This window comes from Calonectris borealis, chromosome 7, assembly GCF_964195595.1.
Source record: "Calonectris borealis chromosome 7, bCalBor7.hap1.2, whole genome shotgun sequence".
In the NCBI taxonomy this organism is placed as follows: domain Eukaryota; kingdom Metazoa; phylum Chordata; class Aves; order Procellariiformes; family Procellariidae; genus Calonectris; species Calonectris borealis.
This window is the reverse complement of record NC_134318.1, coordinates 20,999,605-21,116,152: the sequence shown is the minus strand read 5'-3', so window position 1 is coordinate 21,116,152 and position 116,548 is coordinate 20,999,605. Positions and strand designations below refer to the sequence as shown.

Genomic DNA, 116,548 nt, shown 5'->3' with positions numbered 1-116,548 from the left:
TGAATGGGGGTCCTCGGTCCTCCCCGGGCACCTCCTCAGAGCGAGAGGCTGCATCCGTTCCCTCACCGGGGCGCCTCTCACCTACAACACCGTTGGAAGGGGACCCACAGCCTCACCTCTCGGGCAATGTTAGGTGCAGGGCCAGACTAGGACAGGAGATGGAGAAGCAAAAACAAGATCCCTCCCGAGGGAAAACCTGGGCACGGCACAAGATAATTCAGCCAAACTTCTCTGTCACCCTTGGAGCTGAACAACAGTGGACAAAGGAGAACCAGAACCGCAGCACTAGCTGCCCCCCCCCCAGTCCCTGACACCCCTCAAAGCTGCATGGGGAGGTAACTGCACTGCACCAGCAGCTACAGCCCTTCCATTATATACAAACCATGCAAATTCTGTGTAGAGCAATAGGTCCAAGCAAAGGGCTTTGCCTTGGCAGAAAAGTTGGTACAACTGTACTAAATGTAAGCTAATCTGGTCATTCTTTATGACTATTCCATATTAAATTAACTGTACTGATGAAAAAAGCTAAGTAGTTCCTGCAGTCCTTTGTACCAGCTGTTAATTTCATCCTCTCTTGTCCAGTTTAGTGTATCCTCAGTTGTACCAGTGCAGGTTGACCGTAGTTGAGATCACAGAAATTAGCTGGGTTTAAAAAAACAAAAAACAAAACCAAATGAAAAACACCCCCCAAAAAACCAAACCAAAAATCTCTGAATGTGGCATCACTTAAATATCTGCCAACAAACCCAGTCAGATCTAGCAAATATCTAAACATATAACCGTATTTGATTAAGAGAGTTGCTGCTTTGCATCTCAGCTAATAATACAGCTCTTATGCATTATTTGTACTGAGCTGTGCAAACTATTTCACACAATAAAACAGGAATTTAAGAAAGAAAAGCCCTTCAGAGGTAATAGTTTCCAGCAAGGTCTTGGTTCTTGCCTCGTTGAGGTCCAAAGGAAGAGGAAGACATCTGAGGTGAGCACCTGCCATCTTGAGCATGAAAAGCTGTTTGGCTCAAGCAAATATACATTAAAATTGATGGGTTACACAGGAGCTTCGCTTGACCTTGCTTTTTAATGACATGGCCAAGACAGTACAAGCAAGAAACTTTGAATGAAATATCACTGTAAAGACATTCAAGGAAGCAACTGAAAATTTTAAGGGAATCAGAATTATAAACCCTTGGGTTATTTATTAATGTCACTTGTAAGACTCTAAAGTTTTGGAAAAACAGAATTCTATTAATTTAATGTCCACAAGTAAAACGTGTACGTGCGCACAAAAAGAGAGCTGGGATACATTAGAGTATCATGGAAGAAACCCTGGATGACTATTTTGGATTTAATCACTAAGCTTTCCAGTCGCAGGAATTACTACTTTATACCACATGTTCTGCAAATGTCCATCGTACAACCAATTTAAAGGGCTTGTTTTTTAAATAGAACAAAAGCTCATTTGCTTCAATAGCATGTACGTGTATCCATTCAGAACATGCAGTGAGAGCATGGGATAGGAAGGGCAGTAAGTAAATGTTGCTCCTGTTGACTTAGCATTAGCTTAAAGTAGATCTGCTGGAAGAAGGAGCAGGGGAAATGAATTCAGTCTCTTATTTAGAATCAAGAGAAGCTCAGTAATAAATGCAGGTTTAAAGTTTGACAGCGTGAAACAGCAGAGAGATTCTCATATTATAAAGAAATTCATTTGTCCATGCATTTCCAAACACACAGGGAGCCCGAGACCTTGCTGAGTGTTGTCAGGAATCACCTCTTCACCTCACCTGAAGTGCAGTTGCAAGAGAGATGCTCTTACTTCTTTCAATTGCTCACTTCTCTCATGAGCCTACAGCCAACATGTGTCTTGTCTCCTGGGGTATGAAGTAAAAGGGGCTGACACAGTCAGAACTCTAGCTGAGGAAAACGCATAGCAAAATTTTATTTTGTTATGATGCTGTGCCAGAAGGAGACGTTATCAGCTTCTAGGCAGCACACCTAGTGCCCTGCACGCTGAAACACTTCCAGTCATATCCAGGCATCACCTAAAGAAAAGGCTCATACAGATGAAATCTTACTGGTTTCTCCCCCCTCCATAAATACATCAGGTTGATGTGGTAAGTGGTGTTACGTCTCCCTACAAACCACACCTTCTTAAAACATTAAAAATAATAATTTGAATGACCATTTTTTGGCTAACAACAGCTAGAAAGAAGTTAGCTAGCACAGTTACCTTGGGGTTTTATTGTTGGCATTTTTCTAACATACTCCATCCTGCCTCATTAAAATACAGAGCATGTGCCTTTGCATTAGGACAATACCAAAACCTTTATTAGGGAGAGGGAGAACTACAGAACCTACCTTAGCCCTTTAGCTTGTCATTGAAGCTTTTTCATGTAGTATTGTCTCTAAATCTGCTAGAGACTCTGGAAGGTGCATTCACATTGCCCCAACTTACCTCATGGTAAAAGCAAAGCCGATTGATTCGGTGCATCTTGTGTTCAAGGAATCAAACAATTTCTACCAGCACCACAAGTAGCATTATGATTGTAGGAACTTAAGAACACAATTACAAACAGGAACATGGCCTTGCAGGTAGAAGTCAGTGTGCCTTTATAATCCTGACAGTTTCCCCCAAATCTCCCACAAATGCCAGACAAATGAAAGTATTTCTGAAAAGCAGAGTCACATGTTACTTCCTGTTTAGCTTTGCCACCAAGTGGCTATTCCATTCCACACATTTTAATACCTAATCTTAAAAAAAAAAAAAAAAAAGCCCAATTCCTGTTCTGACTAGATATTCCAAACCATTAGCTAGCACTGGACTGCTTTCTGAACAACTGCTTTCATAACGAAGAGACAATTCATCAAGAGAAGCACATGGAATAATCAATCCAAACCATCTTATTCTGTACCATGGGGAATGGAGCCATTTGGGATGCAGATGATCCGTCTTCCTCCTGCTCCATCTCAAAGCAGTACACACTGAAGCTACATGCAAAAGATGTTTAAACAAAAAAGTGTTATGTTAAAACCTAGACTTTCCTGATGCCTCCCCTGACTGAGTACTGCAAGCCATAGTAGCAACTATATTTTAGTAAATCGTCGCCTCAGACAACAAGTGCCGTTTATTGAAGTTCAGACAGAAGTTAGACTTAAAAACAACTATGTGAAATTCTGTAACCATATCATGCAGGAGGTCAGATGATCAGAACAGTCCCTTCTGACTCTAACAGCGACACATCTTTAAAACTGGCACAATGCAATGTCCCAGAATCATCTAATTACCCAACAAGGACTTTTTGAAAACTCTAAGAAGGAAATTGAATCACAGGAGAGAGAGATATATTCCAGATCCCAAGAGAAAGATGCATAGAGCGAATCTTGCAGAGATAAACCAGGTCTGAGAGGGGAAGATGGGCTATAAGCAGGAGAGTAAGAAGAGGAAGACAAAACTTTTAAGAGGTTGTTCCATTTCATTGACTCTCACTAGTGACTACTTGAAATTGTCCTTTCTGAATTGCCAGAAATGGTATTGCAGTTGGTATAAACTGTGAGACTGCCTCAGAACAAGCCACATTTTATTTTAAATACATTTTGACATATTGCTGAACTGAGTTTCAATATGAATACTTGAAAGCTTTCTTTTAAGAGGACACAAGATTTCCCTGCTGTCCCAAGCCAGTTTTTTATGGCAAACCTTATTATCCATAACATGAGAGCACCATTCAGAAAGGTTGAAAGCATAGTCTTAAGCCATTTTCTCCAGCATCACAAAATCATTATCATTGCAATACTCTAGCTGCCAATGTCATCCAGTACTGAGAAGCTGCACTGACTTAAAAAGAAAAAAACCAAACCCACAAATTACCAGATCGTTGCTGGTATAAATTACAAGCTACTTGACTATTACAGTTCTACCCCGTTACACTCCCTTCCTGCACGTTTCCTTCACTCCCCAATAACCTCTATGAAAGGCTGTGGAAGTACAGACCACTTAAAAAGCCTGTCAAGGCCACAGTCATTCCTTGCATCATTATCACAACTGTAAAAAACAGGCTAAGGCAAACCAGCCTGTGCCACTTAGCCTGTCTCTAGAATTTTAGGTGATTTTTTCATACCAAAACCTATCAGCCAGCTCTCTAATTTACATCTCACACCTCTGGAGTGATAGTACCTCAAACTCTTCCTTAGGTTCCTCAAAACATCGCTCACTTGCTCTGCTTAAAGCACTCCTTCCCCCGCCCTTATTATCTAGTTCAAACTTTTCCTTCCTTAGCCTTAAGCGATTGCTCTTTCTCCTACCATCTGAGACCAAGCAATTCCCTCTCTTCATTTATCTTACTACCTTGATGATATTAATAGACTATGATCCAGTCACCTCTACTCACTCTAAAAATTGAGTTCACTCTGCATTTTGCTGCCCTCCTTTGTGTTCTCTCTAGTTTTCTTAGAGCCTCCACAAGCAAGAGACTTAACTAAGTATTCAAGGTAAGCAGGTCTACATATAGGACCTTATTAAAAAACAACCTTGTTGCTCTATAAGAGGAATATGATGTAAAACAGTGTGATTTTTTTTTTTATGCTTTGATAAAGCATGTTGATCCATGAAAACAATGTCCTACAGATCAGTGAAATCCCATTAAGCAAGTTTAAAGGAAACTGTGGGGGAAACAACAAACCCACAAAAGGCAGAAAGATGACAACTCAGTTGCTGAAAATACATGCACTCTTTCCTCACAAACACATCTGGCCATCATTACCAGATGGCAAAAGTGCAACTATGCCTTCAACTTACCCCTCTGCATCTTTTTCCCAAGCTACTGAGACCAATCACCATTAAGTATTAGTAACAATTAACTGTTCCATTGGGACCAGATAGCTTAAGAAAGAGTTGAACAAAAAACGTTCGTCATAACTGGGCAAACCTGAGGTCATGACTAATAGTTAAATGAACACAGAAAAGGATATCCCAAAATAATCCCAGATAAGGATTTAAAAGATTTTCTACTACATATTTTGTCCCAGTAACTTTATATGCAACTAGAAAATCATAAAACCACTGGAGAGATGTGGGCTTTTTTCCCCCATAGACTATGAAAAGATGTTATAAATTTATTTTCTGGTCTGTACCATGTCAGCTCTTCATATGAATTACATCCTTGTGTTCAAATCAGCAGTTTATTGTGAAAAATAATAGACTGCCACACACATACCACCTTCTCCCACTTCAGATGAATAAGGTGTCATAAACACCCGACTGTTATATCTGCTATATTAAATAGCTGCTTTTAAGCCTCTAAAGGCAGTAAACCAAAACCAGACTGCAGCGCTGAGATGGTTCTTTAATGTCAACTGAGTTTTTTTTCATCTATCTGGAGAAACCAACTGAACTACCAAAGCAAATGGAAAATTTATTTATCCGACTAGGAACAATTAATACATAGGGTCACGAACAACCAGTTATTTCTTCTTAAATGTACTTAAAAATACATGCCTGATTTCTAAAAACTTGTAGCTGATTTAATGGTGTAACGTTAACTTGCATTTGATTGACATATTTTATATCTTAAAAAAAAGTCAGTCTGAACCTTTACAAAAAGCTGGTTTAGTATGCTGTATTGGAACTACAGGAATTTGAAAGCAAATTATTTCCAAGCAACAAAACATGTAGCTCCATAGCAAACACAACCCACAGATTTTTCAAATAGCATATAAGCTATGATGGTAGGTTATACAATTACATATATATACACCTCAAAACCAACACCTTGTCAGACAAGAGAAGTAGAAATATGCATTCATTAGTTAAATTAGCCTTATGTGCAGCACTCCAGCCAAGTAATTCAAGGTAAGTCAGTCAAGACTTGTAAACCAAAGCACGTTACTTGTGTTCAGCTACCGTTTACTCTTCACATAGATATTGCATGTTAACATGCTCATGCTTTCATGTGTTTTAAGCTACTTAAGACAATCTTGAATAGTTTGATTTTTTTTGTAATTAACAACAGTTATATGCTTGGAACTCCCTCAAATTGACAGTCACATAACAATTAACTGGTATAAATTTTGAGTAAAAAGACTGGAATGATAGATAGCCTAGACTGCCATCAAAACCACTCTGCCTGAATAGTAAAAAAGTTAAGCTAAAATTTAACAATATGAAATGATTCTTAGATTTGATTTATTACTAAAGTGCAGCTTCATTGTACTCACTTTTATCATTTATTCGTATTTAAAATTATTTTGATTAGTGATATAAACACACATAAAGCTTGTTAAGCCTACGATTCACTGGTGAACCATCTGGGACTGGGCCATCCCAAACTCAAGATAACCCTCCTTCAATAAACCTAATGTAAGTTAGTTTACAAGTAGACACTTGATCTTCTTATACATGAGTATATTCAGTGTTTACTCACTCAAGAATGAATACTAAAACAATTCTATTGATGCCAATAAGGAAGTTTAGGTTTCTTCAGCTAAACTCATCCATTTGCATCTGCTTCCATGAATATGCTAGCAAACATATTCGGTGTTCTGAAATGATTGTACAGCTGGTCTTAGTTGGTATTTTTCTATTAATCAAATAGCAATCTTAAAAACATTTCCAAGTTGTTTTTTTTTTGTTTTAAAGGATAAAAAAAATCCTTCAATGAACTAGAAGAATGATGCAGATAGAAAATAATTTCAGCAGTAGTGCTGAAGGATAAAAAAAAATTAATCTAACATGCTTTTTCTAAAGCATTTTCTAAAGCTTTAAAGGTAACTCCATCAGTGATAGATAGTAATGGTGGAAGGCTAGCATAAAAGGAGCATTACAGATACCTAACTAGGCTTGAAAAGGTTCTGACTATGCAGTGATAAAATGCTAGAGGCAGTAGGCACAGCTGGATGAAAATCTCATACTTGTGCTTCTTGCCACCTATAGTGCTAAATATGGCAGACAACACAGTGGCAGGAGACTCCAGAATGCATCTAACGTAAGTGAGGTATTTGTAAAACCCAAGCATGTTTTTATCTTTGCCCTAGCTGGCATAAACACTAACTTAACCTACACTGTTTGCCCAATGTTTGTCTACTTACCCACATAGCAGTGGTACGTAAGTATTTCTGCATAGTTTCGTTTACCATGGCATGAACGTTATTAAAGACTCCTATAAAGAATATTGCCTACTCTCTATATCAGTCAATCTTCCCTTCTCAAAAGCTTCAGCGGCAGACTGGTGCCAACAACCATCTCTACACAGGAATCTGTCCATTAAAAGAAAGAAAGAAAGTTCAGACAGACCAATTACTGCATGTTCTTTGAGTGAAGAGATGTAACACACACACAATTTGTCTTCTTCACCTATCCGTCTGTTCCTTCCTATTCCAACCCACCCTCTTGCCTTTTGCTTTCCTTCTTCTCTTCTCCCCACACCTCTACCCTGGACCTCTCCCCAAATGACATTAGATGCAAAACCTGCATGACTGCCAGCATCCTGCCTACACTTTACGCATCCTACCCCAACCATCACTGGTAAGCCGATTTCAGGATTGTTAGCAATCATGGAAAATATCAGTAAGACAGTTCCTTCCCTCTTCCCAAATTCCCCGCATTTTAACATGGGTGCAGCAGCCTTTGGAAGGATCAGGCACTTTTCTTGCACTTTTGTAGCTCACTTCTCTAAAGCAGAGCGCATTTTGGTTAACTCACTAGTGCTGTATGCTCCAGCACATACTCCATTTGAACAAATCTGCTGCTCAGCAGGTCTGAGTATGATTTCCATAAACAGCGTGCACAAATTCTGTTGCCTTCAAGAAAAGGAACTGTGCTAGGTAGTTCCTTTTCCATATACAGAAGGATTGTATTTACACAAATTTGCTACTGCTAGAATACCAAGTTACTCTTAATTTTATTATTGCTTTTTTTTGCCCCCTACACAGCTGGGTCTAAACATGTATTACAAACACAAAGAGAGATCATACAAATATAGGGAATAAGAATTTTGTTTTTAGGGGAACTGAAATTAATTTATTTTAAAATGTAAATTTGAGGCTGTGGAGGTTTCATTTCACTTAATTCCATCCATCAACCTACTCTGCAGCCAGTGACAGACACTTTTCGAAGAAAGCCCTGGTTATGTTGCATCAAAGCTTACAAACTTTATAAACTCTAGAAGAAAGACTGTTCCAAAATAGCTGCTGAATTCCTTGTGGAAGCTCCCTCCTCACCTGTCTTATAGGCAACAGTGAACTTTAATGAGCTATTAAACTAATACATAATTTTATTTTTCTAGGGTTTAAATAGCCAATAAATACCATCAAGGAGACTTAGAAGTTAGCAGTTAGTCAAATTACAAGGTAAATATTAACTTACTAACCTCACTAAGACTTGCAGGCACAAGCTACTATGAAGTAAAGGTATTCTTCCGGCTTCACATTTTCTCCCACATTAAATATATTGCTGAATCTACTTCAGTTTGTTTCTATCCTAATATACTAACATACTGGTTGGTATGGAGATATTTCAGAGGTTATGTCCCAACTTTTCCTTCTCAGGCCTCTGGTTGAGTTCATTTCATAGTAAGTAATTAATATACACAGGACATTTACAAATCGGTTTTGAAACCTCGTAGATAGAACTATGATGATGGAATAAAACCAACAGTTCCCTTTATGAAGAAAAACTGGATACCACCGATGATTAAAATGAGTTGCATCAACTCAGGATTACTCTGCGGAGCTTTATGGAATTATGGAACTTTCTTCCCAGTAGTTAGGATTAAAATAAATGAATAAAAAATAAACCTAAGCGTGCACATTTGCTTTACTTGAAAATGTTTCATACTCCATATTGATTCTTGAAGAGGTGACTTTGTACTTTATTTTGGCAGATTATTCTTCTAGATAAATTGAATTCTAGACTACTTAAGCCTCACTCTGCAACCTGAATTTTTTAGAGCTGTAGTCAAGCACAGTGTCAAATACTTATCCATGTCCTCATTTGCATCCTATGGCTACTGTAACTTTCGCCAACTGCTGAAGATAACAAAAAGCTGAAAACAGGGGCTGCTTCTGCCCAGATTCCCTCTACTCCAATAGTATTGTTTTACCAACAAGAGCGAGAGAGAACTGCAATAGGAATGTTTCTGTCCAAATATCCACCTCTACATTGCAGTCACTTCCTAAAATCCTAATTTCTATGGCTAGAAACTTAGCAATTGGCTATGACGTGTCCACGTGCAGCCAGACACATTAAAAATTCCGTATCTCTTGGGAAACCTTAATCAAATAGTTGTTTCAGTAAAATAACACTCCATTGTTTGATATTTAGAAAATTAGTAAGAAATTAGTACCGTTGAAAGTTACATGTTATTAAATTGGAAAAACCATTATGGGAAAAAGTCAAAAGTCGGTAGGGCTTTTTTGGAATGGAGGGGTGGAAGAAGAGAGTGCTTTGTTCCGGTAACTACAGCTAGTGAGGACAGTTAAGTACAAAGAAGCGTGCAACATAATCCCAAATGTAAAACACAATTTAGCATGATGTAGTTATATGAGATGGTAACAATAACAGACATAATAGCGATTATTGAGAAAGAAGAAACTGAGAAATGACATTTATTAAAATGAATGCCACTCAATCTCAGACTAAACAGCAAAACCTGATGAAATTCCATCAAGCATTAAGGTGCAAAACATGAAATTAAAATGAAGGCCCTCACCTCGTGCAACAGCGAGAGCAGGTTTCCAAGGAGCACCACGCACTAGAGGGCAGCCTAGACCGTCCACTGCTGGCTGGGCCAGAACCACCACAGCTGCAGTCCCACCCTCAATACGAGCATGTAACAGAACCCGCCACATTTTTAAACAACTCACAATCACCACACTTGAAAGCATTTGCAAAAGAGTGCAACTCTTATTAAAAGGACACTTCTCGCTACACCAATAATTTCTAACGACTTCCCTATCTGCATACACTACCATCAGATTCTGTAGGTTTCTTTCTGTGCACAGATCCTGTAGTTTTCTCTCCAACAAGTCTCAAAATACTTTTCAAAGGACACTTTCCATTATGAGGGGAAAATTAAGCACAGAGTAGTGATGGAACACATCAAATCCAGGTACAAAATTAGACATGTCCTCCAATCTAACTACATATTTATTACATAAACTTTGTTAATGAACTAGAATAAACAATTTACATTTATTAGTGAATAAGAAAATAAATCAGCAGTTTCAGGCCAACTGATGAGTAAAGCCAAATAGCAAAGAAAGCTCATACACAGGCAGGTAAATAGAACTATTTTCATAGATTTATTTGAAAAATACTTACAAAAGCAAGTATGTTTGACACTAAAATAGTTAAACTTACTCTGTGTTTACATTGGTGTAATTAAGCGTGCAGCATTAACAGTCTCTTCTGTTTGAAGCATTGTTAGTTTGCCTTAAGGAAGTGGGGAAAATTCTGGTTTACTGATGAACAATGTCTCTCTGCCATTTCCTCAGCAGCAACTACAGCTGTGATCTCTGCCTGAGATCTCAGCACACTGGAAACTGGGGTTTGCTTTACTAATCGCCAGCCTGCCAGGTGCAGATTTACTGGAACCTGGAAGGTGGGTCAGTTTTTTTCCCCTAGGAAGGAACAGGAGAGAGGAGGGAGAGGAAAACAAAAGGATTGGGTTTTTTATGTGAAGAATTTACCAAAGCTACATTTCATGAGAGAGTCCTTAAAAATGTCCTTTTGTTAGTGGCCGTCTTCCTTCAAAACATGCACATACTTCTGAACTTACCCGTAAACCAATGCCCCTGAAGCTTACCATTCCTATAGCACTGTTTTGCTAGGAGAGGCCAGCTTTAGAATAGCTAAGGTTTCCCATCCAGACAGCAGTTCAGTAGTGTCAGAAATGAAATACAGTGCAATTAGTTTCCACATACTGTATAGCTACATTTTAAGACAAAACTGGCACAGATACTGACTGAAAGAGTTTGCTGTCTCCATGTAATCCGTGCTCTGGCAACAGCTATAGTCTGTTCACAGAGCAGTTTATCAGGGCACATGAGTGGACAGGACCTCACCAGCCATTATTTTGCGTGGTGCCAGTAGCTGCTGCTGCTCGAGCCAGCATATTTCTGTGTGCCTCCGAAGCAGAAGAAAAAGTCCCATCCATCACATGCATTGGCAGCATTCGCCTTCTGCCAGGCTGAGGGGTGTAGCTGTTCTGTCGCCAGTCGTCTTCTGGGGGCATATCAACTCTCCTTGGACCCGGGGCCTTAACGCAAGAAGGGGGCACAGGACAACCTTGAGAGGCACCGGGATCCCAAGAAGGCTCATGTGATATTCTTAAAGTGCTGTAGTCTCTGCTGGCTGGTAGCCTGCAACCAATGGCATAAGATTCACGCATTTGATGTTGTGAAGGCTGCTGGAGGAAGCCTTCCTGTAAACCTTTGCCTGGCTGGCCAGCATGTTTCCCCCAGAGCGTCGTTCGTTTATCTGGTAACGTGGCTGTTTGCCTGGCAGGGTAGCTCGTGTTCAGCCAGTGGCCAAAGACACTTGATGCTCCACCTCCTAAATGCGGATTAACAAGAGGCTTTTGCCCCTGGGAGAGGGTGCCTTTGGGTGCACAAGGGAGACTCCCATAGCTCAGTGCCACACCTGGGTAGTCTTCACCTTGGAAAGCTTCACCCCTGTCAGGCACAACCAAAAGTTTCTGGATGATGTTCTTCTGATCTCCTGGGGGGAGGAGAAGGGGGGAAAAAAAAAAACAAAGGTTTGCTTAGTTATATTTTTTGTTTCATCCTTTCAGAACTTTCAGCTGTGGCCAACAGGTGACAGAAGAAAAATGAAATCACTAGCACATCCAGTTACTCGTTGCCATGCAATTCTGAATAAAAGCTAGATGTACCCTTTCTAGCGTTCACTTTCCTCACTGCATTTCCTCCTTATCCTACCACAGCTGCTGTCACAGACTTCAGATTTCTTTAATAGCCCTTGTGTCATCAAGGAAGAGCCCAACAACGTATTTCAAGGCTGGTAGATCAAACTGGTTTTGATAGCTGTCACAGGGAAAATAATTCTCATGCAGGAATTAGTTATTTCTATTGGCACAATTACATGTGTGATTTGCTGGAAGGAGTAGCTTGTGGAAGTACTCTCATATATGAGAACAAGTTGGTGGGTCTTACTGCTACTTTTACACTAAAGAAAATACCTCACAGAAATGTGAATATGATTTTATATAAAGTCATCATAATGTTCCCATAAAGATTATTCCCTTTTGTTATGTCCACTTAGCACAGAATCACAGAACAACTCAAAAGGGCAGAGAAGAAAAAGAACGTGATTCGTCCTTCCAGAGTTCTGGAGGAATTCAGGCAGATGGTGAAAATCATTGTGAAAGACAAGATCTGAAGAGTTGTATTTCAGCAATATTTCTGATCACAAAGGAGGATGAAAAGTCCTGTGATTACCTGACGGTTTACGTGCCTTGCCCACCATGCTGGGCATCGGTACATCATGGGGTAGGTGCTGCACCTGGTTTGGGTTGTGCTGGGGATCAAAGGGAAACACAGGAGGATCATGGGGGAAAGGAAGGGAAGTGGAGCTGGAAGAACGGTGGCTGGTGTCCACTGGCATTTTCCTCGTATTTGGTGCTTCCTTTTATAAAATGAGAAAGGAGAAGAAAAGAACATAAAATGATGAGTAAACACAGAGTTGGGTTGAATCAAACAAAGATGGTGTTGATCCAAGGAAAGGGATGAGTCACCGGAAAAAAAGCATGCATCTGTATGTGAAAAAGAAATATAAATAAACACTACATCAATCCAGTAAGGCTCTTACTGAAGTGGTGGGCTACTTAAGAGGATCATTTCACTGGAAATGTACCAAGGAGAAAAAGCCAAAACAAACACAAACCAGTCATGGAGGTTTGGTTTACAAACTCAATCTACAGAATGATGGCAGGCCAGTCAGCATTGGAACTGCCGTGCTACACAAGCCATGAAATAAAGAAGGGTATTGCTGATCCTTCCTTCTTATCTTCTACTAGGCTTTACTGAAAGCTCTGATTCCAGACTATAAACAGATTTACCTATTGCAGCTGAAGTATTTACCAGTGCTGTACCATTTCCCTCTATTAGGAGGTACCTACGCCGAAGTAGGGACGGCTCAATGGCATGGTAACAAACCATCACAGGCTTGAGCCCAGTGACTAACTTGAAGAGTGGTGACAGACAGCCATCCTATCGGCTGCTTCTGCTGTGGGAATAAAAACCTTCAGCAGAGAGGGGGGTCTTGGACAGCTAGAGGTTTTTAATTGCTTCTACCAGCACCTCCAGGTGTGCATTAAAGCTCTCAACTAAAGCATGCTGAGGAGCAAAGTTGACATATTCTTAGCTTATGGTACACAGCAGAAACTCAGAATCAGACCAACCAGTCTACATAACTCATTTTGCAACTGAGACTCTTCTACACTTATTATGTCAAATCAAAACTTAAGCACAGTTCACAAAAAATTCAATCCAAGCCAAACCTTCACATTATATCTGGCTATGTTGCTAAACACCAACAATAATTTGTTACTGTTTTCCTCACTGGCAGTTTTAACTTGCACCTAAGACTACTTAACAGAGGTAACAAAGGGGGGGGGGGAGGGGAAATCAATCTCCCTATTTTTAGTTACTTCCTGTAGGTAACTGGCTGCATATTATGTACCAAGTCTTGAATTGCCTCCCCTTTATGCTTACTTTTACGCTCTAAAAACGCTACTTGCTGAATATCCCCTCAAGAAAGCAGAAACTTTCACATGGTTATTGGTATCTTTTTAAAATTATAGGTGTATTAGAAGCTTTCTTGAAAATACTCTAAGTCAACTGAAAAAAAAAAAGTTAATACTGGATGTCTTTGTATACTGGCAAGTAGTATTAGCTCACATGCTTACCAGCTGCAGCAGGTACTACTCTGCATGACTCCTGAAGAAGATGTTTTTGTTACATAAATAACAGCTCATTCTTCTTCCAAAAAGAGAACAAAAATTCACAAAGACAAGCTTTCATCATGGCTTATTATTCAGTTGTCTGCTATCTTGTTTGTTAACTACTAAATGCAGACAGAGAAAACAGCAACCCTACACACAGATGATAGCTCTTGCAAAAGCTGCACATCATTCTACTTACAAAACTGTGAGAAGAGACCAAGGTCTCTTCTCTGTTTGAGATGACTGTCCCACTGAGACTGCGAGCAATGCGACGGAAATTCTCTGCACTGTACATCTCCTCCTCTTCTGGATCCCTGCTATGTTCTCTGGTATACATGACCTGCAAACAATATCACACATTTCTGAAAAGGCTCTCCATAGTATCAATTTTGTATAATAATTATAGGAAGAGTTCAATATAAATCTAACAGACTACTTATACTTCAATGAAACTCCATGACCTTTTCTTTTTTGAAATCCTTCATTCAGCTACTACCTTGAAAACTTAAAGCAAATGGGTCTCTTTGGATCTGGTAATTAAAAATATTATTCCTTATAGTCTTTCTTTCTTTAGTAAATATATACGGACTGATTTGTCTAAGTGAGATTAGTTATTTTATTAATATCTGAAGCCAGTCTCCACTGGGATGAATCTACCTAAAGGACTGACTGCTGCAACAGTCACTGCCCCAAAGAGATAATCATGGCTGCAACGGACAGCCATCCTATGATAAAGTACTACAGTCTTCTCATAACCGAAAAAAATCTAGGATTATTTGATGAGTGCTGGAAGCTTGTTAATCTTACGTTAGCAAGGGAAACGTTTATTTATTTCTTTTTCCCTATTCTATATAAGCAAGACCATTTAAGCTCCCTTTATGAGTATGGAATTATTACAGGAAATGTCATTTCCCCTTGAAAATACTGGTATGTTTTCAGTACAGGCACTGATACGTAACTGCCAGTTATTTACACAGTTTATCTCCAGAAAAGAAGAAGAAAAAGCACCTTCTCCCGCTCTGAGGTGACCAACTACCAACTGTAGCAAATACCAAATTATCCCCCACTTTCAAAATATGTAGTGACATAGTAAAAAAAAAGTAAGTCTGTGCCCCTGCAAGTGGTAACATCAAGAAGCAGTTATCGTAAGTTGTGATGCAAGGCAGTTCATGTCAATATCTTCAAAGAGACTAGATCTTAAAGTTTTCAGGGATATGTTCCTCAAAGTCAGAATTTAGATAATTTGATTGCACGCAAGCTGCATGTAGCATGAGTCACTCATTTTTTAGCTAATTAATCCTGAGCTAGACTGCACTTAAAATTCTCTCTAATGTTAGTATCAATGACCCCAGTACCTTTTTCATAATATATTCCACTTCTCCCATTGTAAATTCTTTCACTTGCACAGGCCAAGTCCTTCCCCCTCTAGCACATCTTAAGTAACAACATGTCACCTTGGAGACAGAAGAGACAGCGGATCCACACAGACTGCGCTCGATCTCTGCTGTTGGGGTTTTCGAGAGACCCATGCCAGCTGTAGCATGCAGCTTCCTCACATTCAGGTTCGCACAGACTGGGAAAGAAAATGCTATGGTTAAATTCAACGCTTGATTACACGTTATGGCACATTTCTGACTATCTTAGGTCTGACTCCAGCAAAGACAGACAGACTATACACACAGAACGAGAAGTCATCAGAGATCCTTTGAACATTAATACATAAGCTAACTCCCAACATTGCAAGGGGAGACAGTCTATCAAGATACTCATGCCTGCTTCGCTTGCCCTTTTGCAGGCTTCTGGGGAGCAGTTAATTGAACTATTTAAGAGTTAAACGATTTAACTGAACACCAGCACTTGTTTGATACAGAGGTGAGAGAGCTTAGGGGGCCTAAAGGGACAGAAAATCAGCTACCAGGAGCAAGTTACCTAAAGTAACTTGGGATAAACCAGACTCATCAGCTTGAACTTCCTCACACATTCACCTGCTTGTTCCCACCCAATGCTACAGTTTGTCAGCCATTTGTTGTGCTGGTTAAATAGTTAAAAGTGTTATTTTTAACTAGGATTGCTATAATTACTTCACTTCAGTGCAATTCCCCCCAAGCACTTATAATCCTAAAAAATTTGTCATGGAATAGACAGGCAGATCAATGGCCTAATAAAAACGGTCACAGGCAATCTCTCTATAAAGGAAGAAAGGGGATGTGTTGGTAACGACACATTTTCTGCATTGAGGTGGCATTTGGAGGATCGGGTCTTTGCTTTAATCTCTGTTGTAAAGCGCCAGTAATGAAACAGAGGCATTTTCATCATGATTCTGAATGCAAAGGTCTGACAAAACCAGTTGACATGGGGCAGAAAGCTTAAACAGCATTTGCAAATGAATAGGTAATCCAAGTTAAAAGTGAGAAAGAGCTGTCCTAGACCCACTCAGGTGATTTTCATCCAGTTCATCACAGTAGATGCACTGGTTCAAACTTTTTGGTTTTTATACAGAATTTGCAGAACTTCAGAAGAAATATCTGAAAGTCATGGCAAACCAGAAGTAAAGATCTCAAACACAAACTTCACTTTAGAAGAATATCTGTATCTCATATCCCTCATATATGTGGTGGGAAAATAGGCAAGAAAAGTGTCAGCACAAGAAACAGAGCATTTGATGACAGAACTCTGAAGCTCCAGCTAACACTAAAGCAGCTGGGCTTTATCCTAGATTTCCAGATCCTAGATTTCCAGAAGAGCTTCCAAAATCAGTAAGCTAAGTAGGAAAATGCAAGACCTTCTGATTCAAGCCCATGCAAGAGAGTATCTGCAAGGTTGTGAGGTCAGATCTTGCCTAACTCTGAAAGAAAACCAAAAGGACAACAAATGGGAAATGGCCACCTTCGGATGTGTCACCTGGTCTGCCAGTGGACTGCAAGACAAGAGAGTTTCATAGAAAACTTGAGCTGTTAAATAAAAACCTGTTCAAGAGTCTACTGCAGTATTCACTATGGTCACAGCCAGGCTTGATTTGTCACAAACGATGGAAGCTCCGCTCCCATGGGTGCAGGGCAGGGGAAAACTTGTCGTGTGTATGTATTGCAATGTATATCACATATATATATATATATCACTTTGGTACCTATCAAGTTTCAGGCTGCTTTGTATTTAACCAGAAAATTCATAGCTCTAATGCTATGACATGAATTATAAAGAAATTCGCTTCACTTGTACTAAGCAGAGAATCAAGGTTGTCCTATCTCAGGCAGGAGATTAGATCAGCTTAAGTGGAACCAGACTGCTGTCATCAGACTCTAATTGAATGTCTCCAGCAACAGCTGGATGTTCTCACAACAGCAACAGAATCTGTTCGTTTTCTTTCAGCACCAACTAATCCACAAGGTCTCAAGGATCTTAGTGCAGATCGTGTACCCCCATTGCTGCTTTCACAAGTAATTTTCCAGAACTTAAAGCAGGTAGTCCTTAGCAAAACACAAGTTAGACTTTTAAAAGTTATTCCCCTCAACCAGTGTCCTGGTTTCGGCTGGGATAGAGTTAAATTTCTTCCTAGTGCTGCGTTTTGGATTTAGTATGAGAAGAATGTTGATAACACACTGATGTTTTCAGTTGTTGCTAAGTATCTTGTCAAGGACAACTACCCTCCAGGAAGCTACCAAGCTAGACTGGGAGGAGGGAACACAGCCAGGACAGCCAGCCTACCTGGCCAACAGGGTATTCCATACCATGTGACGTCATGCTCAGTATATGAATGGTAGGCATGATCCAGGAAGTACCGATCGCTACTTGGTTATCGGTCAGCGCAGGTGGTGAGCAATTGCATTGTGCATCACTCATTTTATATATATATATATAATTATTATTATTATTTTCTCTTTTCTGTTCTATTAAACTATCTTTATCTCAACCCACGAGTTTTTTTTCTCACTCTCACCCTTCCGATTCTCTCTCCACCCCACTGGCCGGGGAGGGGGGGGGGAAGGGAGGTTTGAGCAAGCGGCTGCATGGTATTTGGCTGCCTGCCAGGTTAAACCACGACAACCAGGTACAGACTAAATTCTCAAATACACTTCATCAGTTAAAATTCACAAATGTGGAGAACATTAACTTCAGGCGTAGAAACAGTTTAATAAATTCCAGAGGTGATGTAGGACTTTCAAACAGCAAAATTCAGCAGCCTGACCTAAGCAGTTAGCTCCCTACTTGAAAACAGGATCAATTATTTCTATGTCACTCTTAACAGATGTTGCTCTCCATTTGCCAAGAACAACAGCTACTCTGCAGCCTCCCCAGGCAGTGCTATCACACTGCTTCTCTACCGATAGAGTTAGAATGTTTTCAGTCTCTACAACCTGAATCTTTCTGCATCTGTGCACAAATGCATGCCCATTTAACTAAATCAACTGGAAAACGTACCTTCACCTATACTGGAGTACACAGGCAGGTCAACCAAGAAAAACAGCTGCATCATTCTTACCTGATTGGTCAAAAGGATACCTAGCACTGTCCTGTCTTCCCAAGAAAGGCCTAGTGGCCTGAGATGCCTGCAGACTAGTCTGATAGAGGGATTCCAGTTCTGAGAGCTCCTGTTCTGTGTCTTGATTCCACTGTGGATGCAGATGTACTGGGATCCTGCTCAAGTCATCTCCAACTGCTCTCTGATCAGAAAGGGGTGGACTCCTCCCAGGTACAGGAAGCCATTCAGTATTCTTATTAGCCTTCTGAGAACTGTAATACCTAGTAACATTATCCACCCAACGGTCCACAGGCATAGAGGCAACCATGCTACTAGTAGCTCCATCATCGACCTGTTTCATTCCTCCATCATGACAGTGCCTTTCCAGGTAGGGTGCAGGGTCTGCTATATTCTGTCCACCTCTTCTACACAGCTCTTCACTGTGAGAACCAATACTCTTAGAAGCAACATGTTGGGCACTAAAACCCTCCAAAGAAACTACCCCATCCCTAATATCCACAGTTGAGTGTAATTTTTCAGAAGACTGCTTTTTGTTCTCTTGGTTTTGATGGATTAGCTGTCTGTAACCAGAGGATGAAGGGTTGATGAAAGATTTTTGTGTTAACTTTGGAGGCTTCTCATCCTGACACACTGCAGCAATCCAACCTTTTTCATGAGTACCTTTTCTCTGGGAGACTGCATGCATTTTCTGAAACTGCTCTGCCAAGGAGCGAACATGTCCCTTTGTACTAAAAGCCTCAGATTTGCAACTTTCTGTTGTGCCATATTCATCCTGTGAGGGTAATAAAATCTCATGGCTGTTTGCTCTGGAGTACTTATTTGTTTTCTGCAAAGGATCCAAGGAGCACTGCTGTGTAGGGGATGAAGTTGCAGGGGTCATTGCATGATAGGCCCCTAAATGATCAATGCTGGGCCGCACTGGAGAGCTTGCAAGTTTGGAACAAGGACTGTGCTGGCTGTCCTTTTCAGGAGATGCTGCTTGTGGTGGATGTGGACAGGGCAACAGTGTAGGCAAAGACCCAAAGTTTACTGTGTTAGCCTTGGATTTGTACTGAGGTGTGAGAATAGGCATTATGTTATGAACCTCTTCTAACTTGCTGCTAGTGCAGCATTCCCTATAGTCTTTTGGCCCTGTGGCTGTGGTGTCAGCAAATTCCACACTATGGTGGGCATCATTCTCAGTTCTTGCAGACCCTTCTGCCAACCCTTGCCTATAGGGAAAAGAGGGAACTTGGTCATGAAAATCAGCAGAAGCAGACTGGAAGTTTGGAGAGATCCTGTTGGATGGATTGCTTTCAGAAGGGGGCAAGGAGGAAGACTCTGGATAAAATGATGAGTGCAATTCATGGCAGGAAGCAGGTGGGTGGAAGAAAGAACTGGACCCAAATTCCACTTCTTTGTTGGGTTCCAGTGGTACCTCCTGGCTCAGCAGTACTTGGAGCGGGCCAGTCTGTTCACTAAAACACACAGAAGGGTAAATGATTAGCAGTAGTCATTGCTTATGTTTATCCCTAGGGTGCAGAACTTGCACTAGGTGACATATACCTCAACACACTTTTCTTTGCTAACTGTATTCTGATGAAGACTTTGCATTAATTCAGTAGATACATACATGTTAGTCCTTTGTTTCTAACCCTGATTTCCTACTACAATTGATCTACTGAATCCATTTCATATTTTTAAGAGTATTTTGCTACAGTTAGGCTCTATATAGGCTCTATATGAAGTATTCTTGTACAGCACCCTAGGCACTTTAACCAGACTGAGCGTGTGGGTAGGGATAACTGTAAGAATAGTAAAAATGGCATTTGTATAAAATAAAACAACTGTTTCCAACATTAACATCTTAGATATTTTTGAAAAATACTTTGGACATGTTCATGATCTGAACATGAACTGACAATTTTTCAATAAGGTCCCCTCTCTCCAGGTAACTCCATGAAGTATGACTTGACAAATGGAAGAAACAGATTGAAATCTCTCTCATATCATCTTTGTATTCTGACCTTTGAGATATTTATCCAACATATTAAATAAAGTTCAAGCTAAATATATAACTATGATTTTGTAATAATTTGTATTCTGTGTATACTTCTAAAGAATAATTTGTATTCCTTTATGTACCAATGCAAGACAATTATATCTTTGGGTCATACATGCCCTTGGCAGTTCTCTGCATGTCGTTAGCATTTTAATATGCAGACAGAAAAACCAGTACCAAGTCCACGTGCCTGTGAGAAAATTACAGGCTACAAACAGCTCCAACAGAGAACTTAAGAAAACTGTAACATCATTGCTTTGTTTCCTCCTTGACATGCATAGAATTAAAGTTAACATGAAGACCTAGTTGATATGAGTAGCAGAATGACCTTATCTGTGAGTAATTGCAAACTTTGCACTGTCTACAACGTTATTTATATCAAAGCAAGAGTACAGAACTCTGGCTATGAATAGATTCTTTTCATTGGCTGCAATATCAACATTTGGTTGGATGTAACTTTTTGCAAAAGTAATGTTCTTTTCACAGAGCGGCAGTGAGCAAGTTCAGCATTAACAAAATTAGTTTAGAAAGTAAGTTTCTTTCATTTTCTTAGAATCTGCCAAAATGCATAATTGGGGCTCTGCATTTCTCTTGTAAAAGAGGATATAATGGACTCCTGATTGACAAAAAGATCAGCCCTCATTACATATAATTCAGCTACTGCAGGAAAAGAAAAGAACATTATGAACTATAGCCTGGCAGGTGTGCAAATTAACTGAGTTTTAGTATATAGCTGTATGTGGCATTTCAAATAAAGGAAAAGAAAAAGGATTCTCAACTGAGATTTCATCTAAGCTTCTGGTAATACAACATGTAAGAAAGGGGAGAGGGAAGAGAAGCAGCAGTTCAAGAAACAGCCTAGAAATTGGATAGGGATGGTCTAGTGCTAGGAGGGAATGGCATGGGAAGAAATAAGGATTAAGCTGCATGCTAAAGAGGGCAGGAAGAAAGGATCAGTTACAGCAGAGAGTTAATTATGCTATAGTTAAAGTCAGTATGGAAGAAAGAATCATGAAGAGATGCTGAAGAGGCTGCTAAGCCAGGCTACGGGATGCTGGGAAGCACAGAACGAAAATGAAGAATGATATAGCATTAGGGAGAGTAGTCAAGGTAACAGGATCAGGAGTTGGATCCAAGAATTATACCAGTGTACCACTAGAGAAGTGGACTAGAAAGAAAAGATCAGTGTGCTTGACACTGTTCAAAATACAGAGCACTAAAACACGCTGGTTTCTGTTCCCAACATAAAAGCAATTATAGCAAGATTTTTACTGTAGCACACTCTTTTACTGACTGAGACCTGAAACTGCTCCTGTAAACAGCTGCACATTTCATCCTAACACACATCCCCTTTTTAGCCAGGTTATTGTGTATTGTATTCTTTCCCTTGGTGCACAAAATATCGATGCTGCCAGGCACCGACTGCTACAATTCTCTGTCACAGATCACATTTTGAACATGTGCACATTGAACTATTCTATAGACTGGGGAAAAAAAAAAAAGGGGGTAGTTGACCATCTTATGATAGGATTTAACCTAAAGAAGAAAGGAATAGGAAGTTAACACTGTAGGATTTGGACTATCCAGGGGAATATATATAGTTTGCTATTTCTTTCCAGACTGCACTGCTCATAGACGCAGCTCAGATCTGGGTCTAGGTGATACACTTGGACTACCTTGTAGACTGGGCCATGGTGCCGCCCTGTGGTGGGTGGCAGGCTGGCGGCGGCAGCGGCTGCGATGGCTGTTGGTGCTGCATGCGATCCTGGAGGCTCCGGGCTTTTCGGATACTGATTTGCAGCTTCTTATCGACTAGGGCTCTGCTGTGAGTGCTAGCGCTGGCATCATGCATGGCAAGTCTTAGTTTAGCTAAAATGCAAAAGAAAACATAGCAGAAAACAAACAGAAAAAAGGAATAAAATTGAAAAAGAAAAAAAAGAAAAAAGATGCAGCAAGAACATAAAACATGGACCATGCAAATACTGCCACAAAAGAGTTCACAAGGATGCTATTGTTTCCATTAATGCACATTCAGCTTAGCCAGGTGTCCAAACACGTTAAATGAAACTAAACCAAAGTAAATTAAAAAAAAAAATTATCCATGTTTTAGCCCAACTTCTCATCCCCTTCACACAGGCTCCTTCCAACCGTACCACATTGGTGCTTCATTCTGTCACCTACCCTTCTCCTCTATCCTCCATACCTGGGACTCCCTTTATGGGCAGGAATACCCAGCTGGGATTTGAGATTCAGCATGTAACTTGCTGGAATGGAAGCTAATAGAGCTATCGCAACAGCTGTATGCTGTGCCCCTTATTCTGCAGTCCATAAGAGCCAGTTTCTCAATGCAAATGCACAGGAGCTACCCACTCTGTCTGCTGCCATTCTACACAGACAGAGAGGAGCGTGGGGTGCGACAGCCAGCCAGTCATAATGGAAAAAGACCAAAAATAAAATGAAATCACATAGCACACATTCTCAAAGGTCACAATGCATTTAAGCACTTCAATGTCCTAATGTTTTTTTCTTCATGAAAGTCAGGTGCAGCATTTCTGTTAATCCAGAGGACTCAAGAGCGGGTTACCATTTTCTTCCTATGCTACACCCTCCATGAGAAACAGGGGAGCTTAATGCCCTTTGTAATTTGGTCTGAGGATTGGGAAAAATTGTTAATTGAGGACCAAGTGGCAGGGGGAGTTACCTACCAGGTGCTTGCTGAAATGCACCATTTAGCACCAAAAAGGGCACATCAGCACCCCAGTGCTGTTACTGCCATAGCGCTGGAGAGAACAACAAAAACAGATGTAAACATGAAAGAAACAGAGATGAAGAGGAATAAGACTAAAATCCCAAAACGGAATGCTTGAAAAAAGGAAAGATTCTGTCTCCCTGCACGTTCCTAAAGACCAGCTAGATCCCCGTATTACTACCTGACCATTTAACATGATTCAATGTTTCAGACGTTTTTCTATGATACTAGTAAACTGTCAAAAGCACAATAGCTCAGGTGGTTAGAGTTACTTACATATTGCTTCATTACAGAGAGCCAAAGCTGCAGCACAATCCCCCTTCTGCTCCTGATTCAGCGACTCTTCAAAGATTGAGTCTGCCTCTTGCATCGACTTCTCAAAGCCATCACTCCTCCCTGCAATGGGCAGCACCCTTCATTTTGGTTTCATTAATTGCAGAACCCTCACTTACCCTCATCCCATTCGTGATTGCCAAATTCTTCCACATATGGAGTCTCACAGAGGCTGCACATATCCCAGACTGCACCACCTAACCTTCCCTAAGCAGACGTACAACTTGAGCACCCTAATATGCTTGACATCCACACAGTAAAACAATGTGAACCAGATTTTTTCCCTCAAATTTTGTTTACTTGAAAGAGTTCTACTGGCTTATTGTATTATTTTCAACAGTCTAAATCAGTACAAAAAAAATGGAATAGACATATCACAGAGTCAGTTCAGATTACTTCTGTCCAGTAGGAATTAATCTAAATCTAGAATGAAATTTAAACCAAAATATATCAGTAAAAGAAATACAGCAGGTCAGGGCTTTCTTTGTCCATTGTCTTGTACATTATCTTAAGTCCCCTGCCAAAAATCATCTGTCCCTTCTTCAGATATTCAATTACTTCCATACAAAATGGAAACAAACTGAAACAACTGAGATGTCTGGGGAACAAAAACCTCAGACTTGAAAGTGAGTGTAAATGCCTGCACGAAATACTTCTACAAACGTGTGTTCAGTGCATACATTCAACTGCTGAAAGAGATATATGGAATACGAAAACCCAGTCTTGTGGCTTTAGGAGGAAAAACATGTGCAAGAAGCCAAGAAGAAAGGGACAAATGTCAAGAATTCTTTTTGCAACAATTTAGAAAACAGTGTTGGAGAAGAGAAGGATAAATCATCCTTACGCACAAAAGGGAAAGAGGAAACACTGTGTCCTGGCATCAGAACACCCAGTTGTGAGAGGAGGAAATGCCCAATCAATCTGGTCTCATCTATTAGGCATTATGCAAGTTATGCACTAAAATGTACACATCAAATGAGGCAGGGGAAAACAGAAAATAAAACTTGACTTTTTGTTTTGTTTAGGGGTGGGTTTTTTTAATGGAATGTCTCTGTCATTGTGGTAGAGAACATGAGTATCTTTATTGGCCAACAATAAACTATGTTTTCTCAACTTGCGTAACATATGCTATGGCCTGGCCTGCTCCCCAACACCCTTGTGCACAGATGCAAACACAAGCTCTCTTATACCATAAGCCCCAAAGAACTCACAAGAAAAGTAAGTACTGCAGAGAGAAGTAAAAGTTGTTAGAGCAGTGAGTTAATCAAGCGGCACATTCAGTTTCAAAATCAAGGCTACCGAGGCTTGTAATCAAGGCCAGTGAGTTAATCAAGCGGCACATTCAGTTTCAAAATCAAGGCTACCGAGGCTTGTAATCAAGGCCAGTATACTAAGGTTAGCTTTCTTTGCATGAATCTAGCAGTTTACTTGAGGGAAAATGAGTCACAAGTGTTCTGCAGTTCTGCGTACAAGTAAGCCTTCCAGGCAGTCAAGCAGTCTGTTAATGTTAAGCTATTACATCTCTGACTGGGTTGGGGAAAGGCTTAAAAGGAATAACAAAAACTTTCCCAGATCTCAAGTCAATGCCTGTAAACTCCTCAAATGTTCTGCTGAAGTCTTTTTTGATTAAGCATTATTCTAGTTTACTTTCTTTCTAACAAGGAAAAGCTAAGCAATTTTTGCTTTTACCGACTAATACAACAAGAGATCAAAGCTGGGTAACGTCTTGGAGAATATGCTATTTTCTTTTGGGCAGGAGAAGCAGAGAAGACAACATCCTCATGCTCAACAAGAGAGGTCTACTTTTCAATTTTTACATCATTAGCATTTATGTTACAAAAGTAAACACTAACACTAATAAAGATATCCGTCTACTCTGGTACATCAGAATTTTTCATGTGGTTACTGGCAGCACACAGCAGGACTGTAAAGTGTAAAAGTGGCTCACTGATGGTCAGCAAAAATTACAAAAACATTCCCACAGTCAAACATTCTCATAGAGATCATATTTTTCAGCTGCCGTTGGCACAGTGACAATCTGGCTGCTGAGCCGCTGGCATGGCTGTAGGCTGCAGAGCACTGGCTGTATTGAGCCCAGAGCTGGCACTGCTGTGGGGCGCCCCTCTCCTTCCTCTCTGTCTTGTAGCAGTAAACCAGCACCTCAACTCTTATCTACAACAGGTTTGAACAAGCTGCATGGGGATGCAAGGAGGCCTGGCAACACAGGAGGCGACAGTGGGTTTGCCCCAGTCATGCATTTGTGGGAGCAGAGCCTAGGTGTTCACTACACCTTCCTTGGCTTTGCTGACCTACCAACAACCCCCCAGTTAAATGCTCTATCAGGCTTCAGGCTTCACTCTCAACTGGATCAGTGCACTTCATCCCACCTTCTCTCTGACTCCCCTCACTGGCTGATGGAGATTGAGGGCTACAACAAAGTTGAGGGCTAAAACAAAGACGCTACATGTGAATCCTGTCATCAAGTTCCCGCTGCTGCAGCTCCATCCTTCCAATTAAACCTTTTCTGCTGCCATCCCCTGTCAGAAACATGAGGAGTCATGGAAAAGACAATCAAACTTAGTATTTGGCTTTTAAATTTTTTTTTTCCAATTCTTTTTCCTTAGAAAGGATATGTGAGCTAAACCCAGCTCAGATTTTCAACATTAGATCCAGCTTAAGCCTGCCACAGTACTTATTCCCACCCCCGTGTTGCGGCTGCACAGCTGGGCAGGGAGAAAGAGTGGAAAGTACAAGGGCAGGAACCAGCAGAACTGCTTAGGGCAGGGAAGCTACCAGAAACAAAACAATGGCCTAAATGGACAAGCTATGCTGTGGGTGGACCTGAGGCGTCTGAACGGTACAAACAGCCCTGCTCATTCCAAGATGTTGGTTGAAGCCTTGTAGCTAAATCTAGGTATCAATACTAGTAATGATGCATATCACCACATAAAAATGGAAAGGTGCAAACATATTAAAAACACCTCTGCATTACTTTGTTGTCTTGTTTAAGAAGGAATTTTGTCAAAATACCAAACACAGGTTTTTTTTCATTGTACAGGTTTGAAATTGATGGTCTTTCATTAACTGAAGGTACAAAACAGGGCGGGGGGGGGGCAGAGAGAGAGAGAGGGACAGGCAGAGAGAGAGACAGACAGACAGACTTACAATAGGGAATTAAGTTCAAAGGTTCAAAAAACTTCAGCACTACAATCTTGCAAAATATACTGCATTCAAAAAGTTACCCTGATTCTGCAGTTCATCTAGATCCATGAACCTGCTGGGACGGGGATTAAAGCCCATTGCTGCCTCCATTTCCTTTTCTCTTTTTCTGCGTAGTTCTTGTTCATGTGCTCTCCTTGCCACCTCCTCTTGCAATTCATCCAGTTCACTCTTTAAAGGGACAAACATCTCCCCACCTTCCAAAAAGAAAAAAACAAACAAACAAACAAAACCCCCAAAGCAATCATTTTTTGATAGTAAAATCTCTTAAAGTATCCCTTAAAAGACAAAGAAATATTAATGGAGAATACAATTAACATTAGAAAATAACAGACTGACCAAGCAAAGACCACAGAATTTCAGATCACAAATTTTGCTTTGTTAAGTTTTACTTTTAAAACCCTGCCCAAGCCATTTGATTTCCAATCGCCTTCTCTGTGTCAGTAACTGGCAGAAATCCTGCAGTATTGCTTCAAGCTCCCCTGCAGCACAGCCCATCCCTGGATTCACTGACCCAAGAAACAGCAAACAGAACAGAGAGAGTCATTGGAAGAGATAATCCTAAGCTGATGCTGAAATCTTGAGGCTTCTTACTGTGCTTATAATTTCTAAATAATGCTATGTCAAATTAGCCAGATCATTAGCTTTAGTAAGTAAAATGGGTTCCAGCTGAGATGCTTTTCATCTAACTGCATAAGCAGATGAAAATGGGATGAAAATAAAGCATATCAATAGAAAGAGCAGAAATCAATTAGTTGTCATTCTCACTTCAACTATGACCTGTATTCAAAAAGTGTCTCCTCTCCTCCCTTTCCCTTCCCCAGACATTCTCTGGAATGAAGTATTTGCTTAGAACGATACATAATCAGAGTGCGTATCTGAAGAAAAACTCAGCCTTAGCCCAAACATCTTATAAACATCCATTCTCATTTCTGATGATTTTGAATTTTGTATAGCATTATGAGCTTCTTTTCAGGACTCATCAATCCTACTAAGTTATTATGAGTTATGCTTGGGAAGTATTTTCCACTGACGGCAGAATACTGAGTTATGGGAAAGAATAGGAAAAATAGCTTTATTTTATCAGTTAAGTCAATACTCAAAAAAAAGATGCCAGAGCAACACGATCAAAGGAATATTCCAACAAAGTCTTCTGCAACCCCCTTTGGTAAATCTTATAGGTTATATCTTTTAAAACTGTGTTGTGTTCCTCAATGTTTCTTTTCCCTTTCCTCAATCTCACTGTGAAGATAAACATCCAGAAAGTAAAGAACAACTCCAATACAATTTACCTTGCAAAACCACTGCTACAGAGGAAGTGTATCTTACCATTTCCAATGGTGTGTGGGCTGTTTGCCCAGCTCCCAACTGATGAAGTAAACTCTACTTCCAAGATGCTGCTACTGTGAGACTTTGGGATGTTACGCCACGCAGGAACCAATCCACCTGCTCGTTTCATATGAGCATCCCTCCAAGAAAAGAGTAATTATAGTTTTCCATTTTACTAATCTCTCTAGTAGTAATTATATCTATCTTTTTTTTTATCATCACATAAATATTTACTTGCATTTTAACTTCATTTAAAAAAAAAGTCTACCATAGAAAATCTTGGGAGAAACAAGGGAAGAGAAAGTTAACAAGGGGGAGGACAATAATTCTAATCTCCTCCATAAAAGTATGCAATGCATATTAAAATCGTGGTCTGATAGCTGTTCTCAACAGATTCTTACAGTTGAAAATCTACTATTCTGACCATAAACAGTCTCAGTTTGTGATTGCCTGAAGCTTCCTAAGCCAAGGAGAGAAACACATTGTGCTGCCTATTTATTTTTGCATATAAATATTGCAAGTGTCTGCAAAGACTTCAATGACCTCTCAAACTGAAAATGTCAAAGACTTGTATAGAAGTCTATCGATTTCTCACTTTGTACAAGGCTTCTATCAAGCAATGGCTTAACGGAAACAAAAAGGTCTATGAGCTTGTTCAAAGGACAAGCATGAAGCTTGATATTTTAGTTGAGTTTTTAAATCATAGACTAAGGGTACAACTATTTCAGATGCATCATTTTAGTCAACATTTCTCATTCAACTGAACCCCATTTCTTTTCCTTCTCATTAGCAGTAAGCTATCAATATACTAACAAGAAAAGGAATCAAACTCGCTCAGATTCCTATTTCTCCCCTGTCCCAATAAACCTGTCTTACAAGTTAGGAATGCCGTTTTGCGTTTTTTAAAAAATGTTCTACACCATTATGTAACTACAAAAAAGGAATAAAGACTTCAATCACTCCAAAAATTAAGTTTGTTGAAATCTACCTGTGGGTGCTTGAGCTTTCAGACAAGGGCATGTCCAGACTAACTGGGCTGTTGCTGTTGCGTTCACTGCTTTCATAGCCAGACTCCATCCTCTGTATTAGCTGAGGATGTTGATCCACCATATGATGCTGGGTGCCCCGGCCTAGCACACCACGCTTGCATCTGACATTTGACTGGTTTGATCTTGTTTCTTGAGCAGTATGTTCCTTCACCTCATTCTCAATAAGCTCTTTACCTGCCAAGACAAAAGAATATAGCTTGGTAGAAGATCCAAACTTCAATACCAGTAAATCATCTACACATATGTTAGTTTTTCAACCATGCTTAAACCAGAAGCGCTGCCTTTAATTTACTGTAAAACTAGTAATATTAAGCAGAAAAAAACCCAATATTTTTACAGTATTCCTAGTAATATTAAGCAATAATCGATTCAACAAATCTATTTTTGAATCTCTCCCCTTTAGTGTAACTTAACATACTCCCCCCAAAGTAACAATCAAGTCTGGAAAGAAAATCCTTTCCTCCCCATAACAATTTGTATTTGTACAAGATCACAGTATACCCAACTGTATTTCCAGTTTATATTTGTTATTGTACTCTGTCATATCTACTTCAGACGCTGCACTTCTTATGTTGTTTATTTCGCCACTTACAATTTGATGAGGCTTATATAACATTAGTTCACAGAGGACAGGAAAACTTCTTCATCTTTCTTTTTAATTCTTCCTTACTGATTTCACTGTGTATTCCCACTTGCCTCTTGTCTGCTCCCCTTGCTTCCTTCCCTGGAGCTGTGTTCTCTTCTCCCTTCATCTTCCCTTCTTTATGCTTCCCAATTCTTTTCAATCTTTAGCTCCTTCTAGTCGGTATCATCTGTCTCTCCCTCTCTCCAGGCCCTCAAATTTCTGCAACAGCACCCTATTAACCACAACTCCACTTCCAGTCACACAAACCTCTCTCCTTCAAGCACTCTGAGATGGGAGCGCAGCAGCTCCAGCAGCGTAACAGCATAAAACCCGGGAACTGGTAAACTGCCCTCCACACCCTTTACCGTTTCAGGAGTACCTTCCTCTTGATAGGGAGCAAAATAACTGTTACATTCATTTGCAGACTAGGGAAAGGCAAGTGGAGGGCTGGAGCAGGGGCAACAAAGATACCCAAAGTTGTTTCACAAGAGATCTTATTACCTTAAAAAACAGCAAAGCTGAGGACAAAGTCTCTACATACAAGCTGCATAGCTGCTATAGCGTAAAATGGTCCCAGATAAATCATCACTGGCTGCCAGGATCTTATCCTCAAAACAAGAACTCAGCACTGATACATGAGGCATCCGCCACACCATAGTCTGAGCCGTCACGCAAAAATACCATGATAAGCCAGAGAAAAAAACAGACCAATACAAAAGGCCATTCCAAGAGATGAGCTTCTAGATACTTAGCAGTCTAGCCTTATGTCCATTGAAGCAGCGCAGACGGTGATGTTTCCCTTATTATTTCCTTACATGTGAAATTTAACACACATAAAGCAAAACAGAGGTATCATACATGCAACATGAATACCCACACACAAACTAGCCTTCAAGGACACGACTCACCACTCACCTAAATGCCATGTTCAAAATTTCACTTTCCTACTTTACTTAAACAAAACTGGATAGTGCAGGATTATAAATTCCACACATGCTGAAATAAATCTTTCTTCTCAAACTCTTACCTGCCTCTTCAGAGAAGGGGCTAAGCTGAGTGTAGCCACAATGTTTCCTCTTGTCTTTACTGAAGATGCTGTCTATATTCAGAGACTCTCTTTTGGGTCTCCAGGTTGGCCGGTACCTGCTAGATGAACTGGATTTAGACTCACTACTGCTACTCTCCGCTTCCCAGTCTCGAGAGTGTACAGACAGGCTTTTTGAGGGTCGTGTTTCTGCCTGATCCACACTACTCCCTCCACGAGAGGAATTCTGGATGGTTTGAGAAATCTGCTGTGGTCTGCTGTGGATCATATTGCTCACTGTCTCTTTAAATTCCCTCAGCCTGCTGGTGCTGCTGGATGGTTTGGGGGCAGTTCTGGGGGCTTGTTTCTCCTTCAAGGTTTCTCCTGCAGTTTATAGAGACAGCAAAAGCCACAAAAATAACTTCAGATTAAACTAGCAGCCCTACTTGCAGCATCTTCATGCAGACTTTGAAAAGTAAAAAACAAAACAAAAAAAACCCCAATGAGATTAAAAAACTCCCAATCAACACCCCCCAAACAAAAAGAAAAAAAGCAAAGACAGGCAAAATACAGACAAAGATGTAAGAAGCGAGGAGGGAAATCCATGCACACACTGAGGATCTTAAAAACATGCAGAAAGAGATACTGATATTTGAAATAAAGTAACATCTCTTGCCTTCACTATGGTATCCTGATGACTGAGCCTCATCTCCTTTTCGCCGAGACCGGCTAGAACTCCTCTTGCGGTCTGCCAGCGAGCCCTTTTTGGAAACATGCCTCTGATTGCACTCGCTGTCAGTCAGGTGCCCTGGAAGGACAGAAGAACACAGTAGAGATGACAAGAGCCTTTGGACTGAGTGTTCTGTGCGCTAAGAGCAGCAGGGCTCTCCTCCTCCTTAGGAGCTGTATACGCTCCAATGCTAACTGGCAGGTTTGGGTAAGTTTTTGTATCCAGTTGTTTTTGGTTTTGTCTTGGGGAGGGTGTTCCATTTTTAAGATCATAAAAGAGCAATACAGCCCCTCCAAGGACTCTGGTTAATGAAAGCTCATCCACAGCGAGAGGAAAAAGTTGACTCTGCCTTGTCTAATAGTCTAAGGACACCACTTTCTTGCTGTCTGAATACTTTTTCAGTTGTAATGGCCATGAACACAAAACTCCTGAGGATAGCTCGCTTGACATTACTCTGCTGAATGAAGACTCAAACACATGAATGAGTTACCATGTAACAATAAATTACTGCACATCATCAGCTGCTCTGCACTAACTATCCATCTGCATTCTCTTCGCCTGCAGCAAATACTACCTGAATTAGCTTAGTCTACAGTGAAGAAGCCTCAGTTGGCTGTCAAGGGCTAAGCCACTAATTCACATCTGCCACAAGCTAAGAGCATACACACAAACCATCAACATGGATCAGCCAACACACGACAACGTTCCCTTACTACAGCTCATCCGTCCGAGCGCTAATATTAGCTCTTGCACACAATTTATTCCCCATTTCCTCACATCAAATGTGAATTAAAAGTATTTGACAGCAAAAGTTTTCTGTATTGCCTTTTCTTAATTTTATGGTTCTCACACATTCACAGTCTTAAACTTGCAAGCACAAACACACGCATGGCTTTACTCACGTGAGTAGTCCCAAGCAGAGATGCAGGATAAGAAGGGAATTTATGAATAAACTACAAAGACTTTTCTCTAGCCTTTATATCACCAACTTGCACCTTGCATAGGATTATAGGAAAGGAAAATCCCTACTACCCAATAGTGGATTAACAGCCCCCAGACTACATAGCTGGCTGTTCTGAGCCTTCCCCCTTCTCTAGAAATTAACACAGAAATCAACAACATTTAAAGCAGATTTTACACATAAAATTGTACCTTCAACAGTTGAAAAAATAATTACTTTAACTACAATTGCTACAAAGATACTACAATAAATGAGTGGGAAGGAATCCAAACAACAAAAAGCAAGCTACACAAGACTCACATTCCTATTCATTTGCGAATTGGAGAGTGATTTTGCAGCCAAATTCTTTAGAAACAAGCAGATTATATAAAAGAGAAGAAATTAAGGAAGAGAATGTTTAAAAGAGAAATGTTGGCAGTGAAGATAGATGATGTGCAGCACTTAGGTGACTGAGCATGAGTCAGTGCTTTGGGAGAATTTTTTTTTTTTCCTTCACAGCATGGACTGTCACACACCTTTTAGGGAGTGAAAGAACAGTATTATCTTATACCTTGTAGTGGCTCCCCTCAAGATAGAAGAGGCTTAAGTTTCACTTCAGAGTGTACAACTTCTCTAGTTAAACATTTTTCCCCCCAAAGTTCTTTCAACCTCATAGGGAGTGCTTGGTTAGCATCCTTCAAGTACTGTAACAGAATTTAAAGATATTTAGTGCTGCTGGAGCTAGCTTAGGGTCTGGATAGACTAATTAGAGCCCAACTTAGCCTTGTAGAATGAAGGCTGCTAGCTTTGCATAAATATTTTCTCCTCCTTTCATAAATTGCAAATTTTGTCCTACTGTCACTGGACATTTAATAGCCACGGAGGAGATGCCGAGAATCAAAAGCATGCAGGACACAGGCTTTGTTGTCTTTACCTGGACCCTCTGGAACAAAGACTAAATCCAACATAATGCATGAATACAGGAATTACAATCCCTAGAATATTAGCTAACACTTTACATTCATTTTTTTTAATTCACTAAAATAACAAGCCAGGATTTCTGAGTGCCCAATCATATGCTTAAAAGGTGTCCCTTGCTGAATGTATCACTTAAATACCTTATCCTCCAGAGGTGGGATGACTTCATAAGCAAAAAGTGATATTCAAAGGAAAAGTATGATTTTGTAGGGGTTGTGTGTGTGTCTAAGAATATGTTAGAGAAGAGAATGAAATCAAACAGGTTAAGACAGAACGCCCCCCTACTCCCTCCCACGGAAATCTCAGTTGCATGACATAGGGCAGCCAGAATACGCACATTTTTCTCAGCAGTACAGGTTGGTAGGAGCAAGAGAGGGCTTATGCAGCCACTCTTCATGCCCCCATTCTGAAGTACCCCGGTGCCTGAGGTCATACGACCCAATGGTGGTCCTTCCCCGGAGGACGATGTGGGATAGGGTCCATAATTTTCTGGGCTGGAGTAGTGGGTAAATGACCATTAAATGAAGAATCCAGCTCTTGCCCAGAATGATTCAGTTGACAGGTCAATGTGGATGGCTTCTTTATAGCCCCACGGATCAGCATTTGATGATTGAGCAGTTGTATGAGTTGGCAGACTGACTTTTTTGGAAAGGTTTTGGGTAAGTAAAAAAAAAAGGAGGAAATGCCCAGACAGGTGGCTAGCTAAGGGGACAGACTGACTATAGCTAAGGCTGAATCAGGGAAGATGAGGACAACTGAATTTAGGTGGTGAGATGGGCTAAGCTGAAGGGAGTAACAGGATAGAATCAGTAGGAGAAGAAAGAAAAAGAAAAGGAGAAAGTCACTAAAAATGACAGAACAAAAGGTTACATCCTGAACTTCATGCTTACATGTTTGCAACCATTCCCGTACCCTCCCTTTTCTGCTGACTTCTGCATGGCAAGTTTTGCAGTGAGGAACCTAATCCGATGAAGTCTGTGCCACTTTTGCAGACTATATAAACAATATTCCACTAGCATTTTCAATTTTGTCTTCCTCCTACTCTGAAGATCAACATAAATTTTGTTTCCTCATCACTGAAATTCTGCTCCAACTTTCCCTTCTTTCTCACACTCTACCTAGGACCATGCCTGGAACCTACAGTGTTAAGTATTTGCTAAAACATTAAAAGTACTGTCAGGTATCTAAAACCATGTATTTACAGTTACTGGACCTCTGATGAAGAATGAAAGAGTACTCAAGGAAACCAACTTGAAAGATTTTTTGATTGATGTGAAAAATATTTGTACCATAGATTGTTTCAAATGAAACAAATACACATATATCGTCACAATACAAGAGAGCAACTATTCTGCAACTAAAAGGAGAAAGTGGTATGATAGCTGTTGACATTCTGTTGCAACAAACAGTTGCTGATTCAACTATTATGTCTTCTTACAAAGTCTATTTGAGGCACAATAAAGTAACTTTTCAAACAGACTTAGCAGATCATATTTCTGATGCTTGAGAAGTCTGACCTTAACTCATGCACTACTTCATCAGAAGCGATGTTAGTAGTACTGGATGCAGAGACAGGATGACTAGAGTCACTGAGCACGAATAATAGAGGAGATCTAAGCTTTCAGACTTCCAATTAACCTCTCTTCAACTAAAGAGTGTTCAGGCAGACTATTCAGCTGCCCAAAGGAACATATATACATATTGTCTTCTCACTGCAGATTCTCACTTAACTTGCCTCCATGGCACAGGCAGGAAAACATCTTATGTTCCTCCCTGGTACAGTAAATACTACCAACACCGACTGACACAGAAAGTCCTTAGCGCTCAAGTATGGGAGATTCTGGTGATGAAAGCGCCTTTCCCAGACAGCTGCAACTTCTGAAATGAAGTAACTGCCTGTAGATAAGTAAGTAGCACACGCAACACTTACCAAACCATACCATGGCACTATACAACAGACTCCAACTTAGACAATTATATAACAAAGAGAGCAGGTGGGACTGTGGATAACAGAAAACGTGTCTGTAAATGTTTGTCTGGCTAGATAAAAGTCTACAAAAGCCAACAAGACATTTAAAATTACGCTTATTTTTTGTGAATGCCAATGGTTTATTACAAACCAAAAACATTTAGGATACTAAACACTGTTCACTATTCTGTTATAGGTTGTATATATAGAGATTTTTCACTGGAATCCACTGCAGTCATCATATTTAATGACAATGATCACACAGATATAATGGTATCTGCTACCTGTGTCCCTGCTGCTTTGTGAAGCTGCATCGTTCTCCACATTGTAGATGACTGTCCCCTGCGAGTCAGAGGAGAAGTGACTGACCACAGACTCATGGTGCGCCTGTTTATAAGGATAGCTGTCCGTAGAGGAATCTGTCCTGGTATCACTCGAGATGGAAGGTTCTCTCCCTAGGGAAGAAAGCAATGTCAAGGAAGCAATGTCAAATTTGAATCTTTTTGGGCTATTATAAAGTCAGGAGAGGCTAAAAAAAGAAAACAGGAATGGAGCAGAGGAAACTACACAGAAGCTAACAGAAAAACAGAGTACCAAACATACAAACTCAGATTCAAGGATGCTAGAGTTTATGGGAAAGGTCGTCTCCTTTGGTAGGAGGGGAGAGTGTGTCATTCCTTCTGCAAACCTTTATTTCTTTCTCTCCGATAACTCTGAATTTATCAAATCCTTTTTATTATGCAAAATTAAACTACGTCCACTGGACTGAAAGTATACATTAGTACCACACTGAAATTATTCTTCATTAAATTTCAACTCTGTCAAGTTTAATTAAAATATGAAATACACTGCTTCAGGGGAAGTCAAAGTTTAAAAATTAGTCAAGTACAAAATATTAATAAGGTAACAAGAACACCACAAATTATAGTAATTAACACATTTCATCTATTATGAATCAAAAGCTTATCTAGTAAAACTTTATACTGAAATTATATTATCTAAAGCAAAGTAACCTGCTCCTTCTCAAGAAGCTAGCATTGGCCCACTGCACAAGTGGATATTGGAAAGGATGAAGCATCATGATTCAACTTCAGTACAGTAATTCCAAAACTCATTAAAAGAGGAGAAAAAGACAACCTCCTCCCACCACTTTCAGTACATAAAATTAAAAATCTGAACAGTTTGAAGACTATTGGCCATTTTATATATGTGATGTATACACTCCTGAATACACAGGATATTAATTTCATACTCATTCCTCAGGGGAGAAATTAACGAAGAAAAAAGGAATTAAAGAAGTAAGTAATTCTTATGTTTAATCCCAAACACTCAGCCTGAGGGCACTTCATGTTTTCAGTGAGAGCAAGTCCTGTAATTCATGTTCTATTTAAGGATGCCTAACAACTTCTTAAGTCAGAAGCTTCCCCCCCATCTCCATACTGGTTAAAAATCTTATTGGTCTAAAGAAATATAGACTACAGCTGTTAACGGAGATGACAGTCATAGAAAGAAAGGTGAATGTAGGCAAAAGAAACCAGAGCTGTGGAACTGAGTACTAGAAAATAATTTGTAAACCGACGTCTTTATTCAACAGAAAATGAAAAACATTAAGAGGAGTTGTTTGCACTTAGCTTCACAACATTTCGTACCAGCACCTTTGACAATCTTTCCTCCATAATTTGTAGTATCGTATCTTGATGTGATTAGATGCATTTATCAGATTTCCTTGACAAAAGTTCAAGTACAATATTGTGATCAACAACTTAAGAATAAGCAATTTCTGTTCATTTCTGAATTACAGTCTGTGAATATCTGATAACACTGAGGAATCCAGAAGAAGCTGTAGTTACACTCAGTGAGAGACAAAAAGGCCATTCTGAAAAAAATATATTAGGGTAGAAAACTCTGGGTATCAACAAGACTAGAAAATAATTCACTTCTATCTGACAGGAAAATGTGTAGGGTATGATTTCACTTGGCACTTCAACCTACAGTATCTCACAAATTCTCTCAAGAGCTTGGTATCAATGTTGAACGCCACAGACTACAGGAGTAAGCCTTGAGGACTCACCAAGTGTTTTTGAAATGAAAGAGCAGCTTACTCACTATAGCCTTCTGAATTTTTTCTGAAAGGAAACACCTTTTTATATATATATTTTTGTATTCAGCTTCCTGAAGTAATTTTAAAACACAGTATTATTAGATACTGCAGAGACAATGAGCAGAAGGGTTATCTATGTATTTCCTGGAGATCAACCAGCAGAACAGTAAGGCAAATTTACAGCATATATTGACCTGAAGCTTGTAGAAGTGCCCACAACTGATAGATAGCACTGAAGGCCTCCTCTCCCTCCTCCAGACTTCCCATTTTTTTTGAGAACAGGAAGATAGGTTTATAAATTGCGAGGCATCTTGTCAAGTGAGAAGTGAAGGTCGTCTTACCAGTGTTTTTATTTGCATTTATTTTAAGAGGAGTTGGAGATTTATTTCATTACTGGTAGATTGTCAACACATAAATAAGGAGACAACAGATGTTCTCTACAGATTCATTGACCAGGAAGCATAAAGTTAGCTTAGGCTATGGCCAGGAAAGCCATAAAATAATTTTTTGGAATTACAGTTGTATAAATAGGCTAAAATCCTGGAAGAAAGGTTGTATTTCTGGATTTAGTCTCGCCTTGCTGTTCTTGGCAACTTATAAACCCGTCTCTAAGTCAGGATATTCTCCGCAAACATCCAAAAATAGAAACAATCTTCTTTTGCAAAGCCATTACAATGTTAACTTGGATCCAGTTTTTGTTTTCACCCTATCTGAATTGCAATTGCGTATCTTTCTCAGAATTTATCTATTCCTCTTTAAATGAGGCCTCAACCCCCAATGGTGTTACTAAATGTCCGAAATTATCCAGAACTTCAGTAAACCAACAGCCTGTTCAGCCCACTACTGATATTTTGAGCAGACCAAGTTCTAGCCTCTGAAGCACCTTATTTGGACATACCTTTCTAATTCAACAGACTACCATTAATACAAAGAATTCAGGAAGTAGCAATGTGTTGAAGGCCTCTGAGATGTTAAGTGCTACAAATATATAGCTGTAGATCTTTTTTGATGCAAAACAGATCATGAAAAACGAAAAAGTAAACATGATCTATGGGCATAAGCCTTTGCCAATCCCTTCCCCTTTAGTCTCACACAAATCAGTTCATATCTCTTGCAGCACTGCTTTATCCGAGTAAAAGCCAAGCCAAAGGCTGAAGATGAGCTGCACTGATTCCGTCTCCCTCTTTTTTTATTTTTAATAAAACGGTTTTCTTCCCCTTCCGCCCACATCCCTTCACCATCCTAGCAAAGGACTCATTTATGATGTTTCCTTAATGTTTCTTTTCCCTAACTTCCCTCCTGAGTTTAATTCTAGAGCTTCCTTTAATTTTTATATGTTCGTGTATCCCTGCTCTTGTTCCCTTCCTGTTAAAATTGCTGATGGATTTATGAACTCAGTCATTGAAGTCATCACTTATTGTTCCTCTCTACGTCCATGCCACAACAGGTCCTTCACTTCCCCACCCCCCCCAGTTTCTTTCTCCAAACATTTTTGGAAAAGATTACTACTCAAACAATCAACAGAGTCTTGGACTGAGCAAGAGGTTCAAAGGTGAAACACTGGAAGTCCTCTTCAGAATTCTAGATCAGCTTTGACAGGCAACAAGGAACCCTGCTAACAAAAACACACCCAAAACAGAAGAAAAACTTTTTATATGCAACATTACAGCATAAAGATACAAGGCATATAGTCCAGACTGCTTACCCGAGTCTTCACTATCATAGCAAGTCCTGCTATATTGCTGTAAATCCACTTGAGGGGGCAAGTCTTGTGTCGACACTGGAGTTCCTCTCGGATCTGCATACAGCAGCAGCAAAGGCTGATAATGACCCTTAATGCACTTTGTCACAACATCTTTCCATTTTGGACCAATCTGAATTAACAACAACAACAAAAAAAAGCACAAGAAAGGTTTTCTGTCATCGTTTTCTATAATAAGCTCTCTTTTTTTCCTCATACTTCTTTCAGAGTTTGATTTTCCACTGACATTCTTTAACTCCTTCTATATCTAGCATTGAACTGGACTCACCAAGAAAACTCTAACTGTTGGTCACGTGTTGGAAAACACATCAAAAAGGGGTATGAATTCTAAAATGTAACTGGAAGTAAACTGTCTCTTAAAATTAGCATTTCCATTCCTCTTTCTGAGATTCACCTTATTTGAGAAAAAAGGTACCACTTGTGACACCAGCTGGTCAAGAACACATCCTTGGAACACCCTGGAACCAACCCAACTAAAATCAAGGTATTCACCATCTTATGGCTAAACAAATTACAATTCCTGCTAAAAATACGACTACAAAAATAATCCTTCCCTTTCAGATTTTTTTTTTCCATAAAAAGCTTTTCATCTCCTGAAATGTTCTAACTTTGCATCAGTGAAAAAAAAGGATTTGTTAACAAAATTTCTTAATCCATCCATCAGCATAAACAAAATGAACAATAAAAGACATCAAGAGCATGACAGCAAATTCAAGTCAAAGCTAACCACTTTGGTGTGTGAATATTTCTGCTATTACAGAACGTCTGCAAGCATTTTGATAGGCCAGGCAATAATTCATATAGTTATATTCATCTCAAAAATCTTCCCCATGTACTAATATAGGTTTCACCTAATACACTGAACATATATTTCAACAAATTTCTCCATACACGAGTATTCTACTAAAACACTGCAGTACCTATCCTTGGCAAAGTTTTGCTGCAGAGAAATGTGACTGTGAACAAATGCAAGAATTAGAGTTTTCCTGTTGAGACTCTGCTTGGCATGAATACAGGAGAAAACTTTCCTCTGTCATCTTTGTGCTTCCATGACTAGAAGGAATAAGAGGAGAGTGGTGTGAAATAATGCCAAACAAACTAATGGGATGTAATAACAGTGTGCCAAGATCCCAGCACTGGTATCTTTAATGTCAAGGACCTCATGCTTGGTGAAAAGGGGGGAAGTACTAACAGAAGCAGCAGAAAATTTGTTGTTGGCAGCAACCACTAGGGAAGACTGGCATCTAGATACTTCAATAAAGAACTCAAAAAGCAGGCACTACCAAAGCAGTTGCCCGCTTGTCAACAAGGGAAGAGATGTTGTTAGCTGTGCGCACAAGCAAACTGTAGGTTTTCAAACAACAGCATAAAAGCAAGACTGGCAGTCAACAGAACAGAACTAAGAATAGGGCTTCTGAGCTTTCTGGTATGCTTTTCTGAGAATGCTTTACTTTGCTCAGAAACAGGAGCAACAGAGTTATGGATCCTGAGTGGAAAAATAGCCAAAATTTCTCAAAAATCTGTGGAAAACAGTATGGATCTACACATAAGTAGCTAACAAATTTCTAACATTATTTTTCTAAACATTATTTTCTCACCTCTTTGACATGAGCATCATCAAAGTACATCCACTTGCGGATTTTGGTTTGGAAGAAGAAGGTAGAATAGTGTTTTCCATAGTAACAGATCATTCCCACCAAATACAGCTCCGAGTGTTTTGCTCTGTCATCAGTTACTCTGAAGAAAAGCTTCAAGAAGGGAGGTAAGAAAAATCAAAGGAGAAATTAATAAAATGCCCAGAATTTTACATACTGCTTTGTGTTTGAAGACCTCAAAGTACTACAGAGAGGTGTCAGGTTTTTAGTTCAAGAGATAGAGAAAACAAGGCAATAAATACTTAAGTAATTAACTAATGTTTAAGCAAATCCAGTGACATAGACCAGGAACAGACTCCTACCAACTCACCAGATGCTCAAGAGTCAGTCTTGGAGACTGTGGCTGTACTTTAAGGAAGATATTTACAACAATGATATAATATCTTTTCAGAATTTGAAGTGTGATTCTATTCTGAAATTTTGTATTCTCTGTCATGCTTGCTGATTATATCAAATACTGTTTATAACATTCATTCCTCTCTGCTTTGTAGAAACAAAGTGGTTCTGACAGTGAACAGCTGGCATTTATTCTGACTTAAGCAGAGACAAATTTATGACAACACCACATAAAAGATGAACTGAAGACATCAGTAGGTCAAAAGAATTCAGTACACAGAAAAAATTGTTTTCTGACTATTTAATTGGCCATGTTTTATTTAAAAATGCACAGGACTAATTTTTTAGTGCATTACTGCTTTACTATGCAAGGAGCACTGTTTCACAACCACATTTCCATTAACTTGCACTAATTTTGGTACCCTATGCACTGGCCAATGCATTTTTCATATATGTGTGTATTTTTTTTTTATTATTATTTCAATGTAATACCTCAATGCTACAATAAGACACAGCTACAACTTGGTATACCAATAATTCAGCTCTAAAGCATCAGCTAATGTAGAATAAATTAATTCTCTAGGGGACACACCTCCAGATCCCAAACACTGCTTAATTTAATCTGTCATTCAATCACACAGTGCCATCCACCATCTCTCAGAGGCTGCTCAGTTATAACTAACTCTTAAGTGTTATGACCATGCACTTCAAAGAAAAAAGGATTTGAAGAAGTTAAAAAAACCCCAAACAACCCCAAATTACATTTTGTCATCAAAGAAATAGAAATAAACTTCTGTTCTTAAAAAATGAAAGAGTATGTATATATTTTCATAGAAATAGCACAAACCCCAATGCAAAATTTCCTTGCACTCGAAATTTTTTTTTTTGATTCAGACAAGCTTTGTTTTCTGGAGTAATTTTTAATTTTCAGTCATTTCAGAAATTCGAGCATATGCAATTACACTATTATTTTCACAGATTCTGTGAAGCATTCAGAAACAGATCAGATCCTTGGATCTGCCCTCTATTCCATTATTTATGGACACCGAAAAAGTAAAGATGGTGACTTTTTATTTTTTTCAATCTGCTACTATAGACTACTATGAGAAAGACTGTTTGCAGTAGTGTCAAAATACAAAAAACTCACATCTCCCAGTTTAAGGCAAGTGCCCAGGCTGTGAATCACATCCTCAGCCAGATCAGAGTGGTCCGAGTCCCAAACCAAGCCAATGGTGATGATCTGTGGAGAGTTCATCAGAACACGACGAATACGGATCTTTTCCCCACAGTTACTCTGAGGATTTAAATAAAACAAAACTTTCAGTATAATCCTTCTCTTATTATAATGTTAGGGCAAGGCACTAAAAAGTACAAGTTTCAAAAGTACAGCTTCCAAAGAGGTGGTGGTGAAACACAGCAGATATAATATGCTCAGTGTCAAGATATGAGCTTCTTACGTCACAGATGAGAAGCGTTATCAAGACTATCTGGTATTTGCAAGCTCTAAAGTGAACACTGCTGATTCTTCCTCATACTACTGATAATGATTAAAAGGTATAGTGCAAAAGCAGGCTTATTTAAAAAAGATAAGCAAGCATACATGAAAGATCCCAAAAACATTCTTAGAAATTGGAAGGCACTTTCTTTTGATCAGAATCTCCGATTAAAATGGTATTTACAGAGACTGATCCTTTGTCTGACAGTGTCAGAAAAACTTTCAAGGTGCTGCTTTGCTGTTAAAATTGGGTGGTTGTTCTACAAGGTACCTCAAGCATCTCATCTTAGACAGGATAGTTAGGTCAGTATTCATATAAATATGAGAGCAGCAGCTGGAAGATCAGGAGAATAAGAGGTGCTTTACTAACCCATAGCAGTTCTTCATTTCTCATTTCCTGTTTCCCTTCCCCCTCCCATTTTTTATTTTTAAATAACTACCAGTGCTTATTGACTGGCCAGTCTCCCCTCACTCTCTAGCCAGAGTACTTCTCAGAGATAACCTTGCTTGTGAAGCTAAGACATTTCTCAGTGGTCCTTCCTATCCATCACCTGTCGGAATTGTGGGCATCTTTAAAGCATCATGAAAAAAGTTAACCCTCTGAATTAAGAGATTATCACTGTAATTTTAATAAACAGTGCATTATCTTCCCCCCCGCCCCCGGGACAACTATGACAAAGTCCCTCTGCAACACTTACTCTCCCCCTGTGGCAGGTCACAAAGATTCCAGAAAAAAACATTTTCATACCGAGAATAGTTTCTCATCTCTACAGAGACCAGTTTCACGATTGGATAATATCATTCCTGACACTACAACCAGGGAAGAGATCATAAAGCATTTTTTCCCCACAGCAATCTAGAAAATTAACCAGAATTTCAGTTCCAATTATCAATGAGAAACAAAAATGAAAAATTAAAAAAACAGAAAGAAATGAGCTTAACAACAAGGAAATGAAGACAGGTAGAGGACTGTGATGTTTAAATGTAGATACGAGGTTTTAATATTAAGATGACTATATTCACACATATTTTGCAAGGGTCACTCAAAGTACAAACATTCCTGAGGACTACCTCACAACAAACCTATCTTACTTTCAAATTGTCTTCTTTGCTTCAGCTAGCTAACATCAGCATTTTCTGCAAGACAGGAGGAATATGGCATCATGATAAAAAGCTTCCCTTGCATGACTTTTAGGCCCTCAGCTAAGCCTCAATAGAAAAAATTCCCCAAATAGAAAAGAAAGGGGCAACAAGTACTGGTACGCATTTTTATCCAACTGATTATTTCACAGTTAAATAGCAGTTCACCCTGACAAAGAATGTCTTTCTATTACATTTCCCATGCTTTGGTTATTAAATAGCTAGACTCACATGAATCTTTTAAACAACAATACAATATCTTTATTTCTTTTACTCAGATAAGTGAGCCACTATTTGCCAATATTCCAAAAAAAGAAAATAATGTTTCAATGAAGACTAAAAGTGAATGTTTCAGAGTTATAAGCTACAGAAAGTGGGGGAAATAGAATGGAATTACTTACGCTGCCCCCAGGGAACAGGCACACGAGCCATTCCTATTAGAACCTGTACTGCTTCACTGAGGACTGGTGAGGCATCTAACAGTAGCATTACATGAAGCAGCAATTATGCAGCTGTTTCCTGCCCTACCTATTAATCAATATGTAAAGAAGTTTGATGATAACTCTTCTTGCATACTTATCTAAAGCTCTGGATCTGGACATACTCAAATTAAAAGGTAGAACAAGATACCAAACTCTTGCTTTAGAAATCAAGCCTTTATGATTTAAAAAAAAAAAAAGATCATTTTATATTTACATGAAAAAATTTTATTTTTCTTAACCCAACTGATACACGGACTTAACTCAGATGAATTTTGTCCGATTTTTACTGCATAACAGAACAGAACATTTTTAGAATAGCAGCCTGTGACTACCAACTGGACATAAGCAGTAATTGTTTTTAAGTGGTTAAACTCCAGTCATCACTCACAACTATAGCCTATACTTTTTGGTCAATATCTCCCACAGTCTGAACAGCAAACCTCAGAAAAACAAACCAATACTCCTCCCTCAATTTTCTGTGATAATTCCTGCCTTTGGCGTAGCTCTTGCAGATATACTGTGTGGCCTATAAGCCCTTCACTGTTGGAATGTTCTCTGGCAGTCGGAAGCGGCAGTCCCTTTCTCTTTCCCTCTGGCCAACATTTTGGCTGTATGCTGCAGGTACAGCAGTTTGGTGAACAGTTCAATTTGTTCCAACTGAAAGGTAGTAATGAAGTTGAATGGAAGCTTATCTAGGCAAAACAACCGATCTTGACATGTGATTACGTACAAAAGTTCTGCTATCTGTGCCATAGCAAGGTATTGCTGAAAAGATTTTACAAGAAATAAGTACTTATTTTCTCATGCTATTATTACAGATGAAGCACACTACCCTCAACAGAAATAATCACCAGAGAAACTGCATGAACTGTGGGAACACCATTCTAAAAAGCCTACCTAATCAAAACCGCTGTCAACATACAGAAATCTCCTATAAAAAGATACAGCCTCCAAATTCTTTCTCATTTCCATTTCTTTAGGTAAGATCCCAGGACTTCCATCATAGGATGAAAGCAGTATGATTGCAGCTTCATGTAACGCTAGTGTTGGAGGCCTCACCAACTCTCAGTTAAGTTGAACAGCAAACATATCATAGGTACACCTAGCTGAAACACAGGTTTGAACAGGAATGGATTGTCTGGCCATTCCTTGAAAGCAATGTAAGTATTTACAATTTATTCCCCCTCATTACCATTTTTTGTGGTTTCTAACTCTCCGAAACATTCATTTTTCGTTTCCATCCAAACACTATGTCTATTCCTGTTCTCACTACTTGTGTCTAGTCAAAGAAGCACTCAACATCAGTAATTTTTCCCTTCCTTCTTTGAATAACTGAGAGGTACTGAATTCAAACCCAAAGAAAACTCTTTTACCCTATCCTTTTTATCATTATGATGAGCTAAACCTTGAAAATGCTCAAGAGTTAAAGGTACAAATCAGCGTAATCTACTAAACCTCTTCTGTCCTGTCTGTCCCCCCTGAAAAGGCAAACTCAGGATACTAACTGGACAGTTTCGCAGGTCTCCCATAGTGCTGGCGTTCTGTAGTAGCTCTCCAAACATATCTGGAGTCGGTTTCTCTCGTCTCTCCAGCATATAAATAGCTTGATTGCTTCAGTATAGAGAAAGCATGGAAAACAAAAGTTTAACAATAAAATAAAAACCCAAACCCACATTAAGTAAGTATACGTTTCACTTAAATTTTATGAAAAGAACCTTAAAATGCACAACACTTTTTATATTTAATATTGTAGTACAGAAAAATCACATAATTATTAAGTGTGAATTACTACACCTTCCATAATAATACTGGATAAAGAAAACAAGTAAAACTTAAAATAGAAACAGTTTCTAGTTTGGCTTAAAATTTACATCTTAAAAGTAATCTTTAGCATTTTGATAAATATTTCATTCTGAAATCAAGTATTTGCTTCAAAATGCTTCCCTTCAGTAACCACAACCCTAGTAAAGTGGCACAGTAAAGCACATCCTTAATAATAAAACTATAGACAAAAAATGGCATGGTACCCAATTGATTTCATTGTCCAGCTTGAAAGAAAGAACTGCTCAAAGCATGTTCAAGCCTAAAACGGTTTAGGAGGTAAATAAATACATCACTGTTTACTGGTGTTTTTAAAATAATGCATGACTTAAGATTTATTGAGATATTTAATATAAAATATTGAATGCCATTTACATAATTCTTTCCCTGTCTTTCTAAAAAATAATATTCTGATACACAGTGTCTGCTGGTAACCTAAAGAAAAACTACAGATCGATGGAACGGCAGGTAGCAGCCACAAGGGGGATGCTTTACAACACTCCTGATACACTGGTAAAGTGGTAGCTTTTAACAGAGATCTGCATGAGAAGAGCAACTAGCAGTTTTCAGGACAATTTTTTGGGGCTCTGTAACTACATGTCTCACATGCAGGATGAGAAACAAAGAGAATTTTTCATCCCAATCAAAATTTCAAGACAGAAGCAAATAACAGACTCCTGCCTCCATCAGATTTAAGCAGCTTTTAATTGAGCAGCCACCTACTAAAAGAAAAGACTTCTCTAGCGTTCATTCAAACGAACTACTACAGAGCTAGAGCTATTGCTCTGTGCACCATCTCCTTTAATGAAAGGTCATGGTGACCAGGGAGGTTCCCCAATAACTAGAAAAAGCAAGAGCTATATATACATCCAAGAAGGAGGATTTGAGGAACTACAGGCTGGTCAGTCTCGCTCCAGTACCTGGGCCGATGACAGACCAAATCCCCTTAGAAATCATCTCCAGGCATATGAAGGACAAGAAGATGAGTCAGAGCAGCCAGCATGGATTTACCAAGGGCAAACTATGCCTGACCTACTTGATTATCTCCTATCATAAAATGATGGGTTCTGTTGAGGAGGTGAGAGCAGTTAGTATCATTTGGTCCCTAGCAAGGTTTCCAAGTCATCTGCAGCGTTCTTGTGGCCAAACTGGAAGGTGTGGACTGCACGGGTAGAACACAATGCAGACAAAAACCTAGCTGGACCTTCAGGCTCAGAGGATCAAAACATAACCAGCAGTCAGTTGAGAGTTGTGTTCCTCAGGGGTTAATACTGGGGCTGATGCTATTTAAAATTTTCATGAACAACCTGGATGATGAATCAGAATACACCCACGTCAAGTTTACAGATGACACCAAACCGGATGGAGCAGTCAATAGGCAGAAGGGAGTGCTGCCATCCAGAAGGATCTTGACAGGTTGGAGGAACAAGGTGATGGGAACTTCACGAAATTCAGTAAAGGAAAATACAAAGTCATGCCCCTCGGACAGAGCACACTCAGTGCAGCAGTACTGGCTGGGCACTGAATGGCTGAGGAGCAACATTGCAGAAAGCTGGTAGACAAGCTGAACATAAGCCAGACTCTTTGCAGAAGCGAACAGAAGAAAGACAAGAGGCAAAACATGCAGAAAGGGAAATTCTGACTGGATATAAGGAAAAAAAAATTTCACACCAAGTGGTTAAGCACTGGAACAGGCAGCCCAGAGAAGTCGTGGAATTTCTGTCCTTGAACATTTTCAAAACTCAGCTGCACAGAACCCCAAGCAGCCTGATTTAGCTTTGAAGTTAGTCCTGCTTTGAACAGGAGGATGGAGTAGACGTCCAAAGGCCCTTTCCAGCATAAACTATTTTTTATTTTTCTTATCTTGCTTCTTAACTTACCTGCTCACATATTAAGGTCTTTCAAAAGGTACATGAGTCCTTGCCACTACAGTTGTCAGATTCAGAATCATAAACAAGTAGACCCACTGATCCATGCCTAAATTGGTATCTTGTGCTCCACTAAATTCTCATGTTCTTTATCTTAGTTATCAAAGCTCCACCAACTTTGAACAAACCATGTTCCGGACATTTAATCTTGTGAAGGTAAAGATCAAACTGCAATACCAGCACAAAAAAGAGAGAAGTTCTCTTCCCTGTAAAAATCTCAACTCACCAGAGCGAGGTTGTGGAAATATAATGTACCATCTGGATGAAAGGTAACGGGTCAGAGGTGGCACCACAGCTGGTACAAACACACTAAAGAGAAAGAAAACGTAATACATTGACAAGATTAAACAGGCATTTCCACAGCAACACTTCTGCTTGTATCTTTTTTACCATGGCAATGCAAGTCTTAGCAATGAAAATTTGAAACTTGAGAACTGGTGATTTGTATAAAGCATGTATCATTACCTCACCTGTTCAAACAAGGTCATCGCAAACTTCTGGTGGGAAACACAATGTGGTGCAGTGCAAATATCTTCCTTTGTCTCATCTGCGATGTGGAAGTGAATTCGCATTAACAAGTTTTCCTAGCCAAAGAGAGAAGAAAAAGCAAAAAAGCGTTAGATCATTTCAAATGTAGACAAAAGTTAAAATATAAATCACAAAAGTGTGTCAGATACAATAATGTTATAAGCGTTATCTACAGAAACAGAAGACTCCTGCAAATTTTTGGAAGTTGCTTAGAAAACAAAAAAGTTGGTATTTCTTTGATATAAAAGAAAATGGCTACCGCTTCTGATTTGAAATGCTGTGTCAGGTAAACATTTATCTTATTTACTAGCACAGCTGAAGATTCTGTCACTGATTATTCTGTCCAATTCTCAAGCATCAATAGATTTGACAAAACGTAACGGGCAGAGCAGCTCTGCAGTCTTAAAATCACTGGGTTGCCACTAACTTCTCCTCATCAACACAAAGCAACCCAAATCAATTTCTATATTCCACAAGGGCTTCGAAATATGGCAAATAATTTACATTCTATCAAAAAGGGGGAGAACTAATAAACTAAGAGGCAGACTAAATTCTGCACAAAACAAAAGCATTTTCTAGATATTATTTCAGACAACTCCATCTAGTTTTCAAGTTCCCAGGAGTTATTGTCCTAAGACCTCCTCTCCTCCCGCTGTTGCCAACATTAATCTGGGGGTGCCAGAAGTCTACTGACACCACTTCCAGCAGCACGCTTCTCACCATCACTATGAGCTGTCTGGATGGTTTACGGGCCTGCAATAAGCACGTCAAGATTAATTATTAGGCAAAATAGCTCTGACCTCGTACAATTTCCCTTGAACTTTAAAATCTAAGCTCTTCTGCCATTTAAATTAAATCTCTGCCTTTAGGACTGAAAAGGTTAACTAAGCGAAAAACTATGGAATTATCTGTGCCTTAAAGCTTAACTTCAAAAGAGAACTTGTACCCATTTTAACTGTCCTTGTGCCAGTACGGTTAACCTAACAAACCTGCTTGTGGGGACTCCCACAGCAGCATTAGATAAGCTATTTAGATTAGCTTTCTCAAGGAAGAAACTAAATCAAAAGTTTCCATATTCTACTACATACAGAACTCTCTGTTCAAGTGCTGGACTGCATACAATGATTTGACATAACTGTGCTCACAGGGGCTCCTGTGTAGGCTGATGTAATTGCTTTCACTTTGAGGCTTTATTGGTATGATGTACTTCCATTTTAAGCGAGCTCATTAAACTATACTATTTTGCTATATTAGTATTCTAGAAAAACAGGATACATTGGGTTATCATAAGCCCATTATCAGTCCACTTAGTTTAAGAGAAGAACTACAATACCTATATGCACTTATCTCACTTCTACGATCTCTTACAGTGCAAGAGTCAAATTAGGTAGGTATAGGAAACGAAAGATTTAACATATAGAAAGAACTCCACTCGGATAGGTGCTTTACCTGAGAGAAGTTTTACCTTGCAGTAGTAAATCCAGTATGTTTGTACTTGGGTTAAGAGTTAACATCTTTGTTAACAACCAAGTAGGTAGGATACAAACACACTTGGGCTGCCCTATGGACACTATAATTTCCAAAAAGGGAAGCAGCCAATAGGTCAGCTAGACAAAAATACCTCCTAATTAAGTTAAAGAAATTTAGGAGACTGAAAAAGGAAAAGAGGAAATGTGGGTAAGAATAAAATCTTAACATAATGAATGCCAAGAGTCTGAGTATAAAAAGAATGCAGGTGGGTAAACCTAGGGAGGTAAGATTTGTGTAAAAGCCGTCTCTGGTGAGATAACCAGCCTAAAAAAATTGTCAGATGGTTTACAAATACGGCAACAGAAATATTTGGAGATGATCCATTTTACTGTTGCTTATCTCAACTTACAAACATAAACAACTGTGTTGGGTTGTGTTTGGTTTATTTATTTATTTTTACTTTCCCTTAGCTAGAGTTTGTGAAAACATGATTTCAGAGTAACTGACAAACAACATGTCCCTTCACCCTTTTGAGGTGATCATTAAAAATAGAATCCTGGATCATTCTTGCAGTGCAATTTTTTTTACGATTCATATCCACGACACACTTGAGACTGGCAAGCAATATATATTGAAAAGTAACTGTAAAAATGGATAACATTGGTGTTTCCACTTCAAAATCATTAGTGATGACTCTCAAACCAAATACTAGTTTGGGGAGGAATGGAGGGGAAGAAAAAGGAGAGGGGAAAAAAAAAAAAAGAAGCAGCACATTGTGTAGTGGGGGTTTGCATCTATGCCTGTCAAACCATCTCTCAGTTATACTCACAAAACATTCAGCAGCATCATCCATGATGCCCAGCTGGAAGCGTTGCTCATCCTGAAATGTCTTTGCAAGAGCAGTGCGCAGGGCATCAGAAGGCAGTACCTTCTCACTGCTGCACTGAAACTGGTTGAAGATACCCTAGTAAGAAAACAAAAAGATAGTTAAGTTACTGTATTTTCAAAACATGACTCAAGTTATCTGAAAACAAACAGCAAACCTTCAATTCACTTTGATCAAGCAACACACAGATATTTGTATTGTACAGGGACCACAAGAGAAAATCCTAGAAGTTCCTCCTTTGAAATCATATGCACCTTTGTGTACTCCTTCCTTTCCTTTCACATATCCAAAGGAGGGTGGGGAGCTTAGGGGTAAATTTCCCTCAGTGTCAATCCCCCTTGGATCTTCCTCCAAATTTGATTCCTGAAGCAAATACAATGGACACCAAAACTTTCTCACTTTTTATTCCTATTTCTCCCTTTCCAGTTCACTTTTTCACTCCCACTTTGGTAGCTTTCTTCTTACACATGCCTTCTTTCCTCTTTCAAGCAACTCTTTCCAAATGTCTTAGCCCTTAAACAGCCACAACCTGCTGCTTTAAGGATTTACCTTCCAATAAGTCCAAGAAGTGGGTAAGAATCAGATGATTTTGGGGTCAGCATGCAGGAGGGAAAAGGCATGACACAAATAGCAGTTCCTATGTATGGCCAGATGTTCACTTGTTGCCATAAACCCACATTTTCATAACTGTAACTCACAGGTCATCTGGGTAACCATTTGCAAGGACGAGTAGTTCTATAAAGACTCTTTATCATCTAAAGTGTGGGTTATATGCATGAAAGTTCAGTACATATTCCCAACTCATTAAAAACCCACTTTTATTTTCTGTGTGCGTGTATGCACACGTGTGCGTGAGATATCCAAAAGATCTTCTGAACAGTTATTTAACTTTCATTGTGCAAAAACAGGAACATAATTCTGTATGCAAGATCCTCAGTTTAAGTAAAAACTTCTAGCCCTTATTTTCATACAAGGCCATTCTGTCTCCATCACTACTCTGTTCTACTTTCTACCTCATTTCATATGACATGCAACCATCTTCATCAGTGTCAATCTCAAAATTCTCCTTGTCCTATCCTTTAAAGCTTTCCTCACAATTTCCCTAAAGATTGCGGAAAAGCTCCATTCTTAGCGCAAGAGAAAAAAAGGATCATCTTCAATTGTGCAACACTTGGCTTTTCTGCCTTCTAAACTTAGTCAAACAAGGAGAAAGCCAGCCTCAAACTCGTTTCCCTGTTTGGTTTTCTTTCAAATATATACTGAGAATCTGTAGTGATGTTGATTCATGTAGCACTTCCTCCCTCAATTACAGAAAGCTTCTCTCCAGCATACTTAGGATCTATATTAATTGGAAATAAATCATCTGAATCTTTCTCTCCTTCAACTGTTCTTACTTGTTCCTTATCAGGAAATGAGCAGGTAAACTGAGAGGTTTGCCAAGCTGTGCAATCTCGGCTGCTTTGAGGAAGCTGAAAGAGTGCAGAACACAGCTGTCACTGCACAGCTAGCAAACCAACCTCTGTGCCCCTGCCATTTCTGGCCGTAGAAACAGTACAATTTATAGTGTTGACATATTATCTAACACAGATGTAAAATGCCCATCTCTCTTTATCCCTATTTTTATTTTGGTAGCCCTTACGGAGCTCACTCATGGGTGAGGGCGCACTGTGCTGAAGCCCATAGCTCTTATAATATTGCCTTTATTAGAGTATCAAATAATGATGAGGAAAGTGGTAATGAAGAAAAGGCTGTGAGGCGGTAAGTCTCACACTTCATGAATTACAGACAATACCTCTCCTCAGTTGCCTTTTATATATACATATATAAAAACGGAAAGAATGACAAAGTCTCTGTACTCAACAACGTTGATCCCCATTTCTGTCACTCAAGAGCAAGTCTCATTAGTAAATTTTCTCATTTCAGTGGACCTCAAAAAAAAAAAAAGGCAGTGAAACATAATTCTATCCTGCTTCAGCACTTTACGTTAAATAATTTAAGAGCAGTTAAAAATATTCCTTACTGTGCTTTAGAAACATGTTTATTCTGGTTATCATCAATCTCATTTCATAGATCTGGAAACTGAGACACTCGCCTAGTGACTGGCATGCAACCTCACTGCAGGGAACTGACGGACAGGACCTAGTTTGCTTCAGTGAGAGCTCTGAAATGGCTCTGTGTTCTTGGCGGAGGGGGAGGAAAGAATCAATGCAGGCTCCAAAATAGGTAAAAGGATAAGCAAGCAAGCAAACCGAAACTCCTATTTTAAATTTCCATCTTTAAAGAAATAGCACACTTTACTTCTACATGTAACATACCTACTAGTTAACATAGAGAGATCCAGTAAGGAAAAAGTGATCCTGATGATTATAAGCAACTGTTTTTCACAAGATCCTGCATTGTAAATTTTTTTGCATCACAAAATAATTACAACCTTCACAATTAAAACTAAAAAACTTTCATTAAACAGCAGAAAACTGAAATCTGTTACCGCAACCACAGAACAAAAATAATTCAGTCATATCAAAGAATTCTGTGAAGAATTCTAATACGTAAAATCAGGAAGTGAAAGATCCCAATATTATATAGAAAAATGATTCCTAAAATTTGTAATGAGATAGCACACAATGGTATAGTCTTATTTAGATTACCGGGGGTGTGTGGGGGGGTGTGGGTGTGGGTGTGTGTGAAGTCTTAAAACCAGTGAGTAATTGTGCATTTTAATCTAATAAAGATCAAACCTTATCATGTCATTGCACAGTGCAGTTTAGAGCATGTTGGAACATAGTGCTTGCAGGAAGTCCCCAAAGCACCTCAAATGGAGCCAAAAGCACTTTGAACACGTTGGGGGGGGGGGGAGGGAGGGAGGGGGGGCGTTGGTTTTCATTGGGTTTTGGTCGGGTTTTTGAGGAGTTTGGGGGGGGGAGGTGGGGTTTCCCCTTTTCCTTATTTTTCAGGATAGGTTCTTTGCTCACCTGTTTTTCAGAACAGGTCTTTCTTGTCTCTCAGCCTTACATGGAAAGGTGTGGCATTTCCTGCAGTGTCATCACTTTAAGTTATCTCAGTCAGATCTCTCTCCTTAATTTCAGGTCTTGCCCTTGGGTGATACTGTTAATCACTAACACATTTATTCCATATACAGGTCTGAAAGCCAGAGGAGTGCAGATCAGGAAAGCACTGCTGATTCTGCCCTAGGAGTTTTCATGACACCTTTTCTCCAAGTGCTTCTGGAACTCAATGAGAATTTTATATATGAAACATTCAAACTTTGTTCTCTTTCAAAAACTTCTTCACCTGAATTTGAAGGCAGTGAAAACCCATTAGTGTATTCACCACACTGATGATCTCTCTCAATGGCTACATTCCAACAGAAATGAGCGTATCCTTAGCAGCAGCAATATGAAAAGACACTGCTAAGAGCTTCATGAAGAAGGGAAGTCTCTCCTATTTTATCAGTTTTCAGGAACTAAAATCAAAGATGCAGAACCAAAAAAAAAAAAAAAATTAGCTTAACACAAAATCTGAGCAATTACTACAATTCTATTAGCAGCAGTACTTTGAATTTCCACACTGATGACCTATCCTTGGCATGTTGGTAAGTCTACGAGCCAAGACAAAGAACAGCATGAGCAAGGGATTTTTCAGATAGGAGGTATGCCTTCTCATTACACGGCATTCCTGAGGTCAATATAAAAAAGAAGCCTATCTCCCTTTATATCCCCTTCCCTACAGATCTTCAAAGGTCTGGAAAGGGTACCAGAGACAGCAGAATTAGGAAGCACAAGCATTCTTTAAGAGGAATAAATTGCCAAAGTCCATCTAGTTGCATCTAGTCCTTCGCCAAATACTAAGTCAAGATCAATTACAATTACATAGTTGATCTTTCACCAGCCTGCTTGCAGAGGCATCCAAATCTAGAAATTCCTTAATCATCCCAGGCAATCTATTGTAGGGCCTCACTTGGCTTATTACCATTCAGAAGGCTCTTTCCTAGTATTCTAACTGGAAGCTTCATGTCCCTTCTACTACAAATCTGGGCTTCTGACACACATCAGAACAAGGGCTTGCAGAGTCAGTGGTCTCCCAAAATAATCTCCTCCAGTTTGGGAAGTGTGGGGAATCAACATAAACTTTCTAAAGCTTCAAAGGAAAACAACCTAGGGCTTGAGACAAGGAACCTTTCTCATACAGCTATACAAGTTAAAACCTGGTTTTCTATTTTAGAATGCTAAAATTCACATGCACAATCATAAATCAAGTTGTTCTTCATTTGGTTAGAGAATAAAGACAGTAATTATCTTTTGAGGTAATTCATGGGATTGACATTTTAGAGTTCTTTTAAATTTTAAAGATTTGGAAAACTGAAATATATGTGAATCCCCCCCTAGTTTACAAGATCTGCTCCAAATTATCTTTAACAGTGTTTGGAATCCATTTTCTCCCCAGGAAAGAAGTATTCAATTTATTTGGGGTAAACTGACATCTGTAATGTGTATCTAACCATGCTGATGAAACAAATTCCAGACTTGATATACATGCACATATGACTTTTTAATCAAGCATGTAGAAGCAGGCTGGCGTAAGAATAAATTGATGGCTGAAGACAACAGGCAACAGCTACTGAATCAGATCAGTGTCCATGCACTGTAAATTCGAGTTCTGTCCTTGGCAGCTTTCTGAGAACTAATTATTCTCTTTCAGCATTGTGCAGAAGTTCCTTCTGGATGGGGATATCACTGCAGCTCTAGCAGTGTGGTATTCCTTTCAAAGAAAAAAACATGTTCCCCCAAACACTTCAGTATTCCCTACATGAACAGTTTCTGCCTTTTAGCAAAAGCTACAAATATTAACATGGCCAATCCTCATCTTTCTCTCACTGCTCAACATATCAATATTATTCTCACTGTCACTCAATTGTGACAGTTTTTGGTTGGGGTTTTTTTTTTGTTTGGTTGTTTTTTTTTAAACTTTCTCTCCATTTCAATAGCGTGCCCTTCTTACTCCATTCCATTCATTGGACTTTTTTTTCTTGTCTACAGTACCTAATCTCTCATCCAGAACATCACACACTTCTCCTGATGCAGCCTCTTACTCAGCACAACAACCTGTTTCAGTAAAAATTCTGGCTGCTAAAAATCACTTTTCTCCCATCCAACCACATCAGCCTCCACCCACAGTATTTCCACTAGCTCACGTTTCTTCACCACATTTCCTCATGTTATATTCGCCTTTAAGGGTGCAAATAATTCTAGCTCTATTTGGTTTTATGTCTCTGGATCTCTTTCCAAACCTCCAAGTCTGATAACAATTAACCTAGATTTCATTATTCCTTTCTTTTATAGTCTCTCTTCCATTTTTACTCATGCCGTACCCTAAACATTAAGGTTTAGGAGCGTGTCAGGAAAAGAAACCCCTACTACCAAAATCAAAATCAAAATATACTTTCCACAAGTTTTGTTTAGGAGAGTGTCAGGAGAAGAAACCCAAATCACAGAATGTCCACATCAACTAGGTGACAATTTATTAATTGCTTGATCAAGGTCAAAAAAAGGCATCAAATGGAAGCTACAATTACCAGTTTATTAACTCAGGAAACTGTACTTGCTGCTGGTTTATTTGTCAGGCAGTGCCAACTGAAAAAAAAAGTTTAAATAATAGAAGTAATTATTTTATATATTTTTACTACTGTTTTACCCTGAAATACTATCCCGATTTGGAAAAAAGCACAAAACAAGAAGAGGAAATCTTTGCAACCAACCTATCACTGTCTCAACCATTTAATGAACTTTTCGTAACAAATCCCTCCATTTCAATCAAGTGGCTAATCAGAACCATGAACTACAGTCATTCCACTTCTTTAAAGCATTCTAATACCCCATTGTTCTCAATTTTCACCTTAGAAAACAGCATCATTTTTACACAGAAAATTCACATTCTTCCTGCTTTTGTTGCACATGACAAAATTACAGAAAAGACCAGCCCTACTGGAATTTATCAATCAATAGAGCATTCTTCTTTGCAAACTACAAAAAACACTCTGTCCTATATCCTGGCTCTATGGAGCTCCCAGTACAATCCCTGGAAGGAGAACAAACTCTCTGTGGCATGCTCAGTACAGTGGACGGATTTCCCCCTTCCTGCCCTCTTCCAGCTGTGATAAACAAACACCAAAGCAAAGTCATGCTTTAGAAAAAGGAAAATAAAACAGAACACAGTAGACTTCAACATTAATAATAAATCAAAAAGCTGTTCCAGTGTTACAGCAGGCAAACCACATAGCAGTAAGGACAGCTTGTGTACTGAAAAAAACACTTAAATAATGCCACATCTTAAGGAACAGCGTTTGGGATTCCAGCACAGAGTCTGCAGCTCTGCCTTGTCTTTTTGTATCTGTTGATGCAAGATTCCTTCAAAATAACCAATGAACGTATGTCTGGAATGATTTCAGGGTTCATTTTGTAGCCAAATAAACATAGCCAGGTAGCACAGCAAGTTTTAAAATCACTTGAAGAACTTGTGCAATGGATGTCTTCAACACAGTACAAAAATAAAATGTGATTTGATATCAGGTATGACATCACTGTTCCGTGATCCCTCATTTTATAAATAAAAGTAATTTAAAATTACAAATCATATTTATAAAGCTAGCTGAGCATTTACAGTAAATACTGTGCATGACATCAGAATCCCTAGAAACAGTTGCAGCAAGCCAAGAAAGTGGAAAAAATACAACTTCTTTGGTGTTATTGTGTTATTCAAAGGCTAAATTTAGCTTATTGAAAACTATCTTCCTCTAAAGTCAGTGGGAAGAAAATGTCGCCTTTAGAGCAACGGTTCAAAGTAGGGGAAGAGCGTGAACCCCCTCTACACACACAGGCAGTATCCTGCAAAGGGAACCTGGCGCGGAGGCAGGGACACAACAGAGACTCTTTCCCCCAAGTACTGTCCCTTTCCCAGGCCAGGCTGGAGTCTGAACATGCCAGCATGCTTTGGAGAAGAGTAAACATGTCCTGCCTCCTCCTTGCTTGGTCTGGACAGGTATTTCGGGCAGATCCACCTGACAGCATGCAAGGCTAATTACCTCTCCCCAGACCCTAATGGGAGATTTTCGCATGGTATAGAGCTCCAAATTCCTGGGTTCCCACTGGATCCAGCCATATCTTCTCCCTCATCTTAGCAAAGCCTAAGGCAAGATTCAAGAGAAAGAGGATGTCAAAGACCCGGAGGCTAAGCTGACATTACCCTGGCAGGACAACAATTAAAGGCTTCCAGAGCAGATGGGAGGGCTAGGGTAGGGGAAGAGATGAGCACAGAAGGGAAGGGATGATCCTGCTGCACTGAGACACGAAACATGCTCTTGGTGATGCTTGCAGTATTAGGTGCATATTAAGCACATTATCCCATTTGTCTTATACAAGTTTACACACAGTATGTGCCAGAAAGCCAGACTTTTATAGGAGGAAAAAAAAGAGCAGTTTGAGAAGACTGATCCAGAGGGCAGCAGAGAACAAGTAAACACCTTAAACAGCCTTTTTTCCCCTTCTACTGCCTGCTTAAGGAGTTTAAGAAGATGGATGTGATCATCTCCACGGTTTGGGGGCTATCCCTTTTGCACACCTTTATCATTTAGTATCCCTGCCTTTTCAGCTGCATGCAAGCAAGACAGCCTATGTTTCCGGTGTTTGGGTTTTTTGGGGGGGGATGAGGGAAGGTTTGCATCCCCAATTTCACTTAGAGTTAAGTGACACCCTTTATTACTCACCTTTATAATATTATTTGACTTGATAACAACAGAAAAATGGGGGAAATTTTCAAATATTTATGTACACACATCAACATTTTACACAAGTCAATAAAGGTGGAAACTTGTCACGGTATCACCCAGTGAAAAACAAAATTGTGAGCTGCTTTATGAACATAAGGGAACCAGGAATAAAACAGTTCTATACTCCTAAAAAACAAATTTCTACGTATTTTTTCTCTTTTATAGTTTTACAATAGATGTCTGTAAACTTTCTGAAGGTTCTGGAATAGGCTTGGGTAGAACACACTGAAATTTCCCAGGAAGAACAGACTGTAGATAGAGAAAACACTAACATGTTGGTTTGGATTAAAGCCAGTTGGAATTCATTTATTTACTTTGTCAAGTATTGGTTCCTGCTCATATTCATAAATACTTGTCCAGATAATTCTTTACTTGTTTACGCATTTCTTCAGAGTTTTTCATTGTACATTGAGTTTTGTGAGCTACAGGAATTCTGCACATAACCAGATGCAAGTTTTCTAAAACGTGCAAAAGTACTTAAGGATTTGGTGCAACATTATAGCTCTGTTCGAAACTAAGGGTTGTAACACCTTCTGGCTAAGCACAGCATTGGTAAGAACTTCAGATAGGAAGCAAACCAAAAAAATCCTTGCAGATATCTGGGAGCAAGAAGAGAGCGCAGCAATTTTTTCAAAGGCTGCTAAATTTAAAAAATAAGCATATGGCTGCAGGCATACAATTTGTGAATTCTGCCACTCTACCTGTCACTTCCAAGTTTATAATAGCATACTGCACACTTCAGCAAGACATCAAAAGCAAGGATTTTACCAACAAAACTAAACACTCTTCAACCCAATGTCTGCTTTTAATACATATATTCCAGAGATCCTGCCACCTTCCAGTCTAAATGTAGTGCTTTCCCCTCTCATGCTGGTACTGCTAATCCAGATGCATCTTTGTCCAGAGTTCATCTTTCAATACCAGTTCCACAAAGGTTCATCCTCTCCTCTTTCCTATAACATCTTTTTTTTTTCCCCCTCCTCTTTTTCAATATTCTTATTCAGAAAAAGACTTTTAACTATTATCTTTATACTAAAACCTCTCAACTCTGCCTCAGAGGCCAGACTACTTTCATTCAAATGGCAGAACCTGTCTGATCTCCTGGTATTTCCTTGTCATATCCTGCTGTTAGGTTAAACCCCAGAACAGCAAAAGCTTACATTTGAGATAATTACCTAAATTCTTTTCTTTCTGTCCTTATCTCAGCTACCAAAGAATGCCAACAATCACCTGGCAATACTCGAGGGCATGATCCAAGAATTAACTTCAAATTATTTATCCCACTGAACTTAATGAACTCAAACTAGATCATGCCTAAGTCTTGCCACTACCCATAAGGAAGGGGATGTATTCTATACTCCATCTTTTCTTTGTCTGGATAGCTGTATTTCTCACTTCCGATGTGCTATCTTGCTCCTAAGCCACTGTTATATCCTCTTCTGATGATACTGCTGTAAATATCATCCTGTCTCATCATTTCAACAGATATGTCTTGAGACAAATTTCCCTTCAGAAGGAAATTACTTATCTTCTTTCATGCCTTAATAGCCTCTTCTTTGCTGTTCTTTTGCAAGGGAAAAGCCCTCAACAACCGTCCAAAAACTGACTAGATAAATAATTTCAAGCCTTTCTCTACCATAGCACCTGTAAAGTCACTTAACAGTAGCAAGACAGCTATTATACTACAAATATTGCCTGTGAACTTCAGATGATCTTAATTCAAACCTTGCACTCTCTGTTTTGTCATATTTGTAAGACATGCTGTCTGTCCTTTTCATTACTGCACACAGAATTCATGACACAATAAATTTTCACACAATGAATTTAAATATTTAGTTGGATTTTACAACCTATTTGTGATCAAAGAAAATGTCTCAGTCCCAATTTCAGAAAGAAAAATCACTGCTCAGGAAGATTAAAGCTGGTATTTTCATCGTGTTTGCATCACATCCATTTCTCCCACAAGGTTAGAGGGAGCCGTGGGTTTGAAGTAGCAAAACTTAGAAAGGAGGGCATGAAAAACCAGAAGCGCTAAAAATTAATGGGTAGAGACAAATGGAGACGTAGGATTGCACAATTTACTCAAGTACATAACAATACTCAGAATCAGAGCTAGCATCTAGATCTTACTGTCCAGGCAGCATTCTATGACAGTCAGTATTCCATCTGCATCTACAAGCAGAATTGATGTTTTTTTAAAACAGAGACCACGAACAGCTGAGCCATTTAATGCAGACATCAATATTTACAGTAGAAAATACCTTTTAGTCTTACATAATTAACAGTTTTGAACAGAAAGGCTTAAAGCTAAATGGCCTTCTCCATGCTGACATTTAAAGTAGCTCTGAAGAAAAGGTAACTTCTGAAAAGCATACTAACTGCATACATACTAACTGTATAAATGATATTTATAAACCAAATAATAAATTAGAAAAAACAAAGCAAACTGATGTTTTACTGGCTGAACTAATCTTTCGAACAACATGGAGGCTCACGATGATCCACACTCCATTGATAAGAGTCCTTGTATCTGAAACTTTACCTACAGTATTTTCACAATTTATTGGCTTGAACAGAGTGTCTTGGGTTAGTATCTATCAGATTTACCTTTGCTCTCACAAATTTCCAGATGGAAGTTTGATACACTTGAAGGCATACACATATTAGTTAAATATCAGAAATACTTCTGCTCCATTTTTTAAAAAAGTGTTTTGAATTTATTTCCAACTTTTACCTTAAGAGCACAGAAGATGCAAGAATCGCCCATACATTTGTGCGTTGTGATTTGCCGGAAACTGCGGCGAAAAATGTCCAGGTGCCAGAGAACCTGAAACACAAAAGGGGCACAGCCAATTTCATGAATATATAAAATAAAATACTGCATAAAGTGCTGACTAAAGTTGCACACGCTAAATAATCCCAGAAGTACACTAATGCCAGTGAACATTACCCCTTAGAAAGAGGGATGCCTTTTATCTAACTGCAAGTTGACACTTTCATCTTTCTTCCTCAGTTGTAGCATTCACATATATAAATTCACAGTAGAACATCCCTCTGAATTTCTTGCCATGTGCTTTTAGATTAAAAAACTCACTTCTTTGTCCATGTGGCAGTGCCAGCTTAAACAGCACTTGTCCCGACTGCTCCTCCGCACTAGCACCACGGCCAGCCGCTGTGCAGCCGCACCGTGAGGCTGGGCAGAGCTGCCCAGGACACCCTACCGACCGCTGGGGCCGAAACTTGCCCATCCTTCCACCTCCTGGGCAGCCTCTTTGTTCTGAGCAGAAAGCCCAAATGTTGGAAAAATGGAGCACCAACAGTATATACATTAACAAGTTCTCGCAGGTCAAAACGATAAATTACTAAAAGCAGTTATGCCTAATATCAGCAGCAAGTGTATTTACATGCCATGATTACTGGCAGATTTCTAACCCTAACCTGTATGGGCAGTTATACTTTTCTTTCAGGACAGATATGGTGGTAATACCAGGTATGTGACCAGGTATGGTCACAGCATATAAAAGCAAGCAGGCTTTTGTATGTTCTGCCAGCAACAGCAAGAGGCAACATTTGCTGCAACAGCACCAAGTTTTATTCTTAAGTTTTACCATTAAATCTGTGCAATCTTGGGCAATTATCTAAATTCATATCTGTAAAATAGCAACAATACCAATCTCTGAGGTGTTTCACAGCTCTTTACATATAAATGTGGTCACTGCTGGCTATTTCAGCTTCAACTAACAATAACTGGACTTTCTTGTAAGCCTCAGAGCCACCAGCCTTTCAGGAGGCAGAAGCCGGCACTGAAAGAAGCCCTGACCTAAATCACGTCCTGCCAGGTTCCGGACAGAGCAGCAAGGTCCAGGCTGGCATGTGACTGGCTAAATGCTTCGTTAGCATACACAGAGGGACCAAACTTCTTATTTCCGATTAATCTGTCCAGAGCAACTGGCTAGAAAAAATTTAGCACTCTGAAAAAAAGTTGTGCTGGTTTCAAGAAGTGTTTCCAGCTGGAACAATTTGTTAAACTAAACCATAGCACACAAATGTTACCTAAAATTATATTTAAAACCACATTTATTGAATATGTGATCTGTAAAGTTTCCCAAAACTTCGGAATTGTCATGGCTACGTTTATGCTCAAACTCTCCCTATACTTAAGGGCCTGGGAGGCAACATAAGCCTTGGAACCATCTGATTACACACAACATTCCTGAAGAACTACTGCAGACTTCACAAAAGGACAAAATAAAAAGTACATTTCGGAACGAGTCCAATTTTTCGATGTAACTGCCTTTGGAGATAATCTTGAATGTTATAGAAATACTTAATAGTAAGGACCAACAAACATTCAAGAGCCTCTCAGACTAACACTGAATGTTAAAAAATTAAGATTAAAAACCCCCAGAAATTATATTTTATGAAATGATTACCATCTTGGGTTTTTTTAAGTTCAGCTTTGACTGTAAATATTTTTGGTATCCTCTCTCTCTTGAGCTTTAGAAGAAAATGGTTTATGTAGAAGACTAAAGGCCAGGTCATAGGCTTTCATCTTCAGGTATGGCATACAGGCTCTACTTAGTTGTGACCTAGGTTCAGCAACACAGTTTTAGGAGACAGACGGTGATTACACCTTATAACTTAACCGAAGCAATTAATACAGTACGTCACTGGAAACGCACTTTTCTTATAAGTTCTCTTCGCACCCAAGTCCTGTATTTCATAGCATATTAAGCCTGCTGAGGGTCACTGGTGTTTCTATTTGTATTATTTGCTTCATGGGGGTATCTTGAAGTCTGAAGTTAGTTGAGAACCTAATCGTGCCCATAGGAAAAAAAACACACAAAAAACCAACACAAAACCCACAAACAGTGACACAGTCTGTGCTACACAGACAAGTCATATGAAGGGAAAGAAACTGATGTGGAGAAAGGGTTTTAAACCCTGCAACCAGAAAGACTGAATGTCAAATGCCAGACATTCAAAACATCTAAATGATGACAATACCAGTATAGCAGCCATACCACTCAACTAAATTTTGACACGGGACAAGGTTTTTCTTCTAAATCAAAAGGTAAAGACTCAATCATCTAAACTAAGCTACAAATCAGCAGTTAGAAAGAAAACTGGACTACATAAAAAGGATCTTGTATAGGTATTATCAAACCTTGAACTTGACTGGTTCAACAAAAAAGTTAAATTTACTTTTAAGGAGTAGACATACTGCAAGCTACGCAATGTTCTATTATTTTAAAAGAAATTTTCTACATATATTTTCATCTTCGGTTGACATATTACAAGTTTACACAAACAAGAGATTCAAGTACACCAAGTGATGACTACGTGAATGCTGTTTTACCAGGAAAACCTGAAAATTAAAAAAAGCTGCTCTATAACTCAACTAATCTACATTTCCAAACAAGGCTTTATTCTATCTAGGTCCACAAACAATTAGTAGTCAAGCCTGGCTATATTTGTTACACAGTCGAGCCTAAGAAAATACTGCAATAGACAGAGGACAAAGATAGAAACATTTTTTTATTATGTGCTCTTACCTGTAGCGCACTATTCAGGAAGCAACTGTTCTGTCCTGGTTCATTGCTGAGACCTTTACTGGGTGCAATTGAGGTTGTATTTCGTGGAGTAAACATGCCCTGTACATTCCCCCGACCCACAGAAAAGTAATTTCTTTTCCAAGACATCTTCCAGTTTCAGCTGTAGAATATGCAGGTTTAGCTAGCAGAGTATGTGACTTGATCAGACCCTTCCTTTCTTTCACCAAAATTCAAAACTGGAACAACAATCCAATCTTCTTTAAATTACAGTTTAAACGGAATTTATCCTTTCAAAGGACATAAGCAGTTTGCTTCTTTTAAATCCAGCCCAGGATGCTATTCTTCATTTGATGCTTATGTATGCAAAAACCTTTTTTACAAGCAGCCACATACAAAGTTTGCAAAGGGAAGGAATCCATGGTCGTGCAAGTTCATCTGTTATGCTGCTTCTCCCATTTCCAAACAGGCAGTGACTTCAGGGAACAAATGGCAAATTAAGGAGGTCCTAGAATCAAGAGGAGAAAAACAACAGCTACCTCTCACACCCCAAAAACCCCAGATTCTCTAATTCTTTTATAATCCTCCTGCAGAAGACGGGAAAAATCCAATTAGTAAGGGAGCAGAGAAACCAAAACCAAAACAAAACCTTGGCAGCTCCCTTTCAGTTACGTTTATCTTGGGCGATGAAAAAGACATTATCCTCACAGGGGGAAAAGAAGCAACTCCAGGACTTGAGAGCGAAGAGCTTTAAAGCAGCAAAAAGCCTCCAATACAGCTCTAATTTTGTGTGCAATCTTTAGAAGTTTCTTCTCCTGATCCTCCTTTTGCAATCGGAATGCCCAGCCGTGCCAGAAAGCTTGAGAGAGAAAAATAATCAAAGGCTTGCGTCATTTAATTACTCTCTTGGTTTTGTGGTGTTCTGCCAAGACCAGCGTTGCCTCACCTCCCACAATACACTGAATCTTCTGAGACAAAGCAAAAAATATAAACCCTCCTCCACCCAAAAAATAAAATAACATGGAAAAGAACAGAGGATTCCGAGAAAAGTATGTAAGAGCAAGAGGGCTGGAGTATGTTGGAAGCATTAAAGAAGGAAGTTAGATTAAAAAAATAAAACACAACATTCATGTGAACTCCATGGCAGTTCTCATACGGAACCTTTAGAATCCTGAAGCATTAAATTTCTTTAAGATACCTTAGTCATTCAAACAGTAGTAAGAAGATTTGTGATTCTGTGAATACATGCTAGCACATTGTCCACCCTAGAACTGGGATTTTGCACTGAACTTGGAAGGCCAAGAAGACAAAGGCACAAGGCTCTCCCCTGACTCAGCAGTCCACAGCTCTCTCCAGAACAAAACAGTCTCCAAATTTTCTTAATCAGAAACTATGTGTATATCTATAAAACGTTACTTAATTTAGGTACACGGGATATACAAGTATCCAAAAGACATTGATACTTCTGAAGAAGCCGGAAGAATCATTCAATAGAAACTGTTCTTCCCACCACAAGTTCACTTTTGCCTTCATCTCACAGGAAATGTAAAAAAGAATTTGATCTAAGAAATTCCTAGAAACAGGAATTACAAGATTCATGGCAAAACATTTTTTAAAGTTCTCACAAGCGTAGCCCACCTGTATTTACTTTACAGACAACTGCATAATATTTTCCAGGGACATTCCCAATGACATTTAGGATTATCCCATTTTTTATACACATAAATAACAAATGAATGTACTTATTATGGCTAGTATAAGAAAGATGACTCTATTTCACATGTTCTGAAGTAGTAATTGCAGCATGAAGTCACTATGAAATAGACACACAAAACAGATGTTTGTGCATCAGCAAAAATTAACTAAGAGAATAATTCCTTACAAATATATCCCAGGTATATGTGAAGGCATGTTTTTCACCTTCCACACAATTATAAATTCTTCATCTCCTGTCAAAACACAGGACAAACTTCCTCAACAGCTGCAAATGTGTTACAGCAGGCTAACCCGTTCCCTTCTAGTAATATTTTGTTTGTACTTCTATTAAACTCATTCTACAAATATTAATGAAGTCTCAGCATTGCTGTAAGGCAGGCAAATACCTATATACAGATGAATATTCTTCTTGGTTGCCAGTGTGCCATGCAAAATTTTCAGATGTGCTTGCAAGCCTGCAGACACAGCCCATTACCACGCTCGTCACGCAACATTCCTCAGCAGTGAATACATATACAGGATTCATTTCAAAGCAATTTCAGCCTCAGCCCCCTTTCTTTGCTCAATCCCCTCATGAACCTTGAGCCAACCATACTGTGTGAGGTAATTCAGTTTCAAGCAACAATTTAAGGATCTCTGTAAACCAACACCACTTGCAATAGATGCAGTGGCTAAGCTTGCACTGCAGGGATGGAGCAGAATGCTGCATGAAATGAGCTGTGGCTAACTCACAAAAACCCCTGAGCCAAGCACTCTGTCTTCTCCTTTCCACAGAACCTATGAAAAGATGGAAAATACGATCCAAAACATGCCCAAGATGCACAGATGTGAGCAGCACCTATTCAGTGGACTTCAAGTTCAAAACAAGATTCTGCTCTCAAAATGGGCTATAAAACTTTAAGTACTTTTTGAGCCAAGCTGTCTCAGTTATTCCAAAATGAATACATTTTTTTCTATTGATTTTTATTGTCTTGGAACCAGAATCAGATTAGAGGCTTTGTAGTTTGCCTGTCATTGCAGTAAGACTATTGCAAGCTGGCCAGGACTCTCACAGTAACCGTGCAACTTACAACCTGCACTGCATTTGCACAGGCTTAGCACAACTGACTTCCTACCACACGTTCGCTACAATCGTTCACAGGAGCAAGTTCAGTTTGCTCATTTGGCTATATGGCCTTTGCAGAGCTAAGAACAAGCAGAAAACACTTCAGCTGGTAACCACCCAGTTACGACAAAACCAGATCTCTGGAGATAAATGGCAGCTTCACACTTTGCCAACCTCTAAAAACTTACCAATGTTATATAATAGCTACAGAATGGAATCCTAATTAATGTGAAATATATATAAGACACTATTCGTATGGATTGTCTACAGACCCACTTAGGTTCTGCTCTACCATAAAAAGAATAACAAAAAGCAAGCAGGAAGAAAAGAATTTTTGTAAAAACTAACCATCGTTATTAAAATATCCTATTTTGTTTCTACCGCCACTGACAAACCATCAGCAGAAAAAAGCTAACCCGCCCATACTTTAAACACCCAGCATACAATTGCTAAGAAAACAGCAGTGATCTGTAAGGGAAGAGGAAGGCTATTGCTGCGCAAGCCTGTCAGCAGATGTAGGTGTTCTCCAAACATGCTACTTCTCCCAGATACCGTGTTAGCTTGTAAGCGCTCCCAACCACAGAACTAAAAAAACAAAGTTTACTTTCTGAAATGCAATCACGATAACACTTTGATGATATATGCCACAAGCTTCAGAGAATTACATAGTTAAGTGAGAAGAGAACATTTTCATATATTGTTTCTGATTAAAGAAGTTTTTGAGAAGGACTGCTCCCCTATTAAGAACACATATAAGCCAACAGCTTTTTAATAGTACAAGGAAAACCCCTACACTTGAATTGTCAATGGAGTTCCCCACCCTTTTGTAGCATTTTAATGTTAGGTGACAACAACTGCAGCTCCACATAACTCTTCTATTAAAAAAAAAACCAAAACAACACACACAAAACAAAAAACAATGAAAAACCCACTAAAAACCCACCCCACCCCCCGATGACAGATTTAAAAGCTCTAGCTACTGTATGTCCCAGTGGCATCTCGGCATGACTCCAGAAAATTGAGTCTGAAGTAAAAGAGAAAGGTATTATCAGATCTGAGAAAACTGTTCTTACAGAAAGATACAAGATTCTCATTGCTGGAAATTTTACTAATACAGAAATATGAGCAAAATAGGAGGAGTGCCAGATGCAAAAGCATAAATGATGCTCTTGGCTCATTATTCAAAACATTATCTTAGAGACACAATGAACTGAGGCAGAAAGCCTAAAAACTTTTAAGGTACTTGAATTTTGTTTATCATATTAAGAATACTATTCACTGGAATAAGGCACAAAATTAATCTAGCCAGCGTGATTAAAAAAGCTAACTATATCCCTGAAAAGTTGCACAGCCTTATTATAACGTTATATAAATTTATAATAAAGAGTAAATAATATATTAAAAGTATATACAGAGTATATAATAAAAAAAGGAAATCCAACATTCTAGATCTTCCCTTGAAACCATGCTGTTTGGCAACAGCTTTCTTCAGGAAGGAAGGGGGGCTTCCAGCCACAGAGACAGGCTCAACAGACAAGAAGAGGGCATGGGGCACCACTCCCATCGCATCTCCAGCAATGCAACCCCAGAGCAAAGCCGTCATGGTTCAGCATGTCCTTCTGTCCTGAAGAAACCTGAGTCTGTCCTTGGGACAGCAGAGCACAGCACTCTACAAGACATGTACCACAGAAGAGTTCAAGTCCCTGTTCATTCTCATATTCACTTGCTAAATGAACCACATCGAAACATAACATCTCAAATTGCATCCTTCGTTCTCTGGCGAGGTCCCACTATCACTGTTCATTTTAAGGGGCAAAAAAAATTGTAACACTCCTCTCTCACTGCAGTCTCATGTCTCTCCAAAAGTTTTAGGCTGCTGCTTGATGAATCATTCCAGGCACATGGCTGAATTAAAACAACCCATTTAGGAAAGGAGACAGTTCCATTTAGCACTAGGTATGGCTGAAACCACCAACTAAGTATTTATCACTGTTAAATCTAAGAACAGAGGTCCAGAATTTATTTTTCATTACTTCTATTTCTGAATAAACTTTCAAAACACAGAACAAATGAAATGCTTCAATGTGTGAATATGTATGTTTTTAGAAAAGAGTGTTTTTCCCCCCCCAGGATCCTACCACCTTTTCTGGAGGTAGGGAGTAGATTAATGGTGTTGAAGGCAAATTGTCCTTTCACATGCCACAACACCTCTGAAAGCCTAAACAGATGAGAAATGGCTTTTAAATCCCTTAGTTAAATATTTTTCATAACAAAAAAGAAGATGGAAAGAAAGAATTGTCCAAGACAATGGATTTTGGTTAAATTTTTCACCCAGATGGCTCCTGGCAGGGTCGCTTTTTCGGTGAGGAAGCACAGGAACAATCCCTTTGACTGATCCCATGGCTGTTCTCAGCTAGAGGGGAAGAGTTTTCACAACTAGAGGCTTAAGAACATACTTTCTCCATGTAGCTGAAATGATGAAAATATTTGCTAATTTCTGTATGGATTAAATTATATTTAGTTGCAGAGCTATCAATATTAAGACCTTCATTTACAGTTTAGACATCTCAAAGAGAGCCAGCTTTGCAAGTCAGTCTAAATTCTATCTTGAAGGTGATGAAATAAAATAGAGGGACAGAAAAAGTTCCCATTACGGAATAACCATGAGGCTGGATGAAGAAAAGAGTGAACAGGGCAGTGATCTCAAAGGTAAACATCCCTGACAGAAGTCAGCTGCCGCACAACCAAAGAGGGGTAACTTCCTCCTCTTGAGGACGTCTCCTCTTTTTGAGATTCTTAGCTTGCCAGAAATACGGGACAGATTTCTTTGCCCACCTAGATTGATACACCGTAACTACAAAAAGGTACAATTATTTCCATTCATCTCTATCTCAAAAAATTTTTTGATAGTGCAAATGGGACAACAGAGGAAAAAAAAAAAACTTTCTGCTTTATGCATGCATTTTCTCAGTCTTGATTACTATGCTGGGAGAAAGAGTGGGGGAAAAAAAGCCTGTGATGCTTTTGCTGTCAAGCTTACACCCATTTGTCAGTCTTCCTCTTGAAGGAACAACTTAATTACCTGGCTCTGTGCTACTTGTGCCTACTGGGTGGAACCAGGAACTGACGGCACCACTGATGCCCATGACAGACTCATACTGGTCTTCCTTATTTTTCATTCTGCTATTGCATAATTCCTAGTCTGTGAAGTGTTGTAAAGATATGACAAAGCTGTGAGTGTCAGAGACCTTAGGCTAACTCCCCAGAACCATGTTAGAAAATATACTCAGAGTTTGCGTAAGGTTATGATAAATGGTCTTTCAGACACCAGGGAAATGTTGCCACTTACCTGACGCAAAAGTAATTATCCAAATGTTAGGCTAAAAGTTGCTAGTAAAAACCATCAAAATGATCTGGGAGTGATGATTAAAAACAAGTTTCCCCAAATCCACAGATGTGCTTCTTTAGAGAGTAAGAGTACAACAAGCCTGGGACAAACACTACAGATTTCCAGAAGACACAATGAAAACCATCCCTGAGAGACCACTTCAAGATAATGGAAATCCAAACTGAAGGGACTAGACAGAACAGTGCGCAAACTGGGATAACACACATCCTTGACTAAACCTGCAGTCATTTCAATCACTACCACTGTACTTGTACAGCCACTAAAAGAAACTGTAGGCAGGATACTGATGGGCCAAATTGCCTCTTGGGAATACAGCTCCCTGAAGTGGCAACGCTGGCATTTCTGAACTAGCAGACAACTTACTGCTTCTACAGTGATCGGAGAGAGAAAACTGAACACATTTTTAATGAAGAAAGAATATGTTCTTATACCAACTTTTCAAGCCAATAAAGAACCCATGAAAAACAAAACTAAACCCACTCTATGCTCCTGTTAACTGCTCAGACCAACAAGGGACATGGACAGCATGTTCTGCAGAAACACCTTAAAGTGAGACTCTGCAAGCTACTGGGGTCAAGTATAGCTTTACACTGCATGAAGATTTACAGCAAACACTTCTCCAACTTCTTCATCCAAAATGCTTGTGAGTTTTACAAAACTATAGCGGACTGTCTCTTAAAACAGTGTAATGAAATCTTGCAAACACTTACCTAATCTGAATCATTTGATTTTAAGCCTGACAGTCAGCCAAATCTATTTAAAGCGCATCTCTCAGTAAAAAAGCACCAGAAAGACATTGGCTTTGAACTGCAGAAGGTTCAGTGATGGTGGAGGGCTGGAAACTTCTACCTACTCAAGCTTGAGGGGAACCTCTCTGCTTCTTCCCAACTGCCTGCAGGTGCTTCTCCAGGGTTACAAAGTCTTAGCAGTCATTTCTGTGGCCCTTCCTGAAAGAAGGGCATCAGCTGATAAACATCTGTCTCCTGTGCAAACCTACGACCACACAGACTTTTGTTCAAAGTAGTGGAAAAAGTACATCCTTTACCCCATAGACCTACAGAGAGAGAAGAGTAGGGTAGCCGTGTCCAGACTTTCATAAAGCAGTTACAAGGACCCAAAGTATCCAGTTGGCTCCCAAATAATCAGAAAAGCTGTTAAAACCCATCCAGTAAAGAGCTCTAATACAACATGACAACCATTCAAAGGCAAATTACAATTAAAAATAAAAAATAAAAAAGCCAAACACACAACTCTAAAAATCTAAAGCCAGCATTACAGCCTTTTCTAATTGAAAATAACTTAACCTGCAAGATGATCTAGAAGTTTCTGGAAGAAAGCATCTCTTGTTAGAGACTGCAATTTATAAGAGCATAATGTGAGATAATAGAATAATAAAGTGCTTCTGTTCGAAGACAAACAATGAGAGCGATGAGGTCAGAACCAGAGATGCAAAGGCCACGTTATTTACTTTGTGTGGGCTTATTGCCAAAACACACTTCACTCCCCAGATAAAACCTTTACTCATATCAAAAACATGGTATTAATAACCACTGATCTCATGCATCACGGTACTTTCAGCACATGCATTTGCTGCGGAGGTTACAGGGAACGGAGGCAGAGAAGCCCACAGCTTTGTGTCCTACTTCCGAAATCCTTCAGAAGCAGCTGCCCTCCTTTCTGTTACACAGCCCAAAGGATCTGTTATCTCAACAACTTTTCTCCAACAGTGGAAAAGGGAAGGAATATATATATATATACACACATATATGTAAAACTAAGAAAGTCTGCCAGCCTGAAGTAAATCCAAACCATTTCAAAATAATTTGCACTCCCTTCAGATCTCTCCTTCACAGTTGCCCAGCTCTTTAAGACTGCTGTCCATGATAATAAAAGCCTGCATCTTAACACACCTGCATTTCCAAAGCACTTATCCTGAAGTTTTGTGTTACTTTCTACATGAAATGTAAGTTTACTCTCCCAAGCCTGTGTTTAAAAAACACCTTACCTATCCCCTAGGCTTGGTGCTGGACACTTCACAAGGAGGAAGGATGGGGTGACACCAGCTTTTCATCCCACTCAATACGGAACTTGTGGAGTTCAAATAAACAGGGAAAACACGGCAGCTTCAAATGTTATGCAAGTGCTCAAAAGCAGTTAAACATCACCAATCAATCCTGTATAACACAGAAAATCATGACAAATAGGAACAGGGCAGCTGTCAACCATATGGTGAAATGGAAGGTTCTGGTGTGATTCTAGCGAACGCTCAGCCAGCCTCCTGCTGCCAGTTTTTCCCCTTCCAAATCTTCACCTTGGCTCTCCAAAGGGCAGCTTCAAGATTAATTCAGTATTTGATTCAATCTCCAGGTATAAACAAACATTTTCATTGCAAAATTCTGTATTTTACAGCCACCAGCTATTGCAACAAGATTTCAAGGCCCTTTATCCTGTGGCACCCTATTCATCAGAAAATAATCTCATCTCTCTCCCAATAATACCACTGACCCAAGTTTTCTACTTTGGCTTGCAAATTCCAGCCCAACAATGACTAAAGAGTTCCTAGAAGCTTTCAGAAGTAGTCAGTAGTATTCAGCAACATAAGGCTTAATGACTGACAACTTTTTAAATACTAAAATCCTGTTGCCATTCTTTTCCTGACCTTGCAGACTTTCACTGCTGAACAGTATGAAAAAAATTTTCAGAAAAATTCTTCCTCTTCTGTAACAGCTACCTTGTTATAACTATGAGTTCTCCTGTCAATCTCCCCTTTCCTTCCTTAAAACAGAAGTCAGTAGCACTCAACTCCCAAATCATATGCTGTTAACATTACAGCACCACAAATCCCTCTGCTTCATTAAACACTATTTCATTACACCTCGATTTCAGTAACATTTGAAACAACTGAATGTGTTAATACACACACATCCACATAGAATAAAAACCACAGGTAAGCAACAAATGAATTTTGCAGGAAAACAAGCAAACAGAACTCCAGCACCATTAGTACTTCAATTTCAAACGAAAGACAACGCAGACTAAGCAAAGGCAGCAACACATTGAGAGTAGCAATAGACTTTGACCAAACAGATGGACAGCCTTCAGGTGGAGAAATAGGTCTTTCCGGTGATGTGTTAAGAATCTCAAATACTGCAATGCACTGTTCTCTCCGGGTGGTGCTCAAGGGGAAAGACGACACCCAGAGCAGAAATCAGTTTCCTCAACACAGGAACATAATGGACTTTTTGATACCACTGGGTAGTGAAAACCTCCACACAGGGTGGGCAAACACAATTCCTACCTCCCTCGTGATCAACAGCTGGGGCCAGACAATATATTTGATAGTACCATCAAAGCATTTACCCCCTTCCTCTTTTCTCTTAGTTCAGGATAGTATTTGATATTAAAATAATAGTTTTAGCTTATTCTCAAACTATTAATTCACTGCATTTTGTGTTTTATCTATACCACCATTACCACGTAGCAAGATAGCTTGTAACACTCATGTTGTTGCCAAACTAGTAACATACCAAGGTGCAAAACTAAAGCAGTATAGAGGAACTCGCGCAAACAAAGCATAGGCAGAGAGAGTAAAGGAAGAGCGAGAAGCAGTTTAAGGTGCCTGTGCTCGGTTCCAGTATTAAATGCTTACATCATTTTTTCCTGCCTTGCTAAAACTGAAAAGCAGGAGTGTTGCTGCACCGCAGAACATTATACGGATTAATACTTCTATATAAAAATATAAAACCATGCACCCAGCATCCACAACATGCTGATTATTCCTCTTTTTTTTAAGCAGTCATCTGTGCTGTATAGCTATAATTAACACTTCAGCAGAATCACGAGTGTGCACACACATGCATAAGCACTTAATCTCAACTTGGATTTAAGATCATTACTATTTAGTTTTAGAGGAATAAGCATAACTAACAAGAACAGGGAAACTCATTTTTCCTTTATTTGGCTTTGTATACAGAAGCATTTTCCCACAAAACCCACTGAAGACTTCAGAACCTGAGTAGGAAAAACACTTGCACATACCACAAGAAAAAGTTTACTCAATCAAAACATCCCATCTCTAACAGCAGCATACGGGAAGAGTAAAACAAACAAACAGGCTGAGGGAAACATACCATGATACCATACACCTCACCAACAACCTGGAACAGACAAGCAGGGGGAGTAGAACTCAAAGCCTGATTTCTTGTTTTCTATACAAATAGGAGACCAGCAGAAGAAAACATCTGACCAATGTGTTTAGGGAAATTACAGAAGAAAAGACACTCTGTGCAAGCTGATGAGGTTTGTTTTGTTTTTTAGTCTTTTTTAAATAGGAAGCAAATAGACACGACCAAACCTCAAAATTTTACATCCCAAACTTGCACATGGTGTTCTTGTCTCCCACCAGCAAATAAAGCACTTGTAATATGCTGCCATGGCTTCCCTGTGGCTCCTGCACCCCAAGACCAGACCTGGCTGACTGGGCCATTGCTGGCTGAGCCAACAGCCGTGGACATACTGCGCCTCTCCTCAGCTGCAGCCTCAATCCATCATAAAGTGGCCATTTTGCAGGGCTCTGTGTGTTTTAAGGAAGAGGAAAATGACACCTGAATGCACAACAGTCCTGAACTCACAACTGAACATCAAAATACAGGCAAGGTCACGTAATGATTCCTGCAAACACAGGAAAAGAGCCCTTGTATAACAGCACATGCAGCTACCTCCGTTACCTGAAATTTTACTTTCATTGAGAAGCCCCTTACAAATAGACAACTTATTCTGCTTAAATTCTTCTGGTATAAGACACTCTGAAAGATGTACTAGAATAAATATTTTGGAGAACAAAAAAAACTGGTATCTTTTTATCAAGCACTTGTAAAAACAGCTTTCAAATCCAGTTCAGCCTATTTCGCTAAGTGAAATTTGGAGTAGATGGGTAAAACAGGCAAAAGGTACTTTCTTTGATTTTTGTATACAGTATATTTGTCAGAAATACATTTCAGAAACGAAAACATTACAGAATATGCATAGTATACACAGATGGAAGTTTCATGTGTGCAAAGCAGATTGTATCTTATAAACAAGTTTTCTGAAATACAGATCTTTCATTTTATGTTAGAACTAAAAGTAAGGTGAAGCCATAAGATTTGCATATGAACTTTCACAAAACTCTGGCCTCTTTGAATTCAGTCTGAATTCAAGCTATGATTCAAAGAGACTGTTTATGTAAGTCTTACCAGATGCTACTTCCATACTGATTTTAAAAACTTATACAACTCTTTCCTTACACATTTTAATGTCTTAAGATCTTGAGAAAAAAAGCTGCTGTTCATTCTATAAAATGCCGAAACAATGCTACAATTACCTTGTACCAAAACCAGGCTGATGGAGATGTTATTGTTTTCATTCAGAAAGGTTATTTCATCTTCACCAGAAAAGTACTGTGAAACTACCAAATGCAAAAGGGATTATTTTGGGTCCTGCTGTGGCCTGGAGAAATCCACAAAGCATGAAAGAGACTCTTGTTAAGTACAAGTAAGCTCTGTCCTAATGGGTCGCAGAAGCAGAAGCTGTGCAAATGCAGTATAATACAAGCTGAACAGACCAGTTGAGAGTAAGAAAAAGAAGAATGATGTCAACACCTTTGATTTATTTTCCCTCTGCCTGATGATATGACACTACTGAGTGGCACCAGAAGCTCCCTACAAAAAAACCCAGAAAGTGCTCAAGAGGAGGTATATACCATGAAAGGAGCCTTTCCCACATTACTTGGGGGTTGCTCACTGGCAGAAAAAGAGCATGAAGAGGTAGTTCACAAGAGTTCCTCTCCTTGCAACTGGAAGAAGGCTGTTAAATATGAAATTAAAGCAGAATTCTGTGGGTGCCCAGGGAAGTTATAATACGTCTAACCAACTGGTACATATGGAGAGGAAAACACCCTCATAAAACTTTTTGTTGTTGTTGCTATTTTAAAACAGAATAAAAAAGAGCAAGTTTTGAGGGTATGTACCCGTGCCCCCTCTGTCCCCCACAAAATCGAGGCCTGGCCTGACAGCACTGCAAAGTACCCAGCCAACAACCCAAGCCACCGAGTTCCAACGCTGAAAGTGTAGCTAGAGAAAATAGCAGCCTTGCTCAACTTCAGACAATAGGGTTTCAGCCCAGACTGTAAATAAAAGCGTGCTTACTTCAGAGGTTTAGTTTAATTTCTTTCAGCAGTGGTTCAACTGTTTCAATGCTGCTGTGGGTTTGAGCTCTGCTGGAAAGCACGCAGCTACTTCAGTTACTCTCCCAAATCTCATCCTGCACCAATGGCCAAAACCACTCGTGAAACTAGACATCATGCATCAGGCAGAAACCACATACCCTTCCAACAGTGACTCCCAGAAGTGCTGCAAGGTTAAGCACAAAGGATTACACAGCCCAGAACACATGAAATTTAGAAAGCACAGCATCTAAACTGGTATGTTATATTCTGTGTACTCGGTTCATCTTTTTTTCCCCCCCCTGTACAGAGAAGTACCCAGCCTAAACTGATGTGTCTCATTCCTTCAAGCAGAGTGCCTCAGGGAACAGGGCTGGGGTGGAGCACAGAGAAGCTTTGGGGAAAGGTCTCGGGCAAGAGACGACAGCAGCTCTAGGGGTTCTTCCGCTCCACTGCGCGCAGCAGGGGATGGGGATGGAAGTGGGTCTCAGGATGATATCGTTTATGTAAGTGTTTGCTTTCTTGCTTCTAATTATGCATGTGAACCTTTAAGAGTGTGACTGTGCCATGTAGCACCCTTGGGGGCAGGGGTAAAGCCCCATCCTCCCCTGTTGCCCTTGGGGAAGTACCAAGGTTGTTCAAAGGAGAGGGCTCCAGGGACTGCAGGGTATGGCTGGCCTTAGACATGGCACAAAATTTCTGATAGACATTTGAGGCCACTCAGTGACTGACAGGCTGGGAAGCAGGAGGGGGCAACAGGAAAGTTGCACACAAGCATATTTCCGTCCTTGGGAATTTTCTCTTTTTAAAAAGCAAAATTTCTAGTATTTATTTAAATAAAATTTGGCTTTTTTGATATCAAAATCCTTTCAGTCTTTTGGGGGTTCACCACAGGAGAAGGGCTAGACACGTCCACCTCAAATCTGTGGAGGACTCCATATCCTACTATGGCAACCCAAGATGGCCTTCAAGGCTTGCTTCTTCTCACAGCCCCCAGTCCAGATCACACGGCCGCCCCCACACCAGCACCACCTGGAGCTGGTCACAGGACAGAGCCCTCACCTTCCAGCTGCACAGCAGCGTCACATGCCACACGTTGCCCACACCTCCTTTTGCCAAATCCTGTTAGCACAAGACCTGTTGATATTGCTCCAGGCTCCTGTCTCCAAGCATTGTAACGCTGTACAATGTAACTTGTTTTCCCCAGATTTCCCTAGACAATACACTGGAGACACAAAAAGCTGCTGAAGGGACATAACTCTTGCATTTGACAAAAGAGGGTCTGAGAAAAATTAGCACCTTGGTACAGAACCAGATGCTGATCCAGAACACCAGCAAGGCAATAAAAGGACAAAACCAAACCCTGTCCTGTTTAAAAGTTCTCTCTCTCAGAATAACCAGGCTTCAAGGAACGATCACCTGACATCTGGGAAAGTAAGATCTGTAAAAGCTATCCTTATCAAGAAGGGTTACCGCACCACAATGGTATTTTCAGTCACCTCGTTAGACCACAATAAATGCTTTCTTGAGAAATCAATTACAAAATTTTCCTTCAATACTAGAAGAAAGCATTCAGATGCACTATTATTATTATTATCCATTGCTTAAGCAGCATTACAACATATAACACTTCCTTATACACACCTGTAAGGGAAACAGGAAAAAATAAGAATATTCTATCCAGATTAAGAGTCTATGCATCCTTCCTCTGTGATTAAGAAAATAAATCATACACACGTGTGTGCGTGCACACGTGCAACCAAGTGGCTGACCTGGAAAAATCTTACATTTCTGATCTATCGGGACTGAAGTGACTCCATTTGAAGCTAAACTGCTCTGAGCTTGAGCCAGAATGTGTGGTGTTAGATGTATTTTCTTTGCTAGACTAGAAGGAAGTTTTTCTGACTTTTTAGCATTCTCATTTTTTCCCAGTCCCCCCAAGTTCTCCAATTCCAATATACTCTGGTGAACCAGATGCTCAGCAATTAGGACAGGAGTAGTAACGCACATCCTCTTGTGGAAATGAGTACATTAGAAACTTAGAGAAAACTTGTGAAATTTCATACATATTAATACATCAGTTAAAAAGATTATTATTATGATCAGAACCTGAAAAGATGCAACTGGAAAATGGATGAAATTACATAGCTGTGACACACCGTTCTTTGGGAATAGTAATCTTGTCTCGCAGCTTACGTCCATGACAACTCCCAGGAGAAACAGCAACTGATTAACATCACTTGGCTCTTGGTGGAGTCAAAAACCATGTCATACTACAAAACCTTCCTACAAAGGCATTTGTTCCAGCTCTCTTAATTTTGTTTCTTGATTACTAGAAAAACTCTTTTTCTTGAATAAAAGTATATAAATATGTTTAAATCTATTCAGAAGGGTAGTGTGAGGATAATTTTCTCTAACACATTGCTTTGACTATATCCCACTATTCCCCCTTCCCGTGGTACGTCAGTCTCCCTGCATTTGCTTCTAAGGGCCCTCGGGTCTAGCGTAATATTGGCTTTCCCATTTGTAAGTGCATTATTAAATCCTGCCCCAAAAGTTGATGCCGCCAGCCTTCACCAGCCATTTGTTACATTATAAAGCAAGTGCTTCTGTTTTCTCTCCCTCAGATGGAAACATACCAAAAACATCTACAAAACTATCTGGTTTTCCTCCAAATCAGTCCTTTCCTGCCAAGCACGGAGACGCTCAGCAGCAAGGCAGCAGGTGTGCCAAAACCATTGTTCATCGTGACAGCCACCACAGTCTGCTTCCTTTGCTCCTCTGGCTGTTTGTCATGTTTCTTTGGCCTTAGATGGGGAACACTAACCCGGAATCAGCCTGTTTGGGTTTTTAAGACACCCAAAACTCTGAGATTACTGGCTGTAACCTATAGGCGTAACTACGTTATAAATGAACATAAACCCCTGTACGTCCACCACAACGCTTCTCCATTTGTCAAAGAAAAGCAAGAGGTTTCTTGAACTGCCAGTTTAAAAAAAAAAAAAAAGCCTAAGGCTTCTCTAACACCCACCAAGTACAATGTACTAGAAGAAGGACCCATCACCTCAGACAGGGGATGTCTGAGAGTGACCTTTTTATATGGACAAACGAACCCAAAATCTCATGGCCACCAAAGTAGGGAGGAGGGCACTCCCCTCTCTCCACCCCAGTGCTCTGGGGCAGCCAGTTAACACCTCTGCCCCTTGGCTCATAGGAACAAACTCAGCTCACAAAATTAGCACTTCTGGGAGGATGGAAAAAGGGGAGGAGAAGGGCTTGCTTTATCTCCTACTGGTTTAGTGAGCTGAATCAACTCATCAAGAAGTTATAGCCAGGGCAAGGAGAATGGGACTTCCTCTTCCAGGTGTGGATCAGCTGAGCCCTGCCTTAGTAGACTATGATCAATACCTCTGGAAGCCTAAAACACACCAGGATTACAAAGAAGTTATACCTTAAAAAAAAAATTTGGAATGCATTTGAACAGGCAGAATGTGTTTATTATACCAAATGATGAGCAATGGAAGTGATAAATAGATTCCCCCCCCCCCGGTGACAAACTCTAGAACCAGACTTATCATTTTGTGGAATTAAAACCTCTGCTTAGTATCACCAAATGTATGAAAACAATATGCGTTTTTTTTCAAATCTACAAATTTAAACAAAGATGTACTTCATGGTAAGCTGATACTTCCAAAATTCACAGAATAATTATTATTTATTTTAGAAACAAGACACTTTATAGAAGGCAGGGGATCAGGAAATCAGCCAAAGCAAGTTGACTTTCACAAATCAACACATTAAAATAATAAAAAAGTTCTACATATATTTAATACCTCATTTCATTATCAACTTTCTAACACAAAATTCAAGAAGTAGAGGGAAGCGAAACCACATCTAAATTATCAAAAAAGCAGTCCTGAGAGCTTCTGACTAGATAATAGTTATACTGTAAAGTAACAAGGATGGGAAATGAACTGCCAACAACCCTTCCAGCTGTGACAAACGTTAAAGTGAGAAAAGATTCTGACTGGTTTCATCTTCAAATTTATCATGGATACTATTAGTCAGAAGAAGCTACGGTATGGTGGACCAGAGGCAGCTTACGGCTTAGAAAGGGCCTTTCACACGGGTAGCAGAACATAAATAAAATGTACATATACAAAACAGCACTAGACAGCAGGACTAAAATATTGAAAAGCAAACTATTGACAAACTGAAGCAATACGCTTTCTTTGCGTCTTAGAAACAAAGACAATCCACATTGAAAAGCAGTATTTTCTACCTTTCGGTACCATATATAGGAGAGAATTCCTGTGACAACTTGGATTCAAAAAACCAGTCATATCACAGCAGTGGTGACACTGAATTAAAACAACACATCTAAAAAATCAGAAAGACCTACCTTTAGAACCACTTTCTATTGCGAGAACTCCACACTGTTATTGCAACAAAAGCTGGAGATCAGAGCGGGTTGTGAAAACTCTCAGAGGACTCACTGATGGAGTAACTGCTCTGAGTAATACTTGCATGGAAAAATTATTTAAGGGAGGAGGAAAGAGCTGGAAGAGCGTGGGAGGGGACAACCTGCTGTTTCAAACAATAGGAAGCTGTTAAAACAAAAAAACAAGGGCCTCGCTCAGTACAGGAAAGTTTCATTTGAAAAGCGTTGCCCCCGCTGCCACCTACCAGGCAGGCAGCTCTGACAACAGAGATAAGGCCAGAGGCCCGGCCCCGCTTGCCAACAATTCCCTTCGGAAATAGGGCCAGGCAAGATGGAGGAAGGTTTTCCGAACCCTTTTATAAAAGAGACCAGATTGGGGGCAGAGGAGGGGGAGACAGGGCTGTAAGGGATGACTTCACTTTACAGCAGCAGCCTGCCTGTGCAAGGCAGGGCTCCCCTCAGCGCGGCAAGTGAACTGGCGAGGTTCCTGCAAACGGTTTAGTTAAACATTAAGGATGTTTTCTCACAGGAGGGGTTGATAACCAGGAGTGACATGTAGCCATTTAACAGAAAAAATGCAAAGGACTCAAAAGATGGCTTCAGTTTTGATCCCTCGGTTTAGAGCCCCGCAGTTGCAATGCAAATTTAAAAGCGGTTTTTCAAAGAACAATTATTGCGGGACAATTCCTGGAACCATCCTCGGTGGTTCAAAGCCAGTGATACTGATCAAGGAAAAAAGAAGCTTGTTCAGAAAAACAGCTTCCTATCCCCAAAACCTCCCATAAGCTCAGCTATTTAGGCTCAGAAGCAGCATTACTACATGATTATTCCCAGACTCTCTTACAGTACAGCTCCAGGACACTGGTGCCATCCACATTCAGCATCAATTTGTTCTTCTAACATGGTCACATTCATCGCACAGACAGGGAGAGTTACTGTATATCCAAGATCAAAACAACTTTAAAGAAAACTTTGGTTATGTTACAAAAAACAATGCACACCATTGTCTTTCTGTCCTAGCACAATATAATGCTAACAAACAGAATCAGATTGAAATATAATAACGCTTTGGACCATACAAGGTATTGAAGATACTATCCCCACTGGGACCATTTACCTAATAGAAACAAACAATGCAAAAAGGAAGCAGTTGGAATACAATTAAATCAGTTTGCCTTAAGAACAATCCAGTCTTGCAGCACAGAAGGGACTGAGCCAAGTTTTAACTACGTCTTTCCATAATGATAGAGTTTGGGCGAGACAAAAATAGGAGTTAGATCAAGAAAGGAAAAAAATATAGCAAAGGCACAATACTCCAAGCAGCGTTTTAGCTCATGATGCTTCTACATTTCTTTTTTTTAAGATTTAGATTTACGTGTATGAATTTCAAATAAAATAATTTTCTAAAGTGTACTAATAGTGGCATAATTGTGAACAAAAAACAGTTCAGTACAGTGTTCAGTAACCATGCTGGGCTCAAAACCTGCTCCACAGCTGTGTGTGGTTAAAACAGCATGTTAACTCTGTAGCACTCTTTCCTCAAACAGCTTGTTTCAAGGAAGCCAAACCACTTAAAAGCACAGTTTGCAAAACCAACACGGACCTTTTCCAGGCAAAAGCAATATGCCAATCCTCATTTTTATCATATAGAAAGAGTGACCGAGTATTCCAGGTGTCTTGCACCATTACTTGGATCTGCAGGTTTCCTTTCAAATATCCATACAAGTCTTTCGAAGAGCAAGTCCATTTGTTCAAGTGGCATTATGTCCAGGGCTCAATGACCTGAGGTTGGCAAGCACCCTTGCAGAGAAAACACTAGGCTCTACGTTCCCTTCCTCCTCCTCATTCCAAAGGACGAAGCATTCAGCTTTCCTCCTCAGACACAAAGACCACACAGATGCTCCCATGACTCCACTGATTTCCTTGCTGAGGTGGTATGGGCCAATGCTTACAAAATGGCAGAAGCACCTGAATCAGTAATATCAAGAGTTTTGTAGAACTGATGTTTACGGATTCCTATTTGCTTCAGCCTCAGTTTCCATAATTTCAGAACTCTTTCTCAGCTTTTTGCTAAAATGTTTCAGGTGACCACACATACTTGGGTAACTGCTGGAAGTATGGATCAAGCTGTGGACGTTTTCAAATACGTGCTTTGACACCATTTTACGCAGTCCCTCAACATGTTGATAGCAGAGACTAACAGTTACCTGACTAAACAATATCCAGTTCTTCAATAATTCAGTGCATGAAGAAAGCATGAAAATTACTTCTAGCAGCTCTCTTTAAAGTAAGATCAGTTCTGCCTCCATCACACCTAAAATGAAAACTTTTAAAAATCATACAGCAGCAAAAGACAGGTAAAGGTTCTACTAACAAAACGCATCCCTCTGCATCAGACAGAAAATAAGATTTCACTCCCTGCTGCCGACAGTCAAACAGTTCAGACAGCAAGCGGGGCTCCATGCCCCCAACAGAAGCAAGGGGACATGTCCGCAACTGAAGCACAACAGCACTGCTGCGCTTACAGAAGAGAGCTTTGCCAAACACACCAGCTAAAGCATCTGACTCACTGCCACCAAACTAAGAAAGAATTCAGAGCAATTACCACATTTCTGCACAGAACAGGAAGAAAGAAGAAAAAAAGAGCATTTCCACTCCTGTAACTTTTCACCTAAATTAGGACAGCACAGCAACCCTCAAACAGTTCTGGTCAAGTACTGCAGCCCCTAGGGCTCGTAGGGCCTGATAGCAATGCTAGCAATTATACAGCCATCCACATAGCTGCCTCAGACTGAAATGAGGCAGGAAAACCAGGCAAGATAAAGCAACAGAATCAAGCCTGGAATCTCTCTCTCTCCCTTCCTTGCTTTTCTGCTTTGGTTCACAGATCAGCAATCTGAGAAGCAAACGTATTTGCAGACAACCCTATCTACTAGAAGCATGTATGCCTACAGCATACGTTCATGGTTGGCAAGATAAAGAGAGATTGTCTAGGAAAATGACAAAAGCGTAAGTTAAAAAAAATTTTGAAGAAACAAAGTATAGATGACAGAGAGCTGCAATAACCATTCCTTCAATACTGAAAACAACTCTTTTCCCAATGTCTGCAGAGTTGTATGATTTCAGCTTCCTTCTGCTGTGGCAGATCATGTGGCTTCCTACCCAGCAAAGGCTACGCTAGCCCTTCCCTTCACCTTCGAATAATTTTCCACCACAGCACTCCTACTCATAGAGCTGTAAATGTCAGCACATTTAGTACAGCTTAAATACCATGATTGTCGACATGGAGAAGTTCGTCAGGAACAAGTGCTACGTGGTGAAGATGTAGTTTCTTGACTGGCTTCAACAAAGAAGCTGGTTGCAGAAGTTCCTGCCCACCTTTCACAGATCACTTGTTCCTGTTCTCATCTGATGCTCTCTTCTGCAGATGGTAGACTGTGTAGGACCACATTACAAATTGAATCATGAAAACAATCTGGGTTAAAAATAAACAGAAAATAAAAGTATGAAGGGGGCTATTTTTATAATTTCAATTATTCAGAATACAGAGCAGTCCTGCAGTAACCAGTTTTAACTGGCACAACACACATAAGCAAACTACAAGGGGTACGGAGTTGCTTCTATGAGTTCTGCTACCAAAGCCAAGATACCATGCAGATGCACTAATTCCTTGCACAGGTAACTTACAGTGTGTTTTATGATACAGCTATGTGAACCTGACAGCTGCTACCAGGGTGGATCCGTTTACCCTCACGTGCCCCTTCTGCTCCCCTTATGCTAACACTGGACAGTCTGCAAAATGAGCTAGTATAAGGCTGTAAGTCAGCAAAAAACAACTCTACCAATGGAAATAAAAATTACAGGTTTTTCTCCCATCAGCTAGCTCACTCAGGATTCAGAAAAGCAGGCCTGGTGAGCAATGCCTCTTGACAGTGGCCTGAAATTAGATTCTCTTACCCAGTTAACAAAGCCGACCCTCCGTCTGCAATCAGATGACTGCGTGGCAATCAGTAACAGGGACTAAAGGTGTGGTTTCATTTAACTGTGGGAAACATCAGACCACGTCAGTCTGTTTACTTTCCCTAGCCTCACGCTCCCACTGCTTCCGAGTATTGCATTGAGCTGTGAGCTGGTTGCATGAGGCACTTCAACCCAGAGCAGACAGGCCACATGGCCAAGCAAGGAGAGAGCAGGAGCACCCAGCCGAGACCCAGCAACCAGCCCAGCCCTTTACTGAAGCAGCCACAGTGAAACTGCATGAGGTTAACATCACACTGGACTCCAGGAAAGATCAGTTCCAAACAACTGCTGCAAATTAAAACCCTTGGTTAATCTTTTCTAGTCTCTTTGTTTTAAGTAAGTGCATTCTTCTAGGATAGTGGTTTTTAATTCACAGTATGCATCCTCTGGACTTTTAAGAAGTCTGAAAACAGATGTTTGCCCCCTTCATTAAAAACCTTTGAGGTGAAAAGAAGTTAATCCTGTGAAGTGGATACAAAGCAGTGACCATCAACAATTTCTTTTTTTTGGCGGGGTGGGGAGGGTGGAGAGGGCAGGTCAAGGAAGAGGAGCTCATGTTCCCACATCAGCAGTGCATTTTTCAGGAGGAGGGAAAAAAGCCAACAAAAATCTAACAACATTCTAACAAACTTTAGGGAAATCTGTTCAAACATATTAGGCAAACACATATGCTGTACTCAGCTGACCTTCTCCACATGGCAAGACAACTGTTTAAATACTGTCTAGGGGGGGAAAGCACCGCAAAATCTTGATTTTAATTTGCCAACACAGCTTGATTTGGTAGGATGGACACAGCCTTAAAGCTGAATAGACCCATATAATGAAAACTGGTAAAAATTAATACTGCTTTCTCCTTTACCATCTGAGCTATTCTTTTATTAAAATCAGGTTATCTGGGGCTATTCAAGTAGCTTGTAAATTACAAAATAAGCAAAAAGCTTTTTTTGCCATTTCTCAAGATTTCTAAAGAATAACCAAACATACTGTTGTTTTGGTCATTATCAACAGAGAATCAGAAATACTTTTCAAGACTATTCAGAGACTGGCTAATGTGAGGCTAGAGTTTTTATGCCCTCCACTTTCCTTCAGCCTCCCAACTGCTCATTCTCATCCTTGCGCAACCTTTTCCAACATGGCAACACAAGCATTCGTGTGGCCACAGAGACAACCTGGTCAGGGTAAACAGCGACCGGGTGGAAAGACAGGCCAGGGTAGTTTGAAGTCAGATCTGTTCCTCAGTGTTCCCTATACAGCCCCATAAGTATTTTTTGTAGGGTGGCTCAGGGCGGTAGTACCAGTTAAATTATTTGAGAAGCCATGGCCTGTAGCCTAAACCAAAATCTAAACTAGATTTAAAAATAAGCTTAGAAGCACTGAAGTGGAAAAGATTCCTTCATACATAAAGTCCAGTTTTCGGCTATCAAAAGCATTATCGTCATAATTCCATTTCCAAACCTTATGGTTTGACAATGAATCTGGCCCATTTACAACTTTAAGAGTAAAAACAGTTTGTATATACAAACAGTTTGTATACACACTCGGTATTTTTCACTTAACTGAAAAAAGCTGTCTGTCTTCTTTCTTATGTGTATGTACTACAAGGTAGAGCACTCCTCATTGAAACCAGTCTTCCTTTCGGCAAATGACTCAAAACAAAAAAAGAAATACTAGGAGAAAAAGGAAGTATTAGTAACCTGAGCACATCATTATAAACATATCCTGCTAGCAGTTAGACTTTTTGTATCTAGAAACTCCAACCCAGTGCTTCAAACTAGTTTTACCTGTAGCACTGGGAGTCTGCAGAACAGCCAGGGTTTAAAGGTTACCAAACACAAGCAGGAACCAAAATACCACTCTCTACCAAAGAGGTACCCCCACAAATACCACAAATAACTGCATTTCTTGTTGCTACTACACTGCTAAACCAAAACAAAACCAAGAAAAGCAGTTCTATTGTATACTTATTACCAGGGCCTGCAAAACACAGTGGACTGCATTTAATCCATACTGCTTTTCGTGACTTCCACCTCAGTATGTGGACCAGAGCCAAAAGAATGTTTTATAAACATCCTTTCAAAAAGAGATGCTAAAAGGTCTTCTTGACTACAAGTAACACACCAAGTTATAGATGTTAATCTATACAATTAATCAAACAAAGTACTAAATTAAATTTCTTGGTCAAAGCACAAGCACATTCTTTGAATGAGTGTGATGCCATGCTGTGTCCAAAGCCACAGACGAGTCTCCCATCACCTGTGCAGGTGGGGCAGACACACACACTGTTTTATGCCCTAAAAGGCATGGCACAAAATTTGTTTCCTTGTAGGAAAAAGAATTTCCTATACTTTAAACATGACCCTGAGACATTCAGGAATTCATTTTACAGTTTGACTAAGTTGGGAATCCTATGTAAAGCATGCACATGGCATTGGACCAGCTAACTGGAGTGATAAATCCATATCCACTTTTCCCAGTGTCATCAAGGACTTACATAATTTTGTGACCCTAAATTATGGCACCCAACCTGTAAACCTTGATACATCAGGGTCTTAGCAATGCTGTGATCCTTGACAAAAGGCTTGCAAGAAAGTCTTCAAAAAGAAGATTATGCAAGATTGCTTCATCTGCCTGCATCAAATAAAACCGATACTTTTCAAGCTCTTATCTCACATAAAAAAGGGAGACTACAGGTTGGAGGTGGAAGATTCACTTTGGAAACTAACTTACATCAGTGTGTAACCAAAATGAAAGTAAGCTCACAAAAAAGTTCTCCCTACCTATATTCATCCCCTTTAATATTCTAGTTGCTTGGCTTTATTAGTTTACGTTTGTATCACTTAATTTAACAACAGAAAAAAACAAGATGACAAAGCCACAGTTATAGAGAAGGTAATAAGACTCATAAAATTTTATCTTACACCATTTTAAATTTCCTGCACTAATGATTTTCCATTGTGTCTTATTTTTAGTGTTTGTCCTATGACTGAACCTTGGCAGACTGACATGCAGTCAGGATGTATAGCACAGAGTTCCCAAGAGCATTTAAAACCATATCACGATATTGAAGAGCTGAAAACAAAAGTCAGTCACACAGGCGATTCCAGGAATCACCCCAGTCATAGCGGGGTGTGTGTAAATATCAATATGTTAAAACAATTATGAATTACAAATTAATATACTTAAATCTTCTGTGAAAATCTGCCATTAGAAAGAAGAGGGAAAGTAACAAACATTTCTTAAGTTATCTTTCTTGCCACCTTGAAATGTCTTCTAATCATTTCATTAGAACAGCCACTATTTCTTAAAACTGCATGCACCTACAAAAGCTGTTGCAGATGCTTAAAATCCAGTGACTTTTTCAATAATATATACAATCACACATTATGAGGGTTATCGTTTGTTTCACAGCCAGTGAAATGAAATTGGCTTAAGATGCTAAAATATCAACAAGGAGGGTAAGATATAGCTGATGACTTCCAGAGGAAACAATGAGCCACTTGCCAAAAATCTATGGAAAGTCACACCCACCACGGTAATAGGTGCTGTAATGAAAAAACATACTTAGCAGTTAAAAAGATTTTCAGGGAGAAAAGTAATTGACCAGATTTCACCCTGTAGCCTAATCCTACTATGTCCTGGATTACTTACTTGTTCACCTTAGCCTGGCGCCCTAAAGCTGCATCACCCCTTTGGACTACAAATCTGCTTCTGACAGAACACTGGTACTCTCTGCATAAATATGCGAAAAAATGGTACTAATTAAACACTATAGCAATGTGACATTTACTCAGAGGTTCCTCTCCCCCAGGTGTGAGGCACACACAAAGCACAAGTGTACATTAATATACCTAAATACAAAGATTCCAGTGGTCTTAAACCATGCTAGATTAACATACTTCACCCCTTAGAGAAGCCCACTGTTAATGTAAGTCAACTGGGATGATGCATATTCCAGTACAAAGGTTGTTGTGGCCCATCTATCCATGAAGGATGCCCACTACAAAGAGCAATACAGAATACCAAGTAGTGTAGAACATCAGCAGCTAAATTTAGAGATTAAAAACATCATCTGTTGCATACTGATTAGCCTGAAACACTACCAAGGCAATAGAGAAAAGAAACCTGCAGAAAGATGGATTCATAGGTGTGCATTCAAAACTAAAAATAGCACATATCATAACAAATACATATGGCCACACATAAAAGTATTTTTCTTTTTTTTATTTTAATGCGGAGTTGCTCCAGAATCCTGCTCTGTAAATTTAGAGACTAAATCTGCTTTGGAATCTAATGCAGAAATTAGATGTGGTAAAGATGGGCCTTTCCAATTCAAGACTTAAAAGGGAAGTCTTAGCCTACATTTTTAGCATAAGAATACCAGAGAGACCTTCCTCTAGTCAAGAGTCAAGCCTGATAAAGCTTTGCTTTACTTTGTCACATCCTTCTGCTACCCAGAAAATGACAGAGGCCCTCCTGCCAACTTTATCTTCATGTGATAATTCCCTTGAGCAGGGAAATTTTTTCCATTATTTATTTCTGCCAATTTTAACTTATCTGGTGAAACATGAACACATTAGGCAGAAATTAGAACTGCAAATATAAACGTCTATTTATCACAGAGATTAAATGAATGTTTAAAGAAAGGTTTCAATGTCTCCTCTACCCTTATTAAAAAAAAAAAAACACACTAAAAAAGACAACAACAAAAAAACCACAACCAAAGCCATAACCAATACTTTGCCTTTCTTCATCCAAACTAGCTAACGCAATTCCTGTGCACATGAAGATTTAAGTGGTGTAAATTCCATATGGGGTTGCACATTCCCACTTAACTGGCAAAGGGCATGGTCATTACTCTTCTCCATACAGGTGGGCTATAATCTTCCCCTTGGCAAGGGAGGAAGAGCAGCTGTAAGACACCTTACATCCCTCCTGTACTCCAAACTCCGGTGTTTCTAACTGCCTTGATTTACCCAAGTAGCATGCGTTCAATTTAACATAGCACCTTCTACCACGGGTAGTAGGTACACACACAATTCATCACCGTGAGAAATACGAACAACTAAGGCAGTATCTGGTGTTCATTTGCTATCTCAGCAACAGTTTAAACAAGTAAATACACACGAAGCGTGTAACATTATGTATGCCTATACAAAAAAGCTAAAAGCTATGTTTGCAAATAATTAAACACCCTGCACACAGCACATTTTTCCAGTGTAGTTCGCTGAAGGAGAAAACCTTTCATTTGCTTATACAGCAGCCAGCACAACACAAAATAAACCGACACCTGCTGCAACGGACCCGCATTGAGAAGCTTTCCCCCCCTCTCCCGGCACCAGTATCCAGCTGCATTTAACGCCCTTGCCCACCCGCCGCTCCCCGTCCCGCCCGGCCCCGCCGCGCTCCGCACCGGCACCTCTCGACGCGCCCGCCCCCCTCCCGCGGCCGCGGGGCCCCGGCACACTCACCCGCAGGCCGGGCCCGCCCGGCCAGCGCCGCCGCCGCCCCGCACACACGTGCGCAGCCGCCGCTGCCCCGTCCCGCGGCGCGGGCAGCGCGGGAGCGGGAGCCAGGGCCCCGCCTCAAGCACCATGACGTCACCGCTCCGGCCGCGCACCTGATCCCGGGCAGGTCGGGCCTTAAAGGGGCAGCGGCGGGGCCGGGGCGTGAGGTCGCGGCCTCCACAGCCACCATGGGGAAGGTCGCCAGCCAGGAGCGGGCAGTAACAAAGACGGCCGCGCTCAGGTAACTCCCAGAGCCCGCCAGCTTCCCCCAAGGGCGCAGGCTGGAAGCACAGGGCCACGCGTGTGCTGCCCGAGGCCTTTCCACACCTCTCCTCCACCTCTTGGAAACGTGAAGAGAGCCTCCCGCCGCGCCCCGCCCGCAGCGCCAAGGCCTCTCGCTCCAGCGCCGCCGGACGCTTGCTGCCCTCCTCCCCAGAAGACGTTATCTCAGGGGTGCTGCTTATGTAAATAATTTGGGTAAGCAAACCACTCTCCTGCCGGATTTTAGCAGCGTACTTAAAATCTTTCCCCCTTCTTTTCGCAGCTCTTTTCTTTAAGGCGGCCCACGGCCACGGCAGGATGTACCTCTGACACACTTGCCATCCACAAATCCAAACGGCAGCAGTTCTTAAGCACCTGAAGGCCACAACTTTCCTCTTTCACCCCAAAAACGCAGTGCCAGTTTGCCCATCAGCAAAGGGAGGCTTGCCCGTTCTCGGGCACATACAGAACCAGATACAGAACAACTGCTTTAATGTTAGATATTGTGTTTCTGCCAGAAGAAACCAACCAACTCAACATGGCACAAAGCTGATAACTGTTTTGTTTGTACCATCAATGCCTGGCAAATGAGACCCACTCAAAATGTAACTGGGACAAATCAAACCGTAATCACTACCCTCTTCCCTAATGAAAATCAATTGTCCTCTTACCCTGCTCAGTGACCCTCTCTACTAAGGAAACCTGCTGGAGGACAGGAGACCTTTAAATCAGTATCTGCATCACTTCCACTCAGCTGGGCAAATAACATTAAGCGTGGAAGAGAGAAGAATTAAGTGGAAGCTACGAACACTAAAATTTCCTATTCAAGAAGCAAATTTGAACAGAAACACGGTAGTTCCTATACTGTGTCATCCTTCCTATTCATATCTAATCCATACAGTAGACATTGTATTGCCATATACCCAGTCATGAAAACACATCAGCCTCACTTAAACCTTGAGGAGGTTGCTGGGAATTTACAAGCTGCAGCCATGCAGGCACTTCTTTATTTCTTTCACTACTGTTAGCATAAAGCCACCAGTCTAGGCCGACTACCGGGATTAATCGCCATGTCCTCCAACTTCCAGGGCAACTTCGTGCAAATCAATTCATCTCGTCTGCTCCAATTCCTCATCTGTAAAACATCGACAAATGATACTTATGTTCCCGATTCTCATCTACGCCTTCAGTGATAGTTCTTACTTTTAGATATCAAAGATGAAATCATAATAGAGGAAAGCATCACCCATTGTCCAACTAATACCAAAGGTCTTACTTAACCTTCTACAGATATTTCCAAACAATGATTTGATTCTGCAAAAGTCCCCCTTTTTATTTGTTTCTATGCATGGGTTCCACCATCAATTATACCAGCACTCATCAAAAACCGTGTTGGCCTTTGGAAGTGCAGCATTCAGAGCAGAAGATGAGACACAGCATTCTGGTTTGCATATAGGAAAGGCTGAGTTATGCTTTAACACAATATATTATAGCCTCATAACAAAATTTTGCTTCTTGCTTTGGTAATAAGGAAGATACTGTAAAAGATACATTTATTAAAATACCTGAATTACATTCAACTCTTATTTTCCCCTATAGAGATTATTCCTTTTTTTTCCTGACATTTTTAGGCATTCATATATCTGAAAAAATTTTCTTCATGTTTAGACCCTTTTTTTTCCCCCCCCTCATTTTCTGAGTATTTGTAAGATCTGTGTTTCTGCTTTACTGAGGTTAGTTACCTAAACTATCTTTCAGAAAATGGTGAATGTGATAAGGCATGTTTTCTAAAATAGAATTTCACATTCATGCTAATCTCAAACTGCTTCTGGACAGAAGTTATATGACATTATTTAATTTAACTACTTTCAAAAAAAGGTTTTAGAGTAATCTGAATTAAATTGATATTGATGGTAAGCACCAATGCTAAACCCTTTTAGAACTAGGAGATCTCATTCTCTCAGCTCTCTAGCCTATTACTCAAACATTAAAAGATAAATGTTTCTTGTTTTTTCATCTTTCATTCTAAGCTGAGAAACAGTGTGGAACAATCAAAACAGTTATATCTACACTATAATTAAAAAAAACACTTATTGTCAAAAGCTAGGTTGTCAGTTCGTTAGTGCTAGTTTCAATTCGGCATCTTATTTGCTAAAATTTTAGTGGCAAACAAGCAGTGGGATTTTATTTTAAAGTATATTTAGAACGTATTATCTTAATTATTGATAGTATTAAATGCGGAATTTAAATACACTCAAATATACTTTTCCCCTTAATAAAAATACTTTTAATCATTTTAAAATGTCACACTAAAAAAAAAAAAAAGATCCCTTGGTTGATTGTTATCCATCCTGGTTGGTGCCCTTTTGACCACTGAGCTCCCAACTCTTACAGAGACAGCTATGCAACTTCAGTTGGAGCCTGGAAGTCAGCTCTTCACAGCTGACAGATCGACTATTGTCTGTAGCATGTTTGCAGCATTATTGCTTATCCAGAGTATCACGTTGCCTTCCTGTTGCTTTCCCCTAGAACCAACTATTAAATTAAACCAACATATTTGCACATATTACCATCCAACATAGCTATCCACTGGCATTGCTGAATATTCAAGACTTAATAATTAAAATTGCAGCTCAGTTCTGTTTTGCAAAGTGAAATCACAACAAAATCACTTCTAAAACTTATTTTATGTAAAGACCACTGGATTTTTTTCCAAATCTCAGTAGCCTAAATAAATTCAGTATCCTTTTAGTAGCCTAAATAAATTCGGTGTCATTTAAAAGCACTTAGCTACTAAGTTTCTAACATAAGACAGACTTCATTTACTTCTATTGCAAGGAGACAGTTCAAACTCCACTTTACAGTGAAAGTGGGCGTATCCGTCTCATAGTCCATGTTTAGGCACATAAAAAATCTTCCATTGAAATACTGCTGAAGAGTAACAGAGTAGTACAGTTTAGCACTGTGGTCTGTGCGCAAGAAAGCAGAAGATTTACACTGGACTGACTGAAATTGTTAGCCTTCATTTTTTCACATCACTCACCTATAATATTTTCAAAAAAAAAAAATCTTACAATAAAGACCAGCCACATCCCATTTTGGAAGTGTATCAGCACCCAGTGCTGTATTAAGAATGGACCTTCCTCCATTTCCTTCAGAACTGAAACCTACTACTCAAACTTTAGACTTTTTGAGACATTACTAAATTGCAAGTTTGAATTGTAATTCTGCTGACAGAGTCTTCATAACACCACACTTTAACTTACTCTCATAAATAAAGCTCCTATTATGTATCTTAATGTTGTAGTTCTACAAAGAGACAAATACTAGATACTTTAAAAGGACATCCAACAGCCTAATCCAGCATTCCACGGTGAGAGGCGTCCTTCCTTTACCGAATAAAGCAAGGCAAAAGTAACTTTTGTTGGTCAAGAGTAAGTTAATTATTACCTTCATTAAGCCAAGCACAGGAAGTGCAACATGATGCACCATGAACAATAAGACACATGGTCACTGCTTCCTCAGCAGATTTTCAAGTGCAGCTAAGCAACGTATAAGTCCAATTCCATGAAAACTAAATTATTTAAGCCATCCACATTCCAGCTCTTCAAGAAAAAATAAAGCCATGAGTTTGCTGATCTGGCTTTTCCTGGCTTTCAAAAACAATAGATAAGATACAACATGAAATTATCCATTGACCAATAGCCCTCTGCTGCTGTAGATTTCATTGTTAGCCAGCGACGCAGGGGAAAAGCAGCTCTATTGCCCTAACCTGGAGGGCTGGCATGAGCTCAGCACTCAGCTTGGCAGCAGCACTCCCAACCCCAGGCGTTCTCACCTAGATCATTTGAATTGCACCAAATGCTGTTTTCGCCTCATATACCCAGAAGCATCAATACCGCTTAGAGCTGGTTGATGAGGTTGCAACATCTTGCAACTTCTATACTCTGGTATGTCTTTATTATACATTCCTCCTACATAGTAGTCTCATCCTTCCAATTCCAGTGGCACATGTATTGGCATTCTCTCAAAGACTTAACATTTTTGGCATATTTTTCAAAGATTATTTTATCACCGAGTATTCATCAGCAATAAACTGTGTTACTTTGCATTCCATTACCCCAGTAAGGATCCTCCTATTTATTCTAAATATCTCTATCACCTGCTAGATTCATACAGCTAGCTCTAAATTTTCAATTTAAAAGCAAGAATTTCTGGCTCTGATGGTTAAAAAGAATGCCCCTATAAATATGACCAGAGCCTGAACAAGCACAAACCTGTGAGTTCTCCCACATATATTTGTCTGGAAATTTGAAAGCTAATGATCAATATTTAAATAATCAATGTCAGCAACAACTTCCCGTGCAGATAATATGAACATGACCATCCAGCTAGGAAAGCAAGGATTTACAGAATTTAGCCCAAATTCATTGCGGGATCGAGAAACAAAATATTAGGATAAGAGCAAGCAGTGAACCAGCAGAAGAGAGAGTTCAAATCATCCCCTCATATCCAAATCAATAACAAACATATCTTTCGAAAGAAAGAAAGAGAGAGAGAGAGAGAGAAAGAGAACGAGAAAGAGAGCGCGAGAGAGCGCGAGAGAGAGCGCGCGAGAGAGAAAGCGGGAAAGCGAGAAAGCGGGAAAGAAAGAGCGAGCGAGAGAGAGCGCGAGCGAGAGCGAGCGAGAGCGAAGGCAAAAATGTAAATTGGAAGCAGCTCACAATAAGTTATTAGAAAGAAGGAATACTGAAATGATGGAATTTCCTTCACATTTTCTTAAACAAAAAGCCCCATTAAAAAGTGCTTGAAGCTGTGACAAATTCCACACTCGGGCGCAGAATTCAGGTTTGGCTGGCTGCACTGTACACAGGCTGTTGGCTTTGACTCATGCAATCACTTATTTCTCTTTGAGAAAATAGAAACTAAAATTGCTAAGCGAGGTAATTTCCAACTGCGATGATTAAAGACGTGTGTTCTAGGCTATAACGCAAATAGAGGCTTGAAGTATGCTAACAACACATGTTACAGCCTCAGGTAACTGAGGCTGCACTCATTTCTCAGTGGAGAAATACACAATGGAAATTGGGAAAGATTTTATAAACAAAACAATTACCTACAGTACACTCCTTGTTTTCTTATGATAATAATATGTTGAGTCCCCAAAGTGCTGGACTGACAACTGAAGTCATTATGAAAATGAGAAAGAAATAAAAGTTGAATATTGACAGGCCTGTCAAGGGCATAAAGTAGGAAAAGCGAGCTGAAAATCTTGTATGGTATACTTAGTACTTATATAGTGAGGTACCAACAAAAACAAGATGAAGGCTACTGAGTTAGAGGACATCAGAAGCGGAAGGACTGGCAATATGGAGGCTGTCTGCATCATCATTTTGTCTAGTGGATACTGTCTCAGGGTAAATTGTCTCCATGTACAAACTGTTCAATTTTTTCTCAGTAACAGTCCAAAAAGTCTATACGTACTGTTCATCAGTCTTAAAATAATGTTGTTATTCAAAATACAGCAAAATAAAGTGCCTTATGAGAAACAACAGTCGATTATCTCAGGAACTGGTCCTTTGTTCCTTGTTCCTGGTCCACGACCTAATCTGCATTTTTAGCAACAATTTAAGATCACTTCCCTTTCCCTACCTGTCATGGATGGGCCTTACACTTGACAACTTCCTACCTTCTTGAAATAGCCTACTACATACACACACGCAAAAAATTATGCCTTCCAGTTCTCTTTTTGGGGCTTGCATGCTCCCTCCTCTTGCCGGTTCAAATTATTTCAGTCTTTCCTATTATGCCCCATTTTCTAGACCTCAAATTATTTGATTACTCTTCTCCCAGCCTCTGTCCAGCTGAGCTGTATTTTCTTAGTGCATTTGCCCTAACCAGGTGCAACACTTCAACTGAGGACTTACCCATAGATAAAAAAAGATTGTTCTGTATGTTTTACAGCCTATACTCGTATTTTTATCCCTCCTGATATAATATTTGCCCCTTTTACAACGTCATGAATTATGGAGAATTGTCACCTAATTATTTGTTCCCTACTCTGTATTTGTGTATTTCATTATTTCTGTTAAGTGTAGAACTTCAGTCTGTCCATATTTATCTCCTAAGATTTTCTCAATTTTCTCAAAATAATTTCGTGCTCTTAAACTTGTGCCCTATGTATATACATTCCCTCCAAGTTTTGGGGGCATTTTTAGTGAATCAATTTCATAAGCACACTCTCTATTCTATCATCAAGGTCATTAACAAAAAGATTGAAGTGAAGCAGAATGAGTACAGACCCAACAGACCATGGTGGATCCACATTCAATACAACCATTTCATTTTGACAGACAATCATTAATAACCACCCACTAGGCAGAGTCATCCAATGAGTCTTGCTCCTTCCTACTCTACAAATAGTCTCTTTCAGGCCATGTTTCTTCACTTATTTGTAAGATTATCGCACGAAACAGTGCCAAAGAACTCACTAACATGAAAATATTAACATTCACGCTTTTCTTGTCAATTCACAGGCCTTATTGTCATGTTACAGAAGAAAATTAAACTGCCATAAGTATTTACTCTTCCTAAATTCGTGGTGGTTGTGACTCATGTTCTTGTTGTCTCCCAGAGGCTTATACTTTGTGCAAGAATTTGTTCAAAACGTGGAGGATGAGAGGAATAGTCTATAATTTCCTGGCTCCTTTCCCTCCACCTCTTCTTTTCATTTTCAAGTCTTCCAGCATCTCAGATAGCACCTAGGTACTGAGATAGCTTTGGTCACTTTTTTTTTTTCCTTTAACATGTCAAAGGATGAATTTCATCAGATCCAGCCTAATAAATAACCTACCCAAGTACTAAGTAGTATGCAAAAGGCTTGCTTCAGATTTGCCATCCATCTTACATGTCCTCTGTGCTTTCTATTTCCTTCTTGTGCTAACTGCTGCTCACTTATATTCCTCTTCTGCTAATGTTTTGAGGATATTTTCATAGTACTTACTTCAAGTACATCTTACAAAATTGTGCTGCCTATCATAAACCCCACATTACAGAGCCATGCATATATTGGCAGCTAGAAGCACACTGCAGTGAGGGCAGCTCAGCGGGCAGCAGTGCTCCAGTGCTGCCTGCAGGCTGTGCAGCCCTCCCGGAAAGGTCACAACAAGGCCCCAGGAGAAGGAAGGGGTACTTCTAAGTGGGGAGGCCATTTCTAGTTCAACAGTAATACGGAGGAGATCTGCAATAAGACAGCAACACTAGCAGATTGTTTACAGCATATTAGCGTCACTTCTGTGTCAATTATGAAACCTGTTTCTGTACTCCCAGCTAGGCAGATAGAGCTGGGTTGGATGGGGGGGTCACGTACTTTGTTCACATACTCATGCACATATACTGAATAAGGGATTGCAGATAAAAAACAGGATTAAGCCTGACACAGAGGATCCTGCGTATACTCTGGCTCTCACAGGGTACTTGCTCTGATAGCACAGACCACAAAACCAGCAACCTTTCTGTACATTCTACATTGTTGCACCATTACATTTAGAAATGTTAGTTACTTGCTGTCATTGCCCAAAATTAAACTACATAATAATAGACTCTTATTATAGTACATGCGTATGTAGCAGTTCAAGATGTAAAAGTTTGATTTCATTATTTTAAAATAGCAACAAAGAATAGGAAGAAAAAGTTTAAAGCCATCAGTAGTTGTAGTGCAGCTCTGCTGATTTTTGCCAGATACCTAATACCTAAGTTTTCTTAAGTGTATTGTAGGGTATTCACCATGCACCCAAATTTTGTTTATTTCCCTTTCACAAGAATCATACAATGATTACATAAAACTGAAAACTGTTCATTACCTTCTGTGTACACGAAGCATACTCATAGCCTTCTAGTCCTTCCCTTTATTGAAAAATTTCATCTTGCCATAAATACCAGAGACCAAAAGAAGTATGATACAATTGTAATACAATCGTAAATTAATAAAAATGGATAGTTAGGATGTAAAAGTATCTTTAAAATTAATTAGTTCCCCTAAGATTATCCAAAATTCATCTGACACATATAATTTTATGACAATACTTTATAAATAGCAGAGCAAAATCTAACAAGTTTAACATGAGAAGAAAAAGAATGAAAATACTACTTGTGTAGGTTAAGATGGTAAATTAATACTTAGCTTTTGGGGAGTATCTGACTTTATCTAGTTAATAGTACAAATACTAATGTTTTTGAAGAAAAACAAAAGTACCATTCCAGAGATACCCTGCTTTGTCCACCACAGGAGGAGGCTAAAACACTGATTTATCATGACTTAACAAGATACTGACCATCAGCTGAACTGCATTAACTGACTAATACACTTCTAGTCCAATTACCCTGAGAAGCAAAACATGTTAGTATAAACCACTAGTCAATTAACTATATATACTCAAGGGAAATCTCAGACAATATACTAACAAAAGAAAATTTACATTGCAACTGCTCAGTCACTAATTTACAGCTTATCACATTTTTCCTGATGAGGCAAAGTAACTTACAAGGACAAATATTCAGGCTTCAACTGGTAGGATTTTGGGAGTTGTTTGTTTGCTTTTTGCTATAGGCACACTTTAAAGAAGATTAATGTTTTGGAAACTAGTAAGAATGTTACAAATGTTACTGTTCTTTTTATTGATCCTCTTAGCAATATTGAACACTAATACTAATCACTATTAGATAGCGTTTTACTGGCCAATTTGAAGTGGGCTGGCATTCAGTATATTTTGAAAGAGACATTAAACAACAACTGTGTTTGATTTTCTTTTACATGAAGTAGATTAATTACTACAGCTCCCATAACATAATCATTTCAACTCAGAGCTCAAGAACTTAATGTGTTTAGGAAAATTAACATGGTAAGAGGCATACCTTGCAGATGTGATTTGCACTGCTGCTTCATATGTCACAGCTATTTCCATCGATATAAAAAATGACATTGATGCAGGCTCCTAATATTATCTTTAAACTTGGAAAGAAGTAAGAGCTCTCACATATCTAGATCACTATCTGCTGCATGATTAGCTTCTATGCTCTATTTGCAACCCCACTGGAATTCAATCCAAATACATATTTAGTTTAACAATTCTCTAACAGAATTTGAATGGTTAGTACAGTCTGTATTCACAATGCTTGTTTATGCTTAGTTTTAGCTGCAAGCTCAGTTGCATCCTGTCTATATGGTCAGGACCCATAACAAGCAATAATTACTGCTGATTAATCTATGTCCAGAGAAAGACTGAACTATGCAGGTGAGCTTCTGAATTAAATTGAATTTCTTTCTCTTGTGTATAGATATGCACACAAGTTACATTAGCAAAATCATCTGCTAACTCATAAGAATTCATTGTAATGTAGTTTCATTATGCTACTTTGCATATCCTCCAAGAACTTCCTCCCCCGCCCCCCACAAGAGGACGATAACAGATTTTAGAACTATTTCTGTAAGAAGACAAACAGTGCAAGATCTGGTTCCTCTTCTCACTGAACTGGGGATGCAACAGCACTGGAACAGCCAGAACACCCAAATTCTGCGCTAACAAGCCAAGCCTCTGTCCCCATCCGTTCTGGCTACTTATGATACCATGCCGAAGTAAATTTGTTAAAATCTCTGGACTGAAAGACTCAAAACAGAATTCTGGTTAAAAAAAAAAAAAAACCAAAAGGTGAAAAACATGCTAAGAACTGAGTTCAATTTCAGATTAATCTGAAATTTCAAACAGTAAAAGGAATATTGACTGCTTACATAGCAAAGACAAGAAATAAATCCTCAGCCCCATGCTTGTCAGAGGAAGCCTTATTTCTGGACATCCATCACAACAAGCAAGGGAGTGGTGCCATATAAAGCAACTGACCCTGATTCCAACATATTTAAGCCTAGGTAACAGCTACATACAACTTGACAGGGAAGGCTGGAATGGAGGCTGATGTAACAAATACCCAGCGGAAACTAATGCTGTGGTAGCCCAGTTCTCATTCCTCTAAATTTTTAAGTGCTGTCATCTTTTCCATAGTATCAACCCACCAACGGTTACTATTTGAATGGATAAGCTAAACCTAAATACATTATTGAAGCAAAAAAGTTCTGCAAATTCCTTTCTTAAGTATTTACCAATAAACTGAGCCCACCAGTCTGCTCTCCTTTATATTTACTTCCCCTTTGATGGGTCAACAGCTTTGCAACTTAAAACTTGGCTACTTTGAAACTGCAAAGTTTAAACTGATTACATTTTAAAAAATTAGATCATGTCCACAGCTCCGTTTAAAAATGTGCTTATATTGTACTGAGTACACACAGCTTTTGCCAACATTATTACTTCTGCAGACACAGATGTTTGTTATTCCCGCTTAATTGGGCACAGCAAGAATTAATCTAGAGCCAGGGCAAAGACAAAAGAAGCTAGACAACATACTGTCTTACTAAAAACACCTTCCAGAAGCAACCTAGAAAGCTGTGCAATTGCATAGAACACAATGGGATCATTAAACACAAATAAACTCCCAGCAAGGGCTAACTTCCCCCACAAAGAAAAAAGCTGCAGTCAAACACTTTGGATAAAAGTGCTAAAAGATTTGTGTGTATCGAGGACTGTAGACCACATGGTCCTGTACACAGACTGCACTGAGATCTTCCTGGGGCACATAAAATTAACAGGTATTATATGCATAAATCCATTGTGCTTCTAAAGCTTGACTCTTATATATAATTCCTGCCACCACATCCCTGAAATATTAAGGTAGTACCGCAAAAGATACAGCAAAAAAAGACAACAAGAGTAGGTAGTTAGGAAGGGAATAAGGGGACTGCAGTAGAAGTCTTTATATCACAAGTGATTATGCATTATTTTACAATACTATAATCTGGAAAGCAAAGAAATTTTGAGGTAAGAGGTTTAAAAACAAATATAGAGATACAAATTTACTATACATCACATAAATTGTGGAATTCCCTACCGCAGAATGTTGTCTATGTCAAAATACAATTTGGTTCAAAAAGACTAGACTTATTAACAGAGGACAGGTCAATCAGAGGCAACTACAGATTATTATCTAGATCCAGTTCAGGATACCCCTAAACTACTGACAGTCAGAAAGATAAAAGGGAAGACACATCTTAGATGTGCCTTGTTTTTTCATAATCTTTCTCTATGCATTTTCTTTAGGCCACAGTTGGCACTGCTTCACCAATAGAAGCTATGTAGCCCTAGCCAAAAGCCCTTCCTAAAAAAACAAAGCCAAAACAAATTTAAAAAAAAAAAAAACAAAAAAAACCCCAAAAACCCAAATCCCACACCAAACAAAAAGACCACATAACAAAAAAACAACACGGAACAAATAAAAAGCCATAAAAATTAAGACAACTAATTACCGATTGATTGTTGGGGACAAAGAATAAGAAAAAGTCAACTCAAAGAACAAATTTTAAATGAGTCAACCACAGAGGGGCACCAAGCAAAGTTCCTTCCTTTATTAACCATTCTCCCTGTTGTCAGCTACGTGTCTACCAACACAGAAAAGACCATAAAGGAGGTCCAAATACATGAACCCTGGTAGCAACAGGTATAAGCCTAAACTAAAAGAATGACCACCTACAACCCTGCCATAAAATTGAGGGCAAGGAGGAGGGGAGAACCCCATTAAGCTGAAAAACCAAGTGATTCTGGGGAGCAATCAATGAAAATAATGGGGTGGCAAAAGTTAAAAGATTCAGAAATGTAAAATGTGTGAGCTGGAGGAGAATGCCAAACAGAGCACCCCCTCACCAATTACCACCAGAATAAGAAACTGGGCTAAGCAGATTCTCAGTCTAACTCAGTATGGTAGCGCTCATGTTTTTCACTGAGAAGGCCAGGAAGACCAAATGTGATAAGCCAATTCAGTACTAAGGCTCACAAATGTTTGAAACCAAAACACAAACTCAAGCTCTTCCATATTTTCCTCTGTATTTTTCTTCTCCTAACTGCAAAGGATCTGAAAGAGCTAAGTAAGCGAGCAGTGTCATTGTATAAAAGAGGTAGATCTTGCATAAAGTGTAAGCATGCAAAGTACATCCATTTATTTCCCAATTACTTACATAATAGATATTGTTGCTTTTTATTAGTACATGTTGCAAATTTACACCATTTCAAAAACGCATGCTGATACTTTGCCTAGCAATTCTACCTGATTATCTGTTCTACTAGGCAGAGTTATATTTCTGATCAAAACATGACTAAATATGCAGTCAAGTGACATATAAAACCTATGTCATTCATAACACAAAGCTTTCAATGCTGGCATCCTGGCTGCATCCAGAAATCTGAAGGTCCCAGCAAACATATTTTCCTGTTACTTCATTCAATAGGAATAAAAGATTGACAAGGCTGAAATTTAAACAGCATAAGAAAACAGGACTGATTTCAGCCCTAAAAATGTCTGTATTTCCAATCCTAGGTTACTGCCTAAGGCAGCAACAGCTACCAAAGTCACAGAAATTCTCTCCTGGGAGAAACTCTGTCTGCAAGAGAGAGGTTACTCCAGTTGTGGAATCAGGAGAGCAGACATCATTAAAAAGACGACAAATGCTGCTCTACATTATCCTAGTCTAAATTCCAAATAATTTCTGCAGTACCAGTATACACTGATAAAATCCTAGTGCAACATAGGAGAAATTTCCCTAACGACTAAAGAATCTCCAGAGCAATTTTGCCCTGAAACTACACAAAGATGCTGATATTTCCTCCAGGGAGATAGGTTTCTTCATAAAAATGTCAAATGGATTTTTGGCAGTGATATACTTTTCTTATTCCAACTTCTAATTTTCAAAATCATGATTTCAAAGATCTCAATCTGCCAACAGGGCAAGAAGATAAACAAGTTGTGACATTAAGTCCGAGTAAGCTTAGAGGCAGGCATTGGATTTGGCATTGCACTTCCCAAGGAACGTGCAGATCACAGGCAAACACATACACATGCTTCCCCCTCTGCCCTCAGATTCAGAAATCAAGACGTTTAAGTGAATGCTATTGAGGCAGAAGAATATTGTTTTCCCTCTCTAAAATCATTTATATAATTATCCCCTGCAAATAGTGCTGAACACTTGACGGAACTATTAAGTAATTAGACTTTGCAGTGTGTCATTTATTTTGTAAAGCCCAGAGAGGAGAAAAAAAAAATTATGCATACACCTGTTTGACCATTAGCTTTTCCAGAAAGTTCTTACTAATACAGAAAGTTGTGTCCATGTTTCAAAAGCCAGAATTCAAATTATTAGCATTGTCTAGACTGATATGTGTAGTACTCCATTAGTATTATTATGTTTTTACAAGATCAATAATAAAATCGTCTGTGAAAGCTGACGGGAAAACCAAAAAGAATGTTTTTCCAGAAATGCATGGACAGAAGATAAATGCTCTGTAGAGTAATGCAAAGTCCTATGTATCAGCTACTGTTGCAAACATGCTTTTTGTTCAAGGAGTACATTGTGCTACTGTTTCTTTTCCTTCTGAGGAGGTAAACTGCTTGCGAGATGAAGGATTAAGGACAGCACTATTAAAGACGGAACTAGTAACCGAGAGCCTTCATGCTCCCCTGAGCTAGGGCACCTATGGATGATAAGGTAAAATCCTGGTTTTCATTAAAAGGGACTGAGGGTTTATCACCCTCCTGAAGATCAAGAGTTTTTCCACAACCTCTTCAGAGCGGCCCAGAGCTGGCCTTCACCAGTCCTTCACAGACTAAAAATCATCATCACTGCTTCTCACTAATGTGATAATATTACCAGTCAACGGAAATTCCTTTGGTAAGCAGCTAAGGCAACTTCTCCCCACTCCGACAAAGAAAAAAATAAACAAATTAAAAAACCCAAAATAACCAAACAAGTTAATACTCATAAAAAAGGGGGGAATGGAAGACCCTTCATTTCATTTGATGCCACTTTCCTTTGTGTTCAGTAGTTGTTGGGTTTTTTGGTTTTTTTTAAGAACAAAGAATGTTCGTAGAATTAAAACTGCATGACTACACCCCTAAATAATGGCAACGGGCAGAGGAAGGAAAATTCGAACATTAATTTACATGCTAAAATTCTATTTATTGCCTACAGTCATCATGGGGCAGGACAGATACAAGATCGTTGTGGGGGAAAGTGAGGGGCCAGCTATTTCTTGAACTGCTTTTCAGTTGTTACCAACTGTGTGCAGTCCAAAACAAGCAGCTGGATCTCACTTGGGCATTCACACTAGAAAGCATCGCCAGCACCTACCTCATATCAAAGTAATTTGGCAAACTGGAGCAGCCATGCAGAACACCACTACGCAGCACCAGCGGCTGTCCTGTGGTAGTCAGGCCCTGAACCTGGAGCTCCTCTTAAAAATATGTAAATGAAAATCAAGTATTTGATCTTCCTCCAACACCAAAGGATAACACTGAAATGTAAAATGGGTATTTAAAACAAAACTGACCTCAGTTAAGTCTAGGACTAGTTTCATTAAGAAAATATTACTACTAAATAGAGAAATAAAATTTTTTTTTTTTAAGCAGGTATTAATGTCTTCATAAAACTATACTAATTATACTATACAGGCATAAATTATGGTAGTTTCCATAATTTTTCCTTTCTCATGACATAACTCTGACTCTGAAGACAAAAGGATTTTTTATACAGTAAAAATAAAATCTCTTCAGGAGAATTTTTTTGAGAATCTAAATGCATCTTTTCTTTCTTCTAAAAGACTGAAAAGTAATTGACAATGCTATTCTTTTAAAAACATTTACGCAGTTCAGTCTGCTTAACAGTTGATTGCAATTAAACAAAATTTATTTTTGGCCTCTTTCTGTCTTTGTTTATATCAGTAACAAAAAAAAAAAAAAAACAAAACAAAACCCCACAAAACCAAGTTTAGTTGAAGTAACAAGCTCAGCAACAGGCACATTATACAGTGCCTTCCTGCTTAAAAGCCATGCTAAACTACCCCGGTAGGTCTGAAGTTTTGTCTCAGTTTTATTAGGAGAAAGAGTGTGCTGGCTCCCTTGCTCTAATTCTTCTTCTGTGCATTATATCTAAGTTATGCTATACCATACCAACAGCTAGAATTTGTTCTGAATATTTTGTAGTATGTGTCAGAATCCTCTACTTCTTGTACAAAAATTAATGTTTTCTTAGTCAAGTTCCTCCATAATTTATTAAAATTTAGAACATAGAACTTCATAGTTTGGTTAAGTCCTCTTAGGAAAATGGCTTGATCTATACTAAATCTTCACAGAAATATTCTTCAGAGCAGGAGTTAATCTGTCCATGGCCTCAGCCACTTCTCAGAACAGTTGGACAGCAATTTCTCTACACTCCTTTTCTTCCTGAGCTGGTACCTCTAATTCTTCAGTCTCATGTGATGCCATTCTTACTGAAGGAATTTATTGAGCACTCCAAATGATCAGTTCATGCAGTTAAGAACAAAGAATGCTGAAGAGGAGGAGTGTGATCAACAAATAAATCAGAATCACAGAATAACTGAGGCTAGAAAGCACCCCAATGGAGGTCTCTAGTCTAACCTCATGCTGAAAGCATGACCAAGGGGTCAGATCAGGTAACTGAGGGCTTTATCCAGTTGGGTCTTGAAATCCCCTAAGGATGGAGACTGTATAGCCCCTCATTCAAATGCATGACTGTCCTAATGGAGAAAAAAAAAGAGTCTTCCTTGCAACCAGTTGAAACCTCTCTTGTTTTAATTTATGTCCATAAATCCGTAACATACTTCACATGCTTCCTTATGAAAGTTTCTACTGCTTATTTATGAGTGATTTTCACAAGCCAAATGAGAACATTAGTATGACTGGACAAATGAAGACATTATTATGTCCTATATAAAACAGAGACCTATTGGCACTCCCATATCAGCTCAATAGGCTGGCATCACACGGAAGTAGTGAAAATTTAGTATGTAGAAAACAAGGAATTGCCATTGAAAATTCTCAGAGCTTACCTCAAGAACAGCATTTCTATTGTTTTATTGAAGTAAGTATCAAAATTTGAGTGTTATTAATACTCAAGGCCATTCGCAATTACAGACAAGAGGAATATCATAATTCATTCACATCTTTGGATAACAATATGGCCCCAGCATTTAGCATTCATGTCATTACTCAAATGAATTCTAGACAAGCTGGAATAAGAAATGGAAGGTAAGTCTATGAACAGCCTGGAATATTGTTGCACCTTCTTTATTGATACCATCAAAATAAAACGGCGGGGTAGAGACATGAGGAAAGAAGCACTACAGCTAGCATAACCATTTTCAGACCTACCAGAGACAGCTAAATTTGAAGTAAAACAATACTAAAACAAATTAGTATTTAATGTTTTCTGCTGTGAAAATCCAAACAAAAAACCATCCAAACATGTTTAAAGAGTTGTGGATTAATTAGAAATCTTATTTTAGGCTTTGGAATCCTGTTCAAACAATTTTACATATATTTTTTTATTTACTATGCATACATGAGATAAAATATCTCAAAGGTTAAAATTTATTGAAAAATTACATATCAATCCTAACTCCTGTGCAAACAGTACATACACTCCTTATCAGAGGAAAAAAACAATATAATTTTGTAACTGATACTTGAAGTAATATTTTTCACAGCAGAATCAAGCAATTCAGTTGGGCATGAGACAGCATTTTCCACCTTTTCTCTCCCAGAGCCTCACATACTCCTTTGCAGAATAATCCTGAAAAATACGATCTTGCTAGTACTGCTGCTTCTGCCTAGAAATGTTCCCAGAGCTACACAGTCAGAAAAAGAAACTTCAACTTGAAAATGTCACTCTTTATCCTTAATCCTGAGAAGCTCTCTGTTCTGGTAAATATGACAAGACTCTACCGTTTTCTATCTGTGAACACTGCCGGTTCCTACCAGAGCAAGAATGAAGTACAGGGAATTGCCCAGATACGTTTCCAGGCTGCAGCTGTCATAACAGCAAATAGGCAGAGGAGAACCTATCACAAGCAAAAAGTGAACAGAGAAAAACACAATGGAGAAGTGGTAAACAGCTTAATTTATGTGATAATTATACTGCTGAATATGACTGCTGCTTATTATTAACAACAGTAAATGGACTGATTGAAGAAATACATTACTATATTAATTAAACTACCTTTCTCTCTCTCCCAAAAAGGAAGAACACTTTAAGAAAATACACTTGCACAACAGAAGGTATTTCTTCTCAAAAGATGGCTATTTCCATATCAAACCTACACTCTTAAACCCAGCTATCTAAAAGGAGAAGATAATATAAATACCTTTTTGCTAACAAGGAAGTTATATTCTCTTCTTGCCTATCCTCTCCTGAAACAATGAATTTTAAGTGAAATGTCTAAAACTATGTTTTAAAAAGCTTCCCTGAAAAATTTGTGGAAGTTATCCAGCTTCAAGAATTTAAACAAATTAGAAGCACCTTAAAACAGCACTTTCAATGAAAACTGTTGTTCATCCTGCAGCACTGCCAAGCTCACACTGCAGCATTCTTTCCTAGTTCTCTTTGAGAAAAATAAATAAATCTATATTTAAAATCTATCAAGTATCCACAATCAAAGGATCCTAAAGTTTTTGTTGGCAATGCCTTTTTTAACACACTTCAAAAGTATTTACATAAACTCCCCAGATATCATCTATTACAATATAAGTACTGCATAGATTTGTTGTGCATAACAATGTCCATAATAGACATGACAGAGGATGCTGCAGTTTACTAATCACAAGTTTTATGAAGCTTTGCTGTCTATTTATTAGCATGCCTGAGGTACAGTATAATGGAAAAGTTTTAGAGAACAGGCAGAGTATATAATCAACACTTTTTTTTTTTTTTTTAGTTTTCCCTTCCTTTCCCCCACCATGACCCATTTTCTTGAATAACATGCAGATCTAGTGAGGTCATTAACCTGTTTCTATGTCCCAGTACAGCTCATGTACCGATGCGCTGAGATGCATTAGCTGTTGTTTATTGATCCATTTATAAGTTCATTCTACTGGGAATACCAGCTGGAGGATCAGAAAGTCTTTTGCTGTCCTCTGCATTGTGACACACTTTACTGATTGACTATTTCCCAGAAAACATTTATTTTAACATTTTGTGGAAATACTTACAGAAGATTCCTCCTCTTCAAACAGGCTCCCACGTCTGAATCACTCTTACATATTTTTAGTCCATTCATTATTTTCAAAAGTCAAAATGTAATAAATCACATACCTCTTTTTTTTTAAATAAAAACATAAGAATTACATGCTCCAAACATTATCTACTACAAATACTGATTTACATTTTACCAAGTATTAGAAATGAGCAAGCTAGCTGGTCTTTACTCAAGAGTGTAAAATGCCAAAACAAGTTTTATGCAGATAGGGCGGGGGGGAAAGCTAGCTTCCCTTTGATTCCTTACAGGTTTCTTATAAGTGAACTGTTCCCCCCCTCCACAGTATACAGTGTGTACTTCTGTATAAATTTTGGTGAGCCAAACTGTACCATAAAAAAGAATTCTAGACAAGACAAAGAAGAATTCTAGACATGACACTAATATGTGATTATTATTTATTACAGTTCATCCTACCTGCTTCTGCCTTTAGCATTAATAACCTTTGAACCAGCAATTACTTACTGTTTATTTGCAATGTATATACTTATAAAAACCTACCCTTGTGCCAAGAAGTGTTTATACCATTTTGTAAGCTTGACTACATTTTAAAAATAGATGTCTACAATAAACCCACATTCACTGTTCTAATTTAAACAGGATGGGAAAGCAGCTGAGCTTTAACTGTCTGAATTTTCAGAGCTGTAAAAGACGACGGGTAAAGTAATTCCAAAAGCCAGGCTTCTAGCCTCCAAATTCAAGGACTGCAAGCTTGACCAAATCCACGCATCAAATCAATTATGGCAGAATGTAACAAGCCAGGGCCTATTGCAAAATAATTAAGCAAAATATCACCAGGGTTTTGTCCTGCCACACTTTTACAGCCAACCACAGTTCAGTGAAGTCTTATCTGCAACATAAAATGGCATCGTTTCAGGCTTGGAGAGATGTTCAAAATAAGGAAGGAAGCATTCACAATTTATATCTATGAGTTTTAAAAACCTGATTTCTCCAATTCTCAAAAAACCCCCAAGGATTCAGACACTTTGCTTTTAATGACAGAACCCCTGGGAAATGAGTGCAGTACAGTCAAAGGGTGGGAAAAAATGACAAAACAAATACGATTCACATCTAGTCTACCAGAAATGCTATGCAAAAAAGGAAGATACTGCTCTAAATGGGATGCTCTAACTGAAAAAGGGGGAGAAAACAAATGGGACCAAGGACACATCAGAGAGCATGATCATAAGCCTCATTTCATTAGTAACTAGGCAGCAAATTATTTTTATTGCCCGCGGAAGCATCTGACCAAAATCAGTTTTCTTCCTACACTTTTTGAATCAGTTAGCCAATTTCCAACCTTTTGAAATTTAAAAAAATAGAGATCTCAAAAATAATTATGTTCCTACATGAAAATTGATGGTCAGGTAGAGGAAAAAGACCCAATTTGCACTTTCAATGAGGGGGAACTAAGAAAATTCACCTCTTACACATTTGATTTGGCAGCAGGTCAATCAGAACAGACTACCCACAGCACTGTCCCTTGTTATGGAAGAGAATGGAATTAAGGATTGGAGGAGAAGGGATAAGGAGATAATAAGACAATCCAAATACATACAAATGTAAATGTTATTATTTCTGCAGCTCACAAAAACTATGACCTGCAGACAGTAACTTGGTTTAATAGCCTTATAAAGTGAGAATAACTTGGACAAGTATTTACATTTGTTGACCTCAACCTGTTAAGTAGGTTGCCTAGAAAGATCTTATCTCAGAATGAACGGGAAAATGGATGATGCACTCCTATGTCCGTATTTCAAATATTTTGTTGAATCTATTTTATTAAATCCATGGAAGTAATTTTCCATTATGCTTTTTACAGCATTGAGCACAATCAAGATACTCAATGAAAAACAAAGTAGACATGTAATAACAATAACATACTCTGAAAAGGCTTCCGTAGATACATACAAACCTGGATACAACATGCAGAAGTGTTGGTGGGATGACTCAGCTCATAATGATATTTCATTTAAGTTCATTTTCTTAGCAGCAGCCTGAGGTTATTAATAAGTCCCAGTATGCTACTTAGAGCTGTGGATTCATTTTCCTGTTAATAGTAGCAATAGGGTCTTCGTTAATGGTTTTAAGATAATGCTGGGTCTTGCCATATGGTTGGATTTGCATGACCGTTTCTCATGAAAAGCCAGACAGTGTAAGGAATTGTTGCTATATTTAACTTCAGTGTCCTCACACGCACAGCAGACAACTGGAATGGACACTGTTCTAGTATTCACAAGTGCAAACGATGCTCAATATTTACCGCATGTTCTGTTTAAGAGGACTACAGGGACTTTAAACAAGAGAACATATGGATAGATCAGAGGATTGGTAATGCAATACTGAGCATTTCACCTCTAGGTCATTGGTTCCAATCTAAACTGGTCGGTAATGAAGGCAAGCTATTATCATCTGACAGCTCTAGTCTTTGCAAATTGTTTTGTCAGGCTCAGTCCAGTTCCCATCAAACTCAAAATTCACCATTACAATTTGCACCCCAGCAAAGTAACAAAAAATTGAAAAGAAACAGAAGTAATCTCTTCTTTTCGGGCACCATCTCCAGGACCTAGGGAGAGTGCCAGAGGAACACTGAAAGTTACACCACCAGTAACATAGCACATAAAGATTACATCTGCCTCTCAGATAGCCAATTATAATTACCTCTGTACCAGTACAAAGCTTTCAGGTTTTTTATTACTAAACAAAGAAGACAAGAAAGGAGAGACACCAATATGCAGGTTTAAAAACTGAAATTTCACAATGCTGCTTAAAGATTTCTTTGGATATCTTATTCAAAGATGCATTTCATAAGGCTGAAAGTTTTGAAGAAAACGGTCACAGTGTTCTATAAAAGGAATATCAAATTTAATATCCATTTTGTTATGATGTATTTGTAGCCAAAATGTTTAAACAACACTTGTAGCAGCAACACATAAGAATTGTATTTCCTGCAGGTGGGTTTAATTCAGAAAAGGATTTATTTACAAGTTATGTTTTTACACTATTTCTTCACAGCTATGTTAGACAGAAATGTACAGATTAGTCCATAACAGCAGATAACTTTCTGGGTGCTTTCGTAATTCGAACAAAAATGGTTTTAAGCCTCAAAACCGTAAGTCTAGCCTCTTCCTTTGCCTCTTAATAGTTTGGCAATAATCATAGCAAGCTCTCTGCAGGTACCACAGTTATCCATTTTAGCAAATGATAATTGCTACAGAAGTGAATAGAGACACCAAGTTTTAAAATAGTAGCTTTAAGATCACCTTTACTTCATATATTTAGGGCACTAGACAACAAAATCTACTGGAAGTTTTATACTCTATGAACACAAAACATTACTTCTAACATTTAAGACTACAACAGAATGCATACAGCTCACAAATCTTGGGAAGTGTGGAAAAAATAACTTAAGTAAGAGCCTCCTGCCTTCCTTGCCGGTTCCTTGGTTTTTACTAAGGTGTTGATGACATACTGAAGTTTTTCCTTCCTTTTCCAACAACTCCAGAAATAGAACACTTACTGTAACTTTAGGAAAGCCATGATAGGTTAACTTCCTAACTGAATGATTGCACATAAGTTCAGCAAGCTGAATGATGGAGCTGGCATGTAGTCTACTGCTATAAAATCAGAGTAGCATAGCCAAGTGATAGCCTAATTTGGCCAAACGCTAGTCCTGTGTCCCATTGACAGTGGTTGGTGAGATCCACCCAAACCTTTTAACTTTCTCAGGTCATAGAACCGGAAATCTCATGCATCAAGTGCCATAACAGAGAGAAAAGAACGAATAAACTGCATGCTAAACTTGCATGTCAAGAGACAGGATAAGAGACCTATCTATTGTGTCACTTGCCTTAGAAACTATTCAGGCTGCAGCTAGGGGAGAGTTCCTCCTAGCAGTCTTATACACAGGGTGCAAGCCTAGGAAAGAGGGTTGCCTACAGATGAAGGCAAAATATTAAAGACTAAAGACTGCCTATTGCTTAACTTGCACTTAACAGGAACAATAGAGAGATCCGTGCAAGATGATCAAAATTTCTTGACAGTCAGTAACAAGATTTCTTGCTGCTCCTCTCTGCCATCAAACACTGCATATCTCTGCTAGGGAATGACCTTCAGCGACAGAAATACACAATAACTTTGGAATGGTGACTGCAGCCACTTGATAGAAAAGAAAGAAATTAAAAGGCAAAGTTTAGACAAAGGCAAGAAGTGGAGTATTTCAGAGAACAAATTAAAATAAATTGTTTGAATAAATGTGGGTGGAACATATGTTAGGAAACTGAAAGATGTGTAAGGGATTTAAATTTCAGGTTGCATGAGAAAAATGAAGAGACTAATAAGTTCTACAGGTGCCAATAGGCATGTTTATTATAAGACTTATACTTTTATTGGTTCTGAACAGTAAGGTAAGCAGATTTTAAAAAATAATTTTTTATTTTTATTTCATCCTCCTACCTCAGTTTCCTTTTTGTATCACCTGCTGCATTTTGCATAGTTGCACCAAAAGTTATTCGGGACAGCCGCAACTGTTCTTTATATAGATATATTTATAGAGCGCTCAAACACAATGGTGGCTAAATTCTGGTTAGTGTGGGCAGAACCTACTATAACTACAATAATGTGATATCTAAGAGCTCTGCCGCTATTCTTTCATCTCTAGGTGACAAGGTTTTTGAAGCTCCACAGACTGGGAAATAAACACACTTTCTCTTCTATGTACTCTCCATGAAAATTCGCATAAGAAGGCTTAATGCCTAATAACATCACCAGGACTGGATAAAGAAGGATTTACATTCCCATTATCCTTTTTAATGAACTCGTGACTACAGTCTCAAAATAGACTGCTAACCCAGAACAGAGAGAAGTGACATAATTTTTACCTGCAATGACTGAAAGAAATGAACCGAAATCCTTTTACAGCTTCACTAGCATAAAGAAAGCAAAATTTCTAAATTCTCTGAGATAACTGTAAGTAAGTTTGTCTGTACCGGACAAATCAAGCACACCCTTCCCCCTCACCCCACCCCAAGAACACTGTGGTAAAAGGCTTCCTGGCTGGCATCACCCAGCTGAGGAAATTAAAAAAAAAAAAAAAAAAAAAGAAAAAAGAAAAGGCTCCTATTTACTTCAATCTGAATGATATGCAGCATGCTTGATTAGATATACTCTTGATTAGGTGCTGGAATAGAATTTAAAGAGTATCCTGTCTAGTTAAATTATCATTATTTCTATCACTTCCTGAATGAGAACAGATTTCAACAGACTCATTCAAATTTTTTTTAGCCCATAATACATTTTTGGTAATTATTTTTAAAAGCTGTCATGTTAAAGTTATGTATTACCTCACTAGTTTAGTTGTCCACACAGCAGTAATTTCTTTCCCTCTGAAAACAAACACAAGACTATCTATTATTGCAATTGCTATTGTTGCTATTGTTTTCCAAAGCTGCTATGCAATGTCAAGTATATTGCAGCACAAAATCTTTCAGTCGTAGATTTTCTTTTTCAAGTCTGAGGAGTAGCACAAGCTTAGAGAGGTTTGTTTTCAGTACACATTTCTTTCTTTCAAACTCCATGAGAAGTTACACAACTATTTTTCCTCCCATTTCACATGCATATTTCTTCCATGATTATAACACTCAGAATTTGTTCTGAAATCTGAAAAGCCCTTTGAATTCTTTTCACACGCACGATCAGCCACTACAATACTCACAACAACTTCACTCAGCTGAAAGACCAGAAAGCCATTGTGTCTGCAACTTTTTGAAAGCAGGTGTATATTGTTATGGTTTCTATTTAGGGCTGTAATCCTCACAAATCCTCACTCATAATCCTCCTACTGAACGAAGGGTTTCAAGCGAAATCAGATCGTGGAAAAGCAAACAGCTTCTGCTTTTTTTTTAATGAAAAAAAAAAAAGCACATGCTTTTGCTTACCTTGGACCATCATAGTAAACATAATACTGTAACTGAGCAGCTTCTTCTAACCAACAGCTTCTATGCAAGTTTAACTTTTAGTGGCAGTTGATCACGTCTGAGTTATTAACCAACATAATACAATGTCAGTGATATAAATTTAAAAGATCCCTGCTGATAAAAGACCTTTTTAGCCTCCAGCATCCTCTTTTTCTTGTACCTGCTACCCCTTCCCTCTTCTAAAGCTGACCAGCTGCACGCATGCAGAGGGGACCCTTCACTCACAGTTAGGCCGGAGGTCAGGCCCCGGGGGCACGGCTGAGCCTCAGCACAGAAACCCCGCTGACCGCAGCCCACCCACGCGTGGGCTGGCTGCCCCGCCACCAGCAGAGGCCAGGCCATGCGGGCATACGGGGCTGCACTGTCTCACAGAGCTGGGAGGGGTCACTGGTGGGTCTCCAGGCTCATGGAACAAGCAACCTGTTAACGGCTGGTTTGGGTTTTCTTCCTGAGGGGACGGGACAGGAAGAAAGAAATCCCAAGTATTCCCGAGAGCGGTGGACCCGGGGTTCCCGCAGCGCCCCACAGGGACCCGGTCGCTGCCGGCATCGCGCTACAAACTGCCCCGGCCCTTCACCCAGCCCGCCCGGGCCGCTGAGGGGAGCGACCCCTCCCGTCCCTGCGCCGCGAGGGTCAGGACGGCTCTGGGCAGTCGCAGCGGGGTGCCGCTGAGGGAGGGGGCGAGAGCGGCGGCGGCGGCGGCGGCGGCGGCGGCGGCGGGGGGCCCCAGCCCCTCCCCGGGGCGGCGGTGCGGTGAGTCCCTACCTGTCGGCGTCGCGTCCCGCCGCGGCACGCAGCATCCCCTCCCCTCGGCCGCCTTCATACCCCGCTGCTATAGCTACGGGGAGCCGCGGCAACCGCCTCTCGCGAGAGGCGCCATCTTCCCGCGAGAGCCGCGGGCCGCGCCGGCGGCGGAGGGCGCCTCCTCTCGCGAGAGGTGTGGGGGAGTCAGCCCAGTCCAGTTTGGTCTGGTCCGGTTTCGACACCGCCATTTCTCATTCCCTCAGGCCAGGGCAGCATTGGGGTGGGGCGCTTCGGAGAGCAGGCGGCATACCCTGGTGTCCCGTCGCAGAAGGGGCGAGGGGTCTCCGCTGTGTTTAACCCCCTCGTTGGGAGGCAGCCCGTAGAGCTGTCCCCAGACCCGGCCCGAAGCCAGGGCGTAGCTAGGAATAATTTCGGGTGTGTAGGGGGCTGACTGAGTCCCGGTATCCCTCTTACTTTGCAGAGGTGGCGGCGCTCAGGGATCGGTGGTTCCCGGGCCCGGAGCGGGGCGGGCCGGCGCCGCACCGGGTGAAGCGCCACTCGGCGGCGGCCCGGCC

At 39.5% G+C, this 116,548-nt stretch overlaps 1 protein-coding gene across 4 annotated transcripts; it reads right to left on the bottom strand.

The window, feature by feature from the left end:
* Positions 1 to 10,120: 10,120 nt before the first annotated feature.
* On the bottom strand, positions 10,121 to 116,117 carry USP54 (ubiquitin specific peptidase 54). Of its 4 annotated transcripts, none has more exons than XM_075154464.1 (23): positions 115,995 to 116,117; positions 64,400 to 64,904; positions 61,579 to 61,671; positions 50,966 to 51,100; positions 48,609 to 48,722; positions 48,365 to 48,447; positions 45,895 to 46,000; positions 42,420 to 42,566; positions 40,880 to 41,029; positions 39,225 to 39,393; positions 35,703 to 35,873; positions 31,478 to 31,609; positions 30,805 to 31,185; positions 29,092 to 29,326; positions 28,104 to 28,243; positions 26,798 to 26,971; positions 23,499 to 23,618; positions 22,150 to 22,342; positions 18,433 to 19,889; positions 15,407 to 15,525; positions 14,152 to 14,292; positions 12,448 to 12,634; positions 10,121 to 11,710 (listed from the first exon to the last, which is right to left on the bottom strand). In XM_075154464.1, exons 2-23 carry the CDS (start codon positions 64,544 to 64,546, stop codon positions 11,052 to 11,054), a joined length of 5,253 nt encoding a protein of 1,750 aa, XP_075010565.1. In that variant the 5' UTR covers positions 64,547 to 64,904; positions 115,995 to 116,117; the 3' UTR covers positions 10,121 to 11,051. The 4 variants fall into 4 exon arrangements, with proteins under 4 accessions (XP_075010565.1, XP_075010564.1, XP_075010563.1 ...); XM_075154462.1 differs by lacking the exon at positions 115,995 to 116,117 and adding an exon at positions 90,758 to 90,836 and having other exon boundaries at positions 10,271 to 11,710; positions 15,308 to 15,525; positions 64,400 to 65,255; XM_075154463.1 differs by lacking the exon at positions 115,995 to 116,117 and having other exon boundaries at positions 64,400 to 65,395.
* Positions 116,118 to 116,548: the final 431 nt, after the last annotated feature.

Excerpts from the sequence above, each read along its gene's own strand:
- USP54 (XM_075154462.1), bottom strand. The coding sequence starts at position 64,546 with ATGTCTTGGAAAAGAAATTACTTTTCTGTGGGTCGGGGGAATGTACAG. Across the intron at positions 19,890-22,149 it reads ACCATGGCCCAGTCTACAAG|TGAACAGACTGGCCCGCTCC; the intron begins GTAGTCCAAGTG and ends TGTGTGTTTTAG. Across the intron at positions 15,526-18,432 it reads GTATCCTTTTGACCAATCAG|TCTGTGCGAACCTGAATGTG; the intron begins GTAAGAATGATG and ends TTTCTTTCCCAG.